General features: G+C 46.1%; 7 protein-coding genes and 2 long non-coding RNA genes across 24 annotated transcripts; 3 read left to right on the forward strand and 6 right to left on the reverse strand.

Annotated features, from left to right (window-relative positions):
• The first annotated feature begins 5,966 nt into the window (after nt 1–5,966).
• MEFV (MEFV innate immunity regulator, pyrin) lies at nt 5,967–17,623 on the forward strand. Its single transcript, XM_081296730.1, has 10 exons — nt 5,967–6,310; nt 8,170–8,979; nt 10,508–10,854; nt 11,286–11,381; nt 12,528–12,758; nt 13,188–13,210; nt 14,571–14,686; nt 14,850–14,882; nt 15,236–15,268; nt 15,426–17,623. The coding sequence occupies exons 1-10, from the start codon at nt 6,034–6,036 to the stop codon at nt 15,971–15,973; spliced, it is 2,514 nt and encodes an 837-aa protein (XP_081152856.1). The 5' UTR covers nt 5,967–6,033; the 3' UTR covers nt 15,974–17,623.
• Nucleotides 10,862–24,297, reverse strand: LOC308650628. 2 transcript variants are annotated; one of them, XR_014022369.1, is made up of 3 exons: nt 23,347–24,297; nt 17,617–17,775; nt 10,862–11,424 (listed from the first exon to the last, which is right to left on the reverse strand). It is a non-coding gene; the product is annotated as an uncharacterized lncRNA (long non-coding RNA). The 2 variants fall into 2 exon arrangements; XR_014022370.1 differs by having other exon boundaries at nt 17,617–19,171.
• Nucleotides 24,298–24,734: 437 nt separating this feature from the next.
• On the forward strand, nt 24,735–35,888 carry ZNF200 (zinc finger protein 200). 4 transcript variants are annotated; one of them, XM_081296762.1, is made up of 5 exons: nt 24,735–24,859; nt 25,553–25,882; nt 26,655–26,746; nt 27,041–27,158; nt 33,588–35,888. In XM_081296762.1, exons 2-5 carry the CDS (start codon nt 25,633–25,635, stop codon nt 34,283–34,285), a joined length of 1,158 nt encoding a protein of 385 aa, XP_081152888.1. In that variant the 5' UTR covers nt 24,735–24,859; nt 25,553–25,632; the 3' UTR covers nt 34,286–35,888. The 4 variants fall into 4 exon arrangements, with proteins under 4 accessions (XP_081152888.1, XP_081152891.1, XP_081152890.1 ...); XM_081296765.1 differs by having other exon boundaries at nt 25,703–25,882; XM_081296763.1 differs by having other exon boundaries at nt 24,759–24,859; nt 25,631–25,882.
• An 8,401-nt stretch (nt 35,889–44,289) lies between these two features.
• Nucleotides 44,290–50,245, reverse strand: OR1F1 (olfactory receptor family 1 subfamily F member 1). The gene is made up of 2 exons (XM_081296792.1): nt 50,188–50,245; nt 44,290–45,737 (listed from the first exon to the last, which is right to left on the reverse strand). Exon 2 carries the CDS (start codon nt 45,722–45,724, stop codon nt 44,780–44,782), a length of 945 nt encoding a protein of 314 aa, XP_081152918.1. The 5' UTR covers nt 45,725–45,737; nt 50,188–50,245; the 3' UTR covers nt 44,290–44,779.
• Nucleotides 50,246–50,342: 97 nt separating this feature from the next.
• Nucleotides 50,343–83,748, reverse strand: LOC308650612 (olfactory receptor 1F1-like; the record flags this gene model as incomplete). Of its 7 annotated transcripts, XR_014022361.1 has the most annotated exons (9): nt 83,504–83,748; nt 83,278–83,418; nt 82,995–83,190; nt 82,794–82,882; nt 81,879–81,989; nt 81,584–81,751; nt 80,307–80,423; nt 79,859–79,933; nt 78,259–79,134 (listed from the first exon to the last, which is right to left on the reverse strand). XR_014022361.1 is itself a non-coding variant. In XM_081296760.1 (8 exons), exons 1-7 carry the CDS (start codon nt 83,576–83,578, stop codon nt 80,355–80,357), a joined length of 849 nt encoding a protein of 282 aa, XP_081152886.1. In that variant the 5' UTR covers nt 83,579–83,748. The 7 variants fall into 7 exon arrangements, 5 of the variants coding, with proteins under 5 accessions (XP_081152883.1, XP_081152886.1, XP_081152887.1 ...); XR_014022360.1 differs by lacking the exons at nt 79,859–79,933; nt 80,307–80,423 and having other exon boundaries at nt 78,259–78,481; nt 79,031–79,134; XM_081296760.1 differs by having other exon boundaries at nt 78,259–79,933.
• LOC308652238 (uncharacterized protein) lies at nt 71,500–76,958 on the reverse strand (the record flags this gene model as incomplete). Its single annotated transcript, XM_081300020.1, has 5 exons — nt 71,500–73,022; nt 73,436–73,577; nt 73,667–74,321; nt 76,519–76,581; nt 76,844–76,958. 5 exons carry the CDS (start codon nt 76,956–76,958, stop codon nt 72,831–72,833), a joined length of 1,167 nt encoding a protein of 388 aa, XP_081156146.1. The 3' UTR covers nt 71,500–72,830.
• Nucleotides 83,749–84,868: 1,120 nt separating the features above from the next.
• ZNF213 (zinc finger protein 213) lies at nt 84,869–91,191 on the reverse strand. Of its 2 annotated transcripts, none has more exons than XM_081296745.1 (6): nt 90,914–91,191; nt 88,896–89,395; nt 88,105–88,228; nt 87,631–87,704; nt 87,334–87,457; nt 84,869–86,418 (listed from the first exon to the last, which is right to left on the reverse strand). In XM_081296745.1, exons 2-6 carry the CDS (start codon nt 89,292–89,294, stop codon nt 85,760–85,762), a joined length of 1,380 nt encoding a protein of 459 aa, XP_081152871.1. In that variant the 5' UTR covers nt 89,295–89,395; nt 90,914–91,191; the 3' UTR covers nt 84,869–85,759. The 2 variants fall into 2 exon arrangements, with proteins under 2 accessions (XP_081152871.1, XP_081152870.1); XM_081296744.1 differs by having other exon boundaries at nt 90,723–91,191.
• Nucleotides 91,192–91,372: 181 nt separating this feature from the next.
• Nucleotides 91,373–94,512, forward strand: LOC308650626. The gene is made up of 3 exons (XR_014022366.1): nt 91,373–91,652; nt 94,002–94,153; nt 94,346–94,512. It is a non-coding gene; the product is annotated as an uncharacterized lncRNA (long non-coding RNA).
• An 8,793-nt stretch (nt 94,513–103,305) lies between these two features.
• On the reverse strand, nt 103,306–112,851 carry ZNF205 (zinc finger protein 205). Of its 5 annotated transcripts, none has more exons than XM_081296739.1 (7): nt 112,701–112,851; nt 111,925–112,062; nt 108,549–108,738; nt 108,238–108,326; nt 107,598–107,718; nt 104,847–104,960; nt 103,306–104,438 (listed from the first exon to the last, which is right to left on the reverse strand). In XM_081296739.1, the coding sequence occupies exons 2-7, from the start codon at nt 111,979–111,981 to the stop codon at nt 103,525–103,527; spliced, it is 1,485 nt and encodes a 494-aa protein (XP_081152865.1). In that variant the 5' UTR covers nt 111,982–112,062; nt 112,701–112,851; the 3' UTR covers nt 103,306–103,524. The 5 variants fall into 5 exon arrangements, with proteins under 5 accessions (XP_081152865.1, XP_081152864.1, XP_081152863.1 ...); XM_081296738.1 differs by having other exon boundaries at nt 103,306–104,492; XM_081296737.1 differs by having other exon boundaries at nt 103,308–104,585; nt 108,615–108,738.
• Nucleotides 112,852–140,247: the final 27,396 nt, after the last annotated feature.

Consider the following 140,247-nt stretch of genomic DNA (forward strand, 5'->3'; position numbering starts at 1 on the left):
TCTAAGCACACTGTAAACCCAGGGCCTTTGCAATCACTATGAATAGATGAAGACTGCTTATTCCCAAATTGAATTTGTGACTCACTCTCCCCCACTTCCTTTAGGTCTCTGTTGAAGCACAAAGGGCTTTCCCTGCACTCACTAACCCCCTTATTCTGATAACAGAGAGGAAAACTTTTGACTAGGTGACATTAGAAATGAAGTCCAGTGAGTGGAAATAGACAAGTCTTTAATTGGGGCTTCCACTGAAGGGAATAGTACTGACTGAGGGTCCAGCTGCTCCCTGGACAAAGGGAAATGAGAGCTTTTTATGATTTTTCTAGGGTAGATTAGGGTCTGATAATTTTCCATTGGCCAGGGGCATGGTTCCAAAATATATTTCTTCTTGTGTGAGACTCTCATCACCAGATGTCAGTCAGTTTGTCCTAGGAACTCCTGAGTTACTCTTGCAGCTGGCCCATTACCCTGTGCAAACATCCTGTCCATGTGGCAAGGTCTGGGCCTTATAATAAGGATGAAAGACTTTGGGTGCTTTGGCCACTTCAGCTGCTGAAAAAGCAGAAGAATGGGGTAGAAGAAAACACACCCCTGCTCCAATGGACAGCCAACACATCCGCATGCAGAGCCAAATAGAATCTGACCCAAAAGTTAGGGCAGCAAAGGGGAGAGACATAATGTGAACACAGAGATCTCATTTCATTCACCCATCAGACATCTGCAGGTCCAAGTGAGGAGTCAGTGTTTTCAGCAAAAGCTACCTTCAGATCCCTGAAGAGTAACCCAGGCAACCATTATCGTCACAACCCATACATCAGAGGTTGTTAATCACAACCAAGCTGATAGGAAACTAATATATGGCTATATCATCCTTAAAGAAAAGGGGGACAGTAAAACACTATATTCCTGAATGTCCCTTTCTGTTCTCAATAATCCAGTCAAAATAAGGGAACAATGAGAGCAAGCCTGGACTGGAATATCTAGATACATATTATGTTGAAGGACACTGGCTTTCCCTTATGCACTCTGGGACCTAAGGCAAGTTAGCTTTATCTGCAGAAAGCTACTTTCTTGCATGTACATCAGGACAATTGCCCCTTAGGATGCTGGTCACACAAATAAACTAAGCAAGGTGGTGCTGATGATGTCACTGCTTCTGCAGCCTAATGTATAAAACTCCTCTCTCAGAAATGACATGTGCAGAACTGAGGGCACTGTGGAAAGGATATGTGTCACTCACCCAGCCAGGCATCACTGGACAAAACGAAGTAAAGAAGGCACTGCTTGGCGAAGCACCTAGAGGGAGGGACAGGAGTGCTATGTGTTCCATCTGTCACCATTGAACTCTCCTTGGAGCAATCGCTAGTCTCTTGTAAGCTTTTCCCCAATAAGTCATATGTCTCACATGCCATCTCTCGGCACTTTCTCTGGCCTTCCAGCTCCCTACCCCACTGCCATAGCACAACTGGGCTGTGAATATGATAATTGCCTAACTCTGGGACCTCCAAAGTTGGTGATTTTTAAAAATTGATTAAGAATAAGAAGCTGGAGGGTTTATTTAGACTTTCCCCTGGTAATAGTTCCATCTTGTGTAAAAGTTCTGCTTCTGTGGGTTTATCAGGATCTCATGGTGGGGTTTGTGGAAACTTGCACAAGAATAGAGCAGCAACATGCTCTGCTACAAAAGGGTCACAGCTTACTGTGCACAGCAGCTTATTTCATTATCCCAGCCTTTTGGCTCGTGACTATTTCTGTTGTATAGTTTTTCAATTTCCTTATAACTACCTAATGTGTAGCATGTTTGTTTATTGTCTGTTCACACTTTCCTGTAAGAATGTGAGCTCTGAAAGGGGCTTGGTTTTATTCACTTCTGTGCCCAGAGTATCTAGAATGGTACCTGGCATATGACAGGTGCTCAATAAATATGAGTGAAGTGAATGGCGGTGACTGTCCCTTCTGGCTATGTTTTAAGCATGTTAGTTAACCTCTCCAGAGATGGCTGCCTGTTCTAGTTTTCTCAGGTTGGGAGGAGTTCCTACAATGAGGGCCCTCCAGTGCTAAAATGGGGCAGACTATGTTTTGGTCCCATACAAATATGTTGGTCACATCACCTCTAAGCCAAGCTTTCCTCGTCTATTAAAAAAAAATTTTTTTAAGTATCTTCTTTATAGAGTTCAGTGGAAATTAGAAGAAAGCATTGTGTAAAATGCAAGGCCTACTGTTTACTACATCAAAGACATTATGAGAGTTGTAGTTGTGTTTTGACAGCCTGTGTCAGGTTCAGCTGCAGTGAATGGCCTATATACCCATCTAACTCTGGACCCTTGCCCATGCCCTATCACCTGGTCTGGATATTTAAAGACCACCATTTTGTTTTGGCCATTTTGAATTGGCTGTTTGAGAGTATCAATTTGTGTTTTGTTTGTCTTTCTTTTTTCTTTCTTCCCTGGGGATTGAACCCAGGACCTTGTACAGGATAGGCATATTTTGACCTTTGACTAATCCCTTTTGGCACAGAAACATTTAGAAATTTAGTCTTTTAAAAACTCATTAACTGGGACTGGGGATGTGGCTCAAGTGGTAGTGCGCTTATTCGTGAGGCACTGGGTCGGATTCTCAGCACCACATAAAAATAAAAAATAAAGATATGTGTTCACCTAAAAAAAACCTAAAAAATAAATATTAAAAAAACTCATTAACCTTTTAGGTTCTGGATTTTTTTATTTATCAAGCACTGTGCAAAACACAATCTCAATGCTAAAGTGAAGAACTGTGTTGGGGTAAGGAGCCAGCTAGTACACAAATTGTGAATGACCTCAGAGCATTTACCAGCTTTCTTACCCTTGAGAAGCTGTTGAGTAACTCCAAGCAAGGCCTAGAAATTACCTTACACTTGAATGGTTGCCCTCTCAGAATCCCAAAATTAAATATATCATGAGAGGGGGAATTTGAACCATAGTGGGACTCATTATTCTCAGCTCCAGATCAATACAAGAAATATTCTATGACCTCAACTGTTTTTTTCCATTCTCTCAATAACAGTTGTTTTATTTAAATACCATAAACCTCCTTTATCATGATGCTTTGGGGGATAGGACAGATATTCCCTTAGAGGCTAAGCTAATTATAAATGACTTTTTTTTTTAAATTTTTATTTATTTATTTTTTAGTTTTCGGTGGACACAACATCTTTGTTTGTATGTGGTGCTGAGAATCGAACCCGGGCTGCACGCATTCCAAGTGAGCGCACTACCGCTTGAGCCACATCCCCAGCCCCTATAAATGACTTTTAACAACTATATTTTTCTTATAGTAAAAGTAATATAATATTCATTTGAAAAAAATCTTAAAATGGGGCTAGGGATATTGTTCAGTAGTAGAATGCTTGCCTAGCAGGTGTAGGTCCTGGGTTTGAACCCAACACCACAAAAAAAAAATTAAAATGATATAGAAATGAATACCATAGAAAGTGACAAGGTCAGATTGTCTGAGCAGTGAGTGCATTGCTTAGGAATATGAGCAGAAGGCAGATCCTTTGAACAGGCGTGTTGAATTTAGATTTATCATGTTAACTCCAAACAGGGTCACACATCTGGTGAAAAAGAGCAAGAAAAGACCCTGTTATCACTCCATTTTTACTGCTAAATCAAATAAAATACACTACAAGGGCTATAATTCTATCTTCAAAAACAACTTTTGTGAGCCTTTCTTCATCTAGAAAGGCCCAAATGTCATCAAAATGTTGTCTTTCAGAAGTCTGCCTCAAAATTGCCCCTGTTGCAAAAAAGTGGTGTTGCAATTGCAAAATATCCTGTTTTTGGCTGGAAAGCCCCATTCCTTACCCTGCTCAGTTCAGAGGAGTTTCTGACCCATCAGGATAGGGTCAGGAATCCCAGGAACCTACCACACCCTGCATGTCACTGCACAACCTCATCATTTCTGTCTAGCAGTAGGAGGATACCTGGGAGATGCTGGGTGGCAGCCTTCCAAATTCTGGTTCAGGGCACTGGTCCCAGCAAGACAGTCAACACCCTCTGGACTAACCTGAGGATTTTGAACATCTGCTATCAGCACCCTATATTTTCATTGGAATTCATCCATATTTTTAGGAAGAATGTTGTGTTTGGGGGTTTCCTTCTCATTAGGATCCACTGGACTAGGTGTGACAAACCCAAGGGCTAACATGAAGCACTGAGCACTCTGTGAAGTGTGAAGCACATGGACGACCATTGGGCAAAAAGGCAAATTCTGCCAGCCAACACCCATCAGAGCCTGATGCCAGGAGAGTTACTCCCAGAGGTACTCACACACTGGGAAGGTGTCAGATATTGAAACTGACCTGTGGGATGGCTCATTCTGAGCTTCAGTGGTCAGTTGAAAAAGTGACATCTATGAGAAGTATCAAATAGTAAAATACTAAGCTACTACTGTTCAGGGAGACAATGCTAAAAGGTGGTTTAACAGAGTGAGTTTGCATTCTACTTCTGAGCAAGTTCTGAAACAGATACCTGGTGGCAAGTGGGAAGATGAACCCAACCCTGCAGGCCCACAGAGGTCTTAGCAGATAGTGTTTATGAAGAAGCTGTGCTTGGCACAGAATAAATGCTATTGAAAGATTAGTTAAATTGTCCACAAAACATCCTTTTTTTTCAGTGTTGGGAATTGAACCCAAGGTCTTAGGAATGCTAGCTACGAACCCTACCTCTGAGCTACATCCCCTGTTGCCACAAATATTTTTAATCCAAAAATTTCATGGGGTGGACAGAAAGTTTAAACTAAAATATGCAAATAATGCTAATTAAGTCATAGTCATTGTTTGCAAATACCATTATAAAAGTTGATTTAGGAAGGGACATTCAATGACTACAAAAGTTATTGGGTGAAAGAATGTAAGAGAAGACACACACTCAGGTCACTTATTAATCATAAGGAAAAAATATCCTTGTACATGGGAGAGATCTTGAAGGTGCTTGGATATTACCCTTAGCAGACTTATGAAGAGAAAAGCAAACAGATCTAAACTTATGGATGTTTTGCTTGAAATGGACTTTTTTTAAAGTTTAAAAAATTTGTTCTAATTAGTTATACATGACAGTAGAATGTACTTTTTTTCACATCATATATAAATGGAGTATAATTTCTCATTCTTCTGGTGGTAAAAACAGACTTTTTAAAAATCAATGGTTTAAAAGATAAAAAAGACTGAGGAAGTGGGGAAATGTTGCAGGTAAAAGGAAAATAGAAAAACTGGACAACTGAACAAAGTGCATGATCTCTGGACCCCGAGATGGGGGAAAATGCTACAAAGGACATCATCAAAACAACTGGGGAAATTTGAATCATGGACTGATTCTTGTAAAACAAAGTTAGCTTTCTTGGATGTGATGATCATACTGAAATTACTTAGAATAATATTGCATTCTTAGTATTTATGGTATGTAGGGTATTTGGGGTGATAGTGTTTACAATATTTATTGGTAACCTCAATATTTATTTCCAGCCTCACCAGCTTTCTTGAGCACCCAAGGAAAAGCTTGCAGTTCTATACCTGCTACCTCTCCCTCCCTCTCCATTGGCCCCAAAGGGTCCATGAACTCCATGAGTCAGGACAGGAGCCTTTGGCCAGAGATGCTGACCCTCAGCCTGGCTCTTCGTCCCCACCTCTCCTCCATCCTGAGGTCCTGGAGCAAGAGAAAACAGATGCAGAGTCTGGACTCCAACCCCAGAGGCTCCCTGATAGACTTGTCCGCCTCTCTGCCATCTATCATGGAGTGAAGCTAAGAGTCTGGGCGCCACATGGATGGCAATATGGAACCTTCTGCACTGGACAAGTCTTTGAGTCTGCGAGGACGCCACAGCTTAGACACTGGCCACGCCCTCATCCTGAATCTCAGTTCCCTCGAAAACACCAAGCATTTCCTGTGCCTTTCGGTTATTTCACAAGCTGCCACTTCCTCATCCTCAGGTTCCAGGTCAGGGGGCTGCTTCTACTACCAAAAACCAGACAGCTGGCTCCAGTCTCTTCTGATCAGCGCCATGGACAAGACCCTTAGTGACCATCTGCTGAACACCCTGGAGGAACTGGTGCCCTATGACTTTGAGAAGTTCAAGTTCAAGCTGCAGAATACCAACTTGGAGAAGGAGCACTCCCGGATCCCCCGGGGCCATCTTCAGATGGCCAGGCCAGTGAAGCTGGCCAACCTATTGATCATCCATTACGGGGAGAAACATGCTGTACAACTGACCCTGAAGGTCCTGCGTGCCATCAACCAGCGCCTCCTGGCAGAAGAGCTGCACAAGGCCACTGGCCAGGGTAAGTGGTCCAGGCCCCATCCTGGCTCAGTGCTGATTGCTGGCTGCTGGCAGGAGCAGGGAAGCTGCCTTCAGACCAAAGTTCTCTGGCCTAAGACTTAGAAGACCCTGATCTACCACAGCCTAGACAACTTGGGTCAATCATATCCTGTCCCTCTCTGGCCTCTGTAGCTGGGTTGGTAAAGTGCCCTCAGATTATTAATGGCTCTAAAAAAAGATTGATATTCTGACTAGGTCAGAATCAGGAGAAAGAGCATTGGAGTACCTGTTCTTGGAGAACTCTTCAATCCATTTGCAGTTAGCACTCATGTGCAGACAGGTATCTTTGGGATAGCAGGAAGGGCATGCAAACCAATCATGCTAACAAGGTTCGTGCATAATAGTCTCATTGCTATCCACCTAATTTCAGTTCCTAATTTCTATTTTTTTTATACCAGTGATTGGACCCAGAGCTGCTTAATCCCTGAACCACATCCCTAGCACTTTTTTGTATTTTACTTAGAGACAAGGTCTCACTGAGTTTTTTAGGGCCTCACTAAGTTTCTGAGGCTGGCTTTGAACTCACAATCCTCCAGCCTCAGTTTTCCAAGCTGGGATTACAGGAATGCACCACAGCACCCAGCTAATTCCTTTTTTTAACACAGGGTTTTAAAAAAATTCTCAAGAGGAATTCATCTCCATCTCTCTTTACTTCTTCCTTTTTTCCTTTTCTCTCTTGCTTTCTTCTCCTTCCTGCTATTCTTTTGTAGTAACTTTCTGATTTTATTATGATCTAATAATGTGGCCTATTTGATTTCTATATTTAAAGACTTTTTGTGATAGGAGAAGGCCTAATACATGATTGGTTTAAAGAAATACTTTTTGGTGTTTGAATTTTTCCTCTATTTCTAGACTTCAAGACTACATCAGAAATCCCTTCCAGGTATTTTTATGAGGAAGACAGTTTAAATGAAATAAAATTTCTCTAATCTTTGAAAGAGTAATAGAACTTAAACTATAATATGATCTGGTAGAATTTAATGAGTAGAATTTTTAAATTACTTTTTCATGTTCTAAAACCTGAGTATTAGCATCTTTGTGGTTTCTTACCTGTTCATGAGCCAGTTTTGGAAACTTAAATATTTCAAGAAAGCCAACCAGCAAACTGTTATAAAGAACTTAAAATTTGTGTTTGTGCATGTGTGTGGTACTGGTGATCAAACCCGGGCCTTATGGCTCCTAAGAACTTACTCTACCCCCAGCCCCCAAGAAACTTTAATTTTGATAAAATCTTCTTCAAGCAAAAAGTAAGGTGCTGAGTACATATTATCTTTATTTCCTTATGTAGACCTTGTAAGTAAGGCTTTCTCATCATTTATAAACAGTTAACAGTATCCTGAAATTTCTAGGCAAACTTTTTTAAAATCACCATTTATACTTATCTGTGTGAATTAGGATTTTCTTTAATTTATGCAACAAAAGAAAAATACAGGCTCTTTTATAAGTTCTGATTTCAAATTTTTGTGCCAAATACCTTAATTCTTTTTTATTAATTGATTTCATAAAGTGAATATTGTACATCTATAGTAACACAATCTTATACCAATAAACCATAGTTTTTTATTTCTCTGTGTTTGGGAGTTTTGTGTAAAATTTTAGTTGAAATAAATTCTTCTGCTTAAAAACTTTGAAAAGTAGTATTGAGAAAAACAGCAGATTGTGTGAGTGTTCTTACTAGTGGTACTGGACTACTGCTGTCCAGCATGTTCAGCACTTTGCCTTCTGTGATGCTGAATGGGATCCCCTCTCTCTCTTCCACCCACTAGCCCTTGGCCCTCAGGGTGGGACAACTTCATTCTTGCATCTGGTTTGTCTTTCCAGAACATCCAGCACAAGACAGTGGCACCGACACATCCACAGGGTCTTCTCCTGGAGAAAATAAGCTCAAGAGCCAGAAGGAACCAGATGGCCCAGAAGGTGATGGGCAGCAGCAAAGTGGTGGGGGGGCAGCCAGCCTGCCGTCCAGCCAGCATGAGGCAGGGAGGGGGCCCCAGAAGAAGTCTCAGAGCAAACGGAGGGATCAGAAGGGCCCTGAGGTCCTGGACGTGCAGGGAAAACCTCTGGCCAGGAGCACAGGGCTGCCCTCCAAAAGAAGCCTGGCCCTTGCCCAGCTGCCAGGGGAAAAGGAGATTAGGAAGAGTGCCCAGCTCCGCAGGAATGCCAGCTCTGCAGGAAGACTCCAGGGGTTATCCAGTGGGGCTCCAGGAAGGAAAGAATCCAAGAAATCTGAAGTATATTTACATTCAGTGAAGCCGCGACCCAGAAGTTTTGAATTTATCATTCCTTCAGAAGACAGAGAATCCTCAAATGCAGAAACTATTCTGACTTCTCTTGAGAAAATGAAAAATGCAAAACCAGACTCAGCAGCCAGCCCCAGGGGAAGAGTCATTCTGGATGGAGAGGCTACTGTGGCTCTGGAGAAGGGCTCCACAAACCCAGAGCATTCCAGGGTCCTAGAAGGGAAAACAGTCATGAACACACCATGCAATGCATTATTGGCAGGAGAGGAGAAATCCATATCACCTTGGGAGGAGCGTGGAGTTGGAGGTCCAGCGACCCATGAGACCCTGGAGAAGATGAAAGGCTGTGTGTTCCATGAGTCCTCAAATCCAGAAGTACCTTCGTCTTCAGGTAAAAAGGGATCCCTGGGAAGACCTGACATTCTTAGGAATGGTGGCCTGTAAAGGTATTCCTCCTGAATTTCTTTTTATTCCTCCTACAGTGATATCACTAGAGGATTCATGGATACCTTCTGGGGTATCTTTGCAGTTCATAAACCCTGAAAATGCACATGTATATGCACACATCATCACAAAATGTTGCATCAAATTTCAACTTGTTCTTGGACCCTCACAAATTCTTCTTTAGCATGTACAGGCTTAATGGGCCCCAGATTGAGGATCCAGAGAAAATCGGATAAAAATATTCCCTTCCCACAAATACCCAGGGCTATTTGTGATGTGGCTGGATTCTACCATTTCTCTTTCACTGGGAAGGAGGAGAGCAGTTGACCAAAACCATAGGTCTCTCTTTCTGAGGAGTTAGTCATCAGGATTATGTTTATTCATGAGTAACAGAAAACCCCAAATCATGGTAGCTTAAGCAACACAGACGTTGTTCTTCTTTCACACAAATGACACACAGTAACATACATTTGTCTGTGACAGATACATGGGCCAGATCCCCAAACTTTGCCAACTTTGCTCTGAAATTCATGGTTTCAGATAGTGACATCCTCATTCCAAGCAGCAGGATGGAAGGGCCCAGGGGAATAGCATCACTTAGGGAAGGTTTCTAGAAATTTCTAGAGGTTGCTCAGGACACCTCCTTTTCATCCCTTTGTCTAGAATATGTTCAGATCATCACTCCTGACTGCAAGGGAGGCTAAGAATCTGGGGTTATTTGGGTTGGAGGAAGTCATCAATTCTATCACAAGGGAGGAGGGGATGTGTTTCCTGAGGGTCACTAGAAGTCTTGTTTACAGATGTGATGTGAATTCCTGGGACAGTGAGTGGGGGGAGAGACAGACTTATGTATTGCATATGTTCCTATTTCTTCTTGTGTCTCCTGTCATTTCTGCTTTTATGGAGTTACTGCTACTGTCTCAGAGCTACTCATAACTTATTCTTCATGGTGAAATATATGCCCCAAAGTCTTAAAAAGTCCCCTTCTTTGCTTTCATTTAGTGCTTCTTGAACTTGAGTGTGAGCAGTGATCTGTTTGCTCCTTCACACAACACATTCCAGCCTCCTGGCACTCTGCAGCAGATGTGGAGTCTGTCCACAAGAAAGGCACCACATCCCCCACAAGTTACAGGCAGCTGGAGAGGTTTCAAGTAGCAAAGCAAATACTGTCCAGGATTTCTTGCTCTCTCTTGTTTCACCCACTAGACCCATATCTGTGCAGAAAAATCTGTGGCAAATGGATGTGGGGCTTTCTTAGAATGAATGCCCAAGAATCCCAAGAACCAGAAAGAACCTAAGGCCTAGCCCTTGTTCTCAGTTCCAGGGGTCTGTTGGTTGCCTCACTGAATGGAAGGCAGGGCAAGATGTGCAAGGAAGTGGACAGATCTGAGAACTCAGGCATCCTCGGCACAGGTTCACTCTCTCATAAACTTGGATTGACCACTCAGGAGATTTTTCCATTGCCATGTCCCCAGGGAGGCCACAGGACAAGGCTGCATTTCCCCTTTGCCACACACCAAAAGGAGATCTGCTTGCTGGTACCTGTGTGCTGGATTCCTGCAGCTGTCCAGTTGCTTCAGGGGAGCCTAAGACCCCTAGAAGTCACTTGCCTAGCTGCCAGCAGTGCCAGGCCTCACTCAACAAGAACAGCTCTGGAGGCCTGAGCCCTGAGCCCCTGCCACAGTGCCAGCGCCACATGAAGCAGGTGCAGCTGCTCTTCTGTGAGGATCACAGGGAGCCCATCTGCCTCATCTGCAGGCTGAGTCAGGAGCACCAAGGTCACCGGGTACGCCCCATTGAGGAGGCTGCCTTGGAATACAGGGTAGGTGCTTTGTACCTGGAACTTGGACATCTTGGGCCTTGCTTCATTTTCCTAACCACTCAGGGATATGGGTGCATAAGCCAGTACTCTTGGGCTGTGTGCGGCAAAAACTATACAAATCAGGACAACAAAGAAGGAATCGGCCTGTTTATGTTGCTGGGAAGTCCAAGGGGATCTTTTGGGATTCAGGTGGGACTGGATCCAGGGGCTTTCTCAGGGAGTCACTGGGACTCTCTGTCACCACCTCTTGGTTCTGTTTTCCTTGGCAACAGGTTCAGTCTTCCACTTTCCTGAGCACCCTTCTTCATGTTCTTGATTGCAGCACCCTTAGCTTCGCCCCTGGAAGCAAAGTTGGCACCCTGCTTGAGTTGGCACCAGCTAAGGATGACGGGAGCCAAGTGTAAGTATCTCAAGAAGTACTCTTTCTCCAGGAGAAAATTCAGAAGCAGCTGGAGCATCTGAAGGAGCTGAGGAAATCTGGAGAGGAGCAGAGATCCCAGGGGGATAAGAAAACAGAGAGCCTCCTGGTAAGCCAGGTGCATCCTATGGTCAGCCCTTGCCTCTTCATGTCTGCAGAAGGAGGTAGGGGACAAGGAGTGAGCAGGTGTCCCCAAGATTCTGTTCTGCTTCACAGGGCAGCAAAAGTGGGCAGTCCTGGGCTGCGGTTGTGGCTCAGCGGTAGAGTGCTCACCTAGTACGTGAGAGGCCCTGAGTTTGATCCTCAGCACCACATATAAACAAATAAAATAAAGGTATTGTGTCCACCTACAACTGAAAAAAATACTTTTAAAAAATAAGTAAATAAAATAAAGGTATTGTGTCCATCTACAACTAAAAAACACATAAAAATAAATGTAAAAGGATGGGCACTCCTCGGGGGCAGGAAGGTAATGGTATTCAAGGGAAAGTTTATCCCTAGAGAGGTAAGACAGAGAGGGACTGTCTCCACGGACCCTGTGCAACAGTCATGGAAGCCAAATTCACCTACATCCAAACAGATGGATACCCACATTCAGAACCACTGTTGAGACTGCCTATGCTCCAGCACTTTGGAGGAGGGGAGAGGCCCCCACCCTGGAACATGGTATGGGGGTCAGTGCCTTGACCATTTATGACCCCACAGCCTATGCCATTTTTGTGCTGGCTTTCAAGGCTGTGGTGTCCTAGTTTCCCATGGCCACTATACACAGGTATTTATTGCCTCATGCAGTTGTAGAGGTCAGAAGTCTGGAATCAAGGTTGGTTGGGAACATTGGTTCCCTCCCTCCTCAGCTTGTAGATGGCCATCTTCCCACCTGGTGTTCTATCTATGTGTGTATCTGTGTCCGAGTGTTCCCATTTTATAAGGACACAATCATACCGGATTAGGGGCCCACCCTAGTCCATATGATTACATTTTAATTAAGTACATCTGCAAGGACCCTACCTACAAATAAAATCATTCTTTAGTACTTTGGGGTTAGGACTTCAATATATAAATTTAGAAGGGAAACAATTGAACCTATAATGTTCGATATAAGAGCACTTTACAAGAAGGTTTGTTCTAGAAGGTTCTGGAAGGTTCCAGATAATATTTCTGCTCTGGTCCCCAAGGTGGGCTTCTAGGGACTCTCTGGATACACATGTTCACCCATAATATAGATCTCTATACCTCCCTCTTCTCTGTTCCCCAGAAACAAACTGAAACCCAGAAGCAGAGGATCCGGTGCCAAATGAAGCAGCTGTGCCAGTTTCTGGAGTGGCAGGAGCAGCTATTTGTGACCTGGACAGAGGAGCTGGGCCAGACCATTGGCCAGGTCAGAGAGACCTTTGGCACTCGGGTATCCCAGCACATCTCCCGCCTCGATGAGCTAATTGGGGAGTTGGAAGCCAAGCAAAGCCAGTCAGAATGGGAGATCATGCAAGTGAGTGCATCTGGGCCTGGCCTTCCCTTGTCCAGTGTCCAATAGGAATGCAGGCTCCCATCACTCCCATCTGCTCTGCCCAAGCCAGGGAGTAAGGCCCTTGAGGCCTGGGTGGGACATGGTCTTGGTGACCCATGATGCCATGGGCTCCCCTCTGTCAAGGTCTCTCAGGAGCCCAGAGTAACCCTGGCATTGCCCAGAAGAGATGAGAAAGGCTTAAGTGCAATTCCACTGCATTGCAGTGGGGCTGCCACCAAGTGATTAAAATTATGACTGAGGAGAAATATTCCAGCTTACTGATACTCCGGAGCTGAGAGTCTGGTAAGGATAGGGAACAGCTTAAAATCTAGGAGTCCAGAAACAGAGGCTAGGAGTCAGCACAGCCTCTAGGAGACTGGTAATGGAGAGCTTCCCTCTTTTCTCTCCTAGGACATCGGAGTCACCTTGCACAGGTACAGACAGGTTCTGTGGTGTCCCCTGGGGTATCTTGCAGGAAGCATTTGGGCAAGACAACTCTAGGTGGGACCTGGGAAGCCTGCAGATTCCTGGGGCCTTCCTGGATTTGCACAGGGGCTACCAGAGCCTGGACAGGAGGGAAGGAATGGAATGGAAGACTGGGGAGATTAATTGAGTCTACTCCTAATGAACCAAGATGGTGACTTTCTGAGAAAACTCCCGGATGAACTGTGTCCCATGAAATCCACCTTACATAAACTGCCCCTGCAGAGCCACCTATGACCTCAAGGAGGGAAGCACTTTCCAAGAGTCTCTGAGGAGCCACTTCAGAGGTGGGCAAAGCCCATCAGGCAGGGGAGGGGAGAGGAACAAGGAGGAGGCTGCATTTTGGAGCCAGCCTGGGAGCTTTATGAGATCCTGGTATCCACAGCCACACCACTTAGATCCAGGTGTCTGAGAGTGGGACCAAGGCATTAGAAGGGTTTTAAAAAATCTTTTGTGGTACATAAAATTTACCATCTTAACCGCTTCTAAGTGTACAGTTCAGTGGCATTAAGTGCATTTGCATTTGCACACACAGCACACCATCTATCTCCACAATTTTTTCACCTTCCCACACAGAAATGTCATGCCATTAAACACTAAATCCTCACTCTCCTCCTTAAGCCCTGGACAACTACCATTCTGCTTTCTATCTTTACGAATTTGACTACTCTAGAAATCTCATGTGAATGGGATCATGTGGTATTTGACCTTTGGTGTTTGGCTTCTCCCCCTTGAACATAGGGCCTTCCAGGTCAATCCATATTGTGGCATTTGTCAGAATTTTATCCCTTTTAATGCCAGAATAATACACCATTATATGTGGGTATCACACCCTGTTTACCCACTTGTCAGTTGATGGTCATCCTATTTAAATGGTATGACATTTCTCCACATCCTCGACAATACTTGTTATTTGCAATTGTTGATGTTTCTGTAACAGCCATCCTAATAGCTATGAGATGGTATTATATTATAGTAGGGTTTTTATCTATTATTTCTATTTCAATACAAAACATATAGAAATATAATTAATTTGACTTAGCAGTCTGAATTCTGGTAATATCAATATCACTTTAAGGCCTCTATTTACACTTGTGATTTTGATATCAGTGGTTCTTAAACTTTCCAGTAGATATCAATTTACAGCCAAAATTGAGGACCAGTATCAGAAATCTAAGTCCAAGGAGGACTCTGCATAGCACAGATTGGGCTGGGTGTGCCCCATGAAGATTGCACCTCACTTCCAGCTCATGGGGACCAAGGCCACCCCCTTGCTTCAGTCCTCTCTGCCCAACAGTCTCTTGTCTCTAGGGCCAAGATGATGACTGTCCCTGAGCCATGGGCTGCTCCTCCAGAAGTGAAAGAAAAGATACAACTGCTCTATCAGAAAGCAGAGTTTATGGAGAGGAGCACACGGTACTTCACAGGTAGGTGGGCTTGGAGGAAGATGAAAGGGGCTCACTTCCTTCCCAGGATCCTCTCTTCTCCATTTCCCAAGGCCTTTCTGACTCTGCCTTCAATTTCTCCTCATCTGTTCCTAGACAGCTGACCTAACTGAAACCTTTCTCTACTCCCATTCCCCCTTTTTAGAAACACTGCGATCAGAAATGGAAATGTTCAATGGTGAGTGTGGTGGTGGAAGTGTGTGCTGACCAGGGATTATTGTGATAGTTCCTTATGCTGCCAGCTTAGGGGCATTGTTTAGAAGAGAGAAAAACACCTGAAACAAAGGTGGGAGAAAAGTTGTGGTAGGCCTCACAGCTCTGCACAGTCCTTTGTACCTGCCTCATTGTCAAATTAGCTCACCAGACCAGTCTCCCAGGTGGGTATGGGTGTCTGGGAGGCCTTGGGTTACACCCAAGAATAGGATTCAGAGCTTGGAGCAAGGGGATACTTGTCTTTCCTGTGGAAACAGTGTAATTCAGGCCCTCTGAATGGGGAGACTCAGGATGCTTTCTCCTCTTTCTCCTCTGTAGTTACAGAACTGATGGCTGCTCAGGCACATGCTGGTAAGTGTCCAAAGTCAAAGCCAGTGGCCTTGGCCTGCTGAGTCCCTGTCTGTCCTCCACTACAGTCTAGAAAAGTAGCCCTGTCCTGTTTCCTGGAGTTGTGGAGAACCTGAGGGGATGTTGCCCACACCCCCCCAGCTTAGTATTCTCTCCACAGCTAGTGTAATCCTGGATCCAGCAACTGCCCACCCCAACCTTGTCTTCTCTGATGACATGAAAAGTGTGAGACTTGGAAACAAAGATGAGCGACAATCTGACAGCCCAGAAAGATTCGATAACTGCATCACCCTGGGTTCTCCCAGTTTCTTCTCTGGCTGCCATTACTGGGAGGTGGAGGTTGGAGATAAGACAGCATGGATCCTGGGAGTGTGCGAGGCATCCGTGTGCAGGAAGGGAAGCATGACTCTGTCACCAGAGAATGGCTACTGGGTAGTGATGATGAAGCAAAATGAGTACCTGGCCTCTACCTGTCCTCCAACCCGTCTGCAACTGAGAAAGCCCCCCAGGCGTGTGGGCATCTTCCTGGACTGGAAGAAGGGAGATATTTCTTTTTATAATGTAACAGCTAGATCGCACATCTACATATTTACTGGCTTCTCTTCCTCTGGACCCCTTCAACCTATCTTCTCCCCTGGGAAACATGATGGAGGGAAGAACATGGGTCCTCTGACTATCTGCCCAGTGAGTGGCCAGGGGCCCCACTGACTGCCCAACACTGCATTTCAATTCCAGCTCTTGGCCTGTGTCTTGCACTCATGCACTCAATAGTCACTAATGATATACCCACTGGGTGCCAGTTACTGCAGGGAATGTAATGAATTTTAAAAAATAGTCCTCTTGTCCAAGTTGCTTGCCAAATCACAGCAGAACTAAACTAGGAATGCAAATACTGGCAAATCAAGGATGAAGATATCAAAGTACCAATGATGTACAGAGGATATCAGAGAAGAAAGTACATGGCCATTGCATGTTAAGTCCTTGGATGAATTTGCACTCTAATATTCTTCTCTCCTTTTCCTCCTCATGGCAAGGATATGTCCCTCTTTCAGTCTTCCCCTGTCTTGAGAACATGGAAAACCAAGCAGACTGGATCGTTACAAAAGTACATGTGTATCTGGGTTAATGAACTATGTATGATTCTTAAGAGTATTTAGTGGACCTAATAAATTAATTACATCATAATTGCATCTGATAAATTCAGATGATCACAGTGGGGTCCCATTCCCCTACTGCATACCATAAAAGAGATGATGCTGTTACAGTAGAAAAACACTTAATACATATTCCAAGTGCTAAATCATTCTGACTGGTTTCTATCAGAAAATCTGTGAGCTTATGTAATAGTAGATGTTCTGGTTACATATGTCCCCCAACTCACCCCCCATTTAGAGAGATGTAAAGAAAAAGGATTAATAAGAAAAATGGTTGCTCACACTTGTAGAACCAGCTTTTGGAAAACTAAGGCAGGAACTCACTTGAGCCCAGGAGTTCGAGGCCTTGGCTGCTAACAATTTGACCTTGACTTAAAATAAATAAATATTTTTTCTTTTTAAAAATTTGTTTAAATAGTTTTAAAAGAAGAAAAACTCAAATGAAGATCAAACTTCAAACTCCTCTTATCTCAACTCCTCTATCTTCACCCTTACAGTCTAGACTGGACCCACAGGTTCTCCATCATTAGGACCCCAGCCTGCAAGCACACCCTCTGCTTTCCGCGTGGAGTTTATTCCACCTATGGAATCCACGTGCCCACACAGCTCACGAGCACTATGCTGTTCCCCATGATTGATATAATTTGTGACTGGTTTCTTTCACTTAGGATAGCATTTTCAACATCCATCCTTTTGTAACATGTATCAGTGCTTTATTCCTCTTTATTGACAAATTAAAATCCATTATATGTATATACCACATTTGGGTCATTCCCACTCTTCAGCCATGATAATAAATTATGCTGGTATTTGTTTACATTTTTGTGTGGACACATGTGTTCATTTCTCTTGAATTTATATTGATATTGACAGATGAAACTGCTTGTTCTGCCAAAGTGTTTTCCAAACCTCTGGACCATTTTACATCCCTGCCATGTATGTAACATACATATGATGCAACATACATCATCTACAGGCTGTGAAATAAAACAGACCCCATTATAAACATTGTTGTCTTTTTTTCTGTTGCAAAAAAATGTATTTGATATACTTGAGTAAAATTACAGTGTCTCTGCTGTTAGTAAGTATTAAATGTTAAAGAAAATTGGTCCCTCTTTCTTTTCAACTTTCCAGGAAAGTGCATGTAGCAGTCCAGTTTTTTTTCCATACCTGATACAAAATAAACAAACACTATACCTGCTCTCTTGATCAAGAATCAGCATTTGCTCTTCTAATGAAAGTGTCATTTCTTATTGTACATAAAGAGCATCATCATTTTCTCCACTGAAGGTTGTTCAGATGCCATACTTGGCAGCACTGTGAAATTTCAGCACACATTTTCTATGGTGAATATACCTACAAGGCAAAATGTTATGTCTCAGTTTCAACTACCAAAAAAACACTCCATTTTTTTTCCATAAAGAATTCTGCATGAGGGCTGGGGATGTGGCTCAAGCGGTAGTGCGCTCGCCTGGCATGCGTGCAGCCCGGGTTCGATCCTCAGCACCACATACAAACAAAGATGTATGTCTGCCAAAAACTAAAAAATAAATATTAAAAATTCCCCTCCTCCCCCCTCTTTTAAAAAAAGAATTCTGCATGCTATTACATTACAGAAACTTGTATTAACACTGAAGAGACTCAAGTAAAAAGCACAATACAAAGAGCAGTTCAAAATGGAAATGATTAAATCTACAAACCAAAAAAAGGAGGTTGAATTTTAGAATAAAAAAATGAATCAAAACAAAACCCAAACCTTTTGAAGAACCAAACTGTTCATTCTGTACTTCCAGTTCTTTCCTTAAATTTGTTTTAAAAGATTGGACAATGTGTTTGCTGATAAAATTTTGCAGCAGGATCAAAATGTACATTTATATACAGACTTTTGAAAAGACCTAATGCATCACAGGCATGGCAGGTTCATAGTAAACTAGATACATAAATTAAGACGGTCTACCAGGGAAACTTGCAATTGCTATAAATGTTATAGCAAGTTTATAGCACTCTCAATCAATTAGTATTTAGTTCAAAATACAAAGGACCAAAGTTAATGCTTGCATTCTGTTCCCAAAGCAATGTTATATCACTAATAAATAAGATTTCTTAGAACTCTAGAAGTTGAACAAGGCCCAAAAGTACGTCTTCATAATTTTGTAGTTCATAATCCTCGGGGACCAAAAGGTAGGGAGACAGAACAAGGGGTAGGAGGCCACCATAGGTCGCATTCTGAAAAGGAACCCTATTTCTCTAGTACACAGCTGCTTTAACTTGTGACAGCGTCTTTGCTGTCCTTCCCAAAGCCGGTGAAGCAGAAACTGGTTCGGTTCTTGTTGCTTGCCATCTTCTCTAGGGAGGCCAGGGGAGCACTGGTCTCCCGAGTTGTGGAACTTCTCCAGATCTCCCTTCAGTCCTCTAATAAGTGAGCGGCTCCTAATGCCACCTTTCTGAATGACGGCTTTTGTCATTCAGAATAGTGGTAGGAGAGCGCGCTGCATACAGATTCTAGAAATCGGAAGGATCTCCACTTCCTGACCTCACTGCCAGATCTGGAACGTTTCTGGGAGCTGACAGGATTGCCTGCTAGAACTGTCAGGGGCCATCACAGAGAGCGGCGACCTGACGCACAGGGGTGACGCTCCACCTGTGTGTGCCCAGGTGTGCCTTCTCGCAGGAGGGCGAGTCCACTTCGGGTCGGATTGGAAATGTGGAGGCTTCGCCTGCTTCCTCCGCAATGTGCTGGCTCAAACATCAGCTGGGGCGGAATAAAAAAATCACTAAGAATAAATCTCAAGATTTATTCAAGAAATCCAGGGGCGGCAACTCCCCCGCCCGCCCACGGTGCCCGGCTGCAGCGTCCAGGTGTTCTGCTGTAATTCTGTTGTCTTTTTAAAATCACAATCATTCCAGTATGTGTAAAGTGGTATCATTGTGTTTCTGATTTGCATTTAATATATTTTATTTTTTATTTTAAAGAGAGAGAGAGAGAGAGAGGGAGGGAGGATTTTTAGTTTTGGCAGACACAACATCTTTGTATGTGGTGCTGAGGATCGAACCGGACCGCACGCATGCCAGGCCAGCTCGCTACTGCTTGAGCCACATCCCCAGCCCTAATATATTTTAAATAGAATTTCCTTTCTTCACTTTTACTGCTGGATGATTAAATATTAATTTCTTAACTCACCTTCGGATATCTGGGGTTTTCCAATGACAAAAGTAATAATTTTAAAAAAATATTTTAATTTTTTAGTTAGAATTGGACACAATACTTTTATTTATTTTTATATGGTGCTGAGGATCGAACCCAGGGCCTCACACTTCCTAGGCGAGTGTTCTACCGCTGAGCCACAACCCCAGCCCCCCAAAAGTAATGCTTGTTATTTGGAAACTTACAGATTTATAAAACAAAAAGTAAACAAACAAACAAACAAAAAACTCTAAATTGGGCACAGTGGTGCACACCTGTAATCCCAGTGACTCGAGAGGATGAGGCAAGAGGATCACAAGTTCAAGACCAGCCTCAACAACTTAGCAAGGTCCTAAGCAATTTAGTGAGACCCTGTCTCAAAATAAACATAAATAAATAAAAATGATTGAGAATGTAGCTCAGTGGTAGTGAGCCTCTGGGTTCAATCCCCAGTAATGGGGGAAAAATCCCCTCTAATCCTACCCTTTATGAATGACCAGTATTAATTCCTACTGTATATTCTTTCAGTTTAAAAAATGCATTTTTAAATTTTATTTTGGTGCTGGAGATTGAACCCAGGGCCTTGTGTATGTGAGGCAAACACTCTACCAACTGAGCTATATCCTCAGCCCATTTTATTTTTAAATGACATTATGTTTTACAGTTTTGTAACTTGCCTTTTTTAAAAATTTCTTTCTTTTAAATGGTTGTATTTGATTCCACAGACTAAGCATATAATAATTTAACCATCATTTTGACATTTTAAACAAGGTTTTATCATCTGTATAGGCTTCTTTTTTAATATTTTTTAGTTGTAGCTGGACACATTACCTTTATTTTATTTATTTATTTTTATGTGGTGCTGAGGATCAAACTCAGGGCCTCACATGTGCTAGGCGAGGGCTCTACCACTGAACCACAAACCCAGCCCCCTATAGGTTTCTTTAAAATAAATTCTGAGAATTGAATATTTGACAAAAATTATGGACATGCTACTTTTAAGAATAGAAAGGGCCATATTTTCCTCTTAAATAATTGTATTAGTTTGCTTTCAGAACACTGAATATTATTATTGTTGCTATTTGGCCCTTTTCTTTTTTCCTTTTTGAAGATGTCCTCACTAAATTGCTGAGGCTGGTCTCAAACTTCCAATCCTCCTGCCTCAGCTTTTGAATTGCTGGAATTACAGATGTACACCACCACATCCAACCTGAATGTTATTTTTTATGAGGAAATGTGACTTAAAATAATAAAATACAAGATTACCAAAAAAATTAAATAATTCATTTTATTTCAAAAAAAAAAGATTTTTCCATTTATTATTTTAACTTTAATTTCTTTAATTGTATATGACAATGAGCATCATTTCATGTTAAAAGGTTAAGATCTGGTGTTATTTCAAAACCATTGATGGTATATATTTTACTGATCAGTTTTTTTTTTTTTTTTAATATTTTATTTTTTTTTTTTAGTTATCGGCGGACACAACATCTTTGTTGGTATGTGGTGCTGAGGATCGAACCCGGGCTGCACGCATGCCAGGCGAGCGCGCTACCGCTGAGCCACATCCCCAGCCCACTGATCAGTTTTTAAGAACAGGATGCCATTGAATTTAAAAATATTTATCATTCTATTTTTTTTCATTTTCAGATTTTTTTTTATTTTTAGTTACTGAATTGATAGTCATTAAATGAAATGAGACAATTTTAAAAAGTTTATTCCCCTCTATTTCTACCCTCTACTTACTAGTAACCATATTAATAATAGTCCAATGTGTATCCTGCCATACAAACACACACAGGGTATTTTCTGTTTGTTCCAAAAATGTAAATATGTGTTATATACATATTTCTGAACTTGCTGTTTTTCACTTAATATTCTTTTATTTGGGGGTACTGAACCTAGAGGCACTTTACCACTGAATTATACCCCCATCCCTTTTATTTTTTGTTTTAAGACAAGGTCTCACTAAATTGCCCAGGCTGGCCTTGAACTTGTGATCTTCCTGACTCAGCCTCCTGAGTCACTGGAATTTCAAGTGTATCCCACATTTAATGTCCCGTGGCCACTCCTCCAGGTCTATCTGCAGTTCTGGTCCATTCTTATTCATAGCTATAGTTTCTGGGGTATGAATACTCCACTTTATCCAACTATATCCTTGCTGATGAACTTGGATGTTGTTCCAGTTTCTGTCACTACCAAGAATTTTACATGAAATTTCTTGAGACTAGATTCACAGATGAGATTGCCAGAGTCAAAGGGCACGTATCTGTACTTTTAGTTTTAACGTGTACTACAAGATGACTTCTCACATCTCACAACCAACAGAGTGTCTATTTTTTCATCTTCTTCATTGCTTGACAGGTGAAAATGGCTGTCCCTTTTTAAAGTGATAATCTTGACTACTAGTGAGATAGGGAATAGAGGAAAACAGGTGTGGAGAAACAGTTCAGGCAGACAGCTTATGAGCTAGGCTCACACAGAGGATGCTTCTGATTCAATCACAAGTATTCTTTCATTGTCTGACTGGGCAAACCATCAGTCCACCTAACCACAAGGTGTCCACACTCTTGAGGCAGGTCCAGCTGGTTTCTCTCACAGGCACACTAGAATCTCCTGACCTTTTTTATTTTTGGCTCATTAAGATGGATTAGCATGTATATTCACACACCCGTTAACTGCTAAAAAGCTGAGCAGGGTTCTACTAAGGGACCTCCCAATTCCACAGAATTGATCCATATTCAATCCCTACTTAATTTCTTTCTTTTAAATGGTTGTATTTGTATTAATTCCCTTAAACAACATAAACCACCAGACCATATGTCCTAAGATGTAAGATGTCACTAATAAACCTGGTAACAGCTGATAGGAACCAAAAGGGCATGCAGAAGACCCAAAATTTAGTATAAATAATGGAACAAATGAACAGACATTCAAGCCAGCTGATACCCATATGCCCACATGCCAGAGAGCATGAAGAGGACCTGGACTGGCATCCCCACTCTTCTCATCATCTGCCTGATCCTCTGCAACCTGCTCACCGCACTCAAACTCTACAGCAGCCTCTTGACCCTGGTGAGAAAGGCGACTTCTCCTTACCACCGTCTCCTCATCCAGCAGTCAATTCCACACCAGAAGCCTCCATCCGTTCCTGACCTGATCACTGCGATCTGAGTGAGTGTGCATCTGTTGGACTTAAGGCCTAAGACTTTAAATCTAGCACTTAATCTTAACATGCAGAGGGAGTGTCTGTAATAGGTCTGTCATGATTAAGTGTTTGCAGTGCTTAGAGTTAGCACTAGAATTGTTTGCTTTTAATTGATCATGTATATTGAAGTGCCCAGCATTAAAGACTATCATTTCCATGATTAAGAACTATACAAAAAACAAACAAACAAACAAACAAAGAACCTATACAGGGCTGGGGTTGTGGCTCTGCGGTAAAGCACTCCAGTAGTACATATGAGGCCCTGGTTTTAATCCTAAGCAACACATAAAAATAAATAAATAAAATAAAGCTATATATATATATATATATATATATATATATATATATATAAAATAATTACTATGCAGTAAAATTGTATTGAGTAATTTGAGTTTTGAGTGAATAAAACACTGAAAAGGGCAGAAGCACGTGGCGATTCTTTCTCACTCCCCTCAACTGCAGATATTGCACTTTTGCCCTGGCGACAGTGAGTCAGCTATAGCTAGCTAAGAAAAGCACTGGGTTTTATTTTTACCTTCATCATCCTGCTGAAGGCTTGGTGTGACATGGAAGTTGTCCTTGAAGCCAGATTTAAAGTCAGGTAGTCAGTTAGGTAAATCGGGTCTAATATCAAGTGAAATCTAAAATGGAGGCCATGCTGAGAATGACTCAGGGAAAACACAGGACAACTCATGGAATGTTAATGAAGTCCCGAAAAGGCCCTAGGCCAAAGTCCACCTCAAAGAAACAGCCCCCAACAGATTTGGAGATAGCCCATCCCAGAGAAGTGATAAGCTCATCCCAAAAGTCCTTCCTGCCCGTTTGGCCCACCTGTGTCCTAACCCTTCCCACCTACATTCCATCACCAAAACTACAAAAAGGGGAAACAACCGCACTTCCACGGATTCCACCTCTTGGGTCCCCTTCTTCCTCGGGAGAAGACTTTTCTGCTGTCCTTTAATAAACTTCTAAGTTCTACTCTGACCTTGCCTCGCGTGCTTCTTTGGTGTTATTCTTCAACATCGGGGAAGCACGGACTCGTCACCGGTCAACAGCGGTATCATCCTGACTCTGCCCGGTGCCTCACTGGGAATGAAATGATTACGGAAAAATGCAGAAAGAAAAGTTGCTATTCCACCTCTATGGGAGGCTGAAATTGAGAAAGAAAACGGAAACGGCTTGAGAAGGAAGGGATAGGATTTCTCAAAAGGTGCAGGTCCAAATGCAGGGTAAAAGTTGGCAAGCCAGGGGCTGGGGAAGTGGCTCAAGCGGTAACGCGCATGAGCGCGGGGCGCTGGGTTCGATCCTCAGCACATTAAAAAAAAAAATAAAGATGTTGTGTCCACTGAAAAAAATATTAAAAAAAATCTCTCTTAAAAAAAAAAAAGTTGGCAAGCCGGGATTGGGGAGGAACGTCCAGCTCTGCTCTACGGGCCCCACAGCACCAAGACACTGCCAACCCACACCCACCACAGCCAGACCGCTTCCGCAGTTCCCGGCCTGCCCGGAAGCTGCGGCGCCCCCGCCCACACCTTCCGGTGCAGAAGACAGCCGGCTTCCGGTAGGACCTCCGCCCTGTCCCGCCCCAAACACCGCCTCCTCGTGGTCTCCCATTGGCTGTGTGGCGCAAAACTACGTTTCCCAGTAGGCCGTGGAGTCATGCTGGCTGAAACGGGAGGGTTGTACCCCGTCATGGTGGATCGGAGCTAGCCCCCTCCTTTCCGTCTTCTGAGCGGAACCGCGGAGAGAGCGGCTCCCGCCGGCCTGGCTCCGCCTTGCGCCCTGAGGCGCGACCTCGAGTCTCGCCTTACCGGGCGCAGACTGCGCGCTCCGAGCGGGGAGACCAGGCTTCCCCGCCGGAAGCGAGTCCCCGGACGTGGCGTCACAGAGCAGGAGGCAGCCGGCCTCCCAGAAGGCACCGCTCTGGGCTGTCCTCCCAACCGAAGGCGGCGCGTTCCAATAGTTGCCGGCGGCTCCTCTTCTCTTGCTGTTTTCCTGGTCTGTCAGCCGTTCTCAGCAGGCTCCTGGGGGCGAAAGGGCTCCGAGAGGTGAGGGCTCCGAGGGGCGGGAGGCAGGCGGAGGCGCCAAGTGCGATCCATTGCAAAGATCTAGGCGTGTAGGAAGCCGGTGCGCGCCCCCGGCAGTGCCGCCGGCCGAACTTGGCCATCGAGCTGTTCCTCGGCCTGTAGGAGAGACCCCAGAGTGGGCCTGGCCCTGTCGGCCCCGGGGTGATGTTCCTCGTCACTCTCAACAGGGATTTGGCAGAGCAGTCATGTGGCCTTTCGTTTGCTCCCTGGGAGACATCAGCCACCTCCAAGGGGTACCTGAGCTGCGGCCTGAGGGGCCAACCATCAACCTGCTTCTAATCATTCGCCCTCGGGGTTGGACTCCAGATTTTTCTGTCTTCCAGCCCATATTTCTCTGTGCAAGCATAAGTTAAACTACTTCCCAGTGGATTTTGCACTTCATATTTCTGGGGAAGATGTCCCTTGGCCTGCCGGCCGCCTTTACCCACTTCTCTTTGGTTCTTGAGTTTTGGTTTTTAATTTTGGAGTCTTCCTTTCAGACCGTCTTTAAAAATATGCTATTCAGGGACCTTCTGTTTCAGATACGACTTCCCTTTCCCGCTGTCTTTGCTTTCTGGTTTAGATCTCGTGTGTCCTCACCACCCAACCTGTATACTGGAGCATCGTCATGCCCTGCTTTGTCTTGTGGGTAATCCATGGTTTCTCTGTCTGCAGCTTTGCTCTCTGGCAGATTTTATTCCATAAGAGGTGGCTCTAGAATCCCCCAAAACGAGTGTGGTCTTTTATTGCAAGGCATGATGACTGCAAAAGTGGTTCCCATATCCCCAAAGCCAAAGCAGTCCTTTATACTGAGAGTTCCTCCAGACTCCAAGCTGGGCCAAGACCTCCTTCAAGATGCCACTAGTGGGCCCAAGACCATCCACCAGCTGGTGCTGGAGCACTTCCTTACCTTCTTGCCCAAGCCAAGCCTGGTCCAGCCCAGTGAGAAAGTCAAGGAGACCTTGGTTATTATGAAGGATGTGAGTTCAAGCCTTCAGAACAGAGGTGAGGAGCATGTGCTTGTTTCACTAGAAGAGACGGTGGGTGGTACTGGGGGCTGACAGACTTCTATATTAGTCAGAATTAAGAAGAGGATGATGGGTGTTTAAAAGGGAGGGGCTGGGGATGTGGCTCAAGCGATAGCGCGCTCGCCTGGCATGCCTGCGGCCCGGGTTCGATCCTCAGCACCACATACCAACAAAGATGTTGTGTCCGCCGAGAACTAAAAATAAATATTAAAAATTAAAAAAAATAAAAATAAATAAAAGGGAGCTAATTTTAATATGTTGGGGTACTTGCTTTCTTCTCAAGCTAGAGATTAAGTGATATGACAAATGTGTGTAAAACCACAGAGTATGAGGTGTGTATATCTTTCTGTATTGTCAATTTCATCCAAACATTCTGGGGGGAATATCTTTTTAAGAATAAGGAAATAAGATGAATTATCAACTTGACTTCAGTTTATGTGGGATTTTAGAGATTTTGTGCTTTCTTAGGGAGGGCATCTTTTCACTTTGCTGAAAACCCCAACCTCTTCTGTAGTGACTCTCTCTTAGAGATTTTGAAAGGTGTTTAAGGGAATTCTTTTTATAATGAGAAGACACCAAAGGTTCAAGACCTGGGGTTTATGACTTAACTTTTTCAGGGCTCACTGGAGAAGAGAAGGCTGTGGATTGCCTGCCAAAGGAACAAGGACAGCTTGGCTTGAATGTGTAGGCCACATGTCTGTATTAGAATCACTGAGTTTTTCACTAACTATAGCTTCCTCTTTTCCCAGTGCAAGCTCGTCCCTTAGTGAAGCTTCTGCCCAGAGAAGGAGTCCAGCAGAAACAGGAGACAGTGTCTCTGTGTTTTAAAGCTGACTCTGAGGTGGGTTTAGTTCTACCACTCACTGTCTGAGTGCATCACATTCTCTGCTATTGCAGCCTTCCCTTCTTGGCCAACCCATGCATAACCTTCTTGGGAGCCAGCCTTCTTGGATGTTTCTTTTCTGCTTTCTTCTGGCTCCTCTTAGCCTGGCTGTTCTATCTCTACTGCTCTGTGTGGAGTTTATAGATCCTTTTCGCCATCCTTTTCTTTGATCTTTGTACCTAAGTCTTCCTTGCCACAGAGCTGCTAAGGAGCCTCAGTTACTAAGAAGAAGGGGGCTTCTTGTTTTTTCAGGAGCTGGTGGTCTTTGAGGATTTGAATGTATTTCACTCCCAAGAGGAATGTGTGAGCATGGATCCTGCTCAACAGCCCACATCAGAGAAGGACAGTGTTGGAGAGATGATGTTACTAAGTAAGAAATCAAGTATTTTGTGTATTCAGATTGTGTGCTATAGCAAAAGTGTGTCATTCATTTCTGGAACCTTTGAGGTACTATTCACACTTGCTAAAGCACAAGTACATTTATGTTTTACTTTTGTTTTATTCCTTGTGGCAGATCCTAGCCACAAAATTCCAGCTGTGGGTGGCCATTTTCCCTGTACTTGAAGGCACTGAGGGAAGAAAGGACTTCTTTTAGTAAGCAAGATCTGCAAACCAATGGAAAATGTGGGCAGACTGTTTTTGAACCCTTTTTCTGGATTTGTTCTCCCAAGTATATTTTGAATTAGTGTTTTCATTGGACACATCACTATTTTAAGTCCCTCTCTTCTCTCTCTTTTTTTTTATGTTTAGTAGGTGTGAAGTCCACTAGTATAAGTGAAAGTATAGCTCACTTTCAATAAAAATAATACCTAACACTGTACTGAACACTTATATGCTAGGCATTGATCCATATACTTTGCATGCATTTATTGTTTTATGTACTTCTCACTTTATTACTGTGGGAATTGTTATTACTATATAGATGACAAACTGGAGTAAAGAAGAGGTTAAGAAACTTTCCAGAGGCTCATAGAGCTATATCTCCCACCCTTTTTAAATGTTTTTATTTTGAGACATTCTCACTAAGTTGCTTTGGTCCTCACTAAGTTACTGAGACTGGCTTTGAACTTGCAATCCTCCTTCCTCAGCCTCCCATGTGGGTCAGGATTACAGGGGTGTGCCACCACCCACAGCTGAAGCAGGGCTGTGGACTAGGGGAATCTAGTATCAGAGTTTGTAGTCATGACCCAGAGCTGTGTGGCCTCTTGGCCACATTCTCATAATTTTATCAGTTTCCTGTAAGGTCTGTGAATGGGACTGCCTTTATTTGTCCTTATTTTCCAAATATCCCCAGTGCTACATGTGAATTGATTTGGAAGCAGCCTTGCTGTAACCTGCTTAGACATACTTCAACTTTCCTCTAGAAATATGTTGCTACCCTAGAAACAGATGCCTTCTGTTTTTCTGAGTGCCTAATACTTTTAACTTTTCCCTCATCTGAGGGTGAAGTTGAGCAGAGAGTAAGATGGGGGAGTTGCCTGGAGTCACACAAATCAATTATTACTGTAGAACCCTCAGCTGCATTGAACTGTCTGCTCAGAGCCAGTGATGTATAATGGGCCTCCGACTGGATGCTTTCTCAAATATATTCTTTATTGTAGAGATAAGTATAAAAAGATTAGATTTATTACTCTGGGTTTTTCCTGGGTCTTGGGCAAAGCTAATATTATTTTGTATGACTGATTATCAGGTATGTTGACGATCCTTTAGCCATGTACTTTGGAGCCCTAAAACCTAATCTTCATCTTTCCCGCCTCCCTTTCTCTGCCCATACCTTGAAGGTTTAAACTTAGAGTCATTCACCAACATTTCATTAATGCTACGTGCTTTTTCCTTAGGCAGGGTTGGAGTTGATATTCAGCATGTTACAAAGATATGTAATGCTCCATTCTTGCCTTCTACCACCCTCCTCCAATGTGGTTTGTCAGACAAGTTGATTACTTTACTTTAAAAGATAAGCAGTGTAGAATTTGTATCGATATGAAGAGCTGTCACAAGGTTAAGGCAGGATTTAGATCTGGTGATGGAATTTGGAAGATGGATTTGATTTTAGATGAGATTAAATCTATGGCAAGAAATAAAATGATTGTCTTCTGTATCTTTGTAAATTGGAAACTGGAAGACAGAAGGATATAGAGAATTGGAAATCAATCAGCATATAAGTGATGGTTGACTCATATTTAATCATTTGCAAAGGGAAAAGTATAATGGTTGAATTTCATGGAGACAGGAGCCAAAGGAGAGTCCTTAACATAGGAAATCAGAGAATATGTGTATCAGTCCAAATGAACCGCATAAAGGGGGTTGGGGAAATAGCTCAGTTAGTAGAGTGCTTGCCTAGCATGCACAAAGCCCTGAGTTCAATCCCCAGCACCACCAAAAAACAAAAACCACTAACCCCAAATGAACCGCATAAAAATAGGTGAAAAAGGTAGGACATTTAAACAGATCTCAGTAAGAGTTCTTAGTTCTTATGGGTCCTCTCCACTGTGGTAAGAGAATAATACACCTTTTCCATATTGACACATTGGCTAAATACTATGGAACAAAAGAAGACTGAGTATGTTCCAAAAAGTAGAAATAGTACATTAGAATCCATCACAATTTAGTATAACTTACAACTAGAAATTAATAATGAAATCTGAAAATAAAAGTTTCTTCTGCCAGAAATTTTAAAACTGTTAAGCAAACTTGGGTTAAAGAGAGAAATACAAATAAGAATTGCATAATTTTTCTAAAAGACACTGTCAGAATCTATGATGTAACCTAAAATGATGTTCAAAAGAAAATTCATGGCCACTAAATGTGTATTAATTTAGAAAAAAGACAATAGATGAGCCTCTGATTTAACGTTATAACAACAGTAGGGTAAATTTAAAAAGAATATAAGATTAGAAATTAATGAGTTAAAATGAGGGAAAAGCCTGGAAAAATAGAGTAAGTAGAAAAATGTAAGGGGCTGGGGATGTGGCTCAAGCGGTAGCGCGCTTGTCTGGCATGCGTGCGGCCCGGGTTCAATCCTCAGCACCACATACAAAAATAAAAGATGTTGTGTCCGCCAAAAACTGAAAAATATTAAAAAATTCTCTCTCTCTCTTAAAAAAAAAAAGAAAAATGTAAAATTTTCAGAGGAAATTAGAATTATCAAAAAATTAGCTCCCGACTCAAGAAAGAACACCAACTTCCAACAGTTTCACAGAAGATTTCAGGCAGTTCAGTTTCACTAAAACTTCCAGAGTACAGAAAAAGAAGGAAGATTTACAAATTCTATAAAATTATTAGAACAAAAATACCAAAACTTGATTTAAAAAATTGCTGTAACCAAGTAATATTTAGTCTGGGAATGCAAAAGTAACTTAATAAACTATTAAGAATTGAAGAAACAGCTGAGTATTGTGGAGAATATTTGTAATCTCAGCAACTCAGGAAGCTGAGGTGGGAGGATTGCAGTTTGAGGTCAGTTTCACCAATTTAGCAAGATCCTAAGCAACTGTCTCCAAAAAAAAAAAAAAGCTAGGTTCAATCCCCAGTACCAAAATAAATAAATTAATTAATTTTTAAAAACTACCTCTATTTATATGGTATAATTATGTAACTGGGAACCTCCAATAATGTCTAAAAACTTACTACAAATAATAAGAGCATTCAGTAAGGCAAAGGAATGTGAAATAAATGAACAAAAATCATCAGATTTTGAAATGCAAAAGAAAAAAATCATTTGAAAGGTGTGGTGGAAGACTCTACCAAAATAGTAACATTAACTACCTAGGAATAAAGTTATTTGCAAAATATATGAGGAAACTTGGAAAGGACACAAAAGTAGAAGAAAAAATAGGTTCATTTTGGCTTATGGTTTCAGAAGTGTCAGTCCATGGTTAGCTCTTCTCATTGTTCTTGGCCCTGTGGCAAGGCAGCACATTGGGCAGGGAGTAGAAGCTGGAGCACAGCTGCTCACCTCCGGGCAGCAGGAAGCAGAGAGGAAGAGGCTGGGGTGTCAATATTCCCTTCAAGGGGACACTCCCAATCAGCTAAGGTACTTCCACTAGCCCCCCTCCCAAAGGTTCTGCCACCTCCCATATCACCACAGGCTGGGAACCAAGTCTTTAGCATATGGGCCTTTGAAGGACAGTTAGTTAAGACCCAAACCATATCACTCTGTCAGATATTAAAACAGCCCACAAAGTCTCCATAATTCAAACAGTGTGATATTGGCACGTGAGTAGATGGATTCCAATGGGATGGAATACAAAGTCCAGAAATGACTGCAAATACATATAAAGTCAGATCTCATGTCAGCAAAGTAAACACAGAATTTTATTTTATTATTTTTTAATTTATGAGTTTGTTTGTTTGTTTGTTTGTTTTGTAGTATCTGGGATTGAACCCAGCTTCACTTTACCACTAAGCTATATCTCAAGCCCTTTTTTATTATTTTGAGACAGGGTCTCGCTAAATTGTAGGCTACCCTTGAATTTGCAAACCCCTTTCCTCAGCCTCCCAGGTAGCTGAGATCATAAGCATGCACCACTGCCCCCAGCAAAGAGGGACTTTTGGGCAAAAGGTGTTGGAACAGGTGAGAAGCCACTAGTGAATCATTACCTTACTTAACATTACCAAGAACTCCAAAGGGATCAAAGGTCTTTCAAGCAAACTAACACAAAAACAAAACCAGTTAGAAAATATGGATGAATTCTTTTGTAACCTTGGGATAGTAAGGCTTTTGTAATTAAGGTTCAGAAGTCTAGCAGCTTTGAAAGAAAAATAACAAAATACATAAAAATTAAAACTTGTGCATGGCAGAATAAGAAAAAATATATAAATAAAATACAAGATATTGGAGACAGTGTTTGCAACTGAGGCAGAAAAAAAAAGTCATAGAAGAATAGCCAGCAAACAAAACTTTGTGAAATCTTGAAAGACTGATGTATTTTTTTTTCTGGTTTTAATGTGGAGTTATACAGGAGTAGTTCAGTTTTTTTAAATATTAATTAATGATGATTGACAAATTAATGATGATTAAGTTCTATAATATATAAAATTTATATATTTATGAAATTAATAATAAATTATTTTGCAAATTAAAATTACAGTGATGCATTGCTTTATACCTGTTAAACATTTTAAAATTTCATATTGGCAAGATGAAGTAAAACTGATAACTCACACAGTAATGGTTATATTGACATTGATACAGTGCTGGAAAGTAGTATGGTAATTCATATCAACAGCAGTGATGAGCTAGATCCTGTGGGCGCATGCCTATAATCCCAGTGACTTTGGATGCTGAGGCAGGAGGATCACAAATTGAAGGCCAATCTCAACAACTTAGCAAGACCCTGTCTCAAATTTAAAAAAAAAAAAAAAAAGAGCTGGAGCCAAAGCGTGGAGCAGGTGGAGCTGGCAGCGCAGGCCAGAGGCAGGGAGTGCGGGTGGTCATAGGGAGTTTTTTGGGAGGAGGGCTGGGGATGTGGCTTGGAGGTGGAAAAGAAAGAAAGAAAGGGTGGGGGAGGGTGGGAGGGAAGTAAAGGAGGAAGGAAGGAAAGAAGGAGAAAAAACAGTGTTAAAAATTAGCATATGCAGGGCTGGGGTTGTGGCTCATCGGTAGAGCACTCACTGCACATAAGGCATTGGGTTTGCTCCTCAGCACCACATAAAAATAAATAAAATAAAAGTATTTTTAATGTTTTTTTAAAAAATGGCATATGCTTTAACCCAGCATTTTCATTATTCTAAGATAGTAATTTAAAAATAATTAAAAAGAAAAAAATCTATTGAAGTGAAACTGCTATAATGTAGCAGAGATTTACATCCCATCTTGTGGATCAGTCACATGAAGGGGTTGGTTTCAACCTTTTACTTTATCCTCCATCTGTTCTCCAGAATTTAGAGCTTACTTGTCACCCCACCTATTCACAATAGACTTTTCCCACTTTGCTACCTACTTTTTATAATCTATTATTTTATACAGACATTATTTTGAGCTATAATATAAAAAAAGAGAAGGCTATATATCATAAGTATACAGCTCAGTTTTTCACAAAATGTACACAGTTATCTAACACCCACAATTATTATTCTTAGCACCCCAGAAATTTCTCTTGTCTCCTCCCAGTCATTACTCCCCTTCCTTCCCAAAGAAAAACTGCTGATTTCTAATGCCATAGTTGCATTTTATTGTTTGTAGTAAATTCTTTAATAGCCAAATACCAATCACTTGTGTGAATATGCAGTGCCTTCTTTAATTTTGGCCATTTTGAATTGTTTCCAGTTTTTTCTTTCTTTCCTTTTTTTTTTTTTTTTTTTTTTTTTGATGGTGGTGCTGGGGATTGAACCCAGGGCCTTGGACATGTAAAATTGGTATAATATTGCACTGTTTAGCACAGTAAAAACCTGAAGCACTTCATTCTATCACTAGACTCCAAAGATTATGAACCGTGCCCTTTATTATGCATATCCTTTACCCCTGGGGGGGGAGGGGCGTGTCCTTAGCTGAGTGCTCCTACACAGAATATAAGGTCAGTATGAACTTTGTGCCAGTTGAGAAACAAATATGTGAAATCTTTTACTGCATTCCCACTCACTTTTTAAGAAAAGTGAAAAGAGGACTGTGGGAGACAGACTAACAGTCATCTATCATGTGCTCAATAAGAGTAGAAAAAGAGGGTTCATGATGGTTATCTGCCAGACTTCAAATATCTGACTTTCAAGGTTATTGTTTCATAAGATACCCAGCTTGTCTTTTCCTGCCTGGTATTGTTCTGTCCCTCAAATTTATTACAGTTTCTCTCTGTTTCCACAGCCAATGACAGTCCTACAAGTGAAGATCTTCAGAAGGGAAATTGCCGAGAAAAGTCTTTGGATGGCGATGGAGTGGATTGTTCCTTGGTCTCTGAGCAACCTCCAGGTAGCCAAGAAGAAAGACTAAATACATCCATTCCACAGCAAAGGAAAATGAGAAATCTTTTAGTTACCATTGAAAATGACACTCCACTAGAGGAGCTCTCGAAATTTGTGGACATCAATGTTATTGCACTTACTCGGAGTCGGAGAACAAGGAGATGGTACACTTGCCCACTGTGTGGGAAGCAGTTTAATGAAAGCTCTTACCTTATTTCCCACCAGAGGACTCACACTGGAGAGAAACCCTATGACTGTAGCCACTGTGGGAAAAGCTTCAATCATAAAACAAACCTCAATAAACATGAGCGAATCCACACAGGAGAGAAGCCTTATTCCTGTTCTCAGTGTGGGAAAAACTTTCGTCAGAATTCTCATCGGAGTCGCCATGAAGGAATCCATGTAAGGGAGAAGGTATTTAAGTGTCCAGAATGTGGGAAAACCTTCCCAAAAAACGAAGAATTTGTGCTTCACCTGCAGAGTCATGAGACTGAGAGGCCATACGGTTGCAAAAAATGTGGGAGAAGATTTGGTCGGCTGTCAAACTGTACCCGGCATGAGAGGACCCACTCTGCATGTAAGACCCGAAAGCAGAAATGAGATTGGGAATCATCCTGCCTCAGCCTGAGAAGTTTCACAAGGCTGCCTAAAAACACACAGATATGTGAAAACCTCATTATAGCCAAATTTGGATAAATACCCATGTTGGCTAAACCTCAGTTGTTAGAAAATCCACAGAGAGGGAAATATCTTCAAGGGCTATACCTCAGTTAGCATCCAGACTTCCTGGACTAAGGAGCTTTCTTTGTGAAGTTGTACAACAATATATAGGTCACAGATCCTTTTCCCAAGAATTTAAATTTGAAAGAGTCTGGGGCTGCTTACATGCAAGGTGAGCTGGACAGTCACATCTATTGAAATAGATCTCTTTTCCCTTGCATGGGAATTCACACTTGAGAAAAGAGAACACAAAAGTCTTTATCTGGAATTGATCTCCCAGAAAGCACCAAACTACTGGTTTGTTAAGTCAACAGCTTCTAATAACAGTTCCTATAACGCTTGCATAACATCCTGATATGGCTTGAGTGTTGAATTGTTTACTCTTTGATATAGGAAAACTAAAGCATTTGAATGTCAAAAGACTTACCCTCATTTGTAAGTGATCTAAAATAATTATTAATTTCAAAAACATTTGCAATTTGGGGCTAAAATGGGCTGTTTTATAGAAATCCTTTTCACACCATAATTTGAAGATCTCTCTACTATTCTTGATTCTTTACAGCTGTTAATCTCAGACAGCTGTCTCATGCCTCTCCCTTGCCAAAAGAGGTTCAGATCACTCAGGTCTGACCATCCAGCACCATTGCTGTCTGGGAAAGCTCTTTAGGATCTTTTCCCTTTGTGATCCAAGGTCTTAACTGCTAGGAAGGAAAACCTGGAAGCTAAAGAAAAGTAACAGACCTACAGACAGGAAAAAGTTGGCTTGGATCCACAGCTAGGCATAACCTCCCTTAGGCTTAATTCCCCTTTACACAGTCAACAGACCTTTGAATGGTCACTACGTCACAAGGCAAAGTGTTTAGAGACTATGCCTTTAGTGGTTAGCTCCATTGTTTCTCAAGAAATGGGATTCTATGGGTCTTCTTGTAGTGGATGGTGGTCATCCTTCCTCCTGATAGCCAGGCCCTCCTGTGCGATCTGCCTGGAGTCAAGAACAGTGGTGCCTCAATGGGACTCATCCTGCATTTTGATTAGGGATTCTTGGTCAGTTTTGGGTTTTTTTCCCAAAGTTTTACTTGGTTATTCTGTGTGGAATGGGTTCAGCCTATAAGCCATTTGGGAAGACTTATTAATTTTCACAGATTTTTGTTTTATACCCAGAAACATGCCTTCTTACTTAGTTACAGTATTCCTGTGCAAATTTTTCTATTTTTTTCACTTAAATTCTATCCAATTTTGTTATTTTTCATTTTTCAAATTGGTTAATTCTCTTATATAGGAAAGTTTTTTAAAAATATTTGTGTGCCACCTCACTGAATGGTTTTTTCAATAATTTCTCAGGAAAAGTTGTTTAGTTCTGTTTGTGGTAAACATTTACCATCTACAAATAATAGTTTGTTCCTTTCTGCCTATTGGTATTTTTTTGTTTCTGTTTTTATATTTTTAACATGATTCTAAGGTTTGTTGGTACAAAGTATTCTGATTTATGACACTTTATGATTCAGTTCATCATAGGAAATCATAATTTCAAAACAAAACAAAAATCCTAAACACTTAAAAACAGAAAAATTGCCCTTTATATACTTCCTATATCAAGTCAACAGTGATCTTTAAAAGAAGGGACAAAACTGGCTACCCACACATTCTAGTGATTCTTTGGAAATCCCCACACACTAGGATGGGGTCTCCAGGCTGGTTCTGCCTGGGCCATTGTCGCCTGGTGCTGGTGGGGCAGGCCTGCTGAACCTGGGGCTCCTCCAAGGGTGACCTGGCCTGACACCTTCCAGTGTTGGCCTGGGTCCCTGGAAATCAAGCAAATTAGCTCAGTAAGGAGCTCATTAATGCTTGAGTAAAAAAGGTGAACACAGCCATGACAAGTTTCCTTCCCAATATAGCTGCAAGCACAAGCACTACAAATGGAAAACATCCATTCCCAAAGATGCTGTGCTGGAGTGTCCTGTAAGGCAGAGGTGGGAGGACAGACCAGGAGATCTAACAGTGCATAGGTAACTACAAACTGATGAGCACTAGATTCTAGCAGTTACAGGTGGGTTTTCCAAGACGAAAACATAGCTACAAGACATGAAAAAAATGTTCAGGCTTACAAGTAGCCTAAGGGTTACAAATTGAAGAAGACAAGATGTCTTGGGGGGGTGGTTTTGGCAAAATATAGCTGACAGCTGAATCCACCCACACTATGATAAGGATAAAAACCATTATTCCTTATCTCAGCCATTTATCATCTATGTCATCTAAGAAAAATAATGACATATAACTCTAAAAAATTAGAAGCCTAAATGGTTGGATAAATATAAAAAGTTAACAAAACTAATAAAATTTTCACTAACCTTAGTTGACAGGGTGGGTCTCCACTTTTTCCATTCTCTTTTGAGTTCACATCAGTTTTACCTCCAACCCACCATTCCCTGAGCAGCTTTTGTCAGGGTCACCAAAGATATCCGATTTCCCCAAGTACAACATCCAAATATCAGTTTATTTTAGACTAGCAATTGACATTCTTAATCATACCCTTTCTGAAACTTCCCCCACTAGTTTGACAGGACCCTGTTCTCCCGTAGCTTTGTTTTTTGTTTTTGTTTTTTCTTGACTAGGGATCAAATTCAGGGGTGCTCTACCATTAAGCTGCATCCCTAGCCCTTTTTATTTTTTATCTTGAGGCAGGGTATTTCTAGTGGCTGAAGTTGGTCTTGAACTTGTAATTCTCCTCCCTCAGTCTTCCAAGTGGCTGGCATTACAGGCCTGTGCCACCACACTCGGATTTGTTCTGCATTTACTGAAGCCTTTAATCTGTGGTTTCAAACTTTGCTGCCTATTGAAACTACCTGGAGGGCTTTTAAAAAATATATGAAAGCTCAGAGAACACACTAGACCAATTAAATTGGAATTTGATGGGCACAGACATTGATATTTTTTAAGGCTGTATTTGTAAAAATTAATGATACTTGCCAAAGCATAGTAAGGAAGGCTATTTAGGACCATCATGATAGGGGAGAGAAATGGCGTTCAACTCCAAATACAGCACAAACAAGTGGAGATTTATAGCCAAGTAGTATGGTCAGGTTCAGTAGATGAAAATTCACTAAGAGGAAGTGTCAGGGGCAAGGGACATTCTGACTAGACTGACTTGACAGGATTCTTGCCAAAAACAAACCAGGGTGATCAGACATCTCCTGGGGATGGTGTAGAATGAGGGACCTGATCACATTCAGGATAGGATATTCTTGGTAAACTGACTTAGCAGGGTTCTTTTGTTAAAACAATTTTACCCCCCAAAAAAATAGATGGGCCTAGGAGAAGTCTGACTAAAGTTTGGCTAAGCAGAGAGTCATTGTCAGCTTCCAGGTGATACCAGTGATCAACCAGGAGACACAATTCTAAATTTTGAAGGGCCCCAGGGCTCAGTCCTTAGCCCACTTAGTGTCTTTTCTGTGAGGTTTTCAACACAATTATCAAGATAGTTTCCAAAATTACCAATGTCTGGGTCAAAGCCCAGAGGATATTATTCCATTTGTCTGGAACCAGATGGAGAATTGCTGTCAGTTATCTCACCCAATTTCATGGTGCCAAGGACTATACATATAATTAACATTCAGAATACTTCATCTAAGAACAGCAGAACACACAGTCTTCTCAGGCTTACGTGGAACATTCACCAGGACAGACCACATTATAGGCTGTAAAACACACCTTAGCTAATCTAAAAGAATAGAGGTCATCCAAAGCATACATTCAAGTCACAATGCAATCAAACTAAAAAAATCAATAAGGGAAAGATAACTGAAAATCCCAAAATGTCTAAAGATTAAACAGCATTCTTACAAATAGCAAATGGGTCAAAGACAAAGTGTCAAGAAAATTTAAAGATATTTTGAACAAAGTCCAAATGAAAGTTGTGAGATACAGTAAAAGTAGTGGTAATAGGGAAATTTATAACAAAGAATGTGCATATTAGAAATACAAAGTTCTAAATTTTGTTTGTATGGTTTTACATTAAAGCTTTTGTCTGTGACAAAAGACCAAGAAAATCAACTTAAAAGTGAGAAAGGTTTATTTTGGCTCACTTCATTCCATGGTCATTTGGCCCTGTTTCTTTGGGCTTGTGGCTGCACAGTATATCATGGTGGAAGGAGTATATCATGTGCTGGAGGAGACTTGTTCATGACATGACAGCCAGGAGGCAAAGAGGAAGGGACTGAGATCCCAATACTTTAACTTTCTTCTGCCAGGCCCCACCTCCTAAAGGTTCTGCCGTCTCCCAATAGCACCACAGGCTAGTGGCCAAGTCTTTGGGGTACACTCCAGATCCGAACTATAGCAGAAAGCGTCCACCTTAGGAAACTAGATAAAGAATGGCAAATTAAAACCAAAATAAGTAGAAAAATAACTAGTAAAAGAGCAGAAATAAATTAATTAACAATAGAGGAGGATCTGGGACTGTAGCTCAGTGGTAAAGCACTTGCCTAGTATGCATGAGGCACTGGCGTTCGATCCTCAGTTCCACATTAACAAATAAAATAACGGCATTGTGTCCATCTACAACTACAAAAAAATTTTTAATAAAAAAAGAAGAAAGTAAATAAAAATGAAAGCTTGTTCTTTCACAATAAAATCAGATGGTATAGAAAAAAGAGGGAAGATTCAAATCACAACTATCAGAAATGAACTAGAGACAACTACTGATCCTTTGGAAAGGATGAAAAGAGAATATTATCAAAAACTTGATGGCTATAAACTTGATAACCTAAATGAAATGGAGTAATTCCTTGGAACACAACCTACCAAAACTCAAAAGGAGAAATAGATAATCTTAATAGGCTTATATCTATAAAATAAATTTAATAACTAATAGCCTTACAAAACAAAGCACAAGGCCCAGATGGTTTTACTGATGAACTCTACAAAACATTTAAGGAAAAAAATCATGCCAATTCTCTACAATCTCTTCTAGAAAGTAGAAGCAGAAGGAATGCTTCCTGTCTCATTCTATGAGGCTAGTATTACCAAATACCAAAAACAGATGCAGACCAATGTCTTCCACAAACGTACAAAAAAAATTCTCAACAAAATATTAGCAAATTAATGGGGCTGGGGATGTGGCTCCAGCGGTAGCGCGCTCGCCTGGCATGCGTTCGGCCCGGGTTCGATCCTCAGCACCACATACAAACAAAGATGTTGTGTCCGCCGAAAACTAAAAAATAAATATTAAAAAAAATTTAAAAAAATATTAGCAAATTAAACCTAACAATGTTTAAAAGTAATTACATACCAAGACAAAGGATTTAGTCCATGTTTGTAAGATTTATTCATTATTCAGAATCAATTTTATCGGGCTGGGGATATAGCTCAGTTGGTAGAGTGCTTGCCTTGCATGCACAAAGCCCTGGATTCAATCCCCAGCACCACACACACAAAAAAAAACATCATAACAGAATGTTATCCATCCCCTGAACAGGCTAATGAAGAAAAATATTTTTATTAGTTGACAAAGTTTCAAAAAGAGTTTTTAAATTAGAGAGTCCTGTAGTTATCCAGGCTAATGAAGAAAAATCACATGATAATATTAATAGATGTAGAAAAACATTTAATAAAACTCAACATTCATTTGCAATTTTTAAAAATGCAATCCAGACACAGAGGGAAACTTAAATGGATAAATAACATGCACAAGAACTTAATTCTGACATGATACTGTGCAAAGATCGGGAATGAGGATATGCCTCTCACCACCCCTATTCAACTGAATATAGGAAGACTTATACACATGCAAGGACAGTGAACCCTTAATGAATTCAGGAGACTTAGCCTTAAGCATCAGTGCTTGCTAACATTGGAAAAGACAGGACCACCAGACATTATGTGCCTTCTAGTTGAAGAACACACCAGCCTCTGTGATGTGGTCTTGTCAAAAAATTACAGTTGAATCTGATCAAGCCTCTAGATCCAAATCCCATTTAAAGGAAATAGAGTGGGTAGAGAGGAAAGATTTATGATGAAGATGCATTTATTAAAATCCAGACTGTGTGAGATTCTACAGAACAAATAGATCAGTTTCTTTTTTTTTTTTTTTAAAGAGAGAGTGAAAGAGAGAGAGAGAGAGAATTTTTAATATTTATTTTTTAGTTCTCGGCGGACACAACATCTTTGTTGGTATGTGGTGCTGAGGATCGAACCCCGGGCCGCACGCATGCCAGGCGAGCGCGCCACCGCTTGAGCCACATCCCCAGCCCTAGATCAGTTTCTTCAATGAATGTATTGCAAGGATAAAAGATATAGAAGGGTAACTTGTAATTTAAATGAGAATCTAAATAATAGTTAAGGGACATAACATATGATTGTAATGTGCAGGCTCAAAATCTGGATTCAAAAATCTGGAAGAAGACTTTCGTGAGAAAAATTGGAAGTTTTTGATAAGGTTAAATAGTTGCTGTTATTTTCTAAGGCTATCTTTTTTTTTTTTTTTTGGTGTAGATGGACACAACACAATGCCTTTATTTTTATATGGTGCTGAGGATCAAACCTGGGTCCCGCCCGTGCCAGGGGAGCGCTCTACCACTGAGCCACAATCCCAGCCCCTGGTTGTTTTTTTTAAAGAGAGTCCTGTAGTTACGGATGTAGTAGTAGAGGACTTGCCCACTCTGTGCATGGCCCTGGGTTTAAACATCAGCCCTGCAAGAAGACTGGAAGGGAGAGAAATACACAGAGAAATAATTATAATTATTAAAGATACACAGATAAATAATTATAAATGAAATGATGCCTGAGATTTAAAAAATGGGGGGAAATATTAGTAAATTAAACAGAGGTAGAAACGAAACAGTATTTCTGTGAGTGGATAATTACTGCACTTAAGTAATGTGTATGTGTGTAAATCAACTTATCTATGCTGTCTTGTGTATATTTTAAATTTTCCACAATGAAGTATTTTTGTTGAAAATTCAGTACTTGGCTAGGAATGTAGCTCAGGGTTAGTGGCTGGCCTAGCATAAATAGGGCTCTGGGTCCTGTCTCCAGCACTGCAAAAATAATCAGTACTGTTTTATTAGTTGACGAAGTTTCAAAAAACTTAAAATGCCCAGGAGTTAAGAAAGCAACCTCACTCCCTGATAGAAAACAATTGATCAAAACTTTTTGGAAGGGGCTGGGATGTGCCTCAATTGGTAGCGCGCTCGCCTTGCATGCGTGCAGCCCGGGTTCGATCCTCAGCACCACATACAAACAAAGATGTTGTGTCCGCTGAAAACTAAAATAAATACTTTAAAAAAAAACTTTTTGGAAGGCATTGTAAATATGTATTAGTGTCAACTATCACCCAGTCTAAGAATTTATCTCCAAGAAATAATCAAGGACGCCTGCAGGAATATATTTTGAAGACTGGACTAAGGACATATTATTTATAAATGTTGAGAATGAATGGGAGGTTGACAGCCTGAAGTGTGAGGAGCTCTGCTGGCCCACTACCCAGTGAAATTGGTGCAAATTAGCTTAAAAAGCAGCCATAGCCTCTGAAAATGGTCCTAGTGGCAAACAGCAGCAAAAGAAAACATCTATCAAAAACAAAAACAAAAAAAAAATATGAAAATTCAATGAGAAAGGTGAGACTGGTATTGAACCAAGACCATTCCAGCCATCTACATTAACAGCTCCGGGAGTCAGAAACTCCATCCTGAGCTGCAGCATCTAACAAAGCAGGACAATCTTCTGCCATCTCCAAGCTAGAAGGTTTCATTCTTAGAATGAGCTCTGCACTATAGCATTCCTCCTCCTGCCCCCAGCTGCCTGCTGCTAAGTCCCTGGTGAGCACAGTAAACAGTTCCCTCCTTCCACTCAACTCCCACAGGCACATGGCATGCTGAGAATACTGTAGCCCCAAAGGCCCTTCCTTTGGATCAAGGGACTGGGTTTCAAGCAATGAGAGGCAGACTAAGAAGACCCCAGTCTGCTGCATCTCTCTCTACCCACCAAATTCTCAGTGCCCAGAGGGAGTGTCACTCAGAAAGCATCTTGTCATTGTTCCCACCTCCAGCTCCAGAATTCTGACTTGGAGATTTTTGACTGGGAGGAAAAGCAGGTCATAAACAGCTCCTAATCTCTTTCCAAAGAAACTCTTAATTTACAACAGTGCATGAAGTTTAAACCTAAGGGCACTCTCAAGAGCAGTGGAGGTTTTGTTGAAAGAATTGGGAGGACATTCTTGGATCTAATCCCAGACTGTATAGGCTAGCTAGTTTGCCAGGGAAAGCTAGAGAATAAGATAGCTGGGAGGAGCCTTCCACAGGGTCAGAACAAATATCAAAAAAGACCACAGAAACTATTCCTTTAAAGGAGTCTAATTTGGTTAAACTCTTTTGTAGAGGAATTCATGCTCTATTAAAATAGTAGTGCAATCATCTGTAAATTACTGCATTTAACAACTAGTGTGTGGGCTGGGGATGTGGCTCAAGCGGTAGCGCGCTCGCCTGGCAAGCATGTGGCCCGGGTTCGATCCTCAGAACCACATACCAACAAAGATGTTGTGTCTGCCGAGAACTAAAAAATAAATATTAAAAATTCTCTCTCTCTCTCTCTCTCTCTCTCTCTCTCTCTCTCTCTCTCTCTCTCTCTCCCCCCCCCCCTCACTCTCTCTTTAAAAAAAAAAAAAAACAACTAGTGTGGTCATCAAGAATGTAAGAGAGCCCCACCCAACTCTAGGTCATCCCAGGTTGATTGGCATGCCCAAACTTGCACTTCCATGAGGAGTAACATCAGAGGCTCAGTGCTGTCAATTTAGAGGTTGGAGGATTAGATTTCGTAAAATAACCTAGCTGTTGCTAAATAACAAGCAAATAACAAGAACAAATCCCTGAGGAGAAGGGAGAAGTACCCAGAGATGCTACAACATATCTTTCAAAATGTCTAGTTCCAACAACAACAACAAAAGTAGAAAATATGCCAACAAACACCCCAGAAGATTATGACCCACACACCAAAAGAGCAGGACCAGAAATTGCCTGTAAGAGTGACCTGGTATCAAAGTGATAATTATTAAAATGTTCACAAAACTAAAGGGTAGTGTGATTAAATAAGTAAATAAAAGTACAATGACAATACCACATGAAATAGGGGATAAGGAAATAGAAAAGGTGAAAAAAGAGCCAAATGGAAATTCTGGAGGTGGAAAGTATAATAAATTAAAAATTCAATACAGGGCTCGACAGATTTGGACTATGTATTGGATGGTTTTCCATCACTGTGACAAAATACCTGAAAAAATCACCTTAAAGGAGGAAAGATTTATTTTGGCTCAGTTTCACTGGCTTCAGTCTGGTCCCATTGCTGTGGGCTTGTGGTAAGACAGAACATCGTGGTAGGGAACATATGGTGGCGCAGAGTTGCTCACCTCATGGCAGCCAGCAGAGGGAGAGAAAAGAAAGGGGCCTAGGACAAAATAAACTCTTCCCAGTTACCTGCTTTCTCTAACTAGGCCCCACCTACAGTCTCTACCACCTCCTAATAGTGTCATTAGCTGGGGACCAAACCCTCAACATATGAGCCTTTGGGGGACATTCCACATCCAAACCATAACAAACTGATGGAAGGATTAGCAAACTTGAAGGTGAAGTGATAAAGATTATGCAAGATGAAGAACAGAGAAAAATGAACAGAGCCTCAAAGAAATGAAGACAGGGCTGGGGATGTGGCTCAAGCGGTAGTGCGCTCGCCTGGCGTGCGTGCGGCCCGGGTTCGATCCTCAGCACCACATACCAACAAAGATGTTGTGTCCGCCGAGAACTAAAAAATAAATAAATATTAAAAATTCTCTCTCTCTCTCTCTCTCTCTCTCTCTCCTCTCTCACTCTCTCTTTAAAAAAAAAAAAAAAAAAGAAATGAAGACAACATTAAATGCACCAAATACGCATAGGAGTACTAGAAGGAGGGGGAAAATATTTAAAGAAATAACTACTGAAGCTGGGCATGATGGTGCACGCCTAATCCCAACAGCTTGGGAGGCCAAGGAAGGAAGATGAAGAGTTCAAATCCAGCCTCAGCAACTTAGAAAGACCCTGTCTCAAAAAATAAGAAGGGCTGGGGCTCTAGTTCCATGGTAGAGCACTCATGAGGCCCTAGATTTCATCCAGTATTGAAAAAAAAAAGAAAGAAAAAAGTCTATATCAAGGCTTTTTTTCTTCCAAGATAGTCGATGTTTCACTTACAAAAGACAAACACTAAGTTTCCCACAGTAGAAAAAAATGGAAAGGATTTTCTTACAAGTTTGTTCCCTCCATGATTTTTGAAGCTCTTATTTTCAACCAAGAGATTTATTGGGGGGGTGCCCAAAGGGGAAGAAAAGGAGAGGAAGAGAGCAGCCTGAAGTTCTTATTTTTGAGTAGATAAAAGTTTCATGGTAACCACTTTTTTAAGGGCCCCTTTCAAGTCCCTGTTCCTCAGGCTGTAGATGAAAGGGTTCAGCATGGGGGTCACCACTGTGTACATCACAGCAGCTGCAGGGTCTTTCTCAGCTGAGTGGGAGGAGGAAGGGATGAAATACAAAGATATGATGGTGCCATAGAAGAGAAAAACTACAGCCAAGTGGGAGCTGCAGGTAGAGAAGGCTTTCCACATTCCCCTTGTGGAGGGGACTCTCAGCACAGCGTAAACAATAAGAATATATGACACCAGGATGCAAATAAATGGAGCTATCATTAATAGCCCTGCTTCAAAAAGAATTGTCAGCTCATTGAGGTGTGTGTCTGAGCAGGAGAGTCTCAGGAGGGGAGTCACATCACAGAAGAAGTGGGGGATGGCATTGTCTGCACAGAACGAGAGCCTGGCCATCAGCAGAGTGTGCAGCAGAGCATTCAGGTTGGCGATGACCCAAGATCCTGCCACCAGCAGGACACAGAGCCGATGGGTCATCTTGGTTGTGTAATGTAAGGGGTGGCATACAGCAACAAAGCGGTCATAGGCCATCACGGCCAGGAGGAAATTGTCCATGTCAGCAAATACACAAAGAAAATACATCTGTGTGAGACACCCAGAGAAGGAGATGGTCTGCGTCCCTAGGATGTGATTGGCCAGCATCTTGGGGACAGTGGTGGAGGAGAAGCAGATGTCCACAAGGGACAGGTTGCTGAGGAAGAAGTACATGGGGGTGTGCAGGCGGGAGTCCGTGCTGATGGCCAGGATGATGAGCAGGTTTCCCAGGACGGTGGCCAGGTACATGATCAGGAAGAGCAGGAAGAGGAGCCGCTGCTGCTGGGGCTGCCTGGAGAGTCCCAGGAGGAGGAACTCGGAGACGCTCGACTGGTTTGTGCCTCTCATGGTCTGAGCCCAGCTGCAGAGAAGAGAAACAGGTCAGAAACAGAAGCTGAGGGTTAGATATAACAAGTCATGCTCCAGCCTTGGTCATGTTAAGGAAACCTGTATTAGAATTGCTGATTCCGGATCTTGTTTCTACACCCTGAGCTTCCAACTCTCAGTCCTACATGGTGCTGCTCCCACTGGACTCTTCCTTTTGTTTTACAAAATATAACAGAAACAACATTCACAGCCCTTCTCTGCTTTTAGGTTGGTCTCTGTTAATGTTCCCAGGCTTTCTCCCACAGGTTGGTAGCTCACAGGGACAAGAAAAAACAGCTGATTGTTACTGTGTTTACCTCAAGTTCCAGCCAATGGACACGTGGTCCTTGCTATTTCTCCCTAAATGGAACATTTAGCAAGGGAGGCCTCAGAGAACATCACTCATTAGTAAAGAAATATTAACATCTTCCCGGTTAGGCTAGTACCTAGAGGGGTCAAAGCGATTGCTATCCCATAAGTCACCTTGGAGTTGCTGGTCAATGTTTCTCTTTATTCTAAGAATTAAAAAGACTGAGAAATACAGGCAGGTTCTGGGTGAGTGAGGAGCAGATATTCATAGGCTTATCCCTCCATGCAGGAAGTCTATCTGGGGAAACCAGACAGGTATTTACAGTAGCATCCATGGCCACTGGGATTAGACTCCCTGAGAGTCTCATTAGAGACAAACAGAAAGTAATTGCCCATCTACTTCCTGGCCTCTGTGGACCAGAAACAGTGACAAAGTGTACCATCTAACTCCTGAAACTTGATAAAGCGATCTGGGTGGGAAAAATTCCCTGGGACCTCAAATTTCATCATCTTGCTGAAGAGTCCATAATTAATAGATTTTTCTACTTATTTTCTTATCTTGAATAAGATATTGCAAATGTTGTCTGAATTAAATGCCCTTTTAAATTTTTTTCATATCTGGTTCTTTACTATGTAAAGTTGGTGACACATTTGCAGATAAGGGACTTGAAGGAGTGGGAGGGGTAGCATTACAGAATTGGGCTTGGTTCTTCAAAGCATTTGGGATAAAGGGTAACCTTTTTGTATTTGGGGGAGATTATCAAGAGAGCATAGCATGCTATAATTGAGGAACCCCAGGCTTGTGTTAATCAGCTTTTCCTCACCGACCAAAATACCTGACATAAACAGCTCAAAGAAGGAAAGGTTTGTTTTATCTCCTGGTTTCAGAGGTTTCAGTCCATGGTTGGTTGACTTCAATGCTTTGGGCCTGAGAAGAGGCAGAACATGGTGGTGGAAGGGCATGGGGCAGAAGAAAGCTGTTCCGCTCATGGCACCAGGAAGCAGAGAGAGAAAGAGAAGAAGGGGCTAAAGATACGAAATACACTTCCAGGGCATGCCACCAATGACCTACTTCTTCCAACGCATGGCCCAATCTTCTAAAGTGTCCATTGCCTCCTAATAATCCATTCATATTTAATCCCCTAATGGATTAATCCACTGATGAAGCTAGAGCCCTCATGATCCAACCACTTCCCAAAAGTCCCACCTCTGATCATTGCTGCACTGGGAACCAAACCTTCAGCATATGAGTCTTTGGGGTTCATTTCATATCCAGGCCATAGCAATGCTCCTGGAGTAAACTTCTCTTGAGATGACTTCCCAGCCTAATCTACAGGCCTTCAGAGGCATGGACTCCAGCAGCCTGATTTATACTCCCTCACACCCTCCCCAGTGGGGATTGATGATTGGACTGGGGAACCTTGGACTTGGACTGAGGGCTGCCAAGTCATGATCAGTGGAGTTTGGGCTGTACATGTAAATCCAGAGGCTTGCAACTTTCTCCTGGCTGACTCACAGCTGAAGGAGCAAAATCCATGGATAAGAGCAAAATACACGCATGCACGTGCGCACACACACACACATAATACACGTGCACATACACACACACTTGCATAATATACATGCACATACACACACATACACACACATCAGAATAAGAGATGAGAATGTGGAAGAGTGAGGCACAGCACACGAAGAAGAGCTCATGTGGTAAGAGAGGAAGCAAGAGAGCAAGAGGAGCCCTTACTCCAAGAAGAGCCCAACAACCTGGGTTCATGCACTGCCAGCTCCTGGCCAATTTCACCCTTTTAAGGATATCCAGATTGGACATTGGGCCTTCAGTTCCTTCGGAACTATTCTGGAAAAACAGAAAATAGGAGTCCAGAATACCTCCAAGACCTGTCCTAACTAGAAAGGGCAGATACCTAAAGGACCCAGAGCAGTGGAGTGGGGAGGACTCCTGGGACCTTCCAGGTGCCTGGGTTTGGTGGACACCAGCCCCATGGTGCCTTTTCATGCCTCTTCAGGGTAAAAGAACTAGAGCCACCAGCTGTAGAGCAGAGGCCCTGCTCCATGTCGGGATTCCCAGGCAGCAATACTGTGAAAGATGGTGTTATGTGTGGTTTGGATGTGCTTTGTTTCCCAAGGTGGAGGAATCTTATTTTCAGAAAAGGGTCTGGACTCCAATTTTACCCCTCTAATAGAAGTAGATACATTAACCCCCACACCCTGGGAAAAGACCAATTTTTCAATTCACACAATCTAGCAACATTAGATGGAAGAGGTAGGAGAATGCCAGGCAAATCCAAACCACGACAGCCCAGGTAGAGACTTTATTATGAAATATTAGAATTCCATCAGAGAATAGACTAAAAAGACAAAGGCAGTATATGCACAAGAGAATGAATATATGACATTTGTGAACTTTGGACATGGCTGACACCATTGGGTAACTGAGATCCTCTGTCAACAAGAGGAAGAAACAGGACTCTGTGATAATAAAGGCCAGTGTGATTTCATGGAAATAACAGGAATGTGACCCAATTTCCTCCCCTGTGTTGAAGTGGATCACATCAGTTATCTGTGGAAATAGTAAAGGAACCAGATTCCTGTAATCCCAGCTACTCCGAAGCCTGAGGCGGGGGATTGCAAGTTCAAGGTCAGCCGGGGCAACATATGGAGAGACCTCGTCTCAGGGTAAAAAATAAAAAGGATTGGGGTTGTATTCAGCAATACAGTACTCCTGGGTTCAATTCCCAGTATTCAGAAGGAAGGAAATGTTAATAGATGCAGAGTTCTGTAAACCTGATGTTCACTGCAGTGTAATTTACACTTGTGGCGAATTGAATCTGCTCAAAGTTGGGAATTAGCCAAACAAGTTATAATACAATCCACCTTGTGAAATACCAGACAACCATACACATCACATTATTAAGGTGTTAGATGACTTGGGAAGTGATCAGTGGTGAAAAATCAGAATGCAAGACAGTAGACAATTTGTAGCCAACTTGAAGTCAACTTAAGTGAAAATTATTTTCATGTACTTTTAACAGTATTTTACAAGTTACTTTAATTTTCTTCCTTAAACTTTCTGAAATATTTTACAATGTGCAAATATCATATTTCAATTGCCACATATAATTTTAATTCACTTAAGTATGTCAAATTGAAAGATGGTGTTTGTTCATTCATCTATTCACTAAAAATAGGTCGCATGTGTGATTTGTGTTGGAGCCCCGCGTTGCATGGGGCACCCATGGTGCACAGTGTGACTGAGTCCTAAGATTACATCTTTGAGAGGACCTTGAAGATGAAGCAGGGAAGGGAAGAGGAAGGAGCCATAGCAGACTAGATGGCCTCACATGTACAGTAACTCAAAGAGTAGTTTTCTTGGGGAGTTGGAAAAGGGAATGAAAGTCTCAGCCCAGGAGAACTGGAAAAGGCTTCAAAGAACAGGAGACAGTGGCTTGGGTCCTGGAGGTCCAGGGAGGGTTTGCTCCATGGAAAGGAAGACATCCTGGATGGGCAAAACAGCAAATCATGCTTTTCCCCTCAAATCAAAGGTGTATATTTTGCTAAATATGCCCCCACTGAGTAAGACAGTCAAATTGGAGGATGAGACACTATTGTGAGGTGGCTTCAGATTCTAAGTGAGAACCACGATTGTGACTATGGCCAAACTACAAGCCTTTCAACACAGTGTTTTGCCCCACAGAGAACTTCTAGGGGCTCTATTTTTTACCTCTGTTGGGTTCACACACATCAGACCTCACCTTGAGGGTTTCCGGACTCACTCTTTCTCGCAAGCAATCCCAAGAGACATCCACAGCAGCAAAAACCATGTTAGAATCTCTGGGGAACTGGAAGGAAAACACTATCACCAGGACTCACCCAGAGATTCCAATCTAACTGGCTGAAGTTTGGCTAATCATCATATTTTCAAAGCTCCTCAGATGTTACTAACATGCAGCCAGGACTGAAAACCAGTGTTGTCGATTCTGAGAGCATTTTCAAAAGGGAGTAAAAAAATATGTGTGTGCTGTGTAGATTGTCAGAGGGACAGCATTTAGCAAGGAAATGCTTGACTTTTCTGTAAAAGCATTTAAAGCACAGGAATTAGAAACAAATATCTTTACCTATGTAGGATAGCAGTGTTGAAGTTAAATCAGAACTCACTGAGTGTATTATACTAAATTCTTTGAAAAAACTTTGAGAAATAGATCACTACATTTTGATGAGTTGACAAAGATCTCTGGGCCTGGGAATGATAGACAGCTCCATGGTGCTTTCATCAGTAAGACCCTATCCTCCCTCCCACTGCTTTTCTTAGAGCCCCCTTCAAGTCCCTGTTCCTCAGGCTGTAGATGAAAGGGTTCAGCATGGGGGTCACCACTGTGTACAGCACGGTGGCTGCAGTGTCTTTCTCAGCTGAGTGGGAGGAGGAGGGGTTGAAATACACAGCGATGATGGTGCCATAGAAGAGGGAGACCACAGCCAGGTGGGAGCTGCAGGTGGAGAAGGCTTTCCACCTCCCCCTTGTGGAGGGGACTCTCAGCACAGCACAGGTGATGTGGATGTAGGAAGCCAGGATGCACACAAACGGGGTGATCATGATCAGGGCGCCCTCAGTGAGAATCGTCAGCTCATTGAGGTGTGTGTCTGAGCAGGAGAGTCTCAGGAGGGGAGTCACATCACAGAAGAAGTGGGGGATGGCATTGTCTGCACAGAACGAGAGCCTGGCCATCAGCAGAGTGTGCAGTAGAGCATTCAGGTTGGCGATGACCCAAGATCCTGCCACCAGCAGGACACAGAGCCGATGGGTCATCTTGGTTGTGTAATGTAAGGGGTGGCATACAGCAACAAAGCGGTCATAGGCCATCACGGCCAGGAGGAAATTGTCCATGTCAGCAAATACACAAAGAAAATACATCTGTGTGAGACACCCAGAGAAGGAGATGGTCTGCGTCCCTAGGATGTGATTGGCCAGCATCTTGGGGACAGTGGTGGAGGAGAAGCAGATGTCCACAAGGGACAGGTTGCTGAGGAAGAAGTACATGGGGGTGTGCAGGCGGGAGTCCGTGCTGATGGCCAGGATGATGAGCAGGTTTCCCAGGACAGTGGCCAGGTACATGATCAGGAAGAGCAGGAAGAGGAGCCGCTGCTGCTGGGGCTGCCTGGAGAGTCCCAGGAGGAGGAACTCGGAGACGCTCGACTGGTTTGTGCCTCTCATGGGGCTGGAAACCTTGACCTGGAGACAGAGACGGATAAATTCCAAAGCTTGGGACGTGGTAGTTAAGATGAGGCAATTAAGAATATTGCAAGGCTGGGGCTGGGGCTCAGTGGTGCAGCACTTGCCTGGCATATGTAAGGCACTGAATTCGATGCTCAGCACCACACATAATAAATAAAATAAAGGTCCATTCACAACTTAAAAAAAATAACACAGAAAGAAAGATTGCAGGAAGAGAGTATGGAACTTAAGTAAGACATTAAGAGTTTTGCTCCCTGGGTTTTGCCCAGTGACCACTCTCTTTGGGCCTCTATTCCTTTGTTAGAATAATGAAATAATTTCCTTGTGGATCAGTAGACAGCAACTCTGGAAGGACACCAGGGGGTTGTGACCTTAGGTTTTTTGTGAAGGATTTGTACTGTTTGAACTTTCTACCAACACCTTTTATTTCTAAGAAGTGAGATAAAATACTACAGATAGAGGAATATTAATAGAATCTCTAGTATTTATAATGAGTTCTAGAGAAGATGTAAAGTGGTTTCCTAGAGAATGTCATGTACCAAGATTTTAGCATTGAGTATTAGTGTCATCAATATCATTAGTGATGTTGCCTTAGAGAAAAGAACTCCATTTTATCTTCTGATATTTGAACATTCCTGACATGTGCTCTGAGGAGTTGATAACTGCTGCCGGAGTAATAATGATAATATTGCTGCTTCTTTCTGAACTCACATTTACAGAGCACTTTACAGAGGTCTGAATCAGGCTTTCTTGGATATTTCCACTGATGTCCCTGAGTCTGACTTGTAAATTTTAAGTGGAAATGACCCAGAGGTATGGGCATAAACAGCCCATTTCTATTCCCCAGTCAGGATCTCAGAAAAAAACGACAGATATTGATCATGATGGGTGATTATAAGGTACTGCCAATGATCTCAGGGCTATTTTTATGGCTCCACTTTTTAAAGAAGTGGCCAAGTACAGTGGCACACACCTGGAATCCTAGTGACTCGGTCCAGAGGCTGAGTCAGAAGGATCACAAGTTCAAGGCCAACCTCAACAACTTAGCAAAACCCTGTCTTAAAACAAGAAATAAATAGGGCTGAGAGTTTAGCTTAGTGGTAGAGTACCCCTGGGTTCAATCCTCCCTAGTGAAAAAGGAAGGAAGGAGACAGGATTAAGGAGGGAGGGACAGAGGGGAAGGAAAGAAGGAAACTGAGGAGTGTCCTGTGAGGCTTCACTGCTGACAAGCAGTTATTGATGAAGGTCCACTAATCTGACTCTTACCCAGAAAGAATAGTGGTCCTCACAGTCACCAGACGTCCTGGGCTTGCTTTGTTTTTTCAGACCTGGACAGAAGTTACTGGTTTGAGGGAGGGGGACTTGTCCTTGGGGTTTTCAGGCTAAGTTTGCATGAACAAGCTGCTGGAGTGCTTGCACTCAGTCCCAGTGCAAGAAGGACATGCAGGAGAGTCACAGGGTAAGTGCTTTACAGGAACCTCCATGGCCACTAGGGCCATATTCCCTAAGAGCCTTGTTAGAGACAAGTGGAGAGTAATTGTCCCTTTTCCTCTTGGGCTCTTTGTGGTCCAACACCATCAATAAAGACATGTCACTTGCGTTGGGTAATTTCTGCCTCATAGTTGGCAACACTGAAAATGATGCAATCTTGGAGGAAACCCTTCTGCTAAAGAAAACTCACAGTTCTGTATTGTATCTCCCACTCAAGCTGGGATGGTGTCCTTATTGGGAAATGTACCGTGAGATTAAAAGAATATCCTTTGCATTTTCATAGACCTGTGTGCAATTTCCAGAACCATCTTTACCAGTTATTACATGCCATTGTTCAACCAGCTTCTACTTGCACAGGGGTCCAAGGAGGTCCCTTCCAGGAGGCAGTGGGACCTCAACATGGCCCAGACAAGTTCTTGACTTATACCACTGAAAGAATCTCAGGATGTGTCAAAAGCAAGGCAAGCAAAGATGAATTCAAGTTCAGCTAAGCAAAGGTATACACACCCCAAAGGCAGGGAGCACATGCCCCCTTGCCTCTTAGAGAACTGAGGAGATGAGCATCCGGCCCAGCATTGAGCTCTCTGACTCCACATGGGGCTTTCCCAGGATGCAAAGTGCAGATTCCCAGGCAAGCGTTCGTGAAGATTAATCCCCTGTCAACCACTTCATATTGGGGGTTCAGGTGGTTTCTCTCTGGTTATGCAGTCAAGCCATAAGTCAGCACAGGAACACTGTGTAACTCTTTGAATCTGGTGACTTTTAAACAGATTATGTTTTTGTCCTGCTTGATCTGGTGCAAACACATGCTCAGGTTTTGTTCAGCTAACTGAAGAGACAAGCATGGCTGGTCATGCTCATAGATCCCATCTCCATCTGATAAAGATTTCTTCCTCTCTCTCTGAGAGCCCACCTATCTCATTCTTTTAGGGAGGGGTACTGAGTATTTAACCTAGGGGCAATTAACCACTGAGCCACATCCCCAGCCCTTTTTTTTTATTTTTTGAGACAGGGCCCCTCTAAGTTGGTGAAGCTGGCCTCAAACTTGTGATCCTCTTGTTTTAGGCCTGAGTCTCTGGAATCACAGGTATGCACCACCACATGTGACTTCACCTATTTCATTCTGTATTACAAAATCTCACCACCTGTAGAGTAGAGAGACAATATTCACCTCATAGAGTTGGGATGACTCAATGAGATAATTTTTGTTGAACATCTCATAACTCCTAACCTCATCAATGTGATGGGCTAGGGCCCAGTCACTAAGCAGAGACTGCAGATATTAAATCATATATGTATCCTTTACTCTCCGCTAAATACGTACCATTTGGGAATAGTGCCATATATTTATCTTCATATGTCAATAGTCATTTTTATAAGGGGTCATATGATAAGCCTTTTCTTCTATATCTTAAATTAGGATAAATGAGAAATGGGAGGGCTGGGGATGTGGCTCAAGCGGTAGCGTGCTCACCTGGCATGCGTGCGGCCCGGGTTCGATCCTCAGCACCACATACAAACAAAGATGTCTGCTGAAAACTAAAAAAGAAATATTAAAAAAAATTCCTCTCTCTCTCTCTCTCTCTCTCTCTCTCTCTCTTTAAAAAAAAAGAAAAGAAATGGGAATCACTGTTGGGTCTATTTATAAATTGGTGGAACATGGACTCCAATGAAGAAATGAGAATTATTGATTCCAATAGGTATCAATCTTCACAAACTTTCCTCTACAGTTGTTTAGAAGGCAAGATCTGACTGTAAGCCAGAATGATACAGGAAAAGGAGCAAAGAAATAACTTATAACAGCAGGAATTAGAGTGATAGTATTATTATGGAGTCTACAGAACTTTCGAGTATAATAAGGGAATAATATGAACAACTTTATGCCAATGAATTGGAGAGCTTAAGGGAGATGAGCAAATCTCTTGAAAAGGGCAAACTATCAAAGCTACCTCAAAAAAAAAAAAAAAAGAATCAATTTCTTATTAAAGAAACTGAATTGTTCATTTAAAAAAAAACCCTTCCCACTATGAAGACTCTAGGCCTGCAGGGCTTCCAGGGTGAGTTATACCAAACATTTAAGGAAGAAAAAAATACTAGTTCTACACAAACTGTCTCAGAAGACCAAAGAGGAGGACAAATTCCTGTATCAGCCTATGAGGCCAGTATGACAAAAGCAAACAAAAACATTACAAAAAAGAAAACAAAAACAAAACTATATACCAATATTCCTCATGAACAGTGATGTAGTAATTCTACAAAATATTTTTAGCCAATCCAGTCTATCTTATGACAGAGATACTAACCCTTCCTTCTTTGATTTTCTATTTTTAAATTAAAGTATATTATAAAATATAGTAAAAGGCATCAGATCCTAAGTGTTTGATTAGATAAATTTTGAAAAATGTATACAGTCTTTTAACTACTGTGGGAAGCCATTCTAACACGTGATTGGGTGACTCCCGTTAAGGGCCTGAGGCGCTTTGGCTCTGTCGAAGCTTTCCCAGCCCTTTCCTGATGAGAGAGCCCATCAGTGTGGGGGTGTGCCTGACCACTGACCCCGGGGACCCAATCACTGACCCTGACCTTGGAGTGCAGCCCCCCCTCAACCTTCATTGGATGGAATTCTCCCCTGAATCTCTTGTTCCCCAATAAAAGGCTACTCCAGGCGTGTTCGCTCTCTCTCTCTCTCCTGCTAGCCCTGAGTAATCCTCGCTGCCCTGCTGGGCGGCTAGAGGTGGGAACCAGAGAGGTGAGCCGTCTCGGACCTAGAAATATAAATAAGGTAACTGGTCTGTGTGTTTTATTTCGATCTCTTCTAACTAACTTTATGCCTAGAACCTCATTAATGAAACCACTGCGCAGGTCGCGTGGTAGAAACTACAAGCTAAATCAAGATATAGAACATTTTTTATACTTTTGTTTAAAATGTTTCTAATTAACCTCTGAAAATCCCTCCCCAGTCAATACAACTATTGTTATGATTTCTATCACTATAAAAAAAAATCTGACTGTAAGATGTCCATAAGACATTTGATCTTATACATCATAAATTTCTGGATTGACAAACTACAGAGCCAGTCATAAAAACCATATACCTGCTGTGGTGCATTGGCACAGTCCTGTAATCCCAGCTACGCAGGAGGCTGAGGCAGGAAGATCACAAGTTCAGGACTAGCCTCAGCAACTTAGTGAGGACTTGAGCAATGGCAAGTCCTCGTCTCAAAATAAAATCTAAAAAGGGCTGGAAATGTGGCTTAATGGCTAAACATTCTTGGGTTCAATTCTCAGTACCAAAACACACACACGCACACACACACACACCTGAGTCAGAAGTAGCAGTCAAATTCTTTAAGTAATGTCTTCTGAAAACCATGTGTTCCTCTGACTAATCTTCTGTGGTGGCTCCCGATAACTCAAGACTAAAACCTCAGGGTTTTAATGAGCTTTCACATCTTCATCAGACACAAACTTTTAGACATCAAGTTCTGTCTATCCTGTCTCCAGAATTGGCCACAAAACAAACCCATAAAACTAATTATGAAAGATAAAGTGGGGAGAATAGCAAAGGCATTATTTGCAAGTGATAGAAAACCAACCCATATCAGTCTTAGGAGAAATGGAATCTACTGGTTAATGTAATTGTAAAGTACAGTGTCTTCTTAGAAAGCCTTTGTGTTTCAGGAAGGACTAAATTCAGGGACCTGAATAATGAAACCAAAACCCTGCATTTCTCTCTCTCTCCACTTTGTTTTCTTCTGCTCTGTTTCATTCTGTAGACTCTCTCCATGTGGCAGCAAGATAGCTGCTCCAAATTTACATCCTCCTAGACTAACAATCACAGGGCACGTAGAACTTCTCTTTACCAATGTTGACCTATTAACCTCAGGTAATGCTGTAATCATCTCTTCTTGGGTCATGTGACCAATCCTGAATCAACCATTTTGAATGGGAGAGTGGGATATTCTGGTCCTCCTGGGTCATAAACCCAGTCCACACACTGCTGCCATGATGTGCTCCCTCACCACAGCCAATACATCATCAACTCCAAAGCTGTGAGCCTTTTCTCCTTGTAAGTTGACTATCTCAGGTATTTACTCAAGAGGTGGAAAGCTGATCAACACACATTCCATGTGAAAATACAGTTCATTATCACCAGAACTAAATGGGTGAGGATAGGGCCTCCCCAAACAGGTCTGAAGAATGGATATGGGAAGGAAGGTCCATGAACCCAAATTCAGAACCACAATCCACTAGCACTAGTTCATCAGCAAGGCTGATGAACTAAGGGGTTGGAGAAGGAACTTAGCACCGAGAGATAAACTAGTAAGGTGTTTTGAAAGTTGTTCAGGGAACTTGGAAAAACCTGTACTGAAAGACAACTCAACATCAATGAATACCCTCAACACCCAGATCTTTGTTTCTAAATGTCATTCCTTGAAAAAATGGTGTCATGTTGTGTCATTAGCTACAAGGGAACCTGGAAAAGCACATAGTTAGCTTGTAAGGCTCCACAGGAAAGGCAGAGAAGGAAGGAGGGCTAGACTGAATACTGACTGAGACAAACTGTAGCCTGACATGTATAGTCTGCCTAATTATAATCTGGAAAAACATGTCAAAATGATCACGGCAAGACTGTAAGTCATTGGCCAGAGGAAATAACTGAAGACCTTCAAACTGAAAAGGAAAATAATATCAAAAGAAGTAGCTATGGGGCCAGGCATGGTGGCACATGCCTGTTATCCGCTCCGGAGGCTGAGGCAGGAGGACTGTGAGTTCAAAGCCAGCCTCAGGAAGGTGCTAAGCAACTCAGTGAGACCCTGTCTCTAAATAAAATACAAAATAGGGCTGGGGGTGTGGCTCAGGGGTTGAGTGCCCCTGAGTTCAATCCCTGGTACCTCCCTAAAAGAAAGCAGAAAGGGGGAGGGGGCTCAGTGGTATAGCACTTGCCTAGTGAGGGGTGTAGAAAGAAAGGGGCAGGTTCCAGGTCAGCGGCCATCACTGCTTGTCCTTTCCATTCCTTCCCACCTTGAGCTCCAGGCCTCCAGGTGAACCTAGCAGGTGGCTTCACCCAACCTTCACCCAACCACAAGCTGCACTAACCCTCCTTTTAGGGTTGGTAATTCTTTCCCCTATTCCAAGAACCACCCTCCCCTGTTTAGGGCAAGGGAGGGTGGCCCAGAGGCACCTGGTCTAAATGTGGTCCTAGACTCTGTAACCCCCTTCCTAGAGCCCCAGGAGCCTCTTTCAGGGAGAACTTCTGGCTTTCTCACACCAGAGTGCTCACTGAGTCACATGCCAATCAGGACAGAATTTGCTAGGCCCCAAATCCTGGACTGCCACCAAGACTCCCCCAGGGAAGTTCCTTCCCATCCCACAGAAACTATAAAATCCCAGGAACAACACCTGCTTTCCACAGATATTGACCATCTTTGACCTCCTTTTCCACGTGGCTGGAGTCTTATCTCCACTCGCCCCTCATCTGGCAGGGAGGTTTGAGAGCCTTTCACAGCAAGCACTTACAAAGAGCTGGGACTTTGGAGTTACTGCTTGCGTTCACCCAAGTCAACCAAGAAGCACTGGCGCTCCTTTCTGAGGCTGAACAATGTTAATGAAACAAAAGTTACCCAGCTCTTCACCTGTTGAAGGTTACCTATCGCCTCCAGGTTGGCCTTCCTGCCTTAGTCTGCAGAGTAGCTGTGGAACCTATAACTGACAGCACTTTTTATTATTTTCTGAATGCTTTTGCCCCAGCTTGCTTTCTTGCCATTGTTGTGATTGGGACATCGTTTTTTTTGTTTTTTTTTTTTTATTCTTTCCTTCATTGCGTTTATTTTCAGATTAAAGTTTTCCTTTTTAATGGTCTTTTGGTTTAATCTGCTTTTCCAATCCATTCTCGATGGAATATTCTTCACCTTTTTTCGTAAATCAAAACTTGAGGAGTCCATGGAAGGAACCAGGAACTACCCCAGGTGGGACTCGAACCCACAATCCCTGGCTTAGGAGGCCAGTGCCTTATCCATTAGGCCACTGGGGCAGCTGGCTGAGGGTCTTCAGAGTATACTGAAAGGAGTAACCCATACCGATGGTTAAAATGGCTCAGGGATTGGATATTTATTGAAAAACATCTGGCTGAGTCCCTACACCATTCTAGCCTCAAATCAAGTCGCCAGGGATGCAGTAGAGAACTTGACATGAAGCCGGGCGCCCGCCGAGCTCCGCTGCAGACCGCGATCTCCTCTCCCTGGGTGCGTTTCGCTCCTCCACCCTACGGACACCCACTGGACACCCGCTGTCGAGGGCCTCCCAGGCTCCCGAGCCCATTGGATTTTCTTTCGGATGACGAGCCGGCGAGCAATGAGAGTCTCTGCCGGCTTGGTCGGTGGACATTGGCCCTTAGGCTGCCCTCAGTCCAGCTCCCCAGGTCCAGCGCTTGACCTAGACCCAGCAGCGCGCCCCGCTAGGAAGGACGGGCGGAACAGAAATAGGGAGGCGACCCCACCGGATCCCCTGAGCCTCCAGCACAGGCCAATGTCGGCGCCTTCTCAGCCGCGGGGTGCGCGCAGCCCCAGGCTGGACGCCACACCCAGAGCTTGACCCCGGACACCGGGCGGGGGAGTGCCGAAGGTTCACCTGGGACCTCGCTGTTGAGGCACCCGCGCTCGAGGGGCTGCGGAGCTCCAGACAAAAGCCCTTCCCCTGGCGGTTGCCCGAAGCGATCTCCTGGACATCGTGGGCACGACTCCTGAAAATGTGCTGGAAACCTGCCCTTCTTTACTCTCGGTGGCTTGTAATTTTCCAGTGGTGAAAACCGAGCAGAATCTGGAGCTGCTCGAGATCGCGTGCCTCAAGGGACTTTTGGGCACCTCAGAGGGACCACTCCTCGCATCACCCCAATATCATTAACATTTCTGACCCTGGGGAAGAATCAGCCTTGGCGGTTTAGAACCCACGCGCCTGCGAGGCCCAGGGGCGTCCTTAAGGGGACCAGGGCCCTGGCTTCCTGTTGGAGCGCGCTTCCCTTTCCTATGGGCGGGATCTGGGGAGCAGCAGCTCACCACTTAAAATCCTTTGCGTTTCAGCAGAAGGCGGGAGAAAAAGGAAGCTCGGGTGGCTGAAGGTAAAGCTGAGCATTAACTGATTCAAAATCGGGGCCCTCTTTTTCCTGTCCGGGCCTGGAAGATGGAAGAACGACGAGCGATCCCTGAGCTGACGGGTCACTACGGGTCACTCTGAGACAAAAGAACAGGTGACAAAACAACTAGAGGCTGGCGATCGTGAGCCAGATCTGCCTTTACAGATTATTGAAAAGAAAAAAAAATGTCCCGGTTTGGTGGCTCAGAATCAGGGATTCCAGGGCAAGAAGATCGCAGTTCATAAGCCAGCCTCAGCAATTTAGCAAGACTGTGTCACAATCAGGAATGGTTGGGAGCTGGGGCTGTGGCTCAATGGCAGAGCACTTGCCTAGCACTTGGAAGGTGCTAGGTTCAATCCTCAGCACCCCATTCAAGGGGAGAAAAAAGGTTTCGGAATGTGGTACAGTGGTTCCCCAAACGTCATTATTGACAAAACTTCTATTTAAGAATACCAGTTGTCTTGAAGACAAAAACAGCCTGATAATCAGACGGATCATTGACAAAACTTCTATTTAAGAATACCAGTTGTCTTGAAGACAAAAACAGCCTGATAATCAGAGGGATCCCTTGGTTAAGGTGTACTTTCAAATGCCCTACAATACTTTTACCAGGTTGATTGTTACACATTTGTTTTCTCTCCTTCTTTTTTTGGGGTGGGGGTGGGGGTGGGGATGGGGCATGGTGAGGGTGGTGGTTTAGCTAAGGATCAAACCCCAGCTGAAACATGCTGGGCAAGGAGTTCTCCCCTGGAATCCATTGGGACAGTGCAGTGGAGGTGGGCCTGAGATGTGATTATATTCTGCATATGTCCTAGACAGACACTTGAGGGACCCAACGCTTTAGGACACCCCCTTTCCCCAGGCAAGACACTTTCCAGAAAAAGCTGGTGGCCAGATCCTAATGGAGTGTATTTCTGTGGACACTCATCTTTTCCAGGCACCTATTCAAGGGGACCCCGGCCACCTGGAGCAGGTCCTGGTCCACACTCTTAAGGCTTTGGGTTTTTTGTTGTTGTTGTTGTTTTTGTTTTTTGTATTTTAATTTTTTTTTCAAAGATATAGCCAGGTGGTTTCCTTCCTTCCTTCTTCCTTCCTCCCTTCCCTTCCCTTCCCCTTCCCCTTCCCCTTCCCCTTCCCCTTCCCCTTCCCTTCCCCTTCCCTTCCCCTTCCCTTCCCTTCCCTTCCCTTCCCTTCCCTTCCCTTCCTTTTTTTTTTTTTTGAAAGTAGATACACATTTAAGGAAGAATGCTGGCTATCTCCAGAGGGAGAGACAGCCTTTTATTTTTTTAATATCCAGCATTTTTTATTGTTTTCAGCAAGAGGATTGGTTGCAATAATCCCACCCATTCATGTCAATGAAAACTTTGAGACTTTCTGAGAGTGCTTTCTTTTGTGGTTTCCTTAAAGCTGTTAACAATTTTTTTTTTCAGTACTGGGAATTAAACTAGGGTGCTCTACCAGTAAGCTGCACCCCCAGCCTTTTTTATTTTTTCTTTTGAGACAGGGTTTCACTAAATTGCCCAAATTGACCTCAGATTTTGTAATCCTCCTATCTCAGCTTCCAAAGTAGCTGGTATTACTGACAGGAGCCACCAATATTAACATTTTTTTAGAGTGTGGATCATTGCTTTTTATGTAGCTTTATGTTAATTATATATGCTTTATTTTTAAATGATACATAGTAATTGTGCATATTTATCAGGTATGCTGTGACATTTCAATACATGTATACAATGTGTAATGATCATGATCATTGGCATATCACCTTAGACATATGTCATTTCTTTGTGTTGGGGACATTCAAAATTCTCTCCATTAGCTATTTTTAAATATCCAATAAATTGTTGTTAAATATATTTACTCTGCTGTGCTGCAGAGTATTAGAACTTAGTCCTTCTATCTAGGACACCCCTGTGCCCATTAACCATCCTCTCTCCATCCCTTCCTCCCACACATCCTTACCAGGCCTAGGTAACCTTTATTCTATTCACAGTTCCTTTGAGAGCAGCTATTTAGCTTTCACATGTAAGTGAAGATGTCTTTTTGTGCTGACTTATGTAACTTAACATAGTTTCCTCCAGTTCCATCCATATTGCTGCAAATGACAGAATTTCATTATTTGGCCAAACTTACTCCACTGTGTATATGCCGCAGTCTTGGCTGGGCACAGAATCACGAGCCACCACACAGCTTTGTAGATTCAAACAGCAATTCTTTATTCCCAAACTCACACCGGCCTCCACACACGTTCTGGGGCAATCCCAGTTCTTCTGCCACCCAATTCACCTACCCACGAGGCTTTTTTCCCAAAATGCTCTCTGAATCTCACGAGAACTCAATGGGAGCTCAGGCAGCAGGAACGCCCTAATTCCAGCAGCAATAATCCTCAACATCGAACTTCCCTAAAATCCAAGGTCTTAAACTGGGAACGCCCTTAACCCAAGGAGCGGGATACTTCCTCAAACTGCAGGACACACCCTAATCCTGGATCCTCCCTGGTCGTTGAGCAGGGTCACCTTTCTCAAACACACATGCAAGGTCAACAGCGAATTTAACATGGGGTACGCTGGCAAGGAAATTTCGATGCGTCATTCCTACTTAGTAATGGCCCTCAGCATGTATATATGCCACATTTTCTTTATTCATTTTTTTTTTTTTTAGACAGGACCTAAGTTGCTGAGGGTCTCACTAAATTGCTGAGGCTGTCCTCAAACTTACAGCTGGGACTATAGGCATGTACCACTAGACCAACTCCATTCACCTTTTGATGGACACCTAGATTGATTCTAAATCTTGGCTCTTGTGAATGGTTGTGCAATAAACGTTGAGAAATACTGATTTCAGTTACTTTGGATATATACCAATACTGGGATTGTTGATTCACATGACAGTTCTATTTCCATAATGATTGGTGATATTTTTTCCCCAGTTGAGTTGTTTGAATTCCTTATGTTAGTCTGGAAATTAATCCCTTAGGAAACAAATAATTTGCAGATATTTTCTCCCAGTCTGCAGGTCATCTCTTCACTGTTTATTGCTTTCTTTGCTGTTCAGAAGTTGAGCCCAGGGGGGTCTTAACCACTAAGCCAATCCTTATACTGAGACAGGGTCTGGCTAAATTGAACTTGTGATCCTACTGCCTCAGCCTCCCAAATCTCTGGGATTACATGCTTGTGCTACTGTGCCCAGTGTGTGCAGAAGGTTTTAATTTGATGTAATCCTCTGTCACATTTTGCTTTTTGTTACCTGTGCTTTTCACAACCCGCCCCCAAGCTTTGCCCAAACCAGTGTCTTGAAGCATTTCACGTATGTTAACAAATTTTATTTGTATTATTTATTTGGCCCTGGGGAATTGAACCCAGGGTGCTTTGCCACTGACTTACATCCCCAGTTCTTTGTTATTTTTGTTTTGTTTTGTTTTGTTTTGAGGCAGGGCTGACTAAATTGGCGAGGCTGGCCTCGAATTTATGATCTTCCTACCTCAGCCTCCAGAGTGGCTAGAATTACAAGCGTATACCATTTGATTTGTTGACAAGTCTTAAAACCAACAAATAAAAGTTTTTAAGAGGAAACTAATTTTAGAACGGAAATGCTTAATCCCAGGAAGAGTAGCTCGCTGCCGTCGGAAAAAGCCGAGAGCCTTCGCCCCTTATGGAGAGTAGCGTTGGGGACGCTGGACTCCACACACACACACACACACACACACACTCACACACACACACAAACACACCGCCCTGACGCGAGGCTCTAGGACTCTCCCCAGGACCTGGCTCCGCAGACCCTTTCAGGACTTGGGGCGCAGACAGAGCAGAACTGGGAGGCGCCAGCGATGGGCAAGAGGGGAGGGAAGGGACTGGAGGACGGCCACCCCTGCCTGGGCGCCCTCCTGCAGGTCCCAGGAGCACCAGTAAAAGTCCAACTGTCAGAAAACGACCTGGGCCTTTGAAGGAGTGCTGATTCCGCGGCGTCTGCATCCTAAAAAGGAGACCTTGGGCTCGTCCGGGATTTGAACCCGGGACCTCTCGCACCCTAAGCGAGAATCATACCCCTAGACCAACGAGCCGCCGGGAGAGCGCCCTCTACTGCTCCTTAAAGCCACAGGTGTCCTGGGGCAGCCCAGCCGACAGCAGGATTTCAGATTCGCTTAGCGGGAAGTTCAAGGTCACAGAAGAGCCCAGCTCCCGGGACGCTCCCAGTTACACAAAGTGGAGTCCCTCGTGTCCCCCCGCAACCACCACCAATCCGATGTCGTCCAGGCCCCTCGCAACAGCTGCTACCGCAGGTGCGCCGCTTTGGGGTCGGCCCTTCGGTCACTTCACTAAACTCGCTCCCTACCGCAAAATATTTCACCTGTCCGGGGTTACAAAGGGACTCCCAACTGAGATCAGGGCAGTGACACCAAGACACTTGGGACATCTGCCCCCCAGACTCTGGGGATATAAACTCCAGGCTGACTATTTTAGGACTCCAAGGTAGTAAGCATACAAAAGAAAAGCCACCGCCCAACGTGGGGCTCGAACCCACGACCCTGAGATTAAGAGTCTCATGCTCTACCGACTGAGCTAGCCGGGCTTCCTTAGCAAACGTTGCTGGCTGTAGAAATTGACCTGAGGTTGCTTAAAGCCAGTTGGGTTAACAAGTCGATCTGAAGATTTGGGCCAGTCTTCTCCTGAAGTCCACAGCTGCATTCGCCTTGATGCCCCCTCTGCACCTTCCAGTACCACCCCTCAGCCACCCACCACCAAGATGCAGCACTGAGGAAAGGGACACAAGGGTGAAACCTAAGACTGGGAATGTGCACAACCTGTCCCTATAAGCCCACGCAGGGCCCTACCTGGGGTAGGTCCAGGGGTAACATCCCAAGATTTCCCCTTCCGCAGAGCCTGGATTTCACCCCCAGGATCCCAGCCCACACCCACAATCTAGGCCTCTACACCTCAAGGGAGACAAAAGTCCAGGAGCCCTGGACCCCACCAGACCACAGGAAGGAAGCCACCAGGCAACAGCGCTCTACCCCGGGAGAATCCAAGAGACAGCATGTGGAGAGCCGGCCTTTAATGGTGCAGGAAGGGCCGCTTCTTTACTGCCTCGAACTCAAACCAAAGGCAGCGGGCAGGTTCAGTTTCAGGTCTTTTTTTAAACTACTTTTCTAGAAGTCCTATTTTAATATCCAAATCCAGCACTAGGCTCTCAGGGCGTCAAAAAGGAGGGCTCGTCCGGGATTTGAACCCGGGACCTCTCGCACCCTAAGCGAGAATCATACCCCTAGACCAACGAGCCACGCAAATCCTGTGGCCAGATACTCTATATGACCCTTATGCGCCCTGGGGCCAGGCGAGTCGAATTTCAGAGCCGCGAGGAGAAGCAAGTTCAGCAGAGGTGGCGACAGAGGGCGCCCCAAACCCCAGCCTCTCTTCGATATCCACCAGGTGGGGAGCAGCCCCTTCGCCTAGGGGTGTCCCCTAGGTCCTGGCGGATCGGCTCAGAGTGAGGGATTCGCGCGCCCCCGCGCCGCAGCCCTAGCTCCAGTCCCGCCTGGTATCTACGCTGGAGAAGACGTAATTCCCGAGAGCGGGAAGGCTGCGTGGAGGGTCCTCGGGCCGTGACCACCCGGACACTCGCCTCGGCCGCGCCACGGCCCCGCGTTGTGGCAGCCGAGAGTGCGCAGCCAACTCCTGGTAGGTGCAGAAGTGCCTCACCGGGCGCCGCTTCCTCTCCACCCTTCTCTCGCCCCAGCGCGGCAAGAAAAGAGCCCCGACAAGGAGCCCCGAACACAGGAGGGCGACTGGACCAGCCGCGCAGCGCCCCACCTCCGGAAGGGGTGTCCCGGGGGCAGGTGGGTCACGCCACCTACCCCGCTCCCGAGGCGGGCCAGCGATGTGCTGTGGCTCTGTCCTTCCCGCGTCCAGCCCGGCAGGAGTGGGCTGGGCGGGTCTCCGCCCCTCCCCTGGAGCGCAGAGCGCACTCCCTCCTCCCCCTGGTGAGAAGTTCCCGGGCCTGGGCGTGAGCGGCCCGAACCCGGTAGGACGCCCCGGATGAGCAAGCCCTGGCTTTGACAAACCTGCTTCTCCTTGAGCTTCTTCCACTGGCGCAGTAGACCACCCATGCGGGCCTGGAGTTCCCAATGCCATCCCGACCCATGACCAGGAGGTTGAACCTCAGTGCTCTACCGACCAAGGGGTGTGGGGGGGATGGCGCCATCTGGTCCATCTGTTTTTTGATCCGAGGCTTCAGGGTAACGTGGCTGCTCCTGAAGAGACTTCTTGGATCCCCAACATCACCCCTGCCGCACAGGACCAGACCTTGGGGACTGAGCTTCCAGTTGCAGCCAAAGTTCTGGGGTTGCAATCAGGGGAACTGAGGTCGGAGAAGGGACCTCGAATCCCAGAACTGTAGGCGACCAAAACATGTCCCCTCCTCCTGCGGCCTCGGAACCGGACCGGCCTCTGTGCTGAGGGCTCGGTGGGACCTTTGGGGCTTGGGGATGGGGGCGCGGGACTCTCTTTATACCTCTCTGACTCCTCCCCTCGCCACAAACCACCGCCCCACCGCAATCAGCCGCAGGCGGAGGGCTCCCCAGGAGAGCCGTCTTCCTCCAAAGTGCCTTCTGCTCACCTAACCGCCCCGCGCGTTTTTGCTGCTCACCCGCTTGGAGCAGGAAGTTACCCCTCCTCCAGTTCGCGGGGAGCGCTCTTTCTGGGACTGCATGGCTCTGTCTCCTCCTGGGCTGGTTCACAGGGAAATTGGAGTTCCATCCAGGACCTAGCTGTGAGGATGGGCTCAGCCTCTTTGGAAATCAGTCCAGTCCAGGGAGATGGGGACATTTGTGAAAGAAGGGTTAGGGTGATAGATGGGAGGCTCGTTGGTCTAGGGGTATGATTCTCGCTTCGGGTGCGAGAGGTCCCGGGTTCAAATCCCGGACGAGCCCTGTGATGTGAATCTTACTGTGGTTTGGTTATGCTACATTTTGAGCCTCTTAACAAATATGTACTGATCTGATTCCAGACCCTGGACAAAGGCAAAAAGTCCCGCCCAACGTGGGGCTCGAACCCACGACCCTGAGATTAAGAGTCTCATGCTCTACCGACTGAGCTAGCCGGGCGACTGATAGATATTATCTTAAGAGCACCTAGCCTATATTGTCCCTCTGGGAAACTACCCGAAATCTAGAGAGAAAGGAAGGCAGTCTGATACAGATGTACAAAGGGGTACAGCCTCCCTGGACTACCCATGTCTGGTGCATGGGGGGCTGTGCTAAAAGAGCATTTCCCCTGGGAGCCAAATGTAACCCCTCCAAGCACTTCTCCCTTCTCCAGACGGGAAACTTGGGAGCCACTTTTAGTCAGTGAGGTCAGGGTCACAGGGTCCAGGTCACTCGAGATAGATGAAACTCCCTGTATTGGCTCCTAGGTGGTGGGTCTCTTCTAGGTCTGCGACAGGTCCTGGGTCCAAATCCCACACCAGCTCTCACTTTCAAACTCTAATTTCTTGTCTGACCGGCCCCCACTCTACCCACTGCACCCCTTGCTTTAGGGTGGGCAGCATGGAGTGAACCAGGAAGGTGGTATCCCGGCATTGGGTAGAACTAGGGCCTTCCTCCTTTCCAGCCAGCTTCTGGAACATCCACCAGCCAATGAAAGAGGGCAAGTGCTCCAGGGTCTGGAATTGGTCCAGCCCAGAGATGCCCCTGCATGGGAAGGACTGCGGCACAATGCAGGTACCCAAGAAAAGACATGGCACTTTGGGGAACCTAGAGCCTCTGGGGAGATTTGTAGGTCCAGCCCAGGGCAGGGTGGGCTTTGCAGAGAACAGAGCCTCTGAGTCTCCCTGAACTCTGGTTCCTTCGCTGGGGCAGATGAGACTCGGCTTGGCTCAGGGCTGGGGTTGGTAAGTCAGAAAGGCAGGAAAGCCTTAGTGTGGGTGGCACAGGGAATCCCCTGTGGTTTTTCAACAGTGCCCAGCTCTGTTGTGACACAAGTTACCGTGCCTCCACTGGGCTGGAGGGAGGTCTGGGTCGTCGAGGTACCTCAGAAAATGGACACTTGAGCTCCAGACCGTCCTCCTCTGCCTCTTCCCCTCAAAGCTTCTAGTACAGTCCTAGCTGGGCGAGGGTGGACAACAACTGGACCAAACCAATGTCAAGAATACTGCTTGTGTTGGCTTGTTGGTCTAGGGGTATGATTCTTGCTTTGGGTGCAAGAGTTCCCAGGTTCAAACCTTGGACAAGCCCCACACTTTTGACCCTTTGACACAGAGCCAGGGAAGAACTAGGGCTCATCAGCAAGACTCCAGACCTGAGCTGCCCTGGTCCTTTCTCACTTCTCTTTACCAAATGTCCCACTGGTTTGGCCCAGAGGGAAGCAAGGAGAGAAGGGTACTGCAGGCTCCCATGTCCTAGGGTATTTCTAGATACCCAAAGCTGGGGACACCCTAGAAAATGGGCCTAAATAAAGCAGATTTTTGTTGACCCAAACTCCCAGGCCACACTGTATCTCTCCTGGGAAGACAAATCTAAACTGTGCCAGGCAACTGAGGGCAGAAGTTAAAGGTCATAAGGACCACAAGCAAAAGGAACTGTTTGGCTTAAGGAGGTTTTCCTTGCTTTAGATGTAAACTGTCATTCAGCATGTGGCATACACCTGTAATCCCAGCAGTTTAGGAGCCTGAGGCAGGAGGAACTCAAGTTCAAAGACACTCAGCAACTTAGTGAGACCCTAAGTAACTCAGTGAGACCCTGTTGTAAATAAAATACAAAATAGGGCCCCTGGGTTCAATTTTTGGTACCATATAAACAATCCCAGATTCCACCCAAGCAGCCACCTCTGGACAGGCAGTGTGAGGCCTGGCTATAATATCTTGCTAACTCTCTGGGGTCTTGAGCTTTAAGTGTTGGGGACAACTTGCCATCCTCCTGTTTTCAGTGTCCCAGTTCCTTAGGATTACGGATGTGTACCACCACACCTGACCCTCCAAATCATTTAAAATGGCTCTAAAAATCAGTCCCTGTTCACCTGTGAGCAGTGGGAAGGCCCCCCACTGGGACTTGGCCATCTAGAATGGTCAGTCAGGAGAGTAGGTCCTGAGGAAGTTCCCCACACCAAGCTGGGTCAAAAGGTTGAAGGGACCTCTTCCCTTAGCTCTGCCCCTGCCCTTGCTTCCCCTGAAGTCCAGCCTCAAGGCTGTTGCCCTTGAAAAAGTCACAAAGCTAGATGGAAGGGGAAACGTGGGACTGGCCAGGAGTTTGCACACACAGTACCCAGAGCTCTCCCTTTCCTTCCCCAGCTTCCTACCACCACACCACTCCCACAACTCCACCAGCCTTCCCTCCAAAGCCCCATGGTGGTCGGTGTGAGTCCTCCCAAGCTGGGGCTGGCCTCCCCGCCCTGCCGCCTGCAGAATTCTGACACACTGCCTGGATTAGAACCTGCTTGCCACAAGCTTTGGGTTAATGGAGAATGAAATCAGTGGGTAAAGACCGGGAAGGTCTCCCAGGCAGCAGGAGCAAGAGGAAAGCAGGGAGGTAGTTGGTCATGGGCCTCCTTCTTGCCTCATGTATGAGTAAAGCTGGAACAATCCAGCCTTGCACTTTTAAACATTTCGGGGTGAGGACTGGACTGGACAGAGCGCCGAAGAAGGGTTAGGGGTAGGCTACAGAGCTCTGGGAAAGACCAAAGCTCCCCAGGAGGAATAGTCGCCGACTGGGGCCAAGAACACCAGTCAGGGGTAAAGGCAAAGGAGGGCCCAGGAAAGACCCCCACAATTCCTGGGCCACTCTAGTTGGAGTCACCAGTGCGCCGGACCCGAAGCCTCGCACTCACGCTGCACTGCGCCTGGCCCTTTCAAAAGGAAAATCCGAGAACCAAAGTCCTGGGCCCTGCAGGTGTCTCTGGCCTGGGGCAGTGGAGGCAGGGAAAGATCCACAAGTTCTCTCAGGAGCAGGCCTCTTTGAGGGTATCCAGAGGCGCCCAGAACTGGGGGAGGCCGAATAGAGTCCGAGACAGAGCCGCAGAACCGGGCTGACAGGGAAGTGGACGCTGTACCATTTTCCCCGCTTCAGGACTGAGCGGGAAACACTATGCAAACAGACACCCACTGTTGCATGCTCAAAAGGAGCGTGGAGGTGACCAGAAACAGGCTAAGGAGTGTGATTCCCACTAGGAATGAGGGAGGTCGTGGGTTCAAATCCCAGAGGAGATATTACTTTGGCAAGTGAGATACCACCATCACCATCACATGGTGGTGGGAAGTTAGGTTCCCCGCTGCACTCAGGATGCCCTGACCCCTGTGATTTTGACTGTGTGTTCCTGCCTTCTGTGTTACTCCTTGCCCAGTGTTAGAAGTTATTCTGATGTTGGATCTTTAAGATGAAGATCAAGAGGGACACAAGATAGAAATAAACCTTCTATTACTCAAAGGCCTAGGCAGTCCAGGGAATGCCTGCCTGAAGGGCACACAGAGGTCAGTAAAAACTACAGCAAGGTAACAAGTTGAACAACACCCACAGAAACAAAATGTAAGAGATCCCAGCAAGCAGCTCCCTGAAACCCACATCCTAAAAAAAACCCCACATGCATCCTGCCACTACCTCAGAGACACCCTGGAAGCCTGCGACACATCCTGTTTCTTGCAGAACTTGCTAACCCTAACCCACTCTTGCAAATCCATAAAAACCCCCAACCCCTGAGGACTCCTGCTGACACAGCTCTTGGAGTCTAGCTCCTCTCCTCTCTTGGAAAGTGAATAAAACTTTTTTCCCCCCTACCTTAAAAAGTAATCCCAGACGACCCCTCCTCTTTTCATTCAGCAGCGGGGATTAGGGTAGAATTCAGTGGGAACCTTGGGTGATGGATATAGGGGCAAGAACCTCGACTTGTGCGGGCGCTGGGTCCACCCTCCCGCCGGAGTGTAGTTTGACCCCTGATGTGCTGTCGCCTCTTTCCCCCCCTTACCCAGACCACTGTCCCTTCGGATAGGGCCAGACTTTCCTAATCTCTGAGTCCTGAGTGGGAGCTCCAACGTGAGTAGTTTGAGGGACGTGGGGCGCAGTCTCGACTGGAGACTCGCTCACTCCACGCATCCCTCGGCGGCTCCCAAGCTGTTTTTCCGAGCCTCGGCCGCCAGGCGGTGCTGCGGGGCTGGGAAGCGGCTCCGTCGCGGGCAGGTACTGCAGGAGGCGCGCGAGCGAGCCGGTATCTGGCCCGGTCTTGCGTTGTCGCCTCTGTCAAGGACCAGGGCGGGTCCCTAAAACCCCTTCCCACCGGGCCCGAGGTGGGCCTGTCCTGAGAGGACGTCTTTTCAAATGGTCCCCCCGATTTGGCCCCAGAAAATCTGATTTCTCCTCACTTCCTGGGATCTGAACAGAAACTACGGGGGCCACCCGGGCGTGAGACCCAGTGCCTCCGAGGTCCAGCATGACCCCTTGGTGGACGCAATCCATGGTGGCCCAACTGCCTCTGTCCACACCGGGAGCAGTAAAAACACCCTTCCCCTCCCAGCCGGGGGCTGTCGGCAGAGGCCTGGCCATACTAGGAACCCGGAGAGCCCAAACTTGGAAAAAGGCAACACACGCCGACACAGATGGCTTTTAATTATTAAACTAAGAAAATGACTCTAGACAGCTCAAAGGAAGCACATGTGACGTTTACATGCCAACAGGTGGAATCCGGCGGGTTTCTTAGATCATATATGGGGGGGTAGTCCCTTGCGTTTAAGGCCGGGGTCAGCGCGTCGTGGGCTCAGCTCGCGCAGGTCCGCGCCGAGTCCTGTCCACGCCGCAGGACTGGGTCTTGTCGTCTGTCCCTAGGTCGGCGCGCCGCCCCACTCCCTTCCCTGCCCGGCAGTCCCTGACTGTAGGGTTTCCACGGTCCGCACGCCCGCTCCTACCCAGCCGGCGAGGCCGGGTGTCAGAAATCCCCCGGGAGGTTGGCTCCTGGCAGTTCCTTGGCACCCAGTGTGTCCCCGGGGGATACCAATAGTGACTACGTATGCAGTCTCCTTTTTCGGGGTAGTGACCTGACTCGTTATTTTGAAGAGTTAGAGCAGCCAGGCTAGCTCCGTGGGTAGAGTAAGAGACTCCTAATCTCAGGTAGTGGGTTCCAGTCCCATGTTAGGTCCCCTTTGGCCAGCTCTCCACGCATCTCTTTCCTGTCTGAGCCAGGCCACTTGTTTTCAGTTACAGAGCAGCCCTCACCACAAAGCTCCCTCTGAAAGTGCCAGGCTTTGTCTTCTTGTCTTACAGGGACTACCACTACTGGACCTTAAAAATTGGGCTAGTCTGGTATTTGAACCAGAATCAGAAAGGGGCCACCAGCACACACACACACACACACACACACACACACACACACACACAACCCTGAGGTAAAGAAGGGACACTGGTGTGGGCAGTATATGTCCTGGACCTCTTGCCTGTATTCAATTCACCTGGCTAGGGCAGTAATCAATCCTCAGGTGTACAAGAGTACAAGAGGGTCACTCTTCCAGCTTAGGATACCCCAGTTTCCACGAAAACCCTTAGTCCCTGCCTGTATTAGCCATCTCCTATTTTCTGCATTCTGAAACTTGGACATCTGGGGCCTCACTCATCCTGGAGGGACTTCTCCTTCCAGGCTAGCAAATTCTTGGAGATAGCAAACAACTCCTTCCAGATTGTGCACTTCAAATACAAACCCACACAGAGGCCACAACACTGATCACCTCTTTTATTGAGCTCTGGTCCTCTGGGCCAGGACTCTCAGCCTGTGTCACCCAGAGTCGGGTATCAGACAACTAGGGACAGACTCCACACCCCGGAGCCCCCTGAAACTATTCAAGCTAGTCAATTGTAACCTGCTTATCTTTATAGTCCCATGAAATCCACAGTACGGGCTCTTGACTAGTTATCTCACCCCTTCTCCATTATGTTCTCAATGGCACAACTCCTCTGCTGGTTGCACTATTCCCGAATTACAGCAAAACCTATTCAACTGCTGCCGTTCTTCAGAGACCAAAGGCAGGAGCGCCCTGCACTTCCACGGTGACCCCAACTCAGCGGCTCTAGGCCTCGGCGCGCTCAGACTCTGCCGCGGTTTCCTCCCCTTGGTTGTGCAAGGCAGCCTCTGAAGAGGAAAAGGACGTTCACATCCGTGGGCTCCGCCGGAACTTGACTTATGGTACCCAAAGGAAATTACCCGCCCAGAGTAAGTGCCATCCCTGGACCCCCGATGGTCTGGCACAGGACGGGGACCCGTCCAGGAGGCGGGGAGGTGGGTTTGCCCTCCGCTCGGTTGCCCCGGTTTGGGTTCCGTTTCCCCAGGGGCATCTAGAACTTCTAGGTCCAAGAATCAGACTGGGTGAGGCCCAGGCCACGCGAGGGACAGCGGGCAACGCCGAGAGGTCGCAGGCTTTCGGGAATGTGCTGTGCCTGAAAGAGTCAGCGTCCCCTGGGCACAGGATTTGTGGGTGGGAAAAAAAGCCGGGCTCGTCCGGGATTTGAACCCGGGACCTCTCGCACCCAAAGCGAGAATCATACCCCTAGACCAACGAGCCGCCGTGCCGGGACGCTCTGACGCTGGTCCTTGGAGGCCGGATACGGCGGCCCCGCCCAGCTCCTGCGCCCTGCCGCAGGCAGGGCTTCCGGGTCTCGGCCGGGAGCTAAAGACCAGGGCCGCCGCCTGCGGGGCAGAGGAGCCAGCGAGGCCCGCGTGAGCTCTGGGGTCTTTCCGGGTGCACCCCAACCCAGACACCTCACCCCACGGGGCACCTGAGTCGGGGATCCTGAGCAGAGGACAAGGGACTGCCGCCTCCCGACCGGCCGGCATGGGCGAGCTTCGAGCAACGGAAGGAAGCCGAGGTCCCCCCGGACCCCACGACTGTGCCCGTCCCCTGGACCAAGACCTCTGCTGGCCTGGGCGTGGCCCCGAGACCCGACGCAGGGGTCAGAGCTGGGTCAGGGGCCGTTTCCTCCCTCGCGCAGCCGTGCGACCCTCCCAACGTGGCCTCTTCTCGCCCTGGAGTCAGCAGCTCAGCGCAGCCCAGGGGGGCGAGGCGTGCTCCCGCGGCGAGGTCCTGAGCCGCCCCAGGGAAGGTGGAAAAGGAGGCGTCGCGGGTGGGTTGACCCCGGTTTGGGTTCCTCTCACCGCGCTCCCTGCTGGATCGCCTGGCCCCCGACCTTCCAGCTGCCCGGAGCTGCAGCGGCCGCAGACACCGGATGCACAGCAGACAGGGGCCTCGTGGCACAGCCCAGGCCACATGAAGTGGACCCACCAACTCAACGCTCTGGTTCTTGTGGTGCGGCCCGTCTATGACCTGGGCAGTCCTCCATAAGTTGACTTGGAAATCGTGTAGAACTCCAACTAGCGAGTAGGGAGGGGACCGGGGAGGTCGCCCGGCTAGCTCAGTCGGTAGAGCATGAGACTCTTAATCTCAGGGTCGTGGGTTCGAGCCCCACGTTGGGCGTAACTTTTGTCGGGGAGAAGCTAACGACTGCACCTTAAATACTCCTTCCAGATGTCGGCTTGTTCACTGCATTTAATTCCCGTTCCAGACACGAAATTAGCTGCCGCGTCAGGGAAGACAGACATATACGTTACCGCAAGCCCCAAAATCTCTCTTGGGCCACGAAGCACATTTTTTTTTTTAAACCAAGGATTGAACTCAGGGGTGCTTAACTACTGAGCCACATCACCAGACCCTTATTTTGTATTATTTTTAGAGACAGGGTCTCGATGAGTTTCTTACGTCCTCGCTAAATTGCTGAGGCTGGCTTTGAATTTGGGATCCTCCTGCCTCAGCCTCCCCAGCCAGGAGGGCATTGCAGGCCTGCGCCACTGCGCCCTGCTTGGGCCGCACATTCTTGTCCCATGATTTTTCAAATATTTTAAAGCTGAAATTCACATAATTTTCTACATATACAACTACAATGCACCAATTAAAAAAAAAAAAAAGTGTGGAAAGAGAAAAAAGAAAAAAATCTCCAGGTACACAGAGCTATCAGGAGGACCCTGTCAGTGTTGTAGTACTTGTCCCGACAGGGACTCTGCTTTTAGGGACTTCCTTGAAAGTTCTATTATCCCAGCAGTGGTTAACAGGCCAAATCAAGAAGTAAAGCCAGTTGGGTGCCATCTAGAGTTCTGTTACTTACAAGGTTGAGCCTCAGCTGTAGAAAATCATGTTCAGAGATCCAGGGCCTTGTTAAATATCTTGCAGCTATAGGGTTGATATTGTTTTTTAAAAAAATCAAACATTGGGGCTGGGGATGTGGCTCAAGCGGTAGTGCGCTCGCCTGGAATGCGTGCGCCCCAGGTTCGATCCTCAGCACCACATACAAACAACCATGTTGTGTCCGCCAAAAAAACTGAAAAATAAATATTAAAAAAAAAATCAAACACATTTAAATTCTCATGTTGCAGAATGACAAAGAAAATTGAATTTGCAACTTCAGGAGCTGTTTTGTGTGAAAGGTATGGCATTAGTTACGAAGGTGCAGCGTCAAATGCTTGGGGATATCAGGGTGGAAAGTATTTAAAAAAAAAAAAAAAACAGAGAAAATAGTATATAGTATTATGTGCCCTCCTGACCCTCAGGTTACACCATTATCAACTCACAGATAGATCTGTTGATCTGTTTCCATCCAGCCCATGATTTTCTTGGGGGGCGGGGGTGGGTGGGTACCAGATATTGAACCTGGAGGCATTTAACTCCTGAGTCACAACCCCAGCCCTTTCTTTGTATTTTTATTTAGAGACAGCGTCTCATTGAATTGCTTAGGGCCTCCCTAGTTTGCTAAGGCTGGGTTTGGAATTGTGATCCTCCTGCCTCAGGCTCCCGAGTTCAGCCCACGTTTTTAAAGCAAACCAGTTGCCCTGCAATTTAATCTCTAAAAAAATTATGTGTTTATAAAAGACAAGGAGTTTTTTTAAATATATGTAACTATAATACAACAGTAGTACACGTTGGTACTGAACTTTTTTTTTTTTATCAAGTAGAATGGATGGACACACTTCTATGAAAACATCCCTTGTGTCCGAAGGGGGGAGCAGACAGTGGCTGTACACGCAGAGACAATTATCTACACTTTCTTTGCTACTTGTCTTGGAGAGGGGCCTAAAAACCAACTTTTGTACCCCGGGTGGGACTCGAACCCACAATCCCTGGCTTAGGAGGCCAATGCCTTATCCATTAGGCCACCGGGGCTGACAAGTTAAATGGTTTTCTGTTCTCGAACCAGTCTTTTCCTCATTTTTGGTGGTTCCGGCAAAATTTTGCTCGGCTCTGTGACCTCATTCTGGCCTTTTCCTATCCCCCGACTTCGATTCTCGATCTGCGCTCCAGTTCATCATCTCGCCCACTCCCAAGCGTCCTTGGGACCCAGCTGTGCAGGAGCTCAAAGACATGCGACACTGAGTTTTATTTAGGGTTATGCATCGGCCTAGGTGGTATACAACTCGCTGGGGGAGCCAGAGATCCCAGGTTCAAACCAGGATCAGCCCTTTAATCCAGGGGTACCCCTGCAACACGGGGACGACTGGTACAGGAAACAAGGTGTCTGTGAGGCCCAACGCGGGAGGGCGGGCACCATGAATGTCCAGTGCCCCGAAACAGACCAGCACCTACCCGGAAAGGCAGAGCGTACTGTGCGGGGGCCGCGGGGGTCTCCGCCCCGGTCCTCCTCTCCCACTGTCCCTGGGGCCGCATGTTACCTGGTGGGGCCCCTTTGTTGTTGTTGTTGTTGTTGCTTATTTTGTCGTTTTAGCAGATCGCCAGCCCGAAGCCTCTAGCTTCCCCTCTGGCCCGGCCGGTGGAATCTGGGCGTCGCAGCCGAGGCGGGGGGCTCGAGCCCCACCCGCTGCCTTTGCGTAGCTCTTCTCTTCCCCTTTGGGTCTCTTAACCTCGGGAAGTTCCTCTACCGGGAGTTCTTACTAAACCACTGCGACGTCACAGCCGCCCGCGGAGAAGGTGACTCCGCACGACCCCAGGTCGCCCGCGGGCGCCTCTGCACTCGGGCTGAAGCGGCCTTGTCGCCGGCGTTGCCCTCGTGGTGGGGCACCCGCCATTGGCCACGGAGGGTTCGTTAGCCAGGGTCCTTGGAGAGAACGCGGGCTCAGCAGGTAAATTCTCCAAGCGAAATGTCAGCTCAACCTCGGTCAGTATTTAAAATGTTGGGTGTGCATTTACACTAACCATAAGGTCCCCTCGTTGCCAGAAACCGAGATGATCTATCGGCTTTCGTCCCACATATTTTAGAACAGTGAGCGTACGTCAATAGAATTGTTATTTTCGTCATTTAGAAGTGTACAATTCAGTGGCCTTAATTAGATTCAGATTATTGTGCAACCATTATCACATAATTTACTAGGTTTTCAAATGCACATATCCTTTGATTCCCCAGGAGCAACTCCCCACCGCACCCGCAAGGAACCCGAACCCTCCCTCGCCTGTCAGTTTTCATGGCCTGAACTGTAAACGGCAGAGCTCGCTGTTCACGGTTCTGCGCGGCTCTGCTCGGCAGTGCGCGGGGGTCAGGCAACCGCCTTTGGTCGCCCGTGCTTTGGTCGCTGCAACCTTGACCCCGGTCCTCAACTGCAGATGCGGCAGGCTAGGGGCGATTGGGGACAAAGCCTCTGACTGTAGAGTGTCCCGAGGGAAGGAAAACACTTCCGTGAAATTAGAAAAAGATTCCCCGCAGCGACCACGAAGGGACTCGAACCCCCAATCTTCTGATCCGGAATCAGACGCCTTATCCATTAGGCCACGCGGCCCCACTGTTACAAGGCCTCAGTTTTTTCTATAAAGCATATTGAAGCGCCTGCGCATTGTGCCCACGCGCATGCTCAGAGTGGAAAAAGATCTACCCTCGTGGCAAATGCGGGCGGAGTTCTCAGTGGGAACGCTGCGCAGGTTTCGCCTCCCGCCGAGAGTTCTAATGAAGATGAACCTGCAGGTCCCCAACCTCTCCCAGCTATCTTCTCTGGCTCCTAGAGACCCTTCTGACTTCTTCCCGCACCTGCCCGCCTTCTGCTCTGCGCTCTCCTGCGCTCTCCCCGTCACTTCACTGGTGAATCTGCAATCGTCTCTTTCAAGAGTTATCTGAGTCCGCCAGAAAGGCAGAGGCGGTTTCTCCTTCATTTCCATGGCCCTAGCGCCAGGAAGAGAGGGATGTACTCCCGGGCTGGTCCTACTTCCAGCCCAGCCCAGCCCACGTTGGTTCCTAATTCCGAGACACAGGGCCCAGGTCCCAGTCCCGTCTCTGGTTCCGAGGGGCACAACTGCACCTTTACCAAGTGCCAGCACTTTACATCCATCATAACACTTATTTCACAGATCCCCGAGAGCAGGCACTGGCCCACGCAAAGCAATCATTAACAGGTATTTATTGAACGCCAATTAAACGCCCATGTCCAAGCGGCCCGCCCCTTTGTCCTGAAGAAGTCAAGGAGTGGATCGGGCGGCTGTAGCAGGGCCCTTAGGCCTGCAGGCAGAGCCTGCGCCAGAGGGAGCTGCGGATCTCCAGGCAGGCCTTGCGGAGCTCATTGCAGTCTGGGCCCAGCACGTCCAGCTCACACACCCGCCTGTTGACCTGAGGGGCCACACTGAGCCTGTGCCCAGGATTCTAGGCACTATTGGGATCAGCCTGGCTCCCGTTGCAGCCCTTGCCTGCTGTTTTGTAAGGCCTGAAATTTCAAGTGCTCCTTGCTCACCCTCCAGTTCCCTTCTAAGCCAGACGAGCTGAATCCCACTTAAACACATTAGGCTTCACCTCTCTGCCAGCCCACATAACTTTTTTTTTCTGCATAAATATTCAAATAAGCCAATTCCATGCTCTTGCTTAACCAGGGGCATCTCACCTCTTGTCTCTAGGAAGCCTGCTTCCCACAGTCCCTGCTGGTTCTGTTTCCCAGTGCATCTATTGTAGCCCTGCATGGCATTCAGTGTCCTCCTCCCCGAGATTTTAGTATATGTGAGTACCAACTGCTGCTGTTCGCATCTGACCAGTGCCAGGGGTCCTGAGTTTCATTACCTAAGACTGTTGAGGGCAGGGAATCCCCCCTTCATCAATGGGGCTGATGGGAGGGGCTCAGGAGAAAAGTCAATCAGCCCCTATCTCCTGGTCACCCCCCCCACACACCTCGGTCAGCAGCTCCAGGAGGTCTCCCCTGGGGTTGGCTCTGAGTACCTCCACCAGCGTCTGGACTAAGTCAGAGCCCTTCTCATCCCGATAGGCCACACAGCCTAGGTCAGGGAGTAAGGGTCAGAGTAAGGCTCAGGCCCCTGCCTCTGCCTTTCAAACCCAGGGACCCACTGTGACCAGACATGGAGGACAGCAAGCACAGAGGATCCAGAAATCATGCCAGAGAACAAGGTGTGGGGCAGGAACTTCTTGCATTTGGACCAAGTTGTTTCTCAGTGTTTGCTGAGTGACTATATATACAGATTCAATACTGAACAAACATTTGCTGTGGATCTACTAGGTGTCAGGCAGGGCCCTGAAACAAACAGATCTTCCCTGCCCTCACAGAAGTTCCTGCCTGGAGAAAATGATGCACGTGCACAGATGGCATTTGACATATGCTCACCATCATTGCTATTAATGAGCGAAAAACTGTAGAAATGAAGCCGGGCATGATGGCACATGCCTGTAATCCCAGCAGCTCTGGAGGCTGAGGCAGGAGGATCAAGAGTTCAAAGACAGCCTTAACACTTAGTGAGGCCCTAAGCAACTCATGAGACCCTGTTTCTCAATAAAATATTAAAAAGGGGTGGGATGTGGCTCAGTGGTCAAGTGTCCCTGGGTTCAAAATCCCTGGTACCAAAAAGAAAAAAGAAAGAAACTAGGGAAGGAGATGTCTTAACTGCAACTGGGCTGGTTACTCTACATCCCAATCCTGGCTGCCACTAAGGCCAATCCAGCTCTCAGAGCAGGAAGCTGGGCCCAGGGTAACTACATACTTCTTACCCTCAGTGGCTGAATAAACTGTCAGGATGTCTGCTTGATCAGAGCTTCCTGGAATGGGGCCCCTGGAGGGGCTGCCTGAAAGAGAAGTCATCTCCAACCACCAGCATTCTAGGCTCCCGCAGGCCCAGGTTCACCCCATCTCCCCATCAAGGGCATCACAGGGCAGTGGAAAGACAGCTGGAAATCTAAATGTCAGCCCTTTGATTATTAACTATAACCTCAGAGAAGCTAGTTCATCTTGCTCAAGATTGCTGCCAGGCTCAAGTAAGGGGAGTAGCACTCACCTCCCAAAGGCCTTTGCAATTTTTTTCCTCTCTTTCTCTTGGCAAAGAGTGGGCAGAGTTGAGAGCAGGACACCAGCTAAGAGCCCCGGAAATGCTCTCTGAACAGTTCCCACCCTGGTACCAGACCTGTCAAACCCAAGCTATGGAGGGAAGGCAAGACCCACCTTGGGCATCAGTATGGATCTGGAGGACATCTGCCTGTGTAGGGATAGCTAGAGGTGTCCGAAGCCAGCGCCAATACCAGGGGAGAGCCACTGGCCCCACACCAGCGTCCCTGTTTCCTAGAGAGGTGGTCAAATATCTTCACTCAGTGGGTACCAAGCATCCAGACCTGATGTGAATAGTGGGGCCAAGCAAGAACCCAATGGCCAGAGCCCCGTGTCAGGCCTGCTAAGCTGGAAGTATTCAGAGTGGTGAAAGACCAGGCTGAGGTCAAGGGCTCAAGTCTGTAGGCTGTCCTGTAGGACAGGAAAACAATGCTCAGGCTTCCTGGAGAAGGTAGACAGCAAGCATGGGAGGTAGAGGGCTGACAGAGGAAAGCCAGAGAAGAAGGCAACTTGGAGGCCACTGCTCACCCCCGACAGGCTTACCCCCGCGGCAGGCCTGTAGCAGGAAGATCTTGGGTCTGCCCCGTAGTGCTCGGCAGTGGCTCAGCTCCTGTACCAGTGCCTCTGGCTGCACCTCTTGCCCGTCAGCCCCCAGCAGTTGCCCCTGTGGCCCCCCATGGGCCATCAGGGCCACAAGAGCACAGCTCACAGGGCCTCTACAGGTGTCCAGCCTCTCTCGGAACTGAGCCAACTCTGCCTGGAACCCCTGGAGTGGGGACAAGGTTGAGCCCTGGGCCACAGCCTCCCCAGGCCCTGGCTGTCCTCCAGGAGGCTGAGATGTCTTCTCCAGTGTCTGCCCACCCAACTTCCATCTGCCTCCAACCTCAGGCCCAGGGAGGAAGCCCTAACTCCTTGCTGCAAGTCCTGGCATGGGCTCATTAGAGGTGATGTGGAGGTCTAGCTTCCCAGAGCTGATTCTCCTCCTGTCCTAGTGAGGAAGAAGTGCAAAGGCATGAGGAGAGGGTAGCAGGATGATAAATGTCCAGAAACAAAACCATAGAAGGCGGGAATACAGCTCAGTTGGTAGAATGTTTGCTTCACATGCACAAGGCCCTGGGTTCAATTCAGCACCACACACAAAAACAAAACAAAACAAAACAAAACAAAAACCAGAGCTTTGAATTGGGGAGCAGAGATCCAGTCAGCAAGGGAGACCAGCCTCTCCAAGGCAGGAAAGTGACTGCCATTCATGCAGCAGGAAAGATAGAGGATAAGCCTATGAGTGCACTTCCTGTGGGTGATGTGGGAGAGGCCCAGGAGGGGATCCCCAGAGTCCTAGGGGAGGGGTGTCCTTTCTTCAAAGGTACCACCAGAAGTTCTGGGCTTCCCCTCACCTGAGCTGTAGGGTCCATTCTCAAGGTGATCTTGAAACCCAGGGCCCGGCACAGGTCCCCCAGTGCCTTCACATCATGCTGTGCTCCGGGCCGGTCTTGGATCACAGCCAGGAGGAGGGCAGCCTTGACCCCCAACAGGTCATACTGAGCCCTGGGACTGGGTTCTGGCTATAAAGAGGGTTGAGGCACATTCAAAGTGGTCTAAGGGGGCTCCAAACTCCTAGCCTTCCCTACCTGGGCATGGTCAGGCTCCTCCCACCTGCAATGGCAGCTGTTTGAAGGAACCCTGCCTTACCTCAGGCATCCAGGGCTCCACACCTCCCAGGCATAGTGCTCCCCTCAAGGAGCTCTGAAAGAACGGGCAGTAGGTGTCCCCAGTAGACTCTTCAGCTACCCTGTAGAACAGCTGGGAGTGTGGGGCCCCAGGATACCTCAGAGGGGCTTCTCAGTGAAGGATCTCAGGGGAGGGGCACAACCCAAGCAGGTGATGGGACCCTGACTCCAGGGGAAGACTTGGCAGATTCCTGGCTACTACAGGCTCTTGGGGGTTAACTGCCAGAAGGGAGGGAGGAGGATGAGGAGGAAGGATAGTCCTAAGCAAAACCTCAGGTCTAGTTCAGGCTCCAGGTCATTGACTTCCCTGGCCTCAAGTGGACAGTAGCTATATCATTACCTCCTGCCCTGCTTCAGGGATTAGTGTGCACAAAGGCAGGGACCTCACTAGAATGGAGCAGGCCTATGCAGGAGTCCTGTCAGAGCTATGGAGAAGAGCTGAGGCCTGAAGGATCACCTAGAGGATCACCCAGCCACCATCCAACTGCGCAGTGAGAACTTCAGACCCCAGGACCAGACCTGAATCAGTCCCAGTCCCTCAGTGACATTAATCACTGCCTGGATGAGTGTCAAAATGGACAGCTGGAAATACCAGTTTGGATGCCTAGACCACAAGGAAGGCCACTGCTGATAGCCTAGGAGGGACAGGGAGGCATGCCACACAGAGAGAGCTGCTTGGGCAAGGGCATGGAACGGGAGGCAGCCTGGATGTCTGGGGGTCCCATGTGAGGCAGAGCTGTGCCCAAGGCTTATACAATAAAGGTTTGTAGAATAAATGGGGGCCAGGTATGTGAAAGAATTTAACTGGAACTAGCTCAGGACAGCACAGTAGGGCCAGGATGACCACAGGACCACCATCCCCTTCTAAGGCCTCTACCTCTGTCAGCAGTCGCAGCAGGGACCAGTGAGGAGAGCGGCCACAGAGCTCCCTCAGGCCAGTGAGGAAGACTCCGGGCTCCAGGGCAGCTGGTGGAGAAACAGCACAGGGGCATCCTGTTGGCCAGAGTGGGGAGCTCTCCTGCCCATCCTCTGCCCCAACTTGTCCACCCCCAACCAAGGTCCCTGCCCAGACACTTACCACCACAGCCACTTGAGAGCAGGAGGAAGACTTTGGGGCAGCCCCTCAGAGCCCCACAGTGACTCAACTCCCGGACCAGCAGCTGTATGTGCCTCAGCTGCCCACTGGGGGCCACTAAGGCTACAAGGGCACAGCCCACAGGTCCCTTGTGGGCATCCAGCTGCTCCCGAAACCACACCAGCTCCTCAAGAAAGCACTAGGGCAAGAGCCACGGCCTGGCCTGAGTCCATGAAGGTCCCAAGTGAGATGGGTGCTGGGGGTGGGGATGAGGAATGAGGCTTACCTGAACAGAGGTCTTCCTCTTCTCACAGTTTTCAAAGCCCAGGGACTGGAACACACAGTCCAGGGCAGCAACGGTAGCAGTGGACACCCCATGGCTGCTGAGTGTCAGGGCCACTCTTGAACCCTGCAGGCTGTATTCCCCCTGAGGAGGTAAGGCCAGAGCTGGGCCCGGCTGGGGCTCTGCTGAGTGTCAGGAGCAGGCTGGGCCAGGTGCAGCCTCTCATTACCTTTCTCCCCAGGCTGTCTTGAGCATCAGCCAACTGTGAGGCCGCCTGCAGGGTCCCAGCCACCAGGAAGGCCATGGGGGTCAGGTGGAGCTTTGTCTAAGCACCAGCTCACCTCCTTGGTCCTGACTCACAGTATGCTGGGTCCCAACTCTTGCCCTTTCCACAGACTGTCTCCTATCAGCTCTGTTTATGACCTGAGTTGGACTCTGCCCCCAACCCCTGGAAACTTGGGTTCCACTCCCCCAGCCCACCTCTGTTCCCTCGCTCCAGCTGATGACTTCCTGGCTGACATTGATGTGCAACACATGAGCCAGGAACCTGTGCCCAGTTCTATTCTTAGCACTTGGCTCACATTCCTATCTGATCTTGTTACACCAGTGTCTCCTTTTGGAGACAGCCACCGCTCTAAAAATGTTCTCATACAGCCCCCACCACTCCTTACATCCCTAACACCCACATACACACACATACACATGCAGACAACAGCTCTGAGCCCCCAGAGGCCAATGTCACTGACTGGAATCAGCCTTGTCTACAGTTCCACCCTGGTTGCTTCATCTGGGAAATGGGGACAGTCATGACCACAGATGTGCTAAATTGGGGGCTGGCTGAGAAAGGGTCCCAGGGCAGAGGCTGGCACAGGCAAGCCAGCTAGTGAGGGACAGGAACATCTTATCCTACCTGCTCTCACCTCTCCTCAGATGGGCCTAAGACAGCACCAGGAAAACAGGAAGGGACCAGGGTAGAAGGAGGAGCTGTACTCTGATAACCACTGGCTCTGGCAGCCACCAGCTCTGCACAGGCCACAGTGTGGGCCTGGGCAGGGGGGAGGTTGGCTTTCAAGGGCTGTCTGGGGAACAAGGGCAGGGCCCATTTTGCCCTGTCAACCTTTTCCCCTAAGACCCTTAAGCACAAGACAGCTTTAGCTTCTGGGACCTAATGAGCAGCAGGAGTATTTCAAGCAACCAAGACAGCCCCTTTCCAGCCCCTTGCCCATTTCATCAGTGGGGCAGAAGAGGGCCTGATAAACACCCCATGTCCTGCTTGGTCCCCCACTCTGCCAGGGCAGAGAGGTGGCCTAGACCAGGGCAGGCACTGGCTGACACAGTGGAATGAGAAAACCAGGGTATGACTGCCCTTAGGGATCAAACCCACCTACAAGTCCAGGATGTGGCTCCACCTGCTGACCACACAACACAAGCCAGTAGTATGACCAGGCCAGGAGGCCAAGGGTAGAATTCCAGGTACCCTATCCCCACAGCAGACACCTAAAGAGAAGACAGGCTGGGCTCAAGAGTAAAGTGCTTGCCTAGCATGCATGAGATTCTGGGTTCAATCCCAAGTACTTAAAAAAAAAAAAAAAGACACAGACTAGAAAGAAGTTTCCACATTTATTCAAACCCTTCCGGAACCCTCAAAGTTGAGCTCTTTGGGAGCCCCTAGTCTGTATGTGTTATTACACATACAGACCACAGAATGGAATGCAGTGCTTGAGGAGTCAGCAACAAGGTGCTGAGTGCTGATGGAGCATTAGTGTTAAGTACCACAAAGAACATGCCTCTGGAAAAGTGGACAGTAGGGGACCTCTACCCACCCTGTTCTTGATTTCCTGGTTGGCCTCCAATTGCCAGAGCCACTGCCACCACCTCCAGAAAAGTAGATGGGTGGTTCTCAGGGGCCTGCCGCGGAAGGGTGAGACTGCCAAGAGCAAAGGTAGGCAGCTTTTGTGGCCAGGCCAGGTCTGGAAGCAGGAGGTGATGAAAGCTGAAAAGCTCCTGTGGGCACACCCAAGACCCAGATTCTCCTAGGTGTGGGCTGACTGTCCCTCCCAAAGTCCAGCAGCCCCTGGTGCCAAGGCGGGTTCTCCATACCCACTGGAAGGCACAGGCTGGTAGGGCAGAGGAGCTGGCTTACAGACCCACCTGAGAAGGTAGGGAACAAAGAGACACTGGCCAGGCAAGGCTGAGGGGGTCCTGGGACACAGCCCTAAGCCCTGCCTGAGTCCTCAATTACTTTGTGCCCCAGCCAGGAAAGTTCCAGACTCCAGGAAACTAGAGGGGGCGGGGGACAGAGCAAGAAGAGGAAGACAAGGTAGCAGAATTTCCACTCAATGGGAGCAGGACCAGCTAGTTCTGAGGGATGCCCCTGCCCCTATGCAGGCCTGGCAGTGGTGGAAAACCAGTGGAGAATCCTCAGTGTGGACAAGGAGGGGTCACAGGGAGCACCTGCCTTGCTCATCCAGTTCCTACTGGCCACTCACCCCACGGGCTGAGCCATCTTGGCGTGCAGGCTCTGGTGGGCAATGAGATGAGCACGCTGCTTGAAGCTCTTGTCACACTCGCCACAGCCGAAGGGCCGCTCGCCAGTGTGAACACGCCGGTGGTCCAACAGGTAGGAGCGCAGGGAGAAGCTCTTACCACAGTCACTGCAGCCGAAGGGCTTCTCGCCCGTGTGGATGCGTTGGTGGTCTGCCAGGTAGGCGCTGCGGCTGAAGCTCTTGCCACACTCAGAGCAGGAGAAGGGCTTCTCACCCGTGTGCACACCCTGGTGACGCACTAGGTCAGAGGAGCTGCGGAAGCTCTTGTCGCACTCGGGGCACTTGTGTGGCTTTTCACCTGTGTGTGTGCGTTGGTGCCGTGCCAGGTCCGAGCCCCAGCGGAAGCGCTTACCGCACTGCCCGCAGCTGTGAGGCTTCTCCGCAGCTAGGTCCCGAAACTGACGCCTGCGAGTGGGTGGCCGACCCCGACGTACCCCTACCAGGGGGCCTACAGCTGCTCCTGGCCGGTTCTCACTCTCCCAGGCCTCAGCCTCTTCCGGGCTCCAGGATACAGACACCTCACTGCCTGTCTGGCGCGGAAGCACCAGCACTGCCTCCTCCAGCTGGGTCTTCGAGCTCTGGCTTTTGAGCCCCAAACCTGCAAAGGGGGAAGAAGCAGCCTCTTCAGACCTACTTGGTTCTAGAGCTAGTGCTGAGTGCTGGGTCAGACATGCAAGCCCCAGTTCCCTCATCTACAAAACGAGATAGTGATGAAAAGCCAGTAGAAGAGTGGTTGCCAGTGAGCCCCAGAGGGTGGACCCTCTGGGCAGATCCTATCTGCAGGGATGCCTCCTAATCATGACCCTCCACTAGGTCCCTTACCCAACCAGGTCCTTAACCCATCCAAGTACCTTGCTTCTATACCTGGAACTAATGGTCCACTCTCAGAGCTCACTGAATGGATTCAGCTTGATTTCGTGAACCACCCATTCTTGAACTAGTAGAAATGGAGGTATTAAGCAATGTGGTCCCCTCACTTTACAGGTTCCAGTTCTCCAAATTAAGAAATACACAGTAGCGTCAGTCAGGGAAGGATCTCAGCCAGGTTCACAGGTTAGTATCTGGCTTGGAAAGGGACCCCAAGTGTGTGGCTTCAAATGGCAAGGTGTTTGGACTTGGAGTGCAGCCCAGCCCTGTCAACATTCTTGCAGCTGGTGAACCAAGGTGGCCTCACAACAAAGCCTCTTTTAACTCTGTCCTTTAGTGTGCAGTGACTTCTCTGAGTCTCAGGTCCCTCATCAATTAAATGGGAAGAATATTTCAATCCACCATGTTGTGTGAATCAAAGGAGAAAATGTCCTTATAAGCACTCAGCACAGGCTGGCACATCTCAAGCACTTGTCACATGATATACCTGTACAGGTACAGAGAACTGAACATCAGCACAAGAAAGGAATCAAACAGGGCTCTAGAAGAGACCCAGGAAAAGCCCATTTTGGAACTGGCCAAGGGAAGAGTGGGAAGAAAGACTGGGAATGGCAGCAGGATGAGGTGCCCACCTAGACCCACTTACCCAGGGCAGCATTCCGGGAATTCTCCCGCTTTATGTCCCAGAAGAGATTCCTTTGGGCAGGGTCCAGAGAACCCCATTCTTCCCGTGAGAAATAGAAGGGAATGTCTCCCAATGCCACAGGTCCCTGGAATGAGGAAGGAAGATTGGGCTCAGGCTGCCTTGCTCAAGTCTCCCAAGCAGCTGTGGGTGGGGACAGGGTGAATCAGATGAAAAAGGGCTACAGGAGAAAGCAAGGAACATTTTATAAACTCAGCAGTGCTAAGGGTCTCAGAGAGGACAAAGGGACTGGTAACTCACATGGACCCCAGAGGCAAAGCAGGCATCTGTGGTCTCTCTGGTATTATCCTCTTTAAGAATAGCAGGAAGCTGGGCTGAAAGAAAAGAATGGCGCCTCAGGGAGGCCACCTCACGCCTGAGACTGAGATCTTAGTCTCCCCTGCACAAGTGCACATGCACAGACACACATGCACGCACATACAGATATACATGTGTACATATGACTGGGCTTCAGAAAACAGAAACCCCTGGCTGCTACCTTCAGGGCAATGCTTGAGAAGGAACAAGGCCCCTGGCCAGCCATTCTGCTGGCGTCTATTTTTCTTTTTTAAATACTTTATTTCATTTTTTTAGTTGTAATTGGACACAATACCTTTATTTTATTTTTATGTGGTGCTGAGGATCGAACCCAGGGCCTCACACATGCCAGGCAAGCACTCTACCACTGAGCCACAACCCCAGCCCTGCCACCTACTCTTGAAGAGGCTTACTTACCATTGTGGCTATGCTGCTCCTGGGGTACAGGCGGCTGGCTCCATGCCCCCACCATCAGCAGAGGCCCCCTGGCCTGGGATCTCTGGACTGCAGACTCAGGTTCCACCTCCTCTGAGGGCACATCCTGTGCAGGAACCACAACATGCTCATCAGCACCGAGATCAGACGGGGGAGACAGAGTTTAAACCCTGGGAAGGAGACACAGGACATGTCCCTCAGGAGGCTGGGGTGTTGAAAAGGAGAGCAATATGGAGCCCCATGAAAACCCCAGAGGAGAATGTAACGCAAGGCAGTGCTGTGTGCCCAAAGATACTCCCCATCAATCATGATGCAAGAACCAGCCCTACTGCGAGGTCAGAGCCTCACACCAACAGATCATCAACACCTCCCAGATGCTTCCAGTCTCAAGGACCCAACACACCACATGACAGTAGGGTGTTCACAGACAGCTCTACCTTCTCATACCCTTCTGGAGCTCTCATGCATATTACTGTATCCCCAGGGCCTGGCCTAGAGCAGAGCATGAATATACATTTGCAGATCCTAATGAAGTTGAAACCTTTTTTCTGGAACAAGCCCACTTTGCCCAGTGAAACCACCAAAAAGAAAGCAATCATATTTACTTTGGACTCGTCTTTCAGAAAGGCAATATGTGTTATATCATGCTTTTGTGCTTACTCCCTCAGGCTTAGGGTCTCCCCTACCCTGTGAGCCTCCTGGAGATTCATCTCCATGGACATGGCCACTTCTCTTCAGCTCAAGACCATCTGGATCTGGGAGGGGCCCCTCACCTGCAGCCAGGCTTTCACTGGCTGCTTCTGTAGGTCTTCCACCAAGGCCACAGCTTCCTCGCCACTCCCTGGGAGCTGTCCCCGCACCTGGGCCTGGATCTCCCCTGGCAGCACTGTCAGAAACTGCTCCAGCACCAACCGCTCCAGAATCTGCTCCTTGGTGTGCAGTTCAGGCCTAAGCCAACGGCAGCAGAGCTCCCAGAGCTGGCTGAAGGCTTCATGCGGCCCACCCACATCCCCATAGCAGAACTGACGAAAGCGCTGGCGGCAGGCCTCAGAATCCTTGCTGTCTTCCTGCTGGACAGATTCTTGCTCCCAGGAGGAATCTTCCACCTTCACAATCAGAAGTCCTTCTCCCTCCTCAGGAGCCTGGTCCTGGTGCTCCCAGGGGGATGCCATTCCCCTGGCCTAAGGCTCAGGGCTGGTTGGCCTCAGCTGACCCTTTCAATCTCCCAGAGGGATCCCCTGTGGTGGCTGGGCTGGCATCTAGACACACACTCCTGGGGAAAGAGCAAACCAGCAGGATTTGGGGAAGGGTGGAATACATGAGCAAACAATCAGCTAAAGGGACATCCAAGATCCAGGGACTCCAGTACCCATCCATTGGTGCCCTGGAGCAGTTTTTAGGCTTTACTCTAATGCCTTATTCTGTTTTTTTGTTTGTTTGTTTTTGAGGGGGGTAGCTACTGGGGATCCAACCCAGGGGTGCTTTACCACAGAACTACATCCCCAGTCCATTTTATTTTTTGAAGACAGGGTCTCCCAACTTGTCTAGACTGGCCTCAAACTTGCAATTATCCTGGTTCAGCCTCCCTAGTAGGTGGGAGAGCAGCTGAGATTACAAGCATGTACCTTGGTGCCTGGCTATGTTTTGTTGTATGTAACAATCTTTCCTACTAATAGAGGTCCACACCTCTATTGCCAAGCCTGAAATAAAAACCCTGGGTTTTTTCTGACTCATTTGATTACAAAACTTAATCTCACTCACTTGTAGTACTACTAGACCTACTACTGATATGAGCATATATGTTTATATTTATAGCACTTAATGTAAATGTTCACATTTTATGGCAAAAAATACTAATGTATTTGTTGTTTGTAAAGATTCATTGAACTATACTTACGACATTTTTCCACGTGTATATTTCAATTAAAGTTTTTAATTATTGTATTTCAGTGTTGCTCCCCAATCCCTTTGTAGGTGTTACTTAATATACCATAGGGGCATTGTATTATCTTTCTCAAATTTGAAAACTTCTGAATCCCAAAACAGCTGGCATTGGGGGTGTCAGAGAAAGGCTTTATAGATGAATGTGTGACATATCCGGACTTTGTTACTCTTTACACTTAAACTGCCAAGTTACATTTTACGTTGTTACCCTTCAAAATTCTGATAAGTGTATTCTGAATTTTTTAAAGCGATAAACACAAACATCTAAAAAAGGGAGAGATTTAAAAAATATACAAATACATAGAAAAGACCCCCTTTCTCCATGTGGTTGCAACTCTCCCTCCTTGACAGTCTGGCAAATGACGTCTCAGGTCTTTTCCTGTGCTTTTAATAAAAATGTTATCCTATCCATATAAACGAAAAAAAAAAGTGCTTGATGTGTTGTTTTACATAAATGAGAAGGTTTGGGCTGGGGATGTGGCTCAAGCGGTAGTGCGCTCGCCTGGCATGCGTGCGGCCCGGGGTTCGATCCTCAGCACCACATACAAAAAAAAACAAAGATGTTGTGTCCGCCAAAAACCAAAATAAATAAATATTTAAAAAAAATAAAAAAATAAATGAGAAGGTTTCTTTCATTAGGAGCACTATGAGCTTACGTGGTATGGGTATACTTGGGTTTCTTAACCAATACCCAAGTAATGCATTCGAGTTGTTTCCAATTCTTCTCTATTACACACTAAGCACTTTATTCACTCTTCTGCTCTTCACGAGTCTCTTGAAAGGTACGCGCGCCATTCTCGTCCTCCACTGACAGGAGGTCTCCCCGGAGAGGCCAGGACTCACTCACCAGGGTCGCACGGCAGGACGCGGCAGGCGGGTACGTTGACCCGGCCGGAGCCCCGCGCTGTCCCCCAGCAGCCTTGCCTGCGCGGAGCTGAAGGAAAGCGGGCGCGCAGGGGCGTCTGCCCGGAGACCAAGCGGGCAACAGGGGCGCTAAGACGACCCGCACTTCCCAGCGGAGCACAACCCCTTCGGCCTACGCCTCGGGGCGCGGGCCCGGGCCACCCAAGGCTCCGCTCCCGACCTTGGAGGCCGGAGGCTCGCGTCGCCAGTCCCCGCCCCCGAGACACACCGCCCACAACCGCCCCGGTGTCCCCAGTTCCGCTGCCAGTCCCAGGCGCCGGAAGCCCGCGCGGGGTTCGCCGGGAAACCATGGGGCGCATGCGCCACTGCGAGTCGCAATATTTATACCAAGCCGGGGACCGGAAGTTTTCTGACGAACAGCCAATGAACAGAGAGAATTCCTAGAGATGGCCAATCAGCAGGCAGCAACGCCGCGTCAATACCCAGGTACCGGATGCGAAGGGCTTGGGTGTGCTTTTCGGTTTGCCCTCCCTTCCTTCGACTGCGGTTTCCTTTTGCTTTTCTCTGCGCCTCCGGCCCTTGAACAGTGGAAAGAGGAAGCTAGGGCTGGCCTGACGAGCAGCGACCACACCTGGCCCAGCCACGAGTGGAGCGCCTGTTCCACCGGAAGGGATGCGCTGGGAAGGTTTCCTCCTTCCGCTCCAGTTTCTTGGCTCCAACGAGTAGGTGCAGGGCCCGGGGACCGCGGCTCCCTAGACACGCTTCCGGAACCCTGGGTCCCACTTCTCCCAAGTCTTTCGCTGCCCTGCGGTGTCCCAGGCGGATCCCCGCACCCTCCCATCACAGCTCTGTCTGCGCAGAGCTGAAGAGCGGAGGGGGACCTGGGGCCCAGAAGCGTCCAAAACTGGGGGGCCGTATCCGCGAATCTCGAGGTTTTTGTTTTCTTACATTTGGACCCGCTCGCACCCTCTCCATGCCTCGAGATTTCAGGCTCAAAATTTTCAGAAGTGAAAAGCGCTTTATTTTTTCGGTCATGCACGTATTGCATGCTTGACGTAGAAAATAAAAAAGATTGGAAAATTATAAAGGTATCCCTTTGCGTGAGGTTAGCTTCCTCACTCTGCTCAAATGTCACCCCCTCAAAAAGGTCTTCTCTAACTCTGAACAGTCTCTACCCTGACTTATTTTTCTTCCTGATGTTTATTGTTTGACATCACGTATTTGTGTAATTGTCTCTCACTACTCAACTGTAAGTAGCTACATGAGTGCAGACACTTTTTACTACCTTGCCTCGGGCACCTGAAAGCGTACCTGGTACGTGATAGGTGATCAGGAAACACTGGTGGGATGAATGAAGTTTTGTTTTTTTTTAAACAAAAATCTCTAATACAACCATCCACAAATAAGCACTATTCATGTTGTAGTGTGTTCTTACAGTTGTATATCTATGACCATATTTCTAAGACAAATCAGGAATCACTAAGTCATATTCTGTTGATTCAATAGTATAGATATCTTTTAGTGTCAGTATGTACAAATAAAATGTATCAGTTTTGTAAGCTGCATAGTATTCCACAACATGGAAGTTCCATATTTTATTTAAAGCACTCTCCTGGCTGGGGATGTGGCTCAAGCGGTAGCGCGCTCGCCTGGCATGCGTGCAGCCCGGGTTCGATCCTCAGCACCACATACCAACAAAGATGTTGTGTCCGCCGAGAACTAAAAAATAAATATTAAAATAAATAAATAAAGCACTCTCCTTCCAGTAAGATAGGGGAGGGAGGAGGGGAGGCAAAGGCGAGGTACTGGGGAATGAAACTGACTATATTATGTTGTGTGCAGGTACAAATATGTAACAATGCATTTCACTATTATGCATAATTATAATGCACCAAAGTCTGGAAAGAGAAAGTAATTTAAAAAATAGGATCGGACATGGCTAGAGTTGTGGCTTGGTGGTAGAGCACTGGCCTGGCACGTGTGAGAGACTGGGTTCAATCCTACGCAACACATAAAAATAAATAAATAAGGTCATTGTTTCAATCTACAACTAAAGAAAAATATTTTTTAAAAAATAGGATCAGGTATACAAACAAAAAACAAAGTACCCTTGGACGTTTAGATCGTTTACAATTTTTGGAATTTACAAATAAACCTGTATATATACCTTAGTGCATTTGCTTGAACACCCTGCTACAGCACTGACATTTGATTGAATTTTTAAGTCTGTAGCTTAATATTGGGGAGATAATGTTTTTACAATAATGTTTTCCCATGCAGAAATATACATCTGTAATATTTTAGTAAAATTTTATAGTCTCCTCATTTGGTCTTTTTAAAAATAGGTCGTTTCTTTTTTTCAAGTTCGTTTATAATTTTATGGTTATGGTTGTGAATATTTTTCCCCATTGTATTATTTACTTCAAGCAGGAGATTAAAAACATGTAAGTAGTGGGGCTGGGGTTGTGGCTCAGCGGTAGAGTGCTCGCCTCACACATGCGAGGCCCTGGGTTCAATTCTCAGCACCATATAAAAAATAAATAAGTAAATAAAGGTATTGTGTCAACCACAACTAAAAAAATATATTTTTTTTTATTATTTATTTTTTTTTTAGTTATCGGCGGACACAACATCTTTGTTGGTATGTGGTGCTGAGGATCGAACCCGGGCCGCACGCATGCCAGGCGAGCGCGATACCGCTTGAGCCACATCCCCAGCCCCTAAAAAAGTATTTTTTAAAAAAAGTGTAAGTAGGGCTGGGATTGTAGATCAGTGGTAGAGCACTTGCCTAGCATGTGTGAGGCACTAGGTTCAATTCTCAGCACCACATATAAAACAAATCAATAAAGTCCATCAATAACTAATAAAAATATTTAAAAAAAAAACCACCTCAATAATTTGAATAAAATCTGATACAAAGATTTGTTAAATCACACACACACACAAAAATGTTACCTACTGAAAGAGTTAAGAGAGTCTCTAAAAGTTTCAGAAGTAGCAACTGCAGGAAGCAAATTCTACTTTTGGGATTGAGGGCACAAACTCAAAACTTCCCCCCTTTTCAATTCAAGGCGGAGATTTGGACCTCTAAGAGCCCATCGCTGTGACAAGTGCTCACAGCTGGCAGTCAGGGAAAACTTGCTGGAAGTGAATGCCCAAGGTTTCCTCACCTGCTCTCTATCGGCCTGTACTGGGAAGACGGAAGTCCCTTTTTTTGAGGAATGTGAACGAAAAATTTATTTGCTCATTTCTTGCATTTGAAGTACTCTTCGATGACATCCTTGGCCTGAGATTCTTTGCCATAATCCTTAACAACTACACAACTGCAACCAACCACTTTACGGGGCTTGCCCTCTCGGTCAATTTTACAGAGGCCTACCCATTCTAGTTTCTTGTTGTCATCGACCTTAATTAGATCTTACAGCGTTCTTCTAACGCCCTCTACTGGCAAAGACTAATAAATGGGTCAGCATTTCAGGACCATTAAATTTCCATTCAATAATTTAGAGAAGAGAGCAAGTCAATCACCTGGTCCTTCCTGGCTTAACCAAGGGCAGATTTTTTTTTTTTTTTTTTTGCACTATAAAGCAACGGATTGTGTCTCTGCGTTAGCGTATTGGACAATGTAGAGGCCCTGGCTTGAGCGGCACGTGTTGGGAGAGCGTGGCTCCGTGCATCATGTGCTGTGGAAGGTGACCAAGTGCGCTTCCCAGGTAGGCATTAAGCACCTGTGAGGAAACATGGGCGTTTCTCCAAAACTGCAGGCACTGAGCGGTGTTGGAGCCCTGTGTCCCTGGGATGGGAGGCTATCACGGGCTGCAAGTTTAGGAACAATATTCTGTTTGGAGTTGACAAATACAAGCTGTAATGCATTTCTCATAGTGCCTATCCAGCCTTCCCCAGCCTTCCCAGGTCCCTGGTGGCCCTGTTTGCATTATGTGAATCTGTCCCACCAAATGGACTGCCATGGGGAAAGAGATAGTTGTTTGACTCAGACTGAGTTCACTAGCTCCTCTCTACTTGGAATTGAGAACTGGGACTAAGGAAGATTCCAGTCACTTTTCTGTGTTGTTGCCCTGTAGAGTAGATTCATGAACTGACAGTGTTCTTTCCTCTTGTTTTCTATATACAAGATCAACTGAAATTGTGGCTCAGAGGTAGAGTGCTCTCCTACCACACGTGAAGCACTGGGTTTGATCCTCACCACCTCATAAAAATAAAATAAAAAAAGATATTGTGTCCACTTATAACTAAAAAATAAATATTGAAAATATCAGTGAATAAGAATGCATCCACAGGGGAAGATGGGAGTGGCCTGAGGAAGGCCACAGGGAAAAAAAAAAAAAAAGAGACTGGAAAAGCTTCCTTGGTCCCAGGCCCTGCCTGAGACCTACATGTTCCATGAGACTGTCTTGTCTCTTTACAAAAAAAATTCCCCCTTTTGTTTTTGCTGGCTTTCTTTGTGTCAATCAGAGAGCCTTAAGCATTACATGGCCATTGGCTACATGAGTACCTTCTTGCTTGTCATATGTATGACCAAAATAGTATTTTACTTGCTGCAACCTGTTAATGGCAAGTTGCTGGAATTTTGGGGGGTTTGTTTTGTTTGTTTGGTGGTGCTAGAAATCAAACCCAGTGTCTGGTACATGTTTGACAAGTGCTCTTCCACTGAATTATCTCCAGCCAAGTTTTTGTTTGTTTGTTTGATGTTTGGTTTTGGGAGGGTACCAGGATTGAACTCAGGGGCACTAGACCACTGAGCCCCACATCCCCAGCCCTATTTTGTGTTTTATTTAGAGACAGGATCTCACTGAATTCGATTAGCACCTTACTTTTGCTGAGGCTGACTTTGAATGGTGTTTGTTTTGTTTTTAAACTGGAAATGAACCCAAGGGTGCTTTACCACTGATTATATCCACAGTCCTTTTATTATATTTTGAGATAGTGGCTCACTAATTTGCTGAGGCTGGCCTCAAACTAGCAATCCTCCTTCAACCTCCTGAGCTGCTGGGATTACAGGCCTGCGTCATTGCACCCAGCTCCAAATTGCTATTTTTGAGGGATCAAGCACATTAGTTTTCTAATATAAATTCCAAAACTTGGTGTCTTACAACAAAACAAATTTATTATCTGACAAATATGAAGACCAGAAGACTGAAATTTATCTCATTGGGTCCATTTCAAGATGTTTGCAGGGCTAGTTCCTTCTGGCAGCTTTCAGAGAATTCAACTGTCAATTCCAGCTCATAGAGGTGCGGGCTTATGGCCCCTTCCTCTGTCTTCAAAGTGCATCATTCACTCAGCTTCTGTCAGCACCTCTCTTCCCTCTTGTAGTCAAATCTCCTTCTGACCCCCTTTTATAAAAACCTTAACATTCCAGCATGATCTCATCATGTTATAATCCTTAACTCTATCACATCTACAAAGATTATTTTTCTAAATAAGGAAACATTTTTAAGTTCTAGAGATTAGGAATACTTTGGGGTTATTACTCAACCTACTCTAAACCCATAGAGGATCTCTTCAAGTTGCATGGATAGTACTTCAATTTATAACCTCAAGTAGAATAATTAAAATTGCAGCTCTGAGCCGGTGTGGTGGCCCACACCTGTAATCCCAGCAGCTTGGGAGGCTGAGGCAAGAGGATCACGAGTTCAAATCCAGCCTCAGCAACTTAGCAAGGCTCTAAGCAACTCAGTGAGACCCTGTCTCTAAATAAAATACAAAAAATGGCTGGAGATGTGGCTCAGTTAAGTGCCCATGGGTTTAATCCCCAGTCAAAAAAAAAAAAATGTGCCCTGAAAGCAAACTAATGAGCACTTGAGTTTCCATCTTTAAGCACCACTACCACTGAGCTACCCAAATACATATATCCCCAGTTGTGCTATATCACTGAGTTCTATCTCCAGACCTTTTTATTTTGAGTCAGGGTCTCATTAAGTTGCTGAGGCTGGCTTAAAACTTGTGATCCTCTTCCCTTGGCCTGTGTATATACCTATGTGTGTGCTTGTATTTTTTCCCCTTTAGTGGTTCTGGGGATTTATCAAGGACCTTGCACATGCTAGCCAAGTGTGATACCACTAAGCTACATTCCCAGCTACTCTGTACATATATTCTTTTTTAAAAAAGAAATTTAGATGTTGATGGACCTTTATTTGATTTATTTATTTATAGCGGTGCTCAGAATCAAACCCAGTGCCTTGCACATGCTAGGCAAGCGCTCTACCACTGAATCACAACCTCAGTCCCAGTACATACATATATATATATATATATTTTTTTTCTTTTGTTCAGGGGATCAAACTCAGGGGCACTCAACCACTGAGCTACATCCCCAGCCACATCCCCTGCTGTCTCAACCTCCCCAGCTGCTGAGATTACAGGTGTGCACCACTGTGCCCAGCTAGAGGACATACTTTTTAATGAAGACCTTGTGTTATGATTCAAATGTGATAGAAACAAAATAATATAAATGTTCAATGTATTAGTTATCTATTGCTGTGTAACAAATTTCTCTGAAACTTGGTGGTTTAAAATAAAAAATTGTTATCTGCAGATGTGATGGTGCATGCTTATAATCCCAATGGCCTGAGAAACTGAGGCAGGAGGATTGCAAGTTCAAAGCCAGTGTCAGCAACTTAGTGAGTCTGTCTCAAAATAAAAAAAGGATAGGGAGGTGGGGCTGGGACTATGGCTAGTGGCAGAGCAGTTGCCTAGCATGTGTGAGGCACTGGGTTCCTTCCTAGCACTGCATAAAAATAAGCAAATAAACACATTCTGTCCATCTACAACCACAAAAAAAAAATTAAAATTGACTGGAGATAATTGTAGATGCAGAATATTTGTCATACGGGCTGGGGATGTGGCTCAAGCGGTAGCGCGCTCGCCTCGCATGCATGCGGCCCAGGTTCGATCCTCAGCACCACATACCAACAAAGATGTTGTGTCCGCCGAGAACTAAAAAATAAATATTAAAAATTCTCTCTCTCTCTCTCTCTCTCTCTCTCTCCCCTCTCTCTTTAAAAAAAAAGAATATTTGTCATAATTAAACTGTGAAAAGCCCCCCACAAATAAAATAAAAAGAGGCTCAGAATGTGGCTCAATGGTTAAGTACGCCTGAGTTCAATCATTGGAACAACAACAACAAAAAAAAACCCACATTATCTCTCAGTTTTAAGTTCTGGCTCAGGATCTTTTCAGATGTTACCATCATAATGTCAATGGGAGCCCCAGTCATCCTTGGATCACACACATAGCTATTGGCAGGAGACCAAAGTTTCCCGTGAGGGCTTCCCTACAGGATTGCTTGAGTGACATACTGTTTTTCCACTATGCAACCCATTTCAGTGCCTGTAGAATACAGGCAGAGGCCAGGCAATGATTCAAGGCCACAGTTTGCTCTGGCATGGGGCACTACTGAGTGACCCATTTCTAAATAATGTAAATGTGTTCCAGGGGGAGATGTAGCTTAAGCGGTAGCGCGCACGCCTGGCATGCGTGCGGCCCAGGTTCGATCCTCAGCACCACATACAAAGATGTTGTGTCCGCCGATAACTAAAAAATAAATATTAAAAAAAGTTCCAGTTTTGTATTGGTTGATCTGCTCTGTCAGCCATATAACCCAAGACATAATGGAGCTTAGTGCCAGTGGCTGGTAAAGGGATGTTATATAGAGGGCTTATCAGGATGCTATAGAATGATAATATAAACCTGTTCCAGTTACCGATATGTCCCAGCTCCAAATTTTTCCTTCAGTTGCCTGCTAAATAAAGTGAACCCCGCCTCATTTTCCTTTGCCAACTGGCATGATGTTAGGCTTTGTCAGTAAAGGGCACTAGAGAAACACTGTAAGAGGATGGGGTTTCTCTTCCAGATTCTGGTGTTCACTAGGAAGGCTTCTGCAATACCCAGGGGCTCCCCAGCCCAAGCTCCTGCAGCCTGGGAGGTGTCTGTAGCAGGAACTCCCACAGTATGAATTTGTAGCAGAGACAACAGGTGTCTGATGAGACATTGCTCTGTGATCATCCTTCAAGATGGATTTCTATCAAGTTTCACCTGTGGATACAACAGCCATTTCCCTGAAACTCAGTGAGCCTCAAACATGCCTACTCCACTGTTTGGGTCTCAGTACAGGGACAGGGAAACCCTCTTCTATGAGTGCTCCAACTCAACCTAGGTTGTGGCTGTTGCTGCTATCTGCTGTGACCCTATGACTTAAATAGAGGTCTTCTCACTAGTCAACCCTTTCTGAATGCAATCTTTCACAGCTAATAATTCCATACATAAAAATTTCCCTGTTCAAATTGTGTGGTGACGCACACCTGTTCAAATCAGTTTTCTCTCTTCTGTTTGGACCTGATAATTAGTACAAAGTGGTCTCAGGAGACAGGAATGTCATTTCAGCTCCTGGAACACCCATTCCATTTGCTTGAAACGTTCTTCCTCCAAAATCTTACAAAACAGCTTTTTCTCAGCCTTCAAGACTCAGTTTAAATGTCTCCTTCCCTAAAAGGGTTAGTTCCTACCATCTTCTACTGCTTCGCCTAGTTCCTTTCTTTCTGGCATTCGCCACTACTAGGAGTTAATGTGTCATTTCTATTTGTCAATTTCCTCCGCTGACAAAGGCAAAGGTCTTGCCTGGCTTTTTCGTCCTCAACTTTTAGCAAAAGGCTTGAAATGCAACCGTTCATTTCATATTTGAAAATAATGGAGATAAACCGGGCGTGGTGACGCACACCTGTAATCCCAGTAGCTCCGGAGCCCCGAGACTAAGAGGATCGTGAGTTCAAAGCCAGCCTCTGCAATGGCGAGGTGCCAAGCAACTCTATAAATAAAATACAAAATAGGGCTGGGATGTGGCTCAGTGGTGGAGTTGAGTTCAATCTCCGGTACCAAATAAATCTGGAGGAGATAAGGCAGCAAAGCCCTTCTTGTTCATGTTTCTTGCCGCCCTAACCTATCACAGCATCAAGAGCCAGGTCCATCAAGAGCACCGCGCGCCTCAGCAGCTTCCCTGAAGATGCCTACATATCCTTCCTGGCCGCACCCACGCCTGCCTCTCCCGCGGCAATACCCTGCGCCACTGCTTGGGAGCTGGGAAGATGCAGAACCGCGAGCGGGAGACTCGGGTCTCACGAGTTCGGTGCAGATGCCAAGGACTCCCTCGAAGCAGAATACTTGCAGGCGGTCGTTTGGACCGGAAGTGGCCGAGGGAAGTCGGAAGTGGTCCGGCCCAGCCCGGCACCTAGACTTCGAAGCGCAGGACTCCGGAAGTCGGCGGTGGGAGGGCTGTAAAGACTCAGGGGTCCACGGGGAAGCCCAGCACCCGGGTTGCTAGTTCCTCTGACATCCAACGCATGAAACCCGAGCGCTTCAAAGGTAGAACCTCAAACCTTTGCCCGGGGAAACGCCGCAGTGGGCACAAACGTTAGCCGCGATTGGCCAGTTCTGCTGGAGACGCCCTCGCCCCGACATTTGATTGGTTGAGGGCATCAGGGGCGGGGCCTGCGGTTCTAGGGGTCCGGCTGTAGGTGGAGATCCAGGGGGAAGCTCCTCAGCTCCGAGGAACGGTCCCCGGCTAGAGATGAGCAGAGGCCGACGACCGGGCCGGCCAGGCAAGACGGGGAAGCCAGCTAGGCCCTGAATACAGGCCGCAGGGAAAGAATGGGAAGCTCAGACGGAAACCCCCTGCTCCCTTCGCTCTCCAACCTCTCTTGGCGGCGCAGGTCAACGGTAAACCATTCAGGTTGAGTTCTATAGTGGCGGAGCAGCTGAAATGTAGGATGTGAGCATAGGCCAGGCCAGGCCTCTCAGCCGCCTCACCCTCTACCCAGACACCAAGATGGTTCTCTGGCTTTCTTCCCCTAGTCTCCCACCCATCACCCATCCAATTATGAGTACGCTTGTATCTGATACTAGCGGCCCTTCCACAAACCAACCCCAACTGCTTCCTCAGTCTTATTTGCTCTTATAAAATATTTTCCAAAGTGCCACCTTCCACTGTTAACATACTTTTGCCAGACCCGTCCCAGAATGGTGGCTTCTAGGCGGATGGGCCGAAGTGGACATAGCCTCGGCAGAGGTGATGTGCAGGTTACTATCCATGGGGCCCTTGGAATCACATCCCTCTCTGCACTCTGCCGTAAGAGGGGAAACGTTTCTCCTGGATATTGTGATCTGAGCTATCCAGAAGCCAGAGTGAAGATTATAATGACTGCCTGAATCATTCCACAACTCTGCGGCTGGCTCAAGTCCTGACACCTGGTCTCCAATGGGTCAGCCACACAGTCTGAGGAACTGAAATCAAAGTAGGGAATACTCACTGTGCAAATGGGACCTCTGTGCTAAGCACTGTGACAAGTACGGACGCTTCCAGTGTCATTTTAACAAGCCTCCTTTTCACCTGTCTCCCCTTCACTAAAAAAGCTCCCTGACAAGCCAGGTGCGGTGATGCATGCCCTAGTCCCAGCTGCTTGGGAGGCTGAGACAGGAGAATTGTTGAGTTCAAAGCCAGACTCAGTGAGACCCTGTCTCTAAATAAAATACAAAATAGGCCTAGGGATGTGGCTCAGTGGTTGAGTACCCGAGTTCAATCCCCACTACCAAAGAAACCTCCCAGACAGCAACTGCTTTACAAGTGACAGCCCCCCTCAGCCTCTCACACTAAGTCAAGCAGAGGAATCCCATTTCTGGCTGACTAGAACTATGAGGATAAGCTGAAGAAAGCAATCTGCTTGCTTTCAGCAAGACTCCACCAAAGCTTGCTTGGCTCCACCAGTCAACAGCTCATCTGTGTCCAGCTGACTGTATGCCCCAGACCACCCCCGTGTTCAATTGAATCCAATGTCCCTGGTGGTCAAGACCATTGACTGTTATACTTTTTTTAGACAGTCCTGCCTCATAATATAATATTACTAGACAGTAAACAGAGGCACATGGAAATAAGGATATTTCTTACAGGATAAAACACCAAACTGGGAGTAGTGGTCCATGCCTATAATCCAAACTACTCCAGAGACAGAAACAGGAGGATCACAAGCTCAAGGCCAGCCTAGGCAATCCAGTAAGACCAGCTTGGCACAGGTGTCTTTAAAAAGGGCTGTGGATGTATCTTAGTGGCAGAGTGCTTGCCTAGCATGCACAAGACCCTACTGCAGAATGAATTTTAAAAATACATGAAACGGGCTGGGGTTGTGGCTCAGCGGTAGAGCACTTGCCTAGCACATATAAGGCCCTGGGTTCAATCCTCAGCACCACATAAAAATAATTAAAAGTATTGTGTCCAATAAAAAATATATAAAAAAAAAAAACGAGACATCCGATGCAAATATGACACCAATTTCCAGCTCTCTGGTTGTATGATTCTGGGCAAGTGACTGGACTTTTCTCTTATCCTGTTTCCTCATTTATAAAACTCAGATAATAAAATCCATTCAACTTCAGAGAGTAGAGGTGATATATATGGGGGCTTGGCTTCATGCCTAGAACAGTTAACAACTGGCAGCTATTGTTACTATTCCCAGTCATCCTGTTCAAGCCATTACAATCCTTAGGAGCTGGAGCCAACCAGGGCTGCAGGTATCCTGGTGGATTTATGAAGAAGTAGAGTCTCTGTGGCCTCCCTGATGCAGACATTTTCATAGTCAGCTGGTATGAGTTGAATGTTACTTTAGCAGCTGAGCCACAAGTATAGCATAATAGGCAGAATCTACTCCTTCAAGGAAAAAGACAGTGGGAAATGGAAGCCACAGAGATTAAAACAGAAGACTAGGACTAAAGTAGAGTCAGGCAGGGGCAGGTAGGAAGGACAAATTACAAAGAACTTACAAAGGTCAACTAGGTAAGAAGCAACAGAGAAGAGGTGACAGTAGATGCATAATGGAACAGGAAGCAAAGTGGTACCTGGTAAGTGGCCCCAATGGAAATGGAAGAAAAGGGCCAATCACAAAACAGCCACAGTGCCTGAAAGGAGATGGGGACAGCAGGAAACACTGAGCAGAAATTTTTCAGACTGGCTATGTCCAACTCCCACTTCCCAAAGAGAGGAGCCAAAGAAGAGTCCAGAGATTAGTGGGCAGTGAACTTTCTTGGGATATTATAGCAGCAGCAGACATTCCCACCAGGGGTCCATTTACAGGAGTGGCTGGCTTCAGACTTGGAAACTTGTCTGCATTCAGAAGCCTCTGTTCATAGATTTATTCCAGCGTTCTAAAATGGGCTCTGCCAAAGGGTCCTCAAATGTAGTCAAGGCTGAAGAAGATAAGGGTGTCCAAAACAAGAGCAGGTGAGTCAGGGATGAATGAGGACACATGATTGACCCAGGAGCCCCCCCACTCCCCGGGGTTCAGCAGTGCCCACAAGACAGAGCAGTAGTCCACAGCTTGAATTCCAAGGTCTTTAATTTGCCCTAAGTGCCTGTGCCTTCTCACCCAAGCTCCTCTCACGTTGCCATGCCCCACCCTGCGCCTGTACCTCCCAGGCTCCCTTCTCTCAACCCTTGGCTCCCACCACCTCCACCAAGGCCAGGAGCAAAGGCTGTTGCTCGTACACAGGGCCCAAATTCAATGGGGCTGTCCCAGCTGCCCTGCCCCCACCCTAGGTGGGAGCAGGTGGGGGTGCAGCCAGAGCCCCAGCAGCTGCCGCTCCCAGCATCAGCATAGCCAGGGCCTTGGGGCCAGTGGTGTGGATCTTCTCATGCCGGTGGAGATTGGAGCGCCGACTGAAGCTCTTGCCGCAGAGTGGGCAGGAGTAGGGCCGCACACCGCGGTGGGTGCGCTGGTGGGCGGTGAGGTGAGAGCTGTGGCTGAAGCTCTTGCCGCAGTCGAGGCAGTGGTAGGGCTTCTCGCCAGTATGCGTGCGGTTGTGTGCGATGAGGTTGGAGCGCTGGCTAAAGCACTTGCCACACTCTGGGCAAGGGTAGGGCTTGACGCCAGTGTGGGTACGCTGGTGGGTGACCAGGGCTGAGCTCTGTGTGAAGCACTTGCCGCAGATGGGGCACTTGTGCGGCTTGGCACCAGTGTGGGTGCCCTGATGTGTGACCAGGTCCGAGCGGCGCGTGAAGCGCTTGGCACAGCGGTCACACACGTAGGGCTTCTCACCAGTGTGGATGCGCTGGTGTTGGATCAGTGTCGAGTGGTGGCTGAAGCTCTTCCAGCACGAGGGGCAGGTGTAGGGCTTCTCACCGGTGTGGATGATCTGGTGCTGGATGAGATGCGAGCTGCGGCCGAAGCGCTTGCCACAGTCCGTACAGGCGTAGGGCTTCTCACCCGTGTGCGTGCGCCGGTGTGTCACCAGGTGCGAATGCCAGCTGAAGCTCTTGCCACACTGCTCGCACTTGTAGGTCTTCTTGCCTAGATCACCATCAGGGGCCAGGCCCTCCTCACCGCTGGCTGTGGCACCCTTCTCGTCCTTGTTGGGTTTTTCTGGGTCATGGCCCTCCAGTGCCTTCACAGGAGGGGCTGGATTTGACTCTCTTGCTTCCAGAGGAGCCAGCTGTTCTGCATCTCTGGCTGACAGAGCGTTCTGACCATTGGCTCCCTGCTGCCCACACTGCAGGACACCCCCTGGGGCCCACCGGGTTTTGGTTGGCAAGGGCTTCACATCCCCTAGGGCTCCCATGGGTGCAGCTGGCACCTCCTTCCCCACCTCCAAGGTTCCTGGAGAAAGAGAGAGGGTTTCCAGAGAGACAAGCTCCTGGAAGGGCCCCAGAGGGTGGGGAACCCACAGGAAATCCAGGGGAGATAGGAAAGGGGAAAAGGAAGTAGGGGAAATCTGAAGCCAAGAACCACCCTTTAGGGAGGAGCCATCTAGTGGCCCTGCACCCACAAAAAACAGAAAGTCCATACCAACAAGGAGTACCCGGGAATGACTGGGCAAACGGTCCTTCCCCAGACCAAGGCACAGACCAAGTCCCTCACCTGAACCAGGGCCTCTCTTCTCTTCCTTCTCAGCTCCCGTCTGCCCGCTGGAGCTGGCAGCCTCGCCCTTTCCCTGCACTTGGGGGGCCCAGAGAGGCCTGCTGAAGGGAAACCCTATCCAGAAAGAGGACACATTCAGCAAAGAACTTCAGGAGCTGCCAACTGTAGACATCATCCCTCTAAAAACTGATGGGGCAAGAGGAGCAAGTGAGGGCCGGGGATGTGGCTCAAGCGGAAGCGCACTCGCCTGGCGTGCGTGTGGCCCAGGTTTGATCCGCAGCACCACATACAAAGATGTTGTGTCCGCCGAAAACTAAAAAATAAAAATATTAAAAAAAAAAAAAAAGAGGGGCAAGTGAGGCTCCAGAAACATGAGGCAAAACAACAAGCGCTCAAAAATTGCTTCAGGCCAGGCAGGGATGGTGGCTTATACCCATGATTTCATCGACCCAGAAGCTGAAGCAGAATTGCAAATTTAAGGCTAGCCCCAGCAAGTTAGCAAGATTGTCTCAAAACACAAAAGAATGAAAAATGGGGCTGAGATTGTGGCTCAGCAGTAGAGCGCTCGCCTAGCATGTTCGAGGCCCTGGGTTCGATCCTCAGCATCATAGAAAAATAAAATATATATATATCTATGAATTAAAAAGGGCCGGAGGCAGTGGCACATGCCTGTAATCTCAGCAGCTCAGGAGGCTGAGGCAGGAGGACCCTGAGTTCAAAGCCAGCCTCAGCAACGACAGGCATTAAGCAACTCAGTGAGACCCTGTCTCTAAATACAAAATAGGGCTGGGAATGTGGCTTAGTGGTCAAGTGCCCCTGAGTTCAATCTCCAGTACCAAAAAAAAAAAAAAAAAAAAAGAATTTAAAAGGCATCTGGGAACATAACTCGGTGGCAGAGCACCTGGGGTTCAATTACCAGTACCAAAGGAAAAAAAAAGGTGTGTGTGTTGGGGGGGGGGGCTGAGGTGCAGCTCAGTGGTAAGCTACTTGCCTAACATGTAAGAGACCCTTAGTTTAATCCCCAGCACCTTAAAAAAAATTCCCTTCCCATCCCCTTTCAGGGAAGCACCCAACTATACTCCTTCCAATGCTGAGCCAACTGACTCCTGTTTCCCTGAATAAAGTCTCAGAATCTGAAATAGAGGAGCCCAGGTTCTGAGGCCAGGTGAGGACAGCAATTCCCTTCCCTTGTCACAGTCTCCAATCAGTGGGCCCAGTAGCCTAAGACATTGGAAGGGCTATCTCACTCCTGAACTTGCATGTGGCTGGGAGGATTGGAGGCTGCAGAAAGGCCAAGTGGGAGGGCCTGGGACAAGAGACAACCAAGAAGTCATGAGACCAAAGGGCTCATCTGCCAATTCCCTGGGGTGAGAGGCCCTGGGAATTCTAGTTAAGTAAGTAAGACAGCAGAGGGGCCTTGCCTGTCATGACTTGTGGGAGAAAAGGGATTTTTTGGATCAATGAAGTGGGTTACAGCCTCTCTGAGGCCTGCCTTGGGGCTGCAAATAGATGCTAAGTTCTTTCTGATCTCCCAGGATTTGCCTGGACTTGTTGGTCTGGCCCTGAGGAATATTAACAACGGGTAGGGGGCTGGGGATGTGGCTCAAGCGGTATCGCGCTCGCCTGGCATGCGTGCGGCCCGGGTTCGATCCTCAGCACCATATACCAACAAAGATGTTGTGTCCGCCAAGAACTAAAAAATAAATATTAAAAATTCTCTCTCTCTCTCTCTCTCTCCTCTCTCACTCTCTCTTTAAAAAACAACAACAACAACAACAACAACAAAAAAAAACGGGTAGTATGCAAGCCTAAGATAATTTTAGGAGTGAGGATGACTGGTATGATCCCACAGAGATCTCAAGGCTACTACTGAAGTCAAGGGTGGAATTGCCAAAGGCCCAGATTGCACCTGGACTAGCAGGTATGCAATGGCTATTTACTGAATAAATGAATCACAATAAAGACCTCATCAAATTCCGTCAAAAAAACTAGTCTGGGGCTGGGGATGTGGCTCAAGCGGTAGCGTGCTGGCCTGGCATGCGTGCGGCCCGGGTTCGATCCTCAGCACCACATACAAACAAAGATGTTGTGTCCACCGAAAACTAAAAAATAAATATTGAAAAAAAAATTCTCTCTCTCTCTCTCTCTCCCCTCTCTCACTCTCTCTTAAAAAAAAAAAAAAAAAACTAGTCTGCAACTAAGGAGTAAAAACCTGGGACTTAACTACCTGCCATCAGAGAAACCAAGGGAGCCAAGCCCCTCTGAGAAGCACATGCTTCCTGGGCTCCCTAGAGCCTATAGGGCCTGAGAGCTTAGCTGATGCCACCCATAGAGCAGCCCACAGACCTAGAGTCAAGCTCTCTGCAAACACCTACAAAGCTGGGGCTTGGAGAAGGAAGACAGAAATACTGGGATAAATTAGAGCAATGAAAGATTGGAAGAAAAGCAGAATCCCCAGATCAGTACTGTCCAAAATAGCAGCCACCAGCCATGGCTACTCAAGCTCCAATCTGAGCTGAGCAAAGTTAAAAAAAAAAAAAAAATTAAAAACTCACTTGCTCTAGCCACATTTCCAATGCTCAACAGCCACTGGGTTTAGGGACACCATTCTAGTGCAGATGCAGAATATTTCAATCCCTGTGGAAAGTTCTACAGAACACTACTGTCTAAATGAACAAAGTGGGGAAAGGGAGCAGAACTGACGTGGGGGGCCAGTAGGGAGGTAATGACCTACTACAGATGAGCCCTCACCCAAGGCCAGCCCATTTCTCTTCTGTAGCACGTCCCTATAGAAGTTCTGCTGGGTGTGGTCCAGACGTCCCCACTCCTCCCGGGAGAGGTACAGAGCCACATCTTCAAAGGTCACTGGCATCTGAAACAACATGAAGCATGTTGTCCAAGGTATGCTATAGACACAGTGGGGCGAACAGTGACACCAAGACATGTGGTGAGATTGCAGCCTCCCAACTGCTGCCTCCAGCTACCCTGACCTGATGGTCAAATATAAGAGACCTTTTTGGGGGAGAGTTGTTTCAATAACAAAGCAGTACTACTTAGGGACCACAGCCAAAGCTCAGGATCTCCTTCCTCAGCTCAGACCCCAAAGGAAAATTCACACATCAGAGACCCATCTCTCCACTTCCTCCTCCAGCTGTGGCCAGAGTGACCGAGGACCCTAAGCCTGGAAAATGGTATTCAGATTCCAGCTGCACTTCAGTGAGAGTCCTGAGCAGCAGGTTCCAGGTCCAAGTGGGAAGGTCAGTGAGGCCATGACTTTACATGTGGAGCCAGCCCATCTGGAAGGGCTGAGCACCAAGTCGGGATCTGGGAAGGCCCCGCCTCCACTTGGGCAGCTAGAAGAGGAGGCAAAGAGACTGGCATAGACACTCACCTGGGACCAGGCAGTGAGGAGCGCTGCGGCCATCTGCCGATCTCGGGTCCTCCCCTCATGGGAAAGCATGGGGATCCGAGAAGGAAGGGCTATGGGAGGAGAGTGGTGACTGACTCAAACTGCTGGACGCTGCTGCTCACCCAGCCACTTCAAACTCCACCCCACCCCAAACCAAGAAGACAGGCGGGCATATGCACAGGTAGACATCTGGGTCCCTTTCCAGGTTAAGGACCCTCAGCCCTACCCAGGATGGGCCTCCACTTTCCCCACAGTTGCCTAACCAGGCACCTTTGTCCACATCCCTCTCCTACCTCCCCCAGGCAAGAAGAGAGCTTTCTCCTTAGGGCCAGGACTTAGAGGCACCCAATCCCGTGCACCTGGAGCCCTGTCCTCCTGTGAGGTCCCCTCAGAGTGCACCTCTTCCGGCTCTGTCTTAATGTGTGGCATCTTCTTCTCCAGCCCAAAGAGCATTTCTTGACAGGAATGCACATGACCTAGAACCTGAGAATGACAACCCGCATCAGAACCCGGCTGGCAGAACTCACACCCATATGCAAGAGACAGCTTGAAGGGCTGACCTCGCTTTCTCCCTCCAGTTCACCTCCCAGCAAGGATGGAGTGGCAAGAGATGAAAGATTTGTCAAGCCATTGCCATAGTACACATAGTACTCAGGGGGACTCAACCACTGAGCCACATCCCCATCCATATTTTGTATTTTATTTATTTATGTGTTTGTTTGTTTATTTATTTTTTACACAATACCTTTATTTTGTTTATTTTTATGTGGTGCTGAGGATCAAACCCAGGGCCTCACACATGAGAGGCAAGCGCTCTACCACTAAGCCACAGCCCCAGCCCCACTATTTTGTATTTTATTTAGAGACAGGGTCTCACTGAGTTGCTTAGTGCCTCGCTTTTGCTGGGCTGGGACTGGCTTTGAACCCGCAATTCTCCTGCCTTACCTTCCCGAGCTGCTGGGATTACAGGCATGTGCCACTGTGCCTGGCTGTTGTTGTTTGTTTGTTTGTTTGTTTCTTTTTTTTTTTTTTTGGTGCTGGGGATTGATCAAACTTAGGGACTTGTGCATTTGAGGCAAGCACTCTACCAACTGAGCTATATCTTTAGCCCTGGCTGTTTTTTAATATATGATAAAATCAAGTAGATTGGGTTAAATAGTGTCTCTTCAAAATTCACATCTACCCTGAAGCACAGAATGTGACCTTATTTGGAAAAAGGGTTTTTTGGTGGTTGTTGCTGTTGTAGTACTGGGGATTAAATGAGACTGGAAAATGGAAAATGAGATAATCAAGCTAAGCATCTCAAGATGAGCCAGGCATAGTGGTGCATTCCTATAATCCCAGAGGCTCAAGAGGCTGAGGCAGGAGGATTATAAATTCAAAGCCAGCCTTAGCAATTTAGCATAGCCCTAAGCAATTAGTGAGACCCTGTCTCTAAATAAAAATGTGGCTCAGTGGTTAAGTGCCCCTAGGGTGGGCCCTAAATTGGATGAGTGAGGTCATTATAAGAATAGAAGACAGGGACTGGGATTGTGGCTCAGTGGTAGAGTGTTCACCTAGAATGCATGAGGCACTGGGTTCGATCCTCAGCACCACATAAATGTAAAATAAAGATATTGTGCCCAACTAAAAATAAATAAATAAATATTTTTTAAAAAAGAAAAAGAATAGAAGACACAGCTGAGTGTGGTGTGCACACCTGAGATCCCAGCAACTCAGGAGGCTGAGGGAGGATGATGGCAAATTCAAGGTCAGCCTGGGCAATTTAACAATTTAACAAGAACTTGTCTCAAAATAAGAATTAACTACTGTCATGTATAACCAATTGGAACAAATTTAAAATTAAAAGTGATAGGGTATTAAAAAAAAAGAAGAAGGGCTAGGATATAGCTCAGTGACATAGACACAGCACTCCTGAGTTCAACTCCTTCCCCACCCCAAGAAAAAAGGTAAATAGAAGACACAGAAACACTGAGAAGGAAACAGAGATGGAGCAATACTTGAGCCAAGGAGCATCAGCAGTCACAGGAGGCTGGAAGGGGTGGGAAGAACCTCTCCCCAGGCCAAAAGCCTCTGGAGGAGGCCTGGAGCAGCTGACAGCTTGGCTTCCAGGACCAGGAGAGAACAGATCCTGGTTGTCTTATGCAACTCAGTCAGTAGGAACTTGTTTTTACAGCTATAGGAAACTAACACACCAAAGCCTAGGAATTAGACAAAGGCTCACAATCAGGCCTCTCAAAAACTCTGGGCAAGGCATACATATCCTCTCACTGAGAGAACCTTGGTGGTTCTCATGTCACTCAAGGCAAGGATGGCCTTCTATTGGGAGTCACACCCATCCCTGCCTCACCCTCCCCGGTGGTGTGTGTATTCTAGTCGGTCCTGAAGGGAAAGACCAGCTGTCAAGAGTGTCCAGGGCAGACCTAACAATGCCCTGACTGGCCTCTGAGACTCAGCTGCTCTGCTGCCTGCCTAGAACAGTCATGAGGGGCATACACATGTGAGAGAAAGCCACCCATTCTAGAAATTTCTGGATAAACACAGAGTATGCGTAATTATTATTATTATTACTTTGTGTAGAGTTGACAGAATTCAACATCAACAGAGAATGTCGATCAGCAAGGCTTGTCAGGTTCAAGGCACACATAAAAAGCTGTTATGAAACAATGGTAATAATTCTTTGAACTTCCACAGCATAAAAATGGTAGCACTAGTGTGGCGCAGTAGCACACACCTGTAATCCCTGCAGCTTTGGAGGCTGAGGCAGGTGGATTGTGAATTCAAAGCCAACCTCAGCAAAAGTGAGCGGCTAAGCAACTCAGTGAGGCCCTGTCTCTAAATAAAATACAAAATAGGGCTGGGATGTGGCTCAGTGATCTAGTGCCCTTGAGTTCAATCCTTGTAACCTCCCCCAAGAAAAACAACAACACAGAAGCACTAATACTGGATGTGAATTTTTATTTATAACCACTACGACACTAGGCCAGAGGACACAGGCTTCTCTGACTTGAGCTCTAGTTGTGGGAGTTATCATTTCATTATCAAAAATTATGATCAGTTATGAGCTGACACTGCTTAGATGAATCTCATCCCATTAGTTCCTCTAAGATAGGAGGGAATGACAGGTACAGAATCTGCATTTTACAAAGGACAGAGCTGGTTCCCACAGGTCAGAGGACTGGCCTGAGTCACATGCCTTGCCTGCAAGTGACTTAGAGTCCTCTAACCCCAAGGCCAGAGACCCCAGTCCTCCACAGGTGATAATTACATACACACACACAGGCAGCAGGTGGTGCAGGCAGGACTGGGAGCTCAGACCCAGAGAGGTGAAGAGAAATGTCTTGGGGAGAAGGAAGTGGGGCATAGAACAAGTAGGCACAATTCAGAAAAAACCTCACTGGAGGACTCCACAGAACACCCCTGCTATTCCATGTGCCTGTTGACTACCTTTATTCACTGAACAAGGCAAAACAGTTATACCATAAATGCCAAATACAGGGTATTTCCCATCATGCCACCTTCTCTCCAATATCTCCAACCCACTTCCCCCATCCACCAGCCCTGCACCCCCAGTGAGTCTAACTCTTCCTTTGCCCAGATACCCTGCTTAGAAAAATTATCTTGTCCCAGCTTCTTTCATGGCATGCCTCTGTCCCCAGAACTTCTTACCTCCTGGGCTCTCTCCTTGTTCTCAGCAGCCTGGATGCTTCCACCATCTGCAGACATTTTCTATTTGAGAGCTAGGAAGAACAGCAAGTTGTTTCTCCTGCTTGCTGGCCAAGCCCCCTCCTGCTTTTGGCCATGAGCCTGAAAGAGCAGAAAGAAATCAGGCATCTTCAAGTGCCCTGAAAAATCTCCATGCTGGACCACTTTCCTGGTCCTACCTGGAAATAAAGTCTGCTAGATCCTATTCAGCAGTCCTACTTTTCTATCATGTTTTTAGTTTCCTGCTTTAAAAAAAAAAAAAAAGTACAAAGATATTGTGTACCATATGCTTTGTTGCTGAGCCCCACATTTCAGAGCAAACAGCTCAGGGAAAGTGGGGAAAAATTGAAATGGTAGTTCCTGTCACCAAGAGCAGAAAATTCTGCAGAGATCCTACAAAACAAGTGCTGGTGAGGTCCCACTTCTCATAGAAGAATTCAGACCCCGCTGACCCCAGGGCATGCACCCTGTGCCCCGCGTGTGCTTTAAAGCCCGCCTAGAAACCAGAAATCAACCTGCCCACTTAGCAGTTCCCCTGCGATGCAACCTCCGGCCTTGGGATGCCCATCCTGCTCATAGTTCCGGCGGACTATGTCCTTCTCCTTCCCAATCCCGGATCCAGGCCCCCTTCTCTCCTGCCAGCCCAAAGCCTTCCACCTTTGACCCTGTCCCCTCCTGCAATCTTGGCCACCTGTACCAATCCCGGCATCCAGGCGCCCTCCCCAGCATTCCCTTCTCACCGAGGTGCAGGATGGCAGAAGGGGCACCAGGGGCAGCCGGGCCCCTCCCCAGGGAAGGGAGGTTCTGCAGCCAGCGCTGGGCGGGCGGGGGAATCAGGCGGAGACCAGGATTAGGGACAACAGGAAGTCCCTTCCAGATCCCGTTCCCCACGCAGCGGCAGCCCTACAGGGTTCCCAGCTTCGAGGGTTCCGTGTCTGGGATCCCAGGCCTTGGCTGCACCTGCTCTTGGCAGGAAGGCAATTCCCAGATCAGCAATGCCTGCTAAAGACGATTCTTTTACCAAGCACGTATTTGTGATGCCCGCCAAGCAGGGGCACCGAAACGAAAAAATAGGGCGATGCGTTTTTAGAAAGATTCTGATAATGTTTCAAAGAGAGCATTGCAGTCATCCTTGAAAAAGTGGCGCTTTGCTGAAGATGTTCTTTTTCAGTACACAGCACTTCTTTGAGGCCCCTGGATTCAATTAAGCCTCCTCTGATCAGGGGGTCCTCTGGGTCCCTCCAAGACTGGCACAGAGTTCTCTCCCTAGGAGTGAACTAAGGAAATAGGCTGGGACCACCTGTAGCCCATCCTGATGCCTACATCTGGCAATGTGGGATAAATTTGGTTTTTCCAAACCTACTCCAGCTCAGAAACAGTGGTAAAGAGGCCTGACCCAACTGTCCAGGAGTTCCAGATGCCACCCCCTTAGGTTCCCTTTGCCTTCTGACCCTGGGTACTAAAGCCCCAAATGGGAAGGAGAATGATTGTACTTTACTTTCTGGGGTAAGGAACCATGTCTTCTAGGCAGAGCATGGGAGTGTCAGCAAAGAGGTGGGGTCCCAGTCCTGGAGTCTGCCTACAGGAATGTTCCTCCCAGAGATGATCCTGTGCTTGCCTCCTTTGACTCATCTCTGAGATCCCCTGCTTCACACAGCAAGATCAGTGTTACAGCCCTGTACTAGTTCACAGATGTACTCTGTGGGTTCACAGGATTAAATTTTTTTAAAACTTAATTTCTAACACTTAAAAATCAGCAGAGTTCTCATATAATTGATTTTTTTTTTTTTAATCAGAACATTTGGCAATACTGGACCTACATTCTTTTTACCCACAACCTGACTCCCAGGTGGTCATGGTCGACACTTGATCCCTTGTAGCATCTATTTGCAACTCCACTCTTAGAGACAAATATTTTAGGAGACCTTGGATTTGGCTTGATTCTACTGTCAACTTGAAGAAAATTTACCCCTCTAGTTAGTGTTTCCAGTCATTCTAAACCCAGGGTGAAGAGGGACATACAAAGTTGTAATCAAAGTCAATACTGTTTTCAATCTAGGTAGCTATGAACTGAAACAAAGTCAAAGAGCGTCCTGAAAAGATGACACAACTGCATTCAGTGTGTCCATGAGGAGCAGAACTGAGTCTCCAGTATACAAGGACTACCGCTGGAGAGGACCATGTCACCCCATGCAATCCCAAGAGAGCACAAAGTTCAAAATTAGTGCATGTGTCCCAATTTCAGGGAAAAAATAAAATAAAATTCTCTCCACCCCCCTCTCTTTTAATGTATTTTTAGTTGTAGATGGACACAATGCCTTTATTTTGGTTATTTATTTTTATATGGTGCTGAGGATGGAACCCAGTGCCTCATGCAAGGCTATTGCTCTACTGCTGAGCCACAAGCCCAAGCCCCAGGGCAAAATTTCTTTTTTTTTTTTTAAAGAGAGAGTGAGAGAGAGAATTTTTAATATTTATTTTTTAGTTCTCGGCGGACACAACATCATTGTTGGTATGTGGTGCTGAGGATCGAACCCGGGCCGCATGCATGCCAGGCGAGCGTGCTACTGCTTGAGCCACATCCCCAGCCCCCAGGCAAAATTTCTTTACCAGCAAAAGGTACTGGTTTAGGAATACTGCAGGGGTAAAGGGTGTCTAGAGGCTTGAATCCTGCCATAAGATCTCCTAGACAAACTAAATGAAGTTTGAGCATTCATTTGGTTGTTCATAGAAAATTCCTTGAGCACCTACTTTATACTTGATATTAACCATTTAACCCTTTCTTGGAAAAGAGAGAAATGCATTCCACAGCTGGTTTTAGGATCGGAGCAGGTCTGGGGGAGCGGGTTACCACAGTTTCTGTGTGGAAATTGCAGCCTCTGAAAGAGTTCAGAAAGGTGTAAAGCACACATCAAAAATGTAATGCCTTCAACAACCACAAATGACCAATGGCTGGACATAAGAAGAGAGTACAAGGGACTTCAGGGATATCCAAAACCATATTTGTTTAGAGGGAGTAGTTGGGGGCCAGTATTGCCAAAGTTCAAATATTTTTCAAGAGAAAAAAAATTCAATTTCTTCTTCTTCCTTCCTTCTGTCTCCTCATTCTCCTTGATTGAAACCAGGGCCTTGGGGCTGGGGATGTGGCCCAAGCGGTAGCGCGCTCGCCTGGCATGCGTGTGGCTCAGGTTCAATCTTCAGCACCACATACAAACAAAGATGTTGTGTCCGCCGAGAACTAAAAAATAAATATTAAAATTCCCTCTCTCTCTTTAAAAAAAAAAAAAGAAAGAAACCAGGGCCTTGCGTATGTTAGGACAAGCATTCTACCAGTTAGATACATTCCCAGTCCTTTTTAAATTTTTTATATTAAGATAGGGTCTTGGTGGGGCTGGGGATGTGGCTCAAGCAGTAGCACGCTCGCCTGGCATGCATGCGGCTGGGGTTCAATCCTCAGCACCACATACAACCAAAGATGTTGTGTCTGCCAAAAACTAAAAAATAAATATTAAAACTCTCTCTCTCTCTCTCTCTTAAAAAAAAAAAAAAAAAGATAGGGTCTTGGTAAATTGCCCAGGTTAACCTGGAACTTACCAGCCTCCCAACTAACTGGGACTATAGGTTTGTACCACCACACCTCGAAAGAATTTGATTTCTATGTGAAATCTCCTGAGTTTTAAATTTACGACAAAACGATAAATCTGCACACCCACAATCCCAGCTACTTAGGAGACTGAGGCAGAAAACCACAAGTTCAAAGCCAACCTGGGCAACTTAGCCAGACACACTGTCTTATAAGAAAAAATAAAAAGGGCTGGGCATATAGTTCAATGTTAGAATTGCCCCAGTATCACAAAGAAAAAAAAAGGAGAAAAAAAAAAAAAAAAACTCAGTACACGTCCAGCCTCTCTGCATTCAGCTCACAGGCCACCAGTTCAGGGCTGTACTTACCTACTTACCTCAGAGCCTGTCACAAGTATTAACTACCATGGAGAAAGGCGCCTAGTGGAGCTTCAGGTTTGGGAAACCCTCAACAAACGTCAACTCCTGGTGGCTGCCCTGAACTTGAGTAAGGAGAGGACACCACCTTTGGTAAATAAATCCCCATCTACTCGCAGAGATCAGCCTGACAGTTAACTTAAGTCTTAAAAAATAATGAAAACTAGAAACAACATCGTCTAAAGCAAGAACAAAATAATACACTAACTAAAGCAGCTAGCTAGAGACAGGACGATGCGGATATTGGCCTGGTGAAGGAAAGAGACAACCAATAGGGGAAATAAAGGAACACGAGAGAAGGGAAGTAAAAATAATAAATAGCAGAGAAAATTCTGAAAGACCCTCAAATCCCCCGTCCAAAAGAGAACTACGCGTCACACTGGCTGCAAAAGCAAGAGGCAAGTTTATTAATACACAGGCACCTGCGGGTGCACAGCAAAACCTCAGCCGAAGCTTTGGTGAACTGGCACACCGGGCTTTGGGGTCTACCACGCGGCCTGCGCAGTGGTTTCATTAATGAGGTTCTAGGCATAAAGTTAGTTAGAAGAGATCAAAATAAAACACACAGACAGTACCTTATTTATATTGCTAGGTCCGAGACGGCTCACCTCCCTGGTTCCCGCCTCTAGCCGCCCAGCAGGGCAGCGAGGATTACTCAGGGCTAGCAGGAGAGAGAGAGAGCGAACACGCCTGGGAGTAGCCCTTTATTGGGGAACAAGAGATTCAGGGGAGAATTCCATCCAATGAAGGTTGAGGGGGGCTGCACTCCAAGGTCAGGGTCAGTGATTGGGTCCCCGGAGTCAGTGGTCAGGCACACCCCCACACGGATGGGCTCTCTCATCAGGAAAGGGTCGGGAAAGCTTCGACACAGCCAAAGCGCCTCAGGCCCTTAATGGGAGTCACCCAATAACGTGTCAGAATGGCTTCCCACATATCCCCCCTTTCTTTTCTTAACAATGAGGCGGCGGGTCACTCTCTGGAGTTCCTGGATTCTTGATTGGAAGAATCGCCATCCTATGGTTACAATACAAAAGAGAATTAACAGCAAAGAGAATAATCCAATAATGTACCAAGCAGAGTGCTTAAGAATATTTCCAGGGTTGAATCCATTTAACTCCTTCAATATTTGGTTAGCCAAAGAAGAAGGATCTGAAAAATCAACTCTATTATTTTGAATGTCTTGGATATGGTGATGAAGTTCCAGAATATCCAAGCTATTATTACTATTTTGCCAAATACCTAATAAATGGTTTTTAACTTTCTCCCAATCCCAGAGAGAAGCATTGTACTTGGCAGCTGTAACACATACATACTTATAATTAGCATGGCATTTAAGCCTTTCTTTAAATTTTAAGGCTGAAAGTTCATTACCTATGTCTATAACAGTCGCCTCTAAGGTGTTTAATTTAGTCTCAATCCTTTCATCAATATTTACTTGATTACGCAGAGCCTTGGAAGTATTTTGAGCTAAATTATTAAGAAATTTTGCATGCTGAATATTCTGAGACAATGTCTGAGATGCAGAGATAGTTGAGGCAATAAAAGAGACCAGTGCTAAAACACCAACAATTATGACTCCAATAGCACGTTTAGGTCTTGTTAGCTGGGCATGAATTTGCTGCAAGACTTGTAAACCAGCATCAGCATACCATGGCTCTGAAATATTAGCAGGTAATAAAATGAAAGAGGGCTGATGAAGTATCAACACTCCTTTTCCTCCATTATACCTAGTAATACAATTGGTTAGGTTACATTTGTTACATGTGACAATATATCTGTCATCTATCCATTTAACTTTTACATTTCCAATAATTAAAACATAAGGAGACTGGACACAAGCTCTTAAGCCATAGCAAGATCCCTCTTTACAGTTCTTGCCGACAAATTTTGGTAAAGGTTTATCTGTAAAATGTAAATACTCTGAGGCAGCAATTAAACGCCAAATATCTCTTTGAACACCTCCTTCACTATAAGTCAAAATATTACTAACAAATCCTGCAGGTGTCATAGCAGAATTTCTTCGTAATTGTCTCTTATGAATTTTTGGAGACCAGTCTAAAATATACCCACTAGCTTTAGACACCTTATGTTGTACAGGAAAGGTATTTACACAATCCATCCATTTAGGAAAGGTGCCAATTTCAATTGTAGAACTATTTGGACAGTGGGGTATCTGTGGAGGTTTTGCAGAAATGACTGGCTTGTTATGGGAAAGTCTCATCTTAATTACTGATCTAGTATTAGGTTTTAAGTCCCCATAAATAGAATTATTTGTCAGTCTATGTTTACCGATCGCTGTCTTTTCTTCGAATGATACTTTCAGACAGCCAGCATGTTTATCATGTGACCAACACAAAGGTAATTGGGCACTGTAGCCAGAATAATTAAATCTAGTCACATGATTGGGAGTAATATGAGTATCTGTAAATCCTCCCATCATGAATGAGTCATTAGTAAATACTGGAATAGATTCTCCAGTCCACACAGCTGGGTGTACCAGGGTGGATCTGGGAAATATGTCCAATAAGTGTCTACTTGATTCCCTTTTACCTGACAGCCCAGTAGGGCAATTACTGTTGTTACCATCAAGACTGGGGTCCTGCTCTTTCCTAGGCGTCAAAGTATTTGGGAAGCCTGGGTTGTTAGCTTCTTCACATCTTTCCATGAAATCAGCTTTTCGGCTGGTTCAATCTGGTCTTTCTTTATCTTTTTCCGATATCTCCTCCTTCTGGGTAGTGGCTCCTCCGGGTCGATCCTCAGTCGCTTGAATCTGGGTTCTATCTCCTCCATGTCTGATAGCACGTTCAGGCACCCAAATAGGACGGAAAGCACCTTCTGGGAAGATACAAGCATGGCCTTTTCCCCACATTATTACCGGGTCCGGACCCTTCCACTGACCAGTCTGTAAATCTTTCCACAGAACTCTGCCTAAGGGGCCTGTTACTGAGGGAGACATTTGCCTCTCAGCAGCAGTGTGACCTTCTGTGTCACAGTTTAAAAAATTTAAAACAAATAAGGCATGATTAAGGCTATTTTGGGGAGTCACAATCCTATTCCCCCCTTTTAATTTTTGTAATCGAAGCTTAATAGATAAATGAGTTCGTTCCACAATGGCTTGACCTTGGGGGTTATAAGGAATTCCTGTTTTATGATTAATTTTAAACTCTTGGCAAAATTGTTGAAAAGAAGAGCTTACATAAGCTGGAGCATTATCTGTTTTAATCTGCATAGGGCACCCTAAAACGGAAAAAGCTGCTAAGCAATGAGAAATTACATGTTGAGTATTTTCCTTAGTACGTGCTGTGGCAAAAATAAATCTAGAATAAGTGTCCACTATGACATGCATATAACATTGCTTACCAAATTGAGGAATATGAGTTACATCCATTTGCCATATTTGATTTGGTTTTAATCCACGGGGATTTACCCCTGATGGCAGAGATGGAGTGTGAATAACACACTTAGGACATTGGCTTACAGTCTGACGAGCTTGTTCTCTGGTAATACTAAATTTTTTACGTAAGCTAGAAGCATTTTGATGATGCAAGGAATGGGAAGCTAGTGCACAGTCATACAAAGACATCTGTTGACAAAAAGCTACTAACTTATCAATTGTGTCATTACCTGAAACTAGAGGTCCAGGAAGCTTAGTATGGGCACGTATGTGTCCTATGAAACATGGGTACTTTCGCATTAGTACTGTCTTTTGTAAATTATGAAATAATTCAAATAACTCCTGTGATGAAGTATACCCAATAATTGAAGTTTCAATATTTTTGGTAACTCCAACTGCATATAAGCTGTCAGAATAGATATTAATAGGCTCATTTGAAAAGTAATCTAAGGCACAAATCAGAGCTTGAAGCTCTGCTCTCTGGGCAGAAGCATAAGAAGTTTGTATTACCTCTGTGTGAACACGGCTGAAGAAACCTGCCTTACCGGAGTCGGAAGCATCCATGAACACCGATAAAGCTTCCTCTATTGGATAAGAACGTACAATTTTTGGAAAAATAAGTGACGTTAATGATGCAAATTGTACAATCTTATCATGAGGATAATGGCTATCTATCTGCCCAGGAAAATCTGCAAAGGCTATCTGCCATGAGCTAGAAGTTTGAAAAATCCAATTAGTCTTTTGAACAGAAAATGGAATAATTATATCAGGCTCAGATCCAATTAATTGTAAAATCCTAGTTCTACCTTTAATTATTAATTGAGCTAAAGAATCATGAAAAGGAATTAATGTTTTTTGAGGGGAGTGGGATAAATAAATCCACTCAATAACTCCTAATCTTTGCTATATGGCTCCTGTTGGGGTATGCTCAGTTGGAAATATTAATAAATACACTATTTCTTTATGATCTATTCTAGTAAGCTGTGCATTTTTAATTGCAATTTCAACTTTTCTTAAGGCTGTCTTAGCCTCCAAGGTTAGTTGACGTGGAGAGGTTGGAGAAGGATTTCCTTGTAATATCTGAAATAAAGGACTTAACTCAGAAGTAGTTAGTTTTAAGGATGGCCTTAGCCAGTTAATATCTTCTAATAGTTTTTGAAAGTCATTAAGGGTACGTAACTCCTTCACTCTTATCTGAAGATTTTGAGGACGGATTGTACATCCTTGAATTATCTGACCTAGATATTGAAAGGGAGATACCGTTTGAATTTTTTGAGGAGCTATACATAAACCCATTGCTGTAAGCGAAGTCTCTAACTGAGTAAAAATTTCTGAAAGTACCTCTGGATTAGCATGAGCCAATAATATATAATCCATAATAGGAATAATATATGCATCAGGAAAACTATTTCTTATAGGATCTATTGCCTGGTCAACATATTTTTGGCACAGTGTAGGACTATTATGCATTCCCTGAGGAAGTACCTTCCAGCAATATCTTTTAACAGGTTCCTTAAAATTAATTGTTGGGATAGTGAAAGCAAATCTTTCACAATCTTCAGGATGTAACCTTATAGAGAAAAAGCAGTCTTTTAAATCTATTACCATCAAGCTATAATCTAAAGGAATGGCTGTGGGGGAGGGAAGTACTGGCTGTAATGATCCCATAGGCTGAATTGCATGATTTATTGCCCTTAAATCCTGTAGTAATCTCCAATTTCCTGACTTTTTCTTAATAACAAAAATAGGTGTGTTCCAAGGACTAAGCGTTGGTTCAATATGACCAGCCTGAAGTTTTTCCTCAACTAATCTATGAATTATTTTAAGCTTTTCCCCTGAGATGGGCCACTGAGAAATCCATATAGGCTCCTCTGTGAGCCACGAGATTTTTTCAGCTGTCTTAGGGATCGGGGAAGTACTCAGGGCCCCTAGTAAAAATTTTGGTTTGGAGCATTTACTAATCTTTGTCGTGGAGACTGGCTTGTAAACAGATACTCTTCCTGAAGGGTCTCCTTATCATCTCCAGGAAAATACCTCTGATTAACTTCCTCAACTGACCTTATAGGATTTGGAGTAACTAATAACAATCCCATTTTGGCTAAAATATCTCTTCCCCATAGGTTAGCTGGTAAAGACTCTAACACATAAGGCTTAAATACTCCACTGTTCCCATCGGAATCTTCCCAACGGAGATAGTTGGCACTTTGAGCAGGCTGTGAAACCTGTCCTATTCCCTCTAGGTTAGCTGGTGCCACATGCAAAGGCCAGTTTCTAGGCCAATATCTACTGGACAATACTGAGATATCTGCCCCTGTGTCTATTATTCCTAGGAAATTTTTATTATTAATTCTAAGTTTCAATAAAGGGCGTTCTTGCCGTACTAACTGGGACCAGTATACTCTGTCCGGCGGTTTAGAAACTGAATCTACTGGCAGGTGCCTTTCTGAGACACAAGGCAATAATATTAATTGAGCAAAAATATCCTTTGGGGTGAGCCTTAGGGCATAATTGGATTTTACCGTAACATATAACTCTCCTTTAAATTCTGAATCTATCACACCAGGTATTACCTCAATGGCTCCCTTTAATTCATTACATTCCAAAATCAAACCTACAGTATTATCAGGAAGCGGCCCGAAAATCCCAGTAGGGATTTGTTCCGGCCCCGTTTCAGGATCTAATTCAACTGTCTTTGAAGGTCCTAAGAAAACTGTCTGCGATCTCTGTCCCAGTAAAAATCGTGGACTGTCCTGGTCGGCGCCAGTGACGTCACACTGTGTGACCTTTCCTGAATTTCCCCGTATTGTTGTTTGGTTCCCGCTAGGAGGAGATGATGGCGGCGAGAAGGCGGGCTCATCCGCGCCATCTGAATCCTCCGCATGGGGCTGCGAGTTTAAGTTCACATTTCTAACCTTTGGCTTGGCCCCTAGTGCATTTGTTTTTAAATGGCTTAAGGGAAAGGGAATTAACTTAACCTCAGGCTGATTTTCCATTTGAATAGACCTAACAGCTCCTTGAATGCCTTTTAAAAGTTCCTCAGGGGGCCACGAACTTTGGCCCATATATTCAAAAAGACAAACTTCTAGGGCCGTCCAAGTTTTCTGTATATTTTCTATGCCTCCAGGTAGTTCATTAGAAAGACAGACTCTCTGTAACTTCCTTCCTAATTTCTCCCAAGTAAGTAAATTTGGAGACTCTTGGTCACAAAACCAAGGACAATATTCACCTACAATCTTTAAAAATTGTAATAACTGAGTTTTCTTTATCTGTTTTCCTTTCTGATTAATTATACTGTCTAAAATAGTCAGATACATTTCCTTATCCGTAGAAGTTGAATTTCCCATTTTAAGTAATTTAACGTATCTTTCCTTCAATATCTCCAGGTACTTTTGTGACCCAATTGTCACCTCTTCCTTTATCTTTATTTTTATTCCTTATCTTCCTTTATCTTTATTTTTTTCCTTATCTTTATAGCACGCTCCCACTCAATCTAACTAATCTAGAATGCCCCCCTCGTGGGCGCCAATTCTACCACGCGGCCTGCACAGTGGTTTCATTAATGAGGTTCTAGGCATAAAGTTAGTTAGAAGAGATCGAAATAAAACACACAGACAGTACCTTATTTATATTGCTAGGTCTGAGACGGCTCACCTCTCTGGTTCCCACCTCTAGCCGCCCAGCAGGGCAGCGAGGATTACTCAGGGCTAGCAGGAGAGAGAGAGAGTGAACACGCCTGGGAGTAGCCCTTTATTGGGGAACAAGAGATTCAGGGGAGAATTCCATCCAATGAAGGTTGAGGGGGGGCTGCACTCCAAGGTCAGGGTCAGTGATTGGGTCCCCGGGGTCAGTGGTCAGGCACACCCCCACACAGATGTGCTCTCTCATCAGGAAAGGGTCGGGAAAGCTTCGACAGAGCCAAAGCGCCTCAGGCCCTTAACGGGAGTCACCCAATCACGTGTCAGAATGGCTTCCCACATTGGGGTACAGTTCTTTTATAGGGAGAGGGGAGCTGTTTCCCGCCTAGCACACTAACAGGTATCTTATTGGTTCTTTTGAATCCAGCATTAGGGTAAACTTGCTTTTCATTATACGTTCTCAGAAAACCTACAGGGTTACATTCCATTCTTTCTGTTCCTGCTTATCTGTTCCTGTTAGCTCAAGTATGTCCTGAGATATGGGTGCAGTGCTCTTTCTCAACCGGTTATAGGATAAGCTCACCCGGTACTTGTGCCTGTTTATTGCATACTTTTACTTTCGCAACAAGGCCTCAGGTTATGGGGCTGGAGTCTTTCATTCCCCCCTTTTTCTATATCATGGATAGAATCTTATATCCATTGTTCTACCTGTTCAGATTCTTGGACTAAGTTTGTTTGTGACCCTGCCTGCTGCTGGAGTAGCTGATATTGTTGAGTGAGAACCATAGTTTGAATTACAGAAAGTCTTTCTTTCACGAACTGCACTAACCTGTTAAGTATGCAGGGCCCAAACGTCAGAATTAACAGTAAAATAACTAAAGGACCCGCTAAGGTGGATAGCAAAGTAGTCAGCCATGGGGATTTGTTAAACCACTGTTCGAACCATCCTTGTTGTGCTTCAAATTCTTTCTGCCTTTTTGCTAACCTTTCAGTAACTTTTTCCATAGTTTCGCGGACCACCCCCGTATGGTCTGCGTAGAAGCAACATTGTTCTTTTAAAGCCACACAGAGACCACCTTCTCTAAGGAATAACAGATCTAATCCCCTCCTATTTTGTAACACAACTTCTGAGAGGGAAGAGAGAGATTTCTCTAAGGCAGTGATAGACTTGGCCATGGCAGTTAAATCCTCATTCATTGCCATCTGGAGGTGTAGCAGTTGACCCCCTTGGATATAAGCGGCTGTCCCAGTTCCTATTCCAGCTGCTATTCCACCTATGCCTAGGAGGAGGGCGATGGTCATGGTTATGGGCTCTCTGTGAAATCGCGTTCGTCTTTCAAGATGTCCTAGAACATATTCTGATATCCTTGGCCACAATTGTATCAGCACGCAAAAATCAGTGGATGCATTCAGGGCTGATATAGAAACACAGGGGGTTAATCCAGTATTACAAGCCCAATAGGTTCCATTGGGGCCCCACCAATATCTAATGTGGGAGCTAGTCACCTGGAGGGGGAGGGTAATATTACAGAGATGTTGGTATAGGGTGGGTACATTTCCTATGCAGACCCCTTCTCCTGTAACCTCCGTGATAGTTAGCTTATAACTAGGTAAAGATACACATTTAGGGTCAGGGATGCTGTTGTTGTACCAGTTAGACAATATTGCTATCCCTTCATAATAGGGTGGGTTGGAGGTTAAACATAGCCAACAATCTTGAGTACGGTTAAGGTTAGTTGCATTAAGGGCGTGAAAAGCTCCTTGAATCAGGTTTAGAAGACGATCTCCAGTTCCAGGGTGAGTGGGCTCAGGGGAATAGCTGGAGATTTGATAGTTCATGGTTATAGCCTGTGGCATGGGTGACCGGCTAGAGGGAGGTTTTATTGGGACTTCGGGCCGTTTGGGCAGGGATGGGGCTCTTTGGTCTCCGAGCTCGGAATTGGGTCCTATTGAACTTATAGTGAGCCTTTCTACGGTTAGTTTAAGCCGAAAAAGCAGGCCTGGATTATATTGTCCTGGGGTGTAAAGACGTATCCCCCAGAGATGTCCTTGAGTCCAGTCTATTTGCTGTTTTCCCAGGGGGGTGAATTGGATGGTTATATTCGATCCTCCCTCGGTTGTCTGCCAATAATGGGTATAATCTTCCCTGGGTGACCCTCGAAGCCAATACCCGTTACTAGAGGCTTCACATCCCCATGAGCCACAGTAATAGGTCTCCGGTCCTCCACATTTCCAGGTACGTTGTCGCCCTGGACATATATACCATGATCGGAACCGGCAAGGGGGATGAGAATCTTTTGGAGTTTTCTCTGTGTTTGGCCATGATTTCTCAGCTAGGTGGCATAGATCAAAGGTTACATTAGGCCACCATCCGGGTATGGGGAAATGTCCTATGCCTTGAGCTAAAATCGTGGTTACCCCGGTTTCTACATTTTGGATAGTCCATGTTAAAGTCTGTGGAACATGGGGGCTGTTACCTAAGGCAGGGGAAGCAAAACAAAGAGCAAGAAAAATTAGCAGCGGGTAAGTCTTATCTTTAGTGGATTCGGAGTACGTTGCAACTTCCATCCTGAATCCTGAGGTGTGGTCGTCGGGTCTTGTGGGTGCGCTCTCTTTACATGAGATGCATGGATCCAGGCAGCGATGCCGTCTACTTTGATTGCAGTGGGGGTGGTCAGCAGGATGGTATAAGGTCCTTTCCACCGCGGTTCAAGGTTTCTGCTCTGGTGTCTGCGTACCCAGACGATGTCTCCAATTTTGAAGGGATGTGGCAGCGAGGGAGTTTTGAGTTCTTCCTTATATGCTGCTGCTAAAGGCTTCCAGACCTCGTTCTGGACCAGTTGCAGTGCGCGTAAGTGAGTCTGCACGGACGGGGTAAGTAAAGCAGAAATTTCAGTCTCATAAAAGTTTACAGCAGGTGGTGGGGCTCCATATAAGATCTCAAAGGGGGTTAATCCTTGGGGGCCTGGGGTATTTCGGGCCCTATATAAGGCTAAGGGTAGGAGCTGTACCCAGTCTCTAGTGCCAGTTTCAAGCGTTAATTTAGTTAAAGTCTCCTTGATGGTTCTATTCATTCTTTCTACCTGTCCTGAGCTTTGGGGTCTATATGCACAATGTAATTTCCAATTAATCCCCAGTGATCTGGCCACTAACTGACTTACCTGGGAGACGAAGGCAGCCCCATTGTCCGACCCCATTGTTCCAGGTACTCCATACCTTGGGAAAATTTCTTCTAGTAACTTCTTAGCGACAACCTTGGCGGTCTCATGCCGGGTGGGGAAGGCTTCTACCCATCCGGAAAAAGTATCAACAAAGACTAGAAGATATTTGTATCCATACATACCAGGTTTAATTTCAGTAAAATCTATTTCCCAATGAGTTCCAGGTTTGTGCCCTCTGACTCGGATTCCTGTCCCAACTTTAGTCTTACCAGTATTTACTTGGGCGCATGCCTGACAATTTTCTGCCACTTGCTGTAAGAGTTGGTCCCTATTTGGGAGATATAGATTTCATCCTCCCCGATTTAAAAGTTCTTTCATCTTTTTGGCCCCGAGATGTGTTAATCCATGTAATGATTTTATCAGTTCTTTGGCATTCTTATGGGGCATTATAGTCTTTCCCTGGTATTCCCAGGTGTTGTCAATAGGGTTATAAGTGGCGTCTAGGTGCTGTATAATGTCTAAATCATTGTCCTCATAGACCCAGTCATCTTTTTCTTGTGATGGGTCCGCCTGGTGATGTGATAAGGTCATTACCAGGAGTTGTGGCCCTAAAGCCGCTTTCCTGGCGGATTCATCTGCCAGTCTGTTCCCTTTTGCCTCCGGAGTGTCTCCTTTTTGGTGGCCAGGACAATGCATGATGCTCAGTTTCTTTGGCAGAAATAGGGCCTTCAGCAAGGCCAGTATTTCAGCCTTGTTTTTAATTTCTTTTCCATCTGAAGTTAACAGCCCTCGACGCCTGTATATTTCCCCGTGGATGTGAGCAGTGGCGAATGCATACCTACTATCAGTGTACACATTTAGTTTCTTTCCTTCTGCCATTTTCAGTGCCTGCGTTAGAGCAATTAGTTCTGCCCGCTGAGCTGATGTCCCACCCGGTAATGCACTTGCCCATATTACCTCTGTCTCGGTGGTGATGGCCGCTCCTGCTCGCCGTTCTCCATTGAGCAGATAACTACTTCCATCCATATACCAGACCATATCTGCATCTTTCAGTGGTTGATCCGTGAGGTCTGGTCGGGTTCCGTGTGTTTCTGCAAGGATCTGCTGACAGTTGTGGGGATTTGTTTCCCCTGGGAGCGGCAGGAAGGTTGCAGGGTTGAGAGTGACCAAGGGGCCAAACTGGATTCGGTCTGTATCAAATAGTAGAGACTGGTAATGGGTAAGCCGGGCGTTTGACATCCAGCGATCCGGCGGCTGGCGAATTATTGTCTCGATGGCATGAGGGGTTAATAGAGTCAGTGGTTGTCCCAAAGTCAATTTGGTGGCGTCCTTGATCATGGTGGCCATCCGGATGCCACAGGGTCTAATTTCTTTGATAGGTAGGCTATAGGACGTCTCCAGGGTCCCAGCTTTTGGGTTAAAACCCCTTTGGCATAGCCTTGCTTCTCATCTACGAATAAGTCAAAAGGCTTAGTGACATCTGGTAAGCCCAAGGCAGGAGCAGATAGAAGGGCTAACTTAATATGGTCGAATGCCTCTTGTTGCTTTTCAGCCCAGGTGAATGGATTATTCTGCTTAGTCAGTGGGTACAAAGGAGCTGCTATCTCAGCAAATCCTGGGATCCAAAGTCTACAGAACCCCGCGGTACCCAGAAATTCCCATAGTTGTTTGGGGTTCTGGGGGGTTGGTATGCTCGAGATTGTTTCCTTCCTAGCAGCTGTTAGCCATCTTTGCCCATCATGGAGTTCATAGCCAAGGTAAGTGACCCGTGTCTGACAAATTTGTGCCTTTTTAGCTGATGCTCTATATCCTAGTTGTCCCAAAGTTTGTAATAGTGCCCCGGTACCTGTGTAGCAGTCCTCTTTTGTAGTGGCAGCCAGTAGGAGGTCATCTACGTACTGAAGCATAATCAAGGAAGGGTGTCTTATCCAGAAGTCAGCTAGATCCTGATGTAGAGCCTCATCGAAGAGCGTCGGGCTGTTCTTAAAGCCCTGCGGCAACCGAGTCCAAGTCAGCTGTCCAGAGATCCCTTCTTCTGGGTCCCTCCATTCGAAAGCAAATAGAGCCTGGCTCTGGAGGCTTAGTCTCAGACAGAAGAAAGCATCTTTCAAGTCCAAAACAGTATACCAAATATGGGTCGGGGGCAGTGTACTGAGGAGGTTGTAAGGGTTAGGCACTGTGGGGTGAATATCTTCTACCCTTTTGTTAACTTCTCGTAGGTCCTGAACAGGTCGGTAGTCATTTGTCCCTGGCTTCTTAACAGGTAATAGTGGAGTATTCCAGGGTGACCGGCAAGGGGTCAAAATGCCTTGGTCTATCAGGCGCTTGATGTGAGGCTTAATGCCTAAGTATGCTTCCCTGGACATTGGATACTGCTTGATACTTATTGGAATAGCCGTTGTCTTTAGGTGGATGACTACGGGAGGATATTGTTTAGCCATTCCCATTCCTCCAGTTTCAGCCCAGGCCTCTGGGTAGGATTTGAGCCAATAGTCCATTTTCATGTTGGACTCAGGAGATTTGTCAAAGAGTCTGTATTCATCTTCTAATTTAATAGTTAGCACATGTAAAGGAGTCCGATTTGGCCCGGTAATAGAGGCACTCCCATTCTCGAAATAAATTTGAGCTTTTAATTTGGTCAATAAGTCTCTTCCTAGTAGTGGATAAGGGCAATCAGGTACGTATAAAAACGAGTGAGAGACTTTACCTGTGGCCAGATGTACTTCTCGTTTGGTGGTCCACCAGTACTGCTTGCTCCCGGTTGCTCCTTGGACCCATGTCGTCTTTTGGCTCATGGGCCCTGATGATCTGGTCAGCAACGAGTGTTGGGCTCCAGTGTCTACTAGGAAGGTCACAGGTTGCCCCCCTACTTGTAAGGTTACCCGGGGCTCAGGGGGGAGCTCCTGGCCCTGACTTCCCTAGTTCTCATCTAAAGCCAGTAGTTGAGGAGCTCGGTTTGCATTTCTTCTTGAGGGTCATTTTGGACAGTCTTTGACCCAATGTCCTTTCTCCTTGCAATAGGCACATTGATCTCGGTCTACACGGGGCCTGCCTGGTTCCCTTTCCTTGCCTGCTCTATCCTTTTGTTGTCCTATCTGAACTACGGTGGCCAGGATCTTACTCAACTCTCTGTTATGCCTCCGGTCTTTTTCTCTTTCCCTCTTATCTAATTCCTCTCTAAGCTTAAGATCTCTCTCTTCCTGCATTTTTCTATATCTCTCTTCTCGTTCTTCAGGGGTTTCTCTCTTATTAAAAATCTTGGGGCTGGGGATGTGGCTCAAGCGGTAGCGCGCTCGCCTGGCATGCGTGCAGCCCGGGTTCGATCCTCAGCACTACATACCAACAAAGATGTTGTGTCCGCCGAGAACTAAAAAATAAATATTAAAAATTCTCTCTCTCTCTCTCTCTCTCTCTCTCTCTCTCTCCTCTCTCCTCTCTCACTCTCTCTTTAAAAAAAAAAAAAAATCTTTTCAGCTTCCTTTAGTAAATCTGCTAGTGTATAATCCTGTAGGTTATCTAATCTTTGCAAATTAGTTCTAATATCTGGAGCAGACTGCCAAATGAAAGCCATAGAAACATTTCCTTTTTGTTCCTCACTATCGGGATCAAAGGGCATGTATCTCCTATAGGCTTCTTTTAGTCTCTCTAAGAATGCAGTCGGAGTTTCTTCCCTCCCCTGATTAGTCTGTCTTACCTGAGCCAAATTGGTGGGCCGTCGCCCTGCTCCGTGGAGACCCGCTATGAGTAACTGGCGATAGAGACGTAGGTGGTTCCTACCTGCATCAGTGGCATAATCCCAGTCTGGTCGAGTTAAGGGAAAGGCTTCATTAATCAAATTTGGAAGCTGGGTTGGGCGCCCGTCATCCCCTGGCACATTTTTGCGAGCCTCTAAAAGGACTTTTTTTCTCCTCGAAAGTGAGGAGAATCTGCAAAAGCTGCTGACAATCATCCCAGGTTGGCTGATGGGTCACTAGGATAGATTCAATCAGAGACGTTAGGGCAACAGGGTCTTCAGAAAAGGAGGGGTTGTGAGTTTTCCAGTTGTAAAGATCAGAAGCAGAAAAAGGTCAATACTGATATTGGCCGTGGGGGCCCCCTGTTTGCCGTAAGGGAAAAATGTTAGAGGAATTTCTGGAGGTGGGGAGTTCCCGGCGTCCTCGGAGCCTTCCCACCATGGGGGAAGGACCCAAAGGGGCCTTGGTAGTTGGGTCTCCATGATCTTCTTTTTCTTCCTCTGAAGACTCCTGGATGGGATCAGGGGCTGCCAAAGGCTGGGGCTGATAGGGTGGAGGTTCTTCAGTCAGCAGGTCTATTAGGGGTGAATCTCCTGGAGGCAGAACCTTCTTTGGTTTTGTTCCTAATGAAACTGAAGTCTCAGATTTATTTAGGATAGGGTAGAGTTTGGAGGTCTTGAGAGGGGGAGCGGGTATTGGAGTGAGTGGGGCAGAAGGTGAAGGTGTAGCTTCGGAGAGAGAGCGGAGGGGGGTTTAGGCAGAGAGAAAGGGGCAACCCAAGGAGGTGGGTCGAAGGCTAAGTCTTCCCAAGTGACAATATAAGGTATTTGGTCGGGGTGTCCTCGAGGACCTTGGGTGAAGACTCGAGATTTCACCTGTGAAATAAGATCAAGGTTAAAAGTCCCTTCTTTGGGCCAGCCAAGGTCGAATGTTGGCCATTCAGTGGTACAGAGTGTCACCCATTTTTTCTTTTTAATTATTACCGATTGGTTGTTTGCCCGATTTCGGACATCGTGCCAATGGTAAAGGGTGAGGCTCAAGGGAGTTGTTATAGATTGTCCCATGTTAATTTCAGTTGGAAGGAGGAAATAAAGAGTTAAGACAGACACAAAAAGAAGACTGAACAGAAAGGGTGCTGCACGTTTCCGACACAAAGCAAAAGTATCTGATGGCTTAAGGGGAGCAGGCACTCCTCCTTCAGTCACAAGAACAGTGTATCCTTCGGATACACCAGGGGTCCCCGAAAAAATGGACCCCTCTGACCCCTGGGACGTCTCCCAGGGTGGCAGGGGAAAAGTCCGAGTTCGTCAACTCCTTCTCAAGCTGCCTCAGAATACAGAGCGATCACTCGTAATCGTACAGACGCTGCGCCTCCCCACAGACATAGACACTACACGACACAATACACAATAGCTCGAGCTGGCCAGCTTACCTCCCAGTGATGCCCAGAGTCCCTCCGGACAGGGGTTTGGACGGAGGAGAAGGGGGTGTCTCGGTGGAACCTCCAAAATGAAAGACCCTCAAATCTCCCGACCAAAAGAGAACTACGCGTCACACTGGCTGCAAAAGCAAGAGGCAAGTTTATTAATACACAGGCGCCTGCGGGTGCAGCCGAAGCTTTGGTGAACTGGCACACCGGGCTTTGGGGTACAGTTCTTTTATAGGGAGAGGGGAGCTGTTTCCCACCTAGCACACTAACAGGTATCTCATTGGTTCTTTTGAATCCAGCATTAGGGTAAATTTGCTTTTCACTATACGTTCTCGGAAAACCTACAGGGTTACATTCCATTCTTTCTGTTCCTGCTTATCTGTTCCTGTTAGCTCAAGTATGTCCTGAGATATGGGTGCAGTGCTCTTTCTCAACTGGTTATAGGATAAGCTCATCCGGTACTTGTGCCTGTTTATTGCATACTTTTACTTTCGCAACAAGGCCTCAGGTTATGGGGCTGGAGTCTTTCAATTCTATATGTTAACAAAGAAGAAAAGGTAATCAGCAGAAGTGCTCATAGGGTTTAAAAATTTTAAAAGAAGAAAAATAACTAAGGATGCCCAGGCCAGGGAGACCTCCGGAGGCAAGAAGGCGACCCCGGGACCCGCTCCAGTGAAGCTGACACCGCAACAGGAATGCAAATTCCGAGCAGCAGGAGGCCACAGAAGCCCGGGAGTCCCGCGCGCACCTTCCGGCCCCGCGCGCTCCTCAGCCCGCAGGAACTTGACGCCGGGAGCTGTCTCCCAGGCAACGACGCCACCTCGCCCCCCCACGCGCCACGGAAGACGCCAGTGATTGGCTGTAGACAAGATGGTCCCGCCCCCTCCCCCGTCCCGCCTCACTGAACCACCGTCTTGAGGCCCTCACCTGCGCGCTCCCGAGAACAGTCCTACTCCCGGGGGGGGGGGCGGGAAGGGTCACCCTGTGCGCGCCTGGCCTGGCTGGTGTCCCCACGTTTCCTGTCCCGCTGCCCCACGGCAACTTCCGGTTTGCCCAGATATCTCCCGGCAACCTACCTGGCCGGCCCGGGCGGTGAGGACGCTGGGCGAGGGCACGCCGGTCCTGGACTGGACTTCCACCTGCCCGGAAACTAAGACGGCCTGCTGGAAAGCCCCGCGGCCGCCGCGGGGCCTGGGGCTCAGGGGTCTTATTAAAGAGAGCCGAGCCGTGAGGACACGTTCAAGATGCATAAAGCCTTACGACCTCGGCGCTCAGTCCCGCCTCCGGATCCAGCATATCCCTCGCTCACCTGTTTTGGGTGCCGTTTTGTTTTAAAAAATGGAAGTAAGGGTGCTGAGGTTATAGCTCAGTGGTGGAGCCCTTGTAACCGAAAGCTCGATCCTTGTCCCCAATGCCAGTTCATGCCAACTTAATAATAAGGACACGGTTCTAAGTTAAAGGAATTTTTTTAAAATTGTTTTGCTGGCAAAGGAGAAACAGGAGACTCCTGTCCCTGTGATTCTGCCCATTAGGGAAAGCAGGGCTTTTTAAAAAGCTATTCAAAGGCTACAGTCCAGGTGTGCCCCGACTGGGGTTCCCAGGGCACCCTGAGGGTATGTTAGGATTCATTTGTTAATTTGGGAGAAAGTCACTTCCTAGATCCTCAGGCAGACATCTCCTTCCTGTGGAGCCTGGATAACTCCAGGTGATCTTGTTTCCCCGCCCCCAGATTAAGTGGGAGAGAGGGAGAAGAGGAAGGGAAAAACATGAACTTTAAAAAATAAGTCTCGGGGCTGGAGATGTGCTTAAGCGGTTGTGCGCTCGCCTGGCATGCGTGCGGTCCGGGTTCGAGCCTCAGCACCACATACCAACAAAGATGTTGTGTCCGCCGAGAACTAAAAAATAAACATTAAACATTCTCTCTCTCCTCTCTCACTCTCTCTTTAAAAAAAAAAAAAATTCATGTTTAAAAAATAAAAAATAAGTCTCAAGGAGCTGGGGCTGGGGCTCAGTGATAGAGCGCTTGCCTAGCATGTGCAAGGCACTGGATCGAATCTCAACACAATAAATGAATGAATAAAGATTCATCAACATCTAACAAAATTTTTAAAATTGTTTTCAGTTATAGATGAACACAGTGCCTTTATTTTATTTGTTTATTTTTATGTGGTGCTGAGAATCAAACCCAGTGCCTCACACATGCTAGGTAAGCGCTCTACCACTGAGCCACAACCTCAACCCCTAACAAAATTTTTTAAAAAATAAACAAATAAGCCTCAAGCCTGGCGAGGTGGCGAACGCCTGTAATCCCAGTGGCTCGCGAAGTAGAGGCAGGAGAATCGCGAGTTCAAAGCCAGCACTCTGCAACAGTGAGGCACTTCTCAGCTCGGTGAGACCCTGTCGATAAATTAAAAAATACAAAGTAGGGCTGAGGATATGGCTTAATGGTGGAGTGCCCCTGAGTTCAATTCCCAACACAAGAAGAAGCAGCAGCAGCAGCAGCCCTCCAGAGCAAGGAGGGCTATATCAAAAGGTAAAGTGACTGTTACATGCTTGCCAAGCATGCATGAGATTCTGGGTTTCAGTCCTAGCACAATGCATAGGAGGTATGACCTGCGTCCCTGCATGTTAAGTGTGTGTGTTTGTCTGTGTGACATACATGTTAAAAATCTTTCAGTATAAAGAACATAGAAAGATCATAGCACGCCTGTGATCCAGTTACTTGGGAGACTGGGGCAGGAAGATCACAAGTTCAAGGCCAGCCTGGGCAACTTTGCGAGACCCTATCTCAAAATAAAAATTTAAAAAAGGTATAGAGGTGTATCTCAGTGTTAGAGGGCTTTTCTAGTATACACAAAGTTCTAGATTTGATTCCTAGCACTGCCAAAAAAAAAAAAAAAAAAGTCTCACTCCGGTTTGGATGCTGGTCCTTTGGGGTGGAAGTTAGGATAAATTAAGTTACTTTCCATTAGAGGTGGGTGCATTTCTAGGAAACCAGGACATGTCATCATCCCAAAATACACTTTGCTGCTGTAAAGTTTCAGGCTGTACTTCCTCACACATCAGCCAAGATACTGAAGTAGGAGGGAATGGAGGAAAGTAGGGGACATTCTGACAGGCTCAGCACTAAAGGAACTTCATAGAAGGTGCCTCCTGGGAGCAAATGGCAGGGGTACACACGCACCTACCCTGATGTCCTTTTCAGCTGATGTTCTCAGCCTTTCATCTCAGAGGTCTCTGTGTGCCCTCTCCCCACCCCAGCCTTAAGAAGCCCTCCTCTGCATGCCCTGGTGTCTTTCTTTAACATAAATTTCTGTTCTGTTTTTTTTTTTGTTTTTTTAATTAAATGGCTGTGAAAAAAAAAAAGTAGAGTTTTTTGTTGTGTTGTTGTTGTTTGTTTTTTTGCTTTCTTTGTACTGGAGATTGAACCCACAGGTGCTTTAGTGCTTTACCACTGAGCCACATCTCCAGCTTTTTATTTTATTTATTTTTTATTTTTTATTTTATTTTTTTATAGAGAGTAAGAGAGAGAAAGAGAGAGAATTTTTTAATATTTATTTATTTTTTTAGTTTTCGGCGGACACAACATCTTTGTTTGTATGTGGTGCTGAGGATCGAACCCGGGCCGCACGCATGCCAGGCGAGCGCGCTACCCCTTGAGCCTCATCCCCAGCCCTCCCAGCCCTTTTTAAAATTTATTTGGAGACAGTTCTCCCTAAGTTGCTTAGGGCCTCGCTAAGTTGCTGAGACTAGCTTTGAATTTAAGATCCTCCTGCCTCCCTCCCAAACCACTGGGACTGCAGGTGTGTGCCACCACACCCAGCTCTCTCATCTTTTAAAAAATTGTATTTTTGTGGATGTTTATAATATAAGAAAACATCAGCTAATGATAAGACTAGGGTTCCTTAGAAAAATGGCTGATTCTAGGGTAAGCACGAAATGCACAAAGCGAGCCTGAAGTATCTAGTAGACCAGAAAGTAAGAAAAATGCTAAAAAACAAACAAAATGACAGGACATGATTTCAAAGAGACACAGGGAACCAAGTATAGTGGTGCCCACCCATAGTTTCTCCTGCCCTTCTTGGGAGACTGAGAAAGGAGCACTGATTGCTTGAGCCCAGAAGTTGGAGACCAACGTGGGCAATACAGTGAGACCCTGTCTCAAAAAAAAAAAAAAAAAAAAGTGGGGCTGGGGTTGTGGCTCAGTGATAGGGCACTTCCCTAATGGGTGGGGTGTTAGGCACTGGGTTTTATTCTCAGCACTGCATATAAATAAGTTAAGTAAAGGTCCATCAACAACCAAAAAAGGGGCTGGGGTTACGGTTCAGTGGTAGAGCGCTTGCCTAGCATGTGTGAGGCACTGGGTTCAAGTCCCAGCACCAAATATAAATAAATGAATAAAATAATTATCCATCAACTTCTAAAAAAAAAATTTAAAAAAAAACTAAAAAATATTTTTTTTTGAAAGGGCAGGGGGAGCTGGGGATATAGCTCAGTTGGTAGAGTGGAAGTACAAAAGGAAGGAAGAAAACTGAAGTGATGCAGATCCTTCCTCAAGAAGTGGAACAAAGCTCCTTGCTCCTTAGGTGTGAACTGCGTGTAGTGGCTTCCTTCCAAAGAACAGGTATGAAGTACAGATGAGAGTAACTTCACAGTGGAGAAATATGACAAACAAGAACTCTGCCAGGTGATCAGGGTCACCACCAACATTGATATCACAGGTTGACAGTGCATGTCCTTTACAGGAAGTGATGAAAATGGCACTTCACCTCTGTGGTCTTCCCCCCTAACTAAACAACAACCCCTGTCTAATCTTGAGAAAACATTAAAGTCTGGCTGAGGAGCACCCTACAATACCTGAACAGTTCTCCTCAAAATCATCCAAGTCAGCTAGGTGTGCTGGTGTGCACCTGTAACTTAGAAGTCTGAGGCAGGAGGATTGAAAGATCAAGGTCATCCTCAGAAACTTGGCAAGACCTCCTCTCAAAAAAAAAAAAAAAAGGCGGGAATGCAACTCAATGCTAAAGCACCGTTGGGTTCAATCCTCAGTACCCCACCAAAAATGTCCAGGTCATCAGAAATAAGAAATGTCTAAGAAACTGCCACGGTTAAGAGGATCCCCAAGAAGTCATGGCTCTGCATCTTAAGCCCTACACACCTTGGAGACCAACATGGGCAAATGCAGTGAGACCCTGTCCTCATAGTACCTTATTATGTTCTCAGTGGCTGCCTGCCTGCCCTCCAGGGCCTAAGCAGCAGGCCTAGAAGGAGGGGCTTCTGCTGTCCCAAGAAAGCCCCCTATTCCCTGCACAGGGGCCTGAATGGATCCTTGCTCATCTGCTCCTTACTTCTCTTGCCTGTCCTCTGGTGAAGGACCCTCTGTTGGGGCCTGGCTACCTCTGCTCCCCCAAGTGGGTTACAAGCACAGCTTGGTCCTTGGGGTGAGGGTTTGAAGCTGGTGCAGACACTAAATTGAGGATTTGGGGCCACAGACTGGGGAGGTGCATGTCAAGCTCTGACCTGGCTTTACAGCCTGAAAAGGGGTCCTGCTACAGCCACCTGGGCAAGCACCAGACCCTGGTATTATGCTTACATCTCCTTGGGACCCAGAGCCCAAGGGAAATTGCCCAGAGCTGGGTGAACTTCAAGGACCCAGCCCAGTGCTTCCTGGGGTCCCTTGCTCAGGCTAGGAATATCAGGACACTGCAGCCTTGATGGTCTTTTGCAGGAGGACCTGGCCCAGAAGGAGGAGGGCTCCCAGGATTCCACAATGACAGCTCTTCACCTCATAGAGCACTGACTCTTGAACATAAATTGCTAAACACTTCTGTGTTGTTCATGTTTTCCAGATAAGTTTGCAGACAAAATAGAAAAATCTATACTTTAGGGTTTCCCTGTTAGAGTCTGTAAACAAGTCTGAATGGCGCCTGGCAAAATGCCAGAGGGAGTGGTTTGTGAAGTAAGGCCAGCGAGCTATTAAGTGTGGAGATTTCTTATTGGTTGATTGATGTATCTAGTTTATGCTAATTGAGATAAGCTGTGTGGAATGTATAAATACCCCTTGTGTCCTACAATAAAGGGCTTCCACTCCTGCTGTATCGATCTACACAAGTTGCTCCATCTACACAAGTTGCTCATCACTCCCCGGTTATTTTGCTGCAGCTGGACTGCGGCATTTCCCCTTAGCATTGTACATTCTATAGGTTTGAACAAATGTGTGATGACATGTGGCCACAGTCACTAAACCTACTTCATTTTTTATTAAGCAGATTCCTAAGCATTAGCAGAATTACCCAAATAAACATCCTTTACGCAGTTGGCTCTATAGATTTCACCTAAACACTGCCTCACAAGGCTCTCAGCACCTGGTCTTTTAGATTCAACATCTGCAGAAGAGCAGTGGCCCAAGCATGGAGCTTGCTGCGGGTCTCACTGGAATCATACAAATCAAATCTCAGTTCTGTGTGAGCTGCCATGAATATAATTTCTTGCAACACAACTTTTGGAAGGAATGGGAAATCAGAAAGTTCAAGATCATTTGATAAGAAATGCATGCAAATATTTTATGCTGCGTGATAAATAAGAATCATAAGCCCCCTTTGCAATAAGAAAACTAAGGTATTTAACCCAGATGTTTGCCTTATGAGAAGAGCCTTAACTCCTTACAGGGAGTTTTGAGGTAAGGCCAATATTATGGTTCAGAGCAAACCACTCTGGGAACACCCATGGGACAAATGGTCAAATAGTGTGCTTGGGCCTGGGTTTAAAGGTCCCTCTCTTTCCTCTCTTTTTTCTTTTCTTCCTTCTTTCTTTCTCTCCCCTTCCTCCCTCCCTCCCTCCCTCCCTCTCCCTCTCTCTCTTTCTTTCCCTCCCTCCCTCCCTCTTTCTTTCTTTCTCTCTTTCTCTCTCTCTCTTTATTTCCCTCCTTCCCTCCCTCCATCCCTTTCTTTCTTTCTCTCTTTCTTCTTTCTCTCTTTCTCTCTCTCTCCTTCCTTCCTTCCTTCCTTCCTTCCTTCTTCCTTTCTTTCTTTCTTTCTTTCTTTCTTTCTCTCTCTTTCTCTCTCTTTCTCTCTTTCTTTCTCTCTCTCTCCTTCCTTCCTTCCTTCCTTTCTTTTCTTTTTTCTTTCTTTCTTTCTTTCTTTCTTTCTCTCTCTCTCTCTCTTTCTCTCTTTCTTTCTCTCTCTCTCTCCTTCCTTCCTTCCTTCCTTCCTTCCTTTCTTTCTTCCTTTCTTTTCTTTCTTTTTTCTTTTCTTCTTTCTTTCTTTCTTTCTTTCTTTCTTTCTTTCTTTTTTCTTTCTTTCTTTCTCTCTCTCTCTCTCCCCTCCCTCCCTCCCTCCCTTCCCTCCCTTCCTTCCTTCCTTCCTTCCTTCCTTCCTTCCTTCCTTCCTTCCTTCCTCAGCCCACTTACAGCCACAACATGGTTCTAATTGCTGGCCCTCACAGACCTCCAAGTCTTCCTGGGCAGGCAAGTAGTTAAGGGGAGAGGCCTAACTTCGGAGAGAGTCTCCTCAAGCTAGCTGCAAATCCAGTTTCTGGGTCTCCCTTCCTTCCTCACTTCCTGTCTCTCCTTCATCCCTGCAGCAACTCTAGGCTCCTAATTGGGAAGCAGTGAAGTCCTTTTCAGGAGAGACCCCTGGCCTTCCTAAGTGACCTCAACTCTCCTTGATCCCTCTTGTTATTCTTCCTCACCCTCCAGCAGCCAGGATGGGGCTTTTCCTGCAGGAAGTGCCAAAGTTGTGATGTTAAAAAAAAAAAAAACAAACAAACAAGGATTCTTGGCTACTGAGTGCTCACTTGGAAGTGCTCTGTCCAAACTAATATGTGCCCCAAGTGTAAAATGCAACCTGGATTTCAAAGACTTTGCATGAAAAAAAGAATGTGAAACATGTCAGTAATAATTTTTTGTATGGATCACATTTTGAAATGATGACATTTTGAATCTAATGAGTTAAATAAACTGTATTATTATTATTCATTTCAGGGGCTGGGGATGTGGCTCAAGCGGTAGCATGCTTGCTTGGCATGTGTGCAGCCCGGGTTCGATCCTCAGCACCACATACAAACAAAGATGTTGTGTCTACCAAAAACTAAAATAAATAAATAAATATTTAAAAAATTCTCTCTCTCTTAAAAAAAAAAAAAAAAGAATACTTGGTCTTGTCCAGATGTGTGAACCTCAGGGGGCAGCACACACTAGTATAGCATCCCTTGTCCTTGTAATAGGAGGCAAATATTTCCTGAAAGAATGAGTGGCACCTGCACACAGAGCCAGAAACAGCCAGTCAGCCGAGCCCTTGGGGGCAAGGAGGTTTAGGAAGGAAGAAGGTCAAAAGCTTGTAGAGCTTTTGCTTTCTGCCTAAGGCTATTTTTGAGCCAAACTGGTTTTTGACTTTTCTGAAAGATTCCTTGGAAAGGTGACATTCCAGATTTAGAGACCTTGGAAATCCATGTTTACAACTAACATTAATCCCCCTGGTTGCATTCCCAGTCAGTTCTTCCAGGCTGTCAACTCCAGATGCCAGATCAGTCCCTTACCCAGAGACCATCTTACAGTATTTGTATCACTGACTTGGTGGAGTTCTCATGCTATCAGAAGAATCAGATAGCTAGGCACTGTGGCAAACACGTGCAATCCCATCAGCACGGGAAGCTGAGGCAGGAGGATGTGAAGTCAAAACCAGCCTCAGCAAGTGAGACTCTGTCTCTAAATACAATACAAAATAAGGCTGGGGAAGTGGCTGAGTGGTGGAGTGCCCCTGGTTTCAATCCCTAGTAACCCCCACACACACCAAAAAAAAAAAAAAAAAAAAAAGAAGAATAAGAATAAGCAGCAGATAAAAAACACATTGGCAGAGGAACAAGTCTCTTCAATTTTACCTTTGAGCAAGGGGAGGCAGTAAGTTGGAGACAGAAATAACAGAAAAAGAGGACAAAG

Source organism: Spermophilus citellus (genome assembly GCF_964194105.1).
Source record: "Spermophilus citellus genome assembly, chromosome: 6".
NCBI classification, from domain to species: domain Eukaryota; kingdom Metazoa; phylum Chordata; class Mammalia; order Rodentia; family Sciuridae; genus Spermophilus; species Spermophilus citellus.

Bases quoted from the DNA above. Each gene is read 5' to 3' on its own strand.
- ZNF200 (XM_081296762.1), top strand. From the start codon at position 25,633: ATGATGACTGCAAAAGTGGTTCCCATATCCCCAAAGCCAAAGCAGTCC. The intron at 26,747-27,040 runs GTGGGTTTAGTT...TTGTTTTTTCAG, and splicing joins GTTTTAAAGCTGACTCTGAG to GAGCTGGTGGTCTTTGAGGA. The intron at 27,159-33,587 runs GTAAGAAATCAA...CTGTTTCCACAG, and splicing joins TGGAGAGATGATGTTACTAA to CCAATGACAGTCCTACAAGT.
- OR1F1 (XM_081296792.1), bottom strand. From the start codon at position 45,724: ATGAGAGGCACAAACCAGTCGAGCGTCTCCGAGTTCCTCCTCCTGGGA.
- MEFV (XM_081296730.1), top strand. From the start codon at position 6,034: ATGGACAAGACCCTTAGTGACCATCTGCTGAACACCCTGGAGGAACTG. The intron at 8,980-10,507 runs GTAAAAAGGGAT...CCATGTCCCCAG, and splicing joins AGAAGTACCTTCGTCTTCAG to GGAGGCCACAGGACAAGGCT. The intron at 13,211-14,570 runs GTACAGACAGGT...TCTTGTCTCTAG, and splicing joins ATCGGAGTCACCTTGCACAG to GGCCAAGATGATGACTGTCC.
- ZNF213 (XM_081296745.1), bottom strand. From the start codon at position 89,294: ATGGCATCCCCCTGGGAGCACCAGGACCAGGCTCCTGAGGAGGGAGAA. The intron at 87,705-88,104 runs GTAAGTAAGCCT...CTTTTCTTTCAG, and splicing joins GGAGCAGCATAGCCACAATG to CCCAGCTTCCTGCTATTCTT. The intron at 87,458-87,630 runs GTGAGTTACCAG...TCCTCATTCCAG, and splicing joins GCTTTGCCTCTGGGGTCCAT to GGACCTGTGGCATTGGGAGA.
- ZNF205 (XM_081296736.1), bottom strand. From the start codon at position 111,981: ATGTCTGCAGATGGTGGAAGCATCCAGGCTGCTGAGAACAAGGAGAGA. The intron at 108,327-108,548 runs GTAGGAGAGGGA...CTCCTCCCATAG, and splicing joins TCTCTTCTTGCCTGGGGGAG to CCCTTCCTTCTCGGATCCCC. The intron at 104,586-104,846 runs GTGAGGGACTTG...CTCTTTCTCCAG, and splicing joins GAAGAGAGGCCCTGGTTCAG to GAACCTTGGAGGTGGGGAAG.